We start from the raw sequence: 105,105 nt of genomic DNA on the forward strand, positions 1-105,105 counted from the left end.
TCTGCAAGACAATTGAAATGATACACTCATAACAATCCTTCATGAAAGTAACATATTAGCCACCTGTGTTTCTGCTTTAGGTTATGAACTCCAAAATGGACTGGCCCCCAGTAATTTACAGTAGGTAGTCCTAAGCCATAAATAAATAGAATCTGTGAATTTTGGCTTTGTTCATCTGTAAGAACTTAAGAAAGTGTTGGGCACTGGGTCAGTTCAAGTCTATTGGATGAACTGTGAATCTCATAATCATGGAAATGTAGGAATAAAGATAAATATACATAAACCAGGCCAGGCTCGGTGGCTGACGCCTGTAATCCCAGCACTTTGGGAAGCCAAGGTAGAAGGATCACCTGAGGTCGGGACCAGCCTGACCAACATGGAGAAACCCCATCTCTACCAAAAATACAAAATTAGCCAGGCATAGTGGCACATGCCTGTAATCCCAGCTACTCAGGAAGCTGAGGCTGGAGAATCGCTTGAACCCTGGAGGTGGAGGTTGTGTTGAGCCAAGATTGTGCCATTGCACTCTAGCCTGGGCAACAAGAGTGGAAACTCTGTCTCACAAAAAAAAAAAAAAAAAAAAAAAAGTAAACCACAGATTACCTAATGCTAAGGTTTTGTTACAGGAAAGGAGTCTCAATTCAGACCCCAAGAGATGGCTCTTGGATCTTGCACAAGAAAGAATTCAGGGCAAGTCCATAGAGTAAAGTGAACCAAGTTTATTAGAAAAGTAAAAGAACAAAAGAATGGCTACTCCATCGACAGAGCAGCCCTGAGGGCTGCTGGTTGCCCATCTTTATGGTTATTTCTTGATGATATGCTAAACAAGGGGTGGGTTATTGATGCCTTCCCTTTTTAGACCATATACGGTAACTTCCTGTCATTGCCACGGCATTTGTAAACTGTCATGGTGCTGGTGGGAGTGTAGCAGTGAGGACGACCAGAGGTCACTCTCGTCACCATCTTGGTTTTGGTGGGTTTTGGCTAACTTCTTTACTGCAACCCATTTTATCAGCAAGGTCTTTATGACCTGTATGTTGTGCTGACCTTCTGTCTCATCCTGTGACTTAAACTGCCTTAACTGTCTGGGAATGCAGCCCAGTAGGGTTCAGCCTTATTTTACCCAGCTCCTATTCAAGATGGAGTTGCTCTGGTTCACATGCCTCTGACAGTTTGAATGACCCTCCCAAAACTCATGTTGATATTTAATTGCTATTCTGATAGTATTAAGAGGGGAGACCTTTAAGAGTTGATTAGGTTGAATAGATTAGTGTCATTATTGTGGGAGTGGGCTCCTGATAAAAAGTATGTTTGGCCCCTTTGCCCTACCTCCTTTCACCATGGGATGACACTACAGGAAGGCCCCCACAAGATGCTAATACCACGCTCTTGGACTTCCCAGCCTCCAGAACTGTAAGAAATACATATTTTAATAAATTGCCCAGTCTGTGGTATTGTGTTATAGCAGCAGAAAATGAAACCTAGTTTTTTATGTTATCATGTTTATTTATTTATTTATGTTTGTTGTTCTTGAGTCATAATAGAGTCTTACTCAGATGTGCATTCATGCCTGGCCTCTGCAGGAGGGGCCTGTCTTCAACCGGGGGCAAGCAGAACATTATAGTCAGCATCATCCACAGGTCAAGAGGCTACAGAGCCCCGTGAGGGCAGTATACTGGCCCCTTCGACACTGTATCCTACCCAGCAGGTTAGTAGGACTGCATGACTGACAGGAATCATTGTAGCCTTCATAGGAAAGTTTTATGGAGACGGGGCTAAGGGATATTGAAGTCCAGCCATTAGATTAACGTGGGAGCTTGCTGTCAGAGACCCTGCTGGGCACTTTTGTTTCTGTCACAGATGACCTTCACAACAACCTTTCGAGAGAGCTCTTTTCATTTCACTTTTCTTGCATGTGGATGTCCAGTTTTTCCAGGGCCATTTATTGAAAAGACAGTCTTTTCTCCACTGTATTATCTTTGCTCCTTTGTCTGTATTTATGTGGGTCTATTTCTTGGTTCTCTATTCTGTTTCATTGATCTACTTGTCTATTTGTTTGCCAATACCACACTGTCTTTTTTAAATTAAATTATTTTGGTTGACAAATAAAAGTTATATTTGGGTGTACAGCATCATGCTTTCATACACACATACATTCTAAAATGGCTAAAGCAAGCCATTAACGTATACATTACCTCACGTACCTTTTGTGGTGGTAATGCTTCAAATAATTTCTCTTATAATTTTGAAATATACAATATGTGGTTACTAAGTTTAATCACCAAAAAGTACAATAGATCACTTAAACTTATTCTTCCTATCTAATTGAAATTTTGTGTTGGTCGGGCATGGTGGCTCATGCCTGTAATCCAAGTACTCTGGGAGGCAGAGGCGGGTGGATCACTTGAGGTCAGGAGTTTGAGACCAGACTGGTCAACATGGTGAAACTAAAAATACAAAAATTAGCTGGGTGTGGTGTCACATGCATATAGTCCCAGCTACTTGGGAGGTTGAGGCACAAGAATCACTTGAACCCGAGTGATTCAGAGACTGCAATGAGCCAAGATCACGCCACTGCACTCCAGACTGGGTGACAGAGAGAGACTCTGTATTTTTTTTTTTTTTTTGGCAGAGTCTCTCTTTGTTGCCCAGGCTGGAGTTCAGTGGTACAATCTCAGCTCACTGCAACTTCCACCTCCCGGGTTCAAGAAATTCTCCTGTCTCAGCCTCCCGAGTAGCTGGGACTACAGGCACATGCCACGACACCCGGCTAATTTCTTTTGTATTTTAGTAGAGACAGGGTTTCACCATGTTGCCCAGACTGGTCTCTAACTCCTGAGCTCAGGCAATTTGCCTGCCTCGGCCTCCCAAAGTGCTAGGATTACAGGCTTGAGCCACTGCGCCCAGCCGAGACTCTGTCTTTAAAAAAAAAAAAAAAAAAAAAGGAAGAAAAAAAATTTTGTGTCATTTGCTTACCCCTCCCCAATCCTCCCACCTCCCAGCCTCTGACAACTACCGGTTTACTCTCCATGTGTATGAGTTTGGCTTTTTTTACATTCCACACATATGTGAGATCATGTTTGTCTTTTTGCGCCTGGCTTATTTCAGTTAACGTAATGTCTTCTAGGTTCATTCATGTTGTTGACTGAATAGTGTCCCATTGTGTATATATACCACATTTTCTTTATACATTCATCCATTAATGGATACTTAGGTTGATTCCATATCTTGGCTCTTGAGAATAACACTGCAGCCAGGTGTGATGGCTCGCACATGGAATCCAGCTACTCAGGAGGCTCAGGCAAGATGATCACTTAAGGCCAGGATTTTGAGATCAAGCTGGGCAATGCAGTGACACCCTACCTCTAAAGAAAGAAGAAAGAATAATGCTGCAATGAACATGGAAGTGCAGACATCTCTTTGACACACAGATTTTATATCCTTTGAATACATATTCAGTGGTAGGATTGCTGGATCATATGGTAGTTCTATATTTTAATTTTTTGAGGGATCTTCATACTCCTTCCAGCAATGACTATACCAATTATCTGTCTGGATTACTGCAGCTTTATAGAAAGTCTTGAAGTCAGGTGTGGCAGTACTTTGACTTTGTTTTCCTCCTATATTGTGCTGGCTAGGCCTTTTGCTTCTCCATATAAACCTTTTTTGTTTGTTTGTTTTTTGTTTTTTGAGACAGAGTTTCGCTCCTGTTGCCCAGGCTGGAGTGCAATCTCAGCTCACTGCAACCTCCACCTCCTGGGTTCAAGCGATTCTCCTGCCTCAGCCTCCCAAGTAGCTGGGATTACAGGAACTCACCACCACACCTGGCTAATTTTTGTATTTTTAGTAGAGACGGGGTTTCACCATGTTGGCCAAGCTAGTCTTGAACTCCTGACCTCAGGTCATCTGTCCACCTCGGCCTCCCAAAGTGCTGGGATTACAGGCATGAGCCACCCTGCCCGGCCTCTCCATATAAATTTTTAAATCAGCTTGTGAGTACACACAAAATAACGTCCTGGGTTTTGACTGGGATTGCATTGATTCTATAGATCAGGTTGGGAAGAAATGACATATTAACAATATTGAGTCTTCCTGCTCTTGAATCTAGTGTATCTCTCCATTTATTTATTTGTTTATTTATTTATTTTTAATTTTACTTTATTTTATTTATCTATTTATTTATTTTTGAGACAGAGTCTCCCTCTGTCACCCTGGCTAGAGTGCAGTGGCAGGATCTTGGCTCACTGCAACCTCTGTCTCCTGGGTTCAAGTGATCGTTCTGCCTCAGCCTCCTGAGTAGCTAGGATTACAGGCACGTGCCACCACGCCCAGCTAATTTTTGTATTTTTAGTAGGGACAGGGTTTCACCATGTTGGCCAGGCTGGTCTCAAACTCCTGACCTCAGGTGATCCACCCGCCTCAGCCTCCAAAAGTGCTGGGATTACAGGCCTGAGCCACCACGCCTGGCCTATCTCTCCATTTATTTAGGTTTTTTTTATTTCTTTCATCGAAGTTTCACTGTTTTGTTCATATAGATCTTGTACATAATTGGTTAGATTTGTACCCAAGTATTTCACTTTTGAGGGGTGCTAATGTACATTGTGTTGTGTTTTAAATTTCAAATTCTATGGATTCATTGCTGGCTGGTGCATAGGACAGTGATTGGCTTTTACATACTAATTTTCTTTTCTTTTCTTTTTTTTGAGACAGTTTCGCTCTTGTTGCCCAGGCTGGAGTGCAATGGCACGATCTCAGCTCACTGCAACCTCTGCCTCCCAGGTTCAAGCAATTCTCCTACCTCAGCCTCCTGAGTAGCTGGGATTACAGGCATGTGCCACCATGCCCAGCTAATTTTTTGTATTTTTAGTAGCTACGGGGTTACTCCATGTTGGTCAGGCTGGTCTCAAACTCCTGACCTCTGGTGATCCACCTGCCTCAGCCTCCCAAAGTGCTGGGATTACAGGCATGCACCACCACACCTAGCTTACATATTAATTTTCTATCCCACAATCTTGCTATAATTGCTTGTTAGTTCCAGATTTTTTGTGGATTTTTTTAAATTTTCTACATAGAAAATTATGTCATCTATGAACAAAGACAGTTTTATTTCTTCTTTCCCATTATGTGTACCTTTTATTTTATTTTCTTGTCTTATTGCATTAGCTAGGACTTTTAGTATGATATTGGAAAGCAGTGGTGAAAAGGTCATCAGTGCCTTGTCCTGACCTTAGTTTCTGCATCTATTGATGTGATCATGTGATTTTTCTTCTCTAGCCTGTTGATGTAATGGATGACATTAATTGAGTTTCAAATGCTGACCTGACTTTGCATACCTAGGGTGTATGGTTGTTTTTATATATTGTGGATCTTGTTTGCTCATATGTTGTTGAGAATTTTTCATGTTCTTGAAAGATATGAGTCTGTGGTTTTCTTTTCATGTAAAGCCTTTGGGAATTAGGGTAATGCTGGCCTCATGAAATGAGTTAGAAAATATTTCCTCTGTGGCTGGGTGCAGTGGCTCATGCCTGTAATCCCAGCACTTTGGGAGGCCCTGGCAGGTGGATCACAAGGTCAAGAGATCAAGACCATTCTGGCTAACACGGTGAAACCCCGTCTCTACTAAAAATACAAAATTTAGCTGGGCGTGGTGTCAGGCACCTGTAGTCCCAGCTACTTGGGAGGCTGAGGCAGGAGAATGGCATGAACCCGGGAGGTAGAGCTTGCAGTGAGCCGAGACAGCACTACTGCACTTCAGCCTGGGCAACAAGAGTGAGACTTTGTCTCAAAAAAAAAAGGAAAAAGAAAATATTTCCTCTGTGTCTATCTTCTAAAAAATTGATAGGTTTTTCCTTAAATGTTTGGTAGAATTCATTCGTGAAACCATATAGGCCAATGCTTTCTGTTTTGAAACGTTATTAATTTATTGATTCAATGTATCTTAAATATGTCTATTTCATCTCATTTTTAAAATCAATTAATTTTAGATTAATATGAGATGTAGAGAAAAGTTACAAAGCTAGAACATAGAGTTTTCAAATACCCCAGCTTCTCTTAATGTTAACATCTAACAAAACCATGTAAAGACTGACAAACTAAGAACTTAACAGTGGTATAATACTATTAGTTAAACCATAGACTTTATTTGAATTTTACCAGCTTTTCCACTAATGTCCTTTTCCTGTTCAAGGATCCAATCCAGGGCACAATAATGCATTTAGTTTTTAGGCCTCTTTAGTCTCTTCTGATCTGTGAGTTTCTCAGTCTTTACCTATTTTCATGACTTGAAAGTTTTGAAGAATACTGGACAGATAATTTGTAGACTGTCATTCACTTTGGGTTTGTCTGATGCTTCCTCATGATTAGATTGGGGTTATGGGTTTAAGGGAAGAATAGCATAGAGGGGGAGTGTCCTCATCACATCATTTCTGGAGGGCAAGATGTTAACATGACTCTGATTGCTTAGTTTAGGTGGCATCTGCCACATTTCTCTACTGTAAAGTTACTATTTTTCCCTTTTCCTACTCCAGTCTTTGGAAGCAAGTTGGCAAGTCCAACCCACATTCAAGCTGAGAGAACTAAAGCTCCACCTCCTGGAAGAGGGATTCTCTGAATATATTTTTTAGAAGTCTTCTGTAAGGAAGATTTGTTCCTTCTTCCCTATTTATTTACCCAATCATTTATAGGTTTTATTATGGAATGGATATTTATTTTATATTTTGGGTTATAATCCAATACTATTGTTACTTTGTTGCTCAAATTATTTCAGCTTTGTCCATAGGGAGCTCTTTCAGGTTGGCTCCTGTGTCCCTTTGACCTGCCCTCATTTTTTGGTGGTGTGGGTTGTGGGGTGGATGGAGGCTTCTTCTTTCCTAGCATTTCTTTTTTTTTTTTTTTTTTTGAGATGGAGTCTCACTCTGTTGCCCAGGCTGGAGTGCAGTGGAGTGATCTCGGCTCACTGCAACCTTCGCATCCCAGGTTCAAGCTATTCTCCTGCCTCAGCCTCCCGAGTAGCTGAGATTACAGGTGCCCACCACTACGCCCGGCTAATTTTTTGTATTTTTAGTAGAGATGGGGTTTCACCATGTTGGCCAGGCTGGTCTCGAACTCCTGACCTTGTGATTTGCCTGCCTCAGCCCCCCAAAGTGCTGGGATTACAGGCGTGAGCCACCGTGCCCAGTTCTTTTGTAGCATTTCAAGATGTTCTAGGCTCATCTTGTATTTTTCCTACTTCACCCCTAGAATCAGCTATTTTTCTAAGGAGCCCTGGTTCCTTCTATTGGAGAATGATGTATCATAACCAAAATCTGGGCATTGGGTGCTCATTTCACTTTCCTAAGGAGACATAGAGGTTCTGTTGATGACACCTGTGATACCTCTGTCTTTGTCTTCTTCATTTAAAAGAATGTAAACAAGAGACACACAGCAAAGGAGATGCAGTACAGAGCAATTTATTGCAAAGGAAAAATGATATTTTGAAAGTTAAGTGCAGAATAAATAGTATACCCTGAGAGAGAGGATTCAGGGTGGGCTGCTCCTAAGGATGAGACAGCGTTGATTATTGCTGCAGAAACTCCCTTTATGGGGGTCTTACATGATTATTCATAAGGAGGTGGGAAGAGGTGTTACTAGTAAGCATGTTCTGGGTGGTCGTCTGGGTGGGTTGTCCTCTGGATGCACATGTGCAGTAGCTACACATGCTTGTTCATGCATCTCATGTCTCACAAGCATCTTAAATCTCCACCCAGGGGTGTGTGTCTTGCTATTGTAATGAGCTAAGGGTCAGTTTGACGATAGGTAAAATCAAAATGCGCATGCTCTCTACAGGGTAAATTCCCTACTGGAGATAGCTGTGCTTGAATAAGCTGGTCTACAGTGTGAATGCTGGAGCTCATTGTGTTGACTGTATGGTTATCACTGTTGCTGCATCCCAAGGACATAGTCACCTCCTTGACTCCCTATCCTGCCTCAATTCCTCCCTAAAAGATCTTAGGACCCATAATCATATGGGAGGATGAGAGGCTAGGTCATTTCTTCCAGAGCTGCTTCCTGCTGAGTGCGGCATTGTCCTTGCCTAACCTGGGCCCTGAAGTCTTTTGCTGCCTAGTCTAACAGTGTGTAAGCCATGACTTTCAGGGGACTGGTGGGCAAGATGTGAGATAGCTCATTAGCAGCCAAAGGTTGGAAGCATTGCAAAACCATCACATGAACCGAGATTTGCTACAGGTGACAGAGCAAGAAATCAGCATTTTTTTTTTTTTTTTTTTGAGACAGTCTGGCTCTGACACCCAGGCTGGAGTGCAATGGCGTGATCTCAGCTCTCAGCTCACTGCAACCTCTGCCTCCCAGGTTCAAGCAATTCTCCTGCCTCAGCCTCCCAAGTAGCTGGGATTACAGATGCCTGCTCCTGCACCCGGCTAATTTTTTGTATTTTTAGTAGACACAGGGTTTCTACATGTTGGCCAGGCTGGGAAATCAGCATTTTAAACAAAGTTGGACCAAAAGTTAGAGCTAAACATATGGTAATGACTGGCATTGTTAAAGGGAGCAAGGCAGAAAACAGCCATTGCTTCCAAGTTCCCATGAAAGCTCCTAAATATTAAATTTTGTCTGCCTGGGTAATGATTTTCTTTTTCCAAGAAAATGCTATTAATATATATTTGTAATTTGATCGATGCAAAAACAACATTCTTCTTTTAGATACAGACATGTTCCTCGTTGTCCGGCTGTGAGAAGGTCTAAGGCTCTTCGGTTTTGTAGGACTACCAGGAAGTCCAGCTGTTGCTGAAGTCTGGTGAGGCTCTGTGCTGTTTGTCAGAGGGCCACTGTGGTCTCCTGAGACAGTTTATGCCGGGTTCCCAAGGCTCTGTCTCTGTGGCTGGCTCTGCTAGTCCCGATAGAGAGGATAGCACTAACCCCAAGGGAACAAGGAATCCTGCTCATCGGTGCATCTTGTGATATTGGTCCATGGGGAAAGGGAGACACTTGTTAGCCAATGAAAAAGGTAGATAAGGGGAAATGTAAATGATGAGACATCGTCCCTTCCATTGTGGAGGGACTTGTAGATGTGCTGAAGATCCACAAATACAAATTCTTTTTTTTTCTCTTTTTTTTTTTTGAGACAGAGTCTCACTCTGTCACCAGGCTGGAGTTCTGTGGTGCGATCTCAGCTCACTGCAACCTCTGACTCCCTGGTTCAAGCGATTCTCCTGCCTCAGCCTCCCAAGTAGCTGGGACTACAGGCACACACCATCATGTCCAGCTAATTTTCGTATTTTTAGTAGAGACAGGGTTTCACCATGTTGGCCAGGATTGTCTCAATCTCCTGACCTCGTGATCCACCCGCCTCAGCCTCCCAAAGTGCTGGGATTACAGGCGTGAGCCACTGCGCCTGTCCAACACAAACAAATTCTGTGTGATGGTGAAATTTGTGCTGCAAAAGCATTTTGCATCGAGGTGGTAAAAGTAATGGAAATTCAGTGATCACTGGACTAATTAGAGGATGGTAGAGTTGAGTGGTGTTAATAAGCTTTTTGAAATAAGGTTCCCCTTTTAGGGTTCTATCATGAGGTGTATAAATGATTCTGTGAGAAAGGTTTAGATATACTGACTCTCTCGTGGAGTTTTTCTATAAAAGGAGTGAAACTGGCATGGTTGCTGTAAAGGCAGAAGGGGAATTGCTCTGGGTAAAAAGCAAGGTAAGAAAGCAATTTTCCCCTTGGCAGAGTGAAGCTATTATTCAGAGATAAAAATGGAAGTTTGAACTGGCAGTGGCCAGGTCCAAGGAACTCTCTTTGTATTGTTTGTGTAGCCAGATATTCCCACATTATGGTCCAAAGTTTGTTCCAGAAGGTGTGTAGGAATGTTAGCCCATTCTTTCTGAGACAAGGTTTTGTGTATTTTTAACTTTTGGTAGTCATGCAAAGCCAGCAAGACTGAGTTAATTTTTATAAGCTATTAGTATGGTTTATTATTTCTTTAGCAGATAAGGTCGTTTTACTAGGAGCGCCTAAAATGCAGTAAGTAAATAAGAAAAAAGTAAAAACATCACATCTCACTGTGAGTTGTTTTCTTGAATAGAAGCTTATGCTGAGGCAACATTAATTGCCTGATGTTTTGGGTGTTGGCTGTTTTTGGACAGGAGACTTAGATCCTCCAGTGCTTCATAGGAATAGCTTGGAGTCTTTGTTTCAAGTTTCTGTGATGACTTAAAAGGAATCATTTTTTATTTTTGAAAAACACACCAAAGGCCTACACCCCTAAGTTTTACTGCAGCAGAAGTTGGTCAGCTGCATGGTAGAGTGAAAATCCTGGTCTGGAGTTTGCTATTAACACCAATGACAGTGTCGTGTTTGGTACAGGGGCCCAGGGCAGAAAGTGAGAAGTGACAGGCCAGCCTCTGTCTTTAAAAGGATATTGATATTTTTGCCTGTCATGTCCAGGGTCACCCGAGGCTCCATTGCTGTGACTGGGACTGATTGCCACATAGGAGCTGTTGTTTGCCTTTGGTCTCTTTAGTCTTTAGCCAGGGACAATAAGGAATTAGGAGTCCTTCCTCCCTTCAGAGTTGGAGACAGTCCTTCTTCCATTGCCCTTCTTTGTCACATTGATGACAGGCTCCAGAGGGTTTGCAAGCCTGAAGGCCTTTGTTACTTATTTAGCTCCAGTGTCCAGGCTTTTTATAAATGCAGCAATAGCTGCATTGGGTTCCACTCAGGATGACCTGGAGGTGAGAGTTTTCGCATAGTGAGTGAAGGTCAACAATTGGGCCTGTCTTTTGTCTCTCTTTTCTTCCCTTTGATCTCTATGTGCCTTTTCCACTCTCTCTTGGTAATTAAAGACACCAAAAGTTATGTTTGGCAGTTCATTGGGACTTGGGGATTTATGACTAGTTTTGTGACTTTTTCCTGATATCTGGGACAGACTGATTCATGAAGTAGGTCTCTAAGAGGATTTGGTTGTTTCTCTATGTGTTACCTGAGAGAGGGAGATACAGACAGAGAGTGAGAGTAGGTTGCTTTTTGTTTTCGGGGGGCAATAGGATACGCTGCTGAGTTGTTCCAGCAGGACTGGGCTCTTCAGGGAGTGTTTGGTGAACAAGCTGATATGGACCGGGGTGCAGAAGACTATGTGTCAAGTGAGGAAGGACTACTAGGAGTAGAAGCTTAAGAGGTTTGAAGGGTAACCCTGGACTAGATTGTAAGGGAGGAAAGTTGTTGGTAGAAGGTATTTTTCTTTTTTCTTTTTTTTTTTTTTTGAGACAGAGTCTCACTCATCACCCAGGCAGGAGTGCAGTGGTGTGATCTCAGCTCACTGCAACCTCCGCCTCCTGGACTCAAGTGATTCTCCTTCCTCAGCCTCCTACACAGCTGGGATTACAGGCCTGCGCCACCACACCTGGCTAATTTTTGTATTTTTAGTAGAGATGGGGTTTCACCATGTTGGTCAGGCTGGTCTCGAACTCCTGACCTCATGATCCACCTGCCTTGGCCTCCCAAAGTACTGGGATTACAGGCGTGAGCCACTGCGCCTGGCCTCCCGAATTCTTTTGAATAACATGAGCATAATATATTTGGTATCAGTCTCCAAGGGACTGGTCTTAGTATAGAGCTGTCTGGTTAGTATGGGGAATAACGTCAGGGTCCCCTGGGCCCTTGGGGAATCCCTGATCATCCTCCTTTCTTTTTTTTTTTTTTTTTTGTGATGGAGTCTCTCTCTGTCGCCCAGGCTAGAGTGCAGTGGCTGGATCTTGTCTCACTGCAACCTCTGCCTCCCAGGTTCAAGTGATTCTCCTGACTCAGCCTCCTGAGTAGCTGGGACTACAGGTGCGTGCCACCAAGCCCAGCTAATTTTTGTTTTTTTAGTAGAGATGGGGTTTCACCATATTGGCCAGGCTGGTCTCAAACTCCTGAGCTCGTGATCCGCCCGCCTTGGCCTCCCAAAGTGCTGGGATTACAGGCATGAGCCACTGCACCCAACCTTCCTTTCTTTTTATTTAAAAACAACAACAACAACAAACTCTAATTGTAAAACAGTATTGTTTGGGACCATGCAGTGTTGAAAAGACCTAATCATGGAAATTTATTTATCTTTTTTTTCAGGTTAGTAATGGCCAACCTGTTATGTGCCCTTAATGTTTTAATTTTGGCCTTAAAATAACAGCTTAGGACATATAAGTAGCTATGTTCATTAGGCTTTCTAGGTCTTATAAGGGGAATTTGGTAGAAAATATATTTCACGCAGCAATTAAAGTTTTCTTCCAGGGCTGGGCACTGTGGCTCACACCTGTAATCACAGCACTTTGGGAGGCTGAGGCAGGCAGATTGCCTGAGGTCAGGAGTTCCAGACCAGTCTGGCCAATATGGTGAAATCCCATCTCTACTAAAAATACAAAAAAATTAGCCAGGCGTGGTGGCACACACCTGTAATCTCAGCTACTTGGGAGGCTGAGGCAGGGGAATTGCTCGAACCAGGGAAGTGGAGGTTGCAGTGAGCCAAGATCAGGCCACTGCACTCCAGCCTGGGTGACAGAGTGAGATTTCGTCTCAAAAAAAAAAAAGTTTTCTTCCGGGTAAAGACAAAACTCTCTTTGCTCTCACCAAAGGCAGAGGAGCCCTGACACACACAGCAGAAAGAAAGAACCTTTAGGACAATTTTTATCAGTCTTACAGGTTAGAGATTAAAAGAAAGCAAATGAAAGTCTATGAATACAGATGGATCAAAAAGGACAATAAATTTTCATGGAAGGACAGAATTTAAAGGGGGTGAAATGCAAAGAAGTGCAAACATAACAAGATGATTGTTACTAGTAAGAAAAATGAAGATCTCCAGACATTGCAAATGAGGATTCCCAGACAGTGCACAGCCTGGACTGAAGCCCTGCCAACTTCACAAGCCTCCTGTCAGGGAGGGCCACAGTGAACTAGATCTACTTGGTGTGGACTTTGAAGTCCTCACCTCTGCTTGTCACCTATCAGGCTATCAGGATGAACTGATAAATCAGCCAAAGGGAGCAAAGTCACAGTGGGTGAGAATTATTATAGAGTTTTTTTGTTTTTGTTTTTTTTTTGAGACAGAGTCTTGCTCTGTCCCCCAGGCTGGAGTGCAGTGGCGCGATCTCGGCTCACTGCAAGCTCCGCCTCCCGGGTTCACGCCATTCTCCTGCCTCAGCCTCTCCGAGTAGCTGCGACTACAGGCGCCCGCCAACACGCCCGGCTAATTTTTTTTTTGTATTTTTAGTAGAGATGGGGTTTCACCGTGTTAGCCAGGATGGTCTCGATCTCCTGACCTCGTGATCCGCCCGCCTCGGCCTCCCAAAGTGCTGGGATTACAGGCTTGAGCCACCGCGCCTGGCCTATTTTGGAGATTTGTAAGTGGAAGAATGAGAGGAAAGGGAGAGACTCAGTGATGGAAAAGAAAACCTTAAGCCTTAAAGTGGTGAGGATTGTATCAATAGTTTTATTCTTTGGCCATTGTTCATTATCTTTTATTTATTAAAAAAAAATTTTTTTTTGAGACGGAGTTTTGCTCTTGTTGCCCAGGCTGGAGTGCAACGGCATAATCTCGGCTTACTGCAACCTCCACCTCCTGGTTCAAGCAATTCTCCTGCCTCAGCCTCCCGAGTAGCTGGGATTACAGGAATGTGCTGCCATGCCCGGCTAATTTTGTATTTTTAGTAGAGATGGGGTTTCTCCATGTTGGTCAGGCTGGTCTCAAAATCCCAACCTCAGGTGATCTGCCCACCTCGGCCTCCCAAAGTGCTGAGGTTACAGGTGTAAGCCACCGCGCCCGCCTATTATCTTTTAATTTACACAGTTTCAAAATATTCCATTGCTTAGTATATACCCTAGAGGTGTTTCGGTGAGAGTAGAGGAGGTGGCTCTCTAGGTAACAAGAGAATCCTGCAACCACAGAAACTTGTACCGAAATCCAGGAGGTCATAGGCATCCCCGTGAGGTAAGCTGGACGATGGAGTCCAGGATGTTCCCTTGAATCCCCATGAAACTGAGGCCCTAGGAGATCACGGGCATTTGCCGTGCACCATTCTGGGTCTCAGTGGTGCCGGACGTCTCCAAGCTGAACTGAAGTGATCCCTGCTGCCAGCCAGGGGGCCTGGATGTCTCGCCAACAAGCCCTTCCTTATTTCACTGATCTGCCATTTTTAATGTCCAGTCATCATGCTTGGAATGCCTGGTTATAGTCCCCATGACTACACATCCATGTGGCCACACATCCTGCACTCAACATGGATGGCCTCTTGGAACGTCTCCCAAAGGAGTCTCAGAACACACAGAGCCTGGAGGGATGGGGACTGTTGGCAAAAGTAGATCTAATGTGTCCCTCAAGGTGAACAAAAATCTTTGAAGAGATTAATTGATTAACAAACAAGTGCAGGGCGCGGTGGCTCATGTCTGTAATCCCAGCACTTTGGGAGGCCAAGGCGGGCTGATTATGAGGTCAGGAGTTCGAGACCAGCCGAGCCAGTATGGTGAGACCCCATTTCTATTAAAAATACAAAAATTAGCCGGGCGTGATGGTGCACGCCTGTAATCCCAGCTACTTGGGAGGCTGAGGCAGGAGAATCGCTTGAGCCCAGGAGGTGGAGGTTGCAGTGAGCCGAGATCGAGCCACTGCACTCCAGTCTGGGCGACAGAGTGAGACTCTTGTCTCAGAAAAAAAAAAAAAAAACAAGTTACAATAGCCAGTAAGTACAGATCAGGTGCAGTCCTGGGAGGGACAGCAAAACAAAAAGTGAAACAGAAGCAGCAAAAGTCCCAAGGCTGAATAATCAGGGCGTTCCATCCAAATAAGTTAATTGTAAACATTGTAAAAGCAGCAGCCAAATGGAAAGCAATCACAATTAGTTGCTCAAAGAATGTGAGTGAGTTAAAAGGTCCTCCCCCAAAACCTTAATAGATCTGGGGAAAGCAGTGATAGTCAACAAAATCTTAATAGATCTGGGGAAAGCAGTGATAGTCAACCAGGGGTCTGCGGCTGCCATTGTACTCACCAGGAGTGAAGGGAAACTGAAACCAATGAAGCAGACAAACCTCTGAGTCATGGCACAGAAATGTTGACAGCTGTTGTAATACCGTGGTTCCTGACTTCTTCATTTAAAAGAATTTAAACAAGAAACATGCAGCAAAGGAGATCAAGTACAAAGCAATTTATTACAAAGGAAAAATATTATTTTGAAAGTTAAGTGCAAAATAAACTGTACATCCTGAGAGAGGATTCAGGGTGGGCTGCTCCTAAGGATGAGACAGCATTGATTATTGCTGGAGAAACTCCCTTTATGGGAGTCTTACATGATTATTCACAGGAGGTGGGTGGGAAGAGGTGTTACCAGCAAGCGTGTTCTGGGCGGTCTTCTGGGTGCACGTGTGCAGTAGCTGTACATGCTTGTTCATACATCTCATGACTCATTAGCATCTGAAATCTCCACCCAGGGCTGTGTTTTTTTTTCGCTATTGTGATGAGCAAAGGGTCAGTCTGAGAACAGGTGGAAATGCACATGTTCTGTACAGGGTAAACTCCCTATTGGAGATAGCTTTGCTTGAATGAGCTGGACTACAATGTGAATGCTAGAGTTTATTGTGTTGATTGTATGGTCATCACCAGTCGCTATGTCCCGAGGACATGGTTACTTTTTTCATTACCTATACTTCCTCAATTCCAACACCTGCCTGAGCTTACACAGGCAAATAAATGACTCATTTCAGCACCACCTTAGAGCTTATTCAGTGCAGCCTTTGACATCCCTCAGAGAAGAAGGAAGTTTTCCAAGCATGATTTTATTTTGTAAAGCCTCCGTTTTTTCAGCCTGCAGAGCTGAGACATTGATAATTTTATTCTCAAATATTTAGAGACTTTCTTATAATAAGATTTTCACATCTTGGTAACAAATTTCACTTACAAAATTTGCCAGAATAGGCAAATGGAAAGAGACAGCAGGAGCGATCACTAAGATTTTTCTTCCCTGTGGAGTACTTCACTGTTCCTGCTTCTCTTTTCACTTTCCTGGGCTTGGGGGAAGGGCAGCTCCCTTGGACCATGAAAGAAAAATAGTGATATGGAAACATCTGTCTTTACCGCCTCCCCCAACCCTTCCACTTCTGCTTTGGCTGTGCCCATTCTCCCTCCCATCCCCTGGCCCATAAGCCTTTTCCTTTTCCCAACCTCACCGAGAGCCCAGACTCTCACCTAGATCTGGCTCCTCAGTGGGAAGTGAGTCATTACCTGCTAGAGGGTAGATGAGGAGAGAGAGAGGCCAGAGCCTGGGGATGGGGCAGAAGGTGCAGCAGGAAGGAAGGACGTTAGAGTGAGAAAAAGTTCCAAATAAGGGGTGATGTGTGAGTGCTCAGAGGGTGACTGAGGACATCCCCAGCATTTCCATTGAGGAGGGAGGAAGGAGAGGCCCTTGGGTGCTGGGGCAGATGCGGGCAAGGTCTGGATGAGATGCCCCCACCCTCAACCCTGGTCCTCTGAAAACATTTCACCCAGTCACGCTGAGGAGCCCCTCCAGGCCCAGGGGCCCCTCCAGGTAGGCGTATCTCAGCTCCTCTCCGGAAGGACCCCCACAGCTGCCCAGCCCTGGTATGTCTCATCTCCCTGGTTCTGGTCCCCTTGAGTCTTGAGTCCAGGGTTGGCCCTTCCCTTCCTGCAGCCAGGTCAGAGTGAGATTGGCAGGTGAGAAGCCAGGTGCTCTGCATGGCAACGTGTGGTTGCCCTCAGGGTCCTCCTTGTCAGGGACCACAAGCCCTGGGGAGGGAAGCACTTGATGTAGGAGAGAGAGAGCAGAGAGGTGGAGTGAGGGTGGGACACACTTTGGCCTCCCCTCCTCTCCTAGTCTTCCTCCACATGCCAGTGCCTTTCCCTCCCCAACTCCAGGTCGTGTAAGAGCCACAGCAGGAAGTGTAGACCTGGGTCCCCAACATTCTTTGAAGAAGTCTTTCCATAAGTGTGTCCACCTCCATTCCCACTGCAGCTTTAGGGTCTGCCTCAGTGCAGAGCCCTGGGTATGTACAGAGCATAGGTGTACATGAGGGTGATTCTGGAAGGTTCTTCCTTTGCACATACCTGCATGTCTCAGTTTCTCTCCTCTTCAAGTCTGCTCAAATGGCACCTTCATGAGGCCCACCCTGACCACCCTACTTAAAATGCCACCTCTATTACTTTGCATTGATTGTCAACTTTGCATTATTTTTTCTTTTTCTTTTTTTTTTTTTTTTTTTTTTTTTTTGAGATGGAGTCTTGCTCTGTCACCAGGCTGGAGGGCAGTGGTGTGATCTCGGCGCTCGCTGCAACCTCCACCCCCTGGGTTCAAGCAATTCTCCTGCCTCAGCCTCCAGGGTTGGGGGAATACAGGTGCACGCCACCACACCCAGCTAATTTTTGTATTTTTTAGTAGAGACAGAGTTTCACCATGTTGGCCAGGATGGTCTCGATCTCTTGACCTCGTGATCCACCCATCTCGGTCTCCCAAAGTGCTAGGGTTACAGGTATGAGCCACCGCACCTGGCCTATTTTTTCTTTTTATCGCTTATCACTTTGTAAATATAAAAATCCTTTTCCAAAGATGGCCTCAACAATATCTCCCATCCCACATGCTCTTTAGCAATATGACCCTGCCATCCCCTATCAAGAGCTGATGCTAATCCCCCTCTTTTTGGATCTGGGACTTGCTTTGGTGACTAGAACATGAGGAACATAATGCTGCCTGTTCTGAGGTTCCAGCATAAGATGCCTTGTGGTTCTGACTTGGCCACTTGAAACACCCGGACCCCAGGTGCAGAGCCAGAAGCAGCCAGGGCACGTGGAGGAGCAGGTGGAGGAAAAACCAAGTCACCTGGTTCACAGCCTCAGTGAGTTCCCAGCCAACAAGCCAGCACCAACTGCAGCCCTGTGCAGGAGCCTCTTGAACGTGTTGGACCAGCTGGGCTCCAGATGATGGCGGCCCAGCCCATGTTGTATGGAGCAGAAGAGCTGCCCAGCTGAGCCCAATCAGCCCACAGAATGAGAGATAATATAAAGGTTGTTTATATATATACATACATATATATATATATATATATTTTTTTTTTTTTTTTTGAGATGGAGTCTCACTCTGTCACCCAGGCTGGAGTGCAGTGGCGTGATCTTGGCTCACTGCAACCTCCACCTTCTGGTTTCAAGCGATTCTCCTGCCTCAGCCTCCCGAGCAGCTGGGATTACAGGTGCCTACCACCACGCCTGGCTAATTTTTGTATTTTTAGTAGAAACGGGGTTTCATCATGCCAACCAGGCTGAAGACCTTGTGATCTGCCCACCTCAGCCTCCCAAAGTGCTGGAATCACAGGCGTGAGCCACCATGCCTGGCGTTTTTATGCATTAAGATTATTTTTTACCCAGCAATCAATTGCTGGAACACATCCATATAATCCACTACTGTTATTATATTTTTCTTTATTGTCTGTCTTTCAGATTGTAAGCATCAGGGAGCAGGTGTTAGTCTCTTTTGATTAAATGATCACCAGGCCTAGAAAAATGCCTAGCACAGAAGCACTTACTAAGTATTTGTTAAATGGATGAATAAACGATGTGACCAGAATTCCTTAATACTGCATCCGAGACTGGAAAGTGGGAGTTACTGGTTTGGTTTTGGCGCTTGTTTAGTCAACTTGTGCTGCCATAACAAAACACCGCAGATGGATTGGTTAACAACAGACATTTCTTTCTCACAATTCTGGACCCTGGAAGTCTGAGATTAGGGAACCAGCAGATTCAGTTCCTGGTGAGGGCCCTCTTCTTGCCTGGCAGACAGCTGCCATATCCTCACATGGTGAAGACAGTGGGAACTCCAGTCTCTTCTTTTTCTTAAAAGGACACTAATCCCATCATGGGGGCCCCAACCTCTCAACCTCTTCTGAGTAGTCTATTCACCTCCCAAGATGCCACCAGTCTCAAGTAGTTTGCTGTCACGGTGGGAGCAAAGATGCTACAGCAGGTTGTAAAATTAGGTGTCATCCCAGTCAGTGGGGACCGGACAGGTAATTCAGGGAAGGGGACCTGGATAGAGCCCACCCATAGGATATGGCAGGTCCCAGAACTCTATTGAAATCAAGTCTGGACAAAAGTCAATAATATTCTTCTGACCAAATTCCTTTCAGTCTTCCTGAGGGATGGGCAGGCTCATTCCAGAATAAAGAAGATGCCTGGGGTGAAGAAGACCAGTCTCCAAGGGCACTGGCCCAGGACACCTAGGTTCTACTGGTCACTAACGCCCACCCAGATCTCTCCTGGGTGGAGCCTTGCTCCAAGCCTCTCACAGCCCTTGCCTGCATTCCCGTCGTGCTCACCATGGATAACAGGGCCACAGCCAGCCTCAGAGCCAGACTGTTAAGTGAAACCACTGATCCTTGCTGAATTACTTCCTTGAGGCTGAGATAAACTTCACATTTCAGCCTCATTAATAAGATTAATTGTAAATCCAAATGGCCTGCAAATCTATAAACAGTCGCTCAGTTGATTAGCCAGAACATTGAGGACTGTTAACGATACAGGAAAAGGGGCATTTTGGAGGTGAGAAGCTGAGGAGCCTGAAACTGTTTCCATTGTTTGTGAAAGTAATCTGACAATATATGAATGAAAATACCCACCACCCCCTGACCCAGCAATCCAAGGTGGGAAATATCTTTTTTTTTTTTTTTTTTTTTTTGAGACGGAGTTTTGCTCTTGTCCCCCAGGCTGGAGTGCAGTGGTGCAATCTCAGCTCACTGCAACCTCCACCTCCCAAGTTCAAGTGATTCTCCTGCCTCAGCCTCCCAAGTAACTGAGATTACAGGCGTGTGCCACCATGCCAGGGTAATTTTTGTATTTTTAGTAGAAACGGGGTTTCACCATGTTGACCAGGCTGGTTTCGAACTCCTGACCTCAAGTGATCCGCCCACCTCAGCCTCCCAAATGCTGAGATTACAGGTGTGAGCCCAAACTCCTACTTTTAAATCACTGCATAATAGTCCATAGTCCATTGAATGGAGTATGGCAATAAACACTGTTAGATATTCTGAACCTCAACTCCCTCCCTCCCTCCCTCCCTCCCTCTCTTCCTTCCTTCTTTCCTCTCTCTCTCTTCTTTCTTTCTTTTTAGTTTTTGACACAGGGCCTCACTCTGTCGCCCAGGCGGAGTGCAGTTGCGGGTCAATCATGGCTCACTGCAGCCACGACCTCCCCAGGCTCAGGTGATCCTCCCACCTCAGCTTCCGGAGTAGCTGGAACTACAGGCATGAGCCACCTCACCTGGCTAATTTTTTGTATTTCTGGTGGAGAAGGGGTTTCACCATTTTGCGCAGGCTGGTCTTGAACTCCTAAGCTCAAACCATCTGCCTGCTTCACCCTCCCAAAGTGCTAGGATTACAGGTGAGCCACCACACCTGGCCAACTGTCTTTATTTCTGTAAGAGATATTTCCTGGCCAGGCGCGGTGGCTCACACCTGTAATCCCAGCACTTTGAGAGGCCGAGGCAGGTGGATCACCTGAGGTCAGGAGTTCGAGACTAGCCTGGACAACATGGCAAAACCCCGTCTCTACTAAAAATACAAAAATTAGCCGGGCATGGTGGCGGGTGCCTGTAATCGCAGCTACTTGGGAGGCTGAGGCAGGGAGAATTGCTTGAACCCGGGAGGCGGAGGTTGCAGTGAGCCCAGATGGCGCCACTGCACTCCATTCTGGGTGACAGAGCAAGACTCTCTCAAAAAAAATAAAATAAATACATAAATAAATAACAATAATAATATGTAAGGTTTGTTCCACGGCATTTTGAGGTGATGGCAGGCAGAAAAAAAGCCAGTCCCACCCTTTCTGGGCTAGGGAGAGCCGAGATGGTCTTCGGCTCCGGGTGAGTCACTCCCCAGGGTCCAGGCCTGGCTGCCCGTTCCCCTCCAAGCCTCCCAGTTCTTCTGTTCAAAGCCCTCCCCCTCCAACCCACCTACAGCCCCTTCTGCTCTGCCCCATCAACTACATTTTCTCCCTCAGCACTCGTCTTAGATTCCTGGACTCAGCACAGAGGCGACTTCCTCCTTGCAGACTTTAGGCGCCACTGCGGGGTCCGGAAAAGAAAGAGAAACGGCCCAGCGCTGTCGCTTACATAACCCAGGGCGGGGCTGCGCTCGGCGCCCGCAAGCGTTTTGAATTCTGCGCCCCAGAGTTCACTGCGAGGAGTGGGATCACCCGTCACCCCGCCCTGGTCTACGGAAAATGGCAAGTGTTTACTGATATAGAAACGGAATAACGGCGCTGTGGGCTGGGGTGGGCGGAGCTGCCTTCAGGCTTCTGGTCTCCAGCGGCGGGGAACTCACGCCTGCCGCTGTGAAAATGCAGACCCGCGGGGCAGGAATTCCGAGTCCAGCCTGGGGCGCGATCTGGAATCTGACTCGCTTGAAACAACGCGGCGGATTCGGAGACAGGTGAGTAGGGAAATGAGCCTCAGCCCCTCCCACGGGCCGCCCACGGATTCCAGGATCCGAAAACTCTTCCTGCTGCTGCGTCACCCCAGGAAGGCAGCGCCCGCCTCTGGGCTGTTCTGATGGAAACTGGCTCCGCCGCCCAGAGGAAAACTCACAACTAAGGGGCCAAGAAAAAGCCTCCATGGTCCCGCCCTTTCAGTGAGGATCCTAATTTATACCCCGAGTGTGGCCCCCATCAAAGTCTGCAGTGACAGCCGAGCGCGGTGGCTCACGCCTGTAATCCCAGCACTTTGGGAGGCCATGGTGGGCGGATCATTTGAGGTCAGGAGTTCGAGACCAGCTTGGCCAACATGGTGAAGCCCCTTCTCTACTAAAAATACAAAAAATTAGCCGGGCGTGGTGGCGGGCGCCTGTAGTACCAGCTACTCGGAGGCTGAGGCAGGAGAATGGCGTGAACCAGGGAGGCGGAGCTTGCAGTGAGCCGAGATCGCGCCACTGCACTCCAGCCTGGGCGACAGAGCGAGACTCCATCTCACAAAAAAAAAAAAAAGAAAAAAAAAATCTAGAGTGATGTTCACTGAAATGATACTAGACCAGCAGGACCCAGAGCGCTGCGGCTCACAGAATGCAGTGACAGCGCCGCCTCGCGTCCCTTCCTTCACCTGCCCCAGGCAGACGTGGTCATGTGTGTTGGCGTCGAGGCTGGAATACACTGGGGATCAAATGCAGAGAGTGGAGAAAGGAGGGAAGGATGGGAGGACGTGTTGAAGAAAGACAGGAAGAGCTGGCGCTATGGTTCATACCTGTAAAACTAGCGCTTTCGGAGGCGAGGCAGGAGGATCGTGTGAGACCAGGAGTTTGAGGTTGCAGTGAGCCATGATCGCACCACTGCACTCCAGCCTGGACGGCAGAGTGAGACCCTGCTTTTATATACTTTTCATATTTTCTGTAATTAAGCAAGTTTTACTTTACTTTAGGATAAAATATCTATTGTGAATTTTAAAAACATGTAAAATAAAATTTTAATTAAAAAGCCCAGCGGGGCGCGGTGGCTCACGCTTGTAATCTCAGCACTTTGGGAGGCCGAGGCGGGCGGATCACGAGGTCAGGAGATCGAGACCACGGTGAAACCCCGTCTCTACTAAAAAAAATACAAAAAAATTAGCCGGGCGTGGTGGCGGGCGCCTGTAGTCCCAGCTACTCGGAGAGGCTGAGGCAGAAGAATGGCGTGAACCCGGGAGGCGGAGCTTGCAGTGAGCCAAGATTGCGCCACTGCACTCCAGCCTGGGTGACAGAGTGAGACTCCGTCTCAAAAAAAAAAAAAAAAAAAAGCCCAAATGTTCTTTTGCAACTTATCCTGATGGAAATTCCTGTTGATGGTGCATTTAGAAGGAGAAAAGGAACTCATTTATCCCCTGAAGACCTGAGCCCTGCACATATCAAAACTGTACATTCCTTGTGGAGCAGTCTTCTCTTTTGAAATGTAAACACTACTTCCCTAATCTTCAAGCCAGCCATTGTCACTCCTAGTGACACTTTCATTGGATAATCTCCTTACTCTCACTGAAATTGGTCCCAGAGTTGCAGCCCAGCATTGACAGCCACGGCAGAAGTCATTGTGGGGTTTGCACCTGGCTGATGTGGAAGGTAGTCCTGAAAGGTAGTGTGTGACTAGGTGGGCTCTGGAGGGCAGGGATGTGCCTGGTGAGAGGAGAACAAGACAGATAAGAAGGTTCCAAAAGCAAACTTTCCAGGGGGCCCTGTGCCCAGCATTGGGATTTAGAAAATCTTCTCCCAGCCACTTTTGGCCTGCTTTCATTCCGCTTTCCTGTCTACCAGGCCATTGCAGGCAGTTCCTTCATTGAATAAATATTTATCAAATACCTACCACGTGCCAGGCATTGTGTTTAAGGAGCTGGGGCTGAGGTAATAGGAACCAAACCCCCCTTGCGCTCAAGGTTGTCCCAGTCTTGCTCAGGCAGAGATCAGTAAGGAAACTGTAACACTAATGGTTGGCAGGACATGTACACATGCTTTGCAAACTCACAAGCAGACCATCTTCTCTGACCTAGGAGAAGGTTCATAAAAGAGACAATGTTCAAGCTATGTTTTCAGGTATAAGTAGGAGCCCAACAGGCACCTGGGACAAGAGAGCATTGCTCAGAATCCAGAACATGAATTTCTTTCCCTGGGACAGGCCAAGAATCAGACTAAGCTGTCTGAGGAGCCAGGTACTTCCTGGCAAGAAAGGGTGTCCCACATCTGACTATTCCACAATCACAGCTACTCAATGTTGAGACTTAAGACAGAGAGACAGAAAAAGAGAAAGTCCTGATTCAAAAAGCAGAATTCTCCAGGGGTGGGGGGAGGTTAAACTGCAGTTTCTGATATAATATGTGTGGGCCAGGCCAGAGAATTGCATTTTTCTTTTTTTTTTTTTTTTTTTTTTTTTTTGAGATGAAGTCTTGCTATTGTCCCCCAGGCTGGAGTGCGATGGCGCAATCTTGGCTCACTGCAACCTCTGCCTCCTGGGTTCAAGTGATTCTCCTGCCTCAGCCTCCCAAGTAGCTGGGATTATAGACACCTGCCACCACGCCCGGCTAACTTTTTGTATTTTTAGTAGAGACAGGGTTGCACCATGTTGGCCAGGCTGGTCTCGAACTCCTGCCCTCAGGTGATCCGCCCACCTCAGCCTCCCAAAATGCTAGGATTACAGGCATGATCCACCGCACCCAGCTGAGAATTGCATTTCTAACAAGTTTCCAGGTGACAACAGCCAATGCTGTTTGTCCCAGGACTACACTTTGAGAACCACTGCCCTAAAGCAACCTGGTTTGATCACTAATAACAGAAGAGGACTGGGAGAGCACTATGAGGCAGAGGTGTAGGATAAACAAGACCATACTCTGCCCATCCTGGAGAACTCGCAAGCCCAAGGCTGCAGCATTTGAATTCCTTGGGAGTCCCGGGAATTGCAGACACCCAGGAAGAAACTGAATGTGGGTCTGAGGGTGATGCATCCCCTCTGCTTCACACAGCACCTGGGGTTCCTGCCACTACACAGTCTGGCCCCCACACCCTCAGTCCTTCCCACCCCTCCTGGAAGCATTGACCTTCAGGCCTTACTCTACTGCCCTCAGCTGTTTGGGCCTGGGATATGACCCTAGGCGTTCCTAGTGTACCTTCTGATCCAAATACAGGGTGACCTAGTATGACAACTATTAGCAGACTCATAGGGATAACAGAATGGGCTAAGAATGAGAATCTTTGGTTGCGCACGCCTGTAATCCCAGCCACTTGGGAGGCTGAGGTGGGAGGATCGCTTGAGCCCGGGAGGTGGAGGTTACAGTGAGCAGAGATCAGGCCACCAACATTCCAGCCTGGGCAAAAGAGTGAGACTCTGTTTCAAATAAAATAAAATAAAATAAAAAGGCCGGGCATGGTGGCTCACACCTGTAATCCCAGCACTTTGGGAGACCAAGGCCGATGGATCACTTGAGGCCAGGAGTTCCAGACCACCTTGGCCAACAAGGTGAAATCCCGTCTCTACAAAAAATACAAAAATTAGCTGGGCGGCCGGGCGCGGTGGCTCACGCTTGTAATCCCAGCACTTTGGGAGGCCAAGGTGGGCAGATCACGAGGTCAGGAGATCGAGACCACGGTGAAACCCCGTCTCTACTAAAAATACAAAAAATTAGCCAGGCGTGGTGGCAGGCGCCTGTAGTCCCAGCTACTCGGAGAGGCTGAGGCAGGAGAATGGCGTGAACCCGGGAGGCAGAGCTTGCAGTGAGCCGAGATTGCGCCACTGCACTCCAGCCAGGGCGACAGAGCGAGACTCCGTCTCAAAAAAAAAAAAAAAAAAAAAAAAAAATTAGCTGGGCATGGTGGCATGTACCTGTAGTCCCAGCTTCTCCAGAGGCTGAGGCAGAGAATCGCTTGAACCAGGGAGGCGGAGGTTGCAGTGAACCAAGATCGCGCCACTACACTCCAGATGGGGCAACAGAGTGAGACTCTGTCTCCAAAAAAATAATAATGAGAATCTTGAAAAGTTGGCAAATGGCTTCAATAACATGTCCCCCAGAATTACAAGTGTTTTTTCTAAATATTACATCCTTGAGCCCACATGGACACCAGAGGGCACCCTGAGCTCACTGAAGCCACAGTTGTTGCATTAGACCATTAGAATCCCTTGTAAAGGCCAGGCATGGTGGCTCACACCTGTAATCACAGCACTTTGGGAGGCCGAGGAGGGCAAATCATCTGAGGTCAGGAGTTCGAGAACAGCCTGGCCAACATAGTGAAACCCCATCTCTACTAAAAATTAGCTGGGCGTGGTAGCATGCGCCAGTAATCTCAGCTACTGGGGAGGCTGAGGCAGGAGAATTGCTTGAACCTGGGAGGCAGAGGTTGCAGTGAGCTGAGATTGTGTCCTTGCACTCCATCCTGGGCAACAAGAGCAAAACTCCAACTGAAAAAAAAAAAAAAAGAAACCCTTGTAAAGATTGGGGTTTGGCTGGGAGCAGTGGCTCATGCCTGTAATGTTAGAAATTTGAAAGGCCGAGGGTGGGCCACGGTGGATCGCTTGAGGTCAGGAGTTCAAGACCAACCTGGTCAACATGGTGCAACCCCATCTCTACTAGAAATACAAAAATTAGCCGGGCATGGTGGCACACAACTGTAGTCCCTGCTACTCAGGAGGCTGAGGCAGGAGAATTGCTTGACCTCTTAAGGCAGAGGTTGCAGTGAGCTGAGATTGCGTCACTGCACTCCAGCCTGGCCAATACAGCAAGACTCCATCTCAGAAAAAAAAAAAAAAAGGAGTGATATAATTTTTAGACAATTTTTGTTTTCTTTTTTTTTTTTTTCGAGACGGAGTCTCGCTCTGTCATCCAGGCTGGAGTGCAGTGGCGCGATGGGATCACTGCAAGCTCCGCCTCCCAGGTTCACGCCATTCTCCTGCCTCAGCCTCCGAGTAGCTGGGACTACAAGCATCCACCACCACGCCTGGCTAATGTTTTGTATTTTTTAATTTTTATTTTTATTTTTTATTTTTTTTTTTTTTGAGACGGAGTCTCGCTCTGTCGCCCAGGCTGGAGTGCAGTGGCGCAATCTTGGCTCACTGCAAGCTCTGCCTCCCGGGTTCGCGCCATTCTCCTGCCTCAGCCTCTCTGAGTAGCTGGGACTACAGGCGCCCGCCACCACACCCGGCTAATTTTTTTTTTTTGTATTTTTAGTAGAGACAGGGTTTCACCGTGGTCTCGATCTCCTGACCTCGTGATCCACCCACCTCGGCCTCCCAAAGTGATTTTTTGTATTTTTAGTAGAGACGGGGTTTCACCTTGTTAGCCAGGATGGTCTTGATCTCCTGACCTTGTGATCCGCCTGCCTCGGCCTCCCAAAGTGCTGGGATTACAGGCGTGAGCCACCGTGCCCGGCTACAATTTTTGTTTTCTCTTAATGAAGGTAAGATAATTCTATCAGGGTGAGTTTTTTTTTCCTTAAGTTTTCACTATGAGTTTTTTGGTTTGTTTTTTTCTCATTGGAATTATCTTTTATGTTTTCACTTGGTTCAAAATTCAAAAGGTAAAAAGTCTTTGTCTTGGCTGGGTGCAGTGGCTCACGCCTGTAATCCCAGCACTTTGGGAGGCCGAAGCAGGTGGATTACAAGGTCAGGAATTCGAGACCAGCCTGGCCAACATGATGAAACCCTGTCTGTACTAAAAATACAAAAATTAGCCGGGTGTGGTGGCAGGCATCTGTAATCCCAGCTACTTGGGAGGCTGAGGCAGGAGAATCACTTGAACCCAGTAGGCAGAGGTTGCAGTGAGCCGAGATCTTGCCATTACACTCCAGCCTGGGCGACAAGAGCAAGACTCTGTCTTGAAAAATAAATAAAATAAATAAATAAATAAAACAAACTTAGACATTTGGTCGGGCTTGGTGGCTCACGCCTGTAATTCCAGCACTTTGGGAGGCCGACGCAGGCGGATCACCTGAGGTAAGGAGTTTGAGACTAGCCTGGACAACATGGCAAAACCCTCTCTCTACTAAAAATACAAAACATTAGCTGGCATGGTGGCAGGAGGCTGTAATCCAGCTACTCGGGAGGCTGAGGCAGGAGAATCACTTGAACCCAGGAAGTGGAGGTTGCAGTGAGCTGAGATCACACCATTGCACTCCAGCCTGGGTGACAGAGTGACACTCTGTCCCCCCCCCAAAAAAACAAAAAAAAAATTTCGATGTTTTATGCATATGCAAGCAAATATAAGTGTGTGTGTGTATACATATAATTTCCCTCTTTTCACATAAATTTTAGCAAACTACATATGCTTTCCTTCATCTTGCTTTCTTTTTTCTTTTTGAGACAAGGTTTCACTCTGTCGCCCAGGCTGGTGTACACTAGTATGACCACCACTTACTGCAGGCTTGAACTCTTGGGCTCCCCACTAGCTGGGACCACAAGTGTGAGCCACAACACCTGGCTTTTTTTTTTTTTTTTAAGACAGAGTTTCACTCTTGCCACCCGGGCTAGAGTGCAATGGTGTGATCTCGGCTTACTGCAACTTCTGCCTTCTGGGTTCAAGTGATTCTCCTGCCTCAGCCTCTGGAGTAGCTGGGAAATCCCATCTCTACTAAAAATACAAAAATTGGTCAGGCGTGGTGGTGCACACACCTGTAGTCCCAGCTACTTCTGCTGAGGCAGAAGAAATGCTTGTACCTGGGAGGTGGAGGTTGCAGTGACCTGAGACCTCACCACTGCACTCCAGCCTAAGGCAGTGAGACTCTGTCTCAAAATTTAAAAAAATGTAAAAAATAAAGAATGAACTACTGATAGGTGCAACAACATGAATGGATTACATAGATATTATGCCAAATACAAAAAGCCAGACACAAAAGAGGCCATATCCTATGCATGCATTGATAGGAAGTTTTAAAACAGGCAGTCCAGCGCAGTGGCTCACACTTGTGATCCCAGCACTTTGGGAGGCCAAGGCAGGTGGATCACCTGAGGTCAGGAGTTTGAGACCAGCCTGGCGAACACAGCGAAACCCCATCTCTACTGAAAATACAAAATTAGCCGGTCGTGGTGGCCCACACCTGTACTCCCAGCTACTCAGGAGGCTGAGGCAGGAGAATCTCTTGAACCCGGGAGGCAGAGGTTGCAGAGAGCTGAGATCACGCCATTGCACTCCAGCCTGGGTGGCAGAGTGAGACTCCATCTCGAAAAAAAAAAAAAAGGAAAAACTGCTCTACAGTGATAGTCATCAGATCCATGGCTATTCAGCCATAGGGCAGAATCAAAGAGGGCAAAGAGAACTTTTTGTATCTTGACAGGGGTGTGGGTGACATGGCTGTATTCGTCAAAATTCATTGATGGATTTGCTAAACATCTGATCATTTCACTTTTTGTAAATGGTGAAATTCTAAAATAAAATTTTAATAAATTTAATATATTTAAAAATATATATATATTTTTGCTGGGCACGGTGTCTCACGCCTGTAATCCCAGCACTTTGGGAGGCCAAAGTGGGTGGATCACTTGAGGTCAGGAATTTGAGACCAGCCTGGTGAAACCCTGTCTCTAGAAACAAATACAAAAAACAGCCAGGTGTGGTGGTGTGCACCTGTAGTCCCAGCTACGCGGGAGGCTGAAAGAGGAAAATTGCTTGACCCCAGGAGGTGGAAGTTGCAGTGAGCTGAGATGGCACCACTGCACTCCAGCCTGGGCAATAGAGGGAGATTCTGTCTCAAAAAAATAAAATAGGGTGGGGGACAAAGGGAAGGAGAGCATTAGGACAAATACCTAATGCATGCGGGGCTTAAAACCTAGATGACAGGTTGATAGGTGCAGCAAATCACCATGGCACATGTATACCTATGTATCAAACCTGCACATTCTGCACATGTATTCTGGAACTTAAAGTAAAAAAAGTAATAATAATAATTAAGAAAATAAATTAATTAAATAAAAATATTTTAATGTTAATAATAAAAAGCCAGGCGCGGTGGCTCACGCCTGTAATCCCAGCACTTTGGAAGGTCGAGGCGGGCAGATTGCCTGAGGTCAGGAGTTTGACACCAGCCTGGCCCACATGGAGAAACCCCATGTCTAATAAAAATACAAAATTAGCCGAGGGTGGTGGCGGGGGCTTGTAATCCCAGCTACTCAGGAGGCTGAGGCAGAAGAATCACTTGAACTCGGGAGGTGGAGGTTGCGGTGAGCCGAGATTGCGCCATTGCACTCCAGCCTGGGCAACAAGATCAAAATTCCGTCTCAATAATAATAATAATAATAATAATAAGATAATTGGGCCAGGTGTGGTGGCTCACACCTGTAATCTCAGCACTTTAGGAGGCCGAGGTGGGAGGATCACCTGAGGTCAGGAGTTCAAGACCAGCCTGGCCAACAAGGTGCAACCTCTTCTCTACTAAAAATAGAAAATATTGGCTGGGCGTGATGACTCACGCTTGTAATCCCGGTACTTTGGGAGGCTGAGGCAGGCGGACCAGTGGACCACGAGGTCAGCAGATCGAGACTATCCTGGCTAACACGGTAAAACCCCATCTCTACTAAAAATATAAGAAATTAGCCGGGCGTAGTGGCACGTGCCTGTGGTCCCAGCTACTCGGGAGGCTGAGGCAGGAGAATCACTTGAATCCGAGAGGTAGAGATTGCAGTGAGCCGAAATTGCACCATTGCACTCCAGTCTGGGCAACAGAGCGAGACTCCGTCTCAAAAAAAACAAAAAACAAAAAACAAAAAATTAGCAGGGCGTGCCAGGCTCGGTGGCTCACGCCTGTAATCCCAGCACTTTGGGAGGCCGAGGTGGGCGGATCACGAGGTCAGGAGATTGAGACCATCCTGGCTAACATGGTGAAACTCCGTCTCTACTAAAAATACAAAAAAATTAGCCAGGCATGGTGGCAGGCGCCTGTAATCCCAGCTACTCGGGAGGCTGAGGCAGGAGAATGGTGTGAACCCGGGAGGTGGAGCTTGCAGTGAGCCGAGATCTCGTCACTGCATTCCAGCCTGGGCAACAGAGCAAGAATCCATCTCAAAAAAAAAAAAAAATTAGCAGGGCGTGATGGCGCACCCCTGTAATCCCAGCTACACAGGAAGCTGAGGCAGGAGAGTCACTTGAACTCAGGAGGTGGAGGGTGCAGTGAGCCGAGTCAAGCCTGGGCGACAGAGTGAGATTCTGTCTCAGGAAAAAAAAAAAGAGAGATAATTAGGGGCAAGATCATGTGTGAAGACATCTGTCACAACATTGTAAAGGCAAAAATGAAACAAGCAAAAATTAAAATTCATTAACAAAGGGCCGGTTAAGTAAATTAGAATACAATGGATTTCTCAATTTATGTATCTTCTTTACTTTTTTTTTTTTTTTTTTAATAGACACAGGGCCTTGCTCTCTTGTCCAGACTGGAGTGCAGTGGCATGGTCATAGCTCACTGCTCAAGCAATTCTCCTGTCTCAGCCGCCCCAGTAGCTGGGACTACAGGCACGCACCACCATGCCTAGTGCCTGCCACCACACCCAGCCGAATCATTTTTCTTTTAAGCTTCCAGACACTCTCTGGACCCCTAATCTACTCCCTTTCAATCTATCAAATACCATCTATAGAATACTGAAGTTCATGGCCAGGCACGGTGGTTCACACCTGTAATCCCAAAACTTTGGGAGGCCAAAGCGGGTGGATCATGAGGTCAGGAGTTCGAGACCAGCCTGGCCAAGACGGTGAAACCCCGTCTCTAGTAAAAATACAAGAATTAGCTGGGCACAGTGGCAGGCGCCTGTAATCCCAGCTGCTTGGGAGGCTGAGGCAGGAGAATCGTGTGAGCCGAGATCACACCACTGAACTCTAGCCTGGGCAACAGAGCAAGACTCCATCTCAAAAAAAAAAAAAAAAAAAAAAAAAGAGTACTGAAGTTCCAAACGAGAGGATAAGCAGGCTGTACAAACAACTTTCGCAGACTGGATACATAATCAGTGACTTGAAACACCTGCTGGACACTCAAACTAGGCCAAAGGAAAGAGAAACAGAATGAGTATATGCTACAAGAACTGGAGATAAGTAAGATTCCTTACTCATATCCTTATCTCCATTTCTTGGCACATAATGGGCACTCAGTTTATTGTTAGGTGAATAGGCTGCTGTAGAGAAAGGTAAATAAATGATGAAAAGAATTACAAGGGGGATTAACTAATCTGTACACTAAAGCCCAGTGACTGGCAATTTACCTCTATAACAAACCTGCTCATATACCCCTGAACTTAATATAAAAGTTTTTAGGCCAGGCGCAGGGTTCACGCCTATAATCCCAGCACTCTGGGAGGCCGAGGTGGGCGGATCACCTGAGGTCAGAAGTTTGAGACCAACATGGCCAACATGGTGAAATCTCCATCTCTACTAAAAATACAAAAAATTAGCCAGGCATGATGGTGCATGCCTGTAGTCCCAGCTACTCGTGAGGCTGAGGCAGGAGAATCACTTGAACCCGGGAGGCGGAGGTTGCAGTGAGCCGAGATCACACTCCAGCCTGGGTGAGAGAGTGAGACTCCGTCACAAAATAAATAAATAAAATCGGTGAGAAGCTCACTTCTAACCCACAAACCCTCCTCAAATAATCAGAATTGTCTACTCTTGTCTACCCTGCACCCCGTACTCTCCCTCTCTCCACAGTGGCTGAAAGAATGGTGGGGAAGAGAGGAAGAAGAAATTGCCTTAGGCCTTCTCCCTCTTCTAGGGTCTCTGTCTTTCCACTATTTTCTTTTAAAAACTTTTTGCTTTTTTTTTATTTTTTTTTTGAGACAGAGTCTCACTCTGTCACCCAGCCGGGAGTGCAGTGGCATGATCTCGACTCACTGCAACCTCCCCTTCCCAGGTTCAAGCCATTCCCTTGCCTCAGCCTCCCGAGTAGCTGGGACTATAGGTGCGTGCCACCATGCCCGGCTACTTTTCATATTTTTGGTAGAGATGGAGTTTCACCATGTTGGCCAGGCTTGTCTCAAACTACTGACCTCAAGTGATCCGCCCACCTCAGCCTCCCAAAGTGCTGGGATTACAGGCGTGAGCCACCATGCCTGGCCAACAAACTTTTACATGAGCAGGTTCGTTATAGAAGTAAATTGCCTGTCATGGGGATTTGGTGTACAGATTAGTTAATCCCCCGTGTAATTCCTTCCACCATTTATTTACCTTTCTCCACAGCAGCCTATTCCCTTTGAGGGAAGAGACAGACCCTTTCATATTGTTTTATATTGTTTTATACTCAGTACCTGTTTTAAGAAAAAACAACAAGGAAGCCGGGCGCGGTGGCTCACGCCTGTAATCCCAGCACTTTGGGAGGCTGAGGCGGGTGGATCACGAGGTCAGGAGATCGAGACCACAGTGAAACCCCGTCTCTACTAAAAATACAAAAAAATTAGCCGGGCGTGGTGGCGGGCGCCTGTAGTCCCAGCTACTCGGAGAGGCTGAGGCAGGAGAATGGCGTGAACCCGGGAGGCGGAGCTTGCAGTGAGCCGAGGTTGCGCCACTGCACTCCAGCCTGGGTGACAGAGCAAGACTCCGTCTCAAAAAAAAAAAAAAAAAAAAAAAAAAGAAAAAACAACAAGGAAGTAAAACCAAAGACAGGCAGCCTGGCGCCAGGCCCGAAACCAGGCCTGGGCCTGCCTGGCCTAAACCCAGTAGTTAAAAATCAACTCATGACTTAGAACCCAATGTTATTCATAGATTCCAGACATTGTATAGAAGAACATTGTGAAACTCCCTGCCCTGTTCTGTTTCTCTCTGACCACTGCTGCATGCAGCCCCTGTCACGTACCGCCTGCTTACTCAAATCAATCACGACACTTTCATGTGAAATCTTTAGTGTTGTGAGCCCTTAAAAGGGACATAAATTGTGCACTCAGGGAGCTCAGATTTTAAGGCAGTAGCTTGCCGATGCACCCAGCTGAATAAAGCCCTTCCTTCTACAACTCGATGTCTGAAAGGTTTTGTCTGTGGCTCGTCCTGCTGCATTTCTTGGTTCCCTGACTGAGAAGCGAGGTAACTGTTATGGACTGCCAATGCAGCCCCTTAGGCGGCTTAGGCCTGCCCTGTGGAGCATCCCTGCGGTGGACTCCGGCCAGCCTGAGTGACGCGATCCAAAGAGCGATCCCGGGTAGGAAATTGCCCGGGTGGAATGCCTCACCAAAGCAGCGCGTAGCAGGCCCCCGTGGAGGATTAACACAGTGGCTGAACACTGGGAAGGAACTGGCACTTGGAGTCCAGACATCTGAAACTTGGTAAGACTAGTCTTTGGAACTTGCCCCACTCCATCTGAGTGGAAGTGTGGCCTGATCACCCATGGTGTGCCTGCACTGGCACTTTTGTTCTGGTTTTGACTTGACTTAGATCGTGTGATACTTTGGTTTTGGTCTTGACCTGGCTTGGATTTCTGGATACTCTGATTTTGGTTTTGATTTTGGTTTGGTGTAAACTGCAAAAGTGTGTGTGCCCTTTTTACCTGTTTTTTTGTTTTGTAGTGTGCGTGTGGTGTGAGCGTGGTGTTTTGTCTCGAAGAAGCATGGGTCAGGCACGAGTAAGCCCACCCCACTAGGAACTATGTTAAAAAAATTTTTTTTTCAAGATAGAATTTAAGGGAGATTACGGTGTTACTGTGACACCAAGAAAACTTAGAACTTGTGAAATAGACTGGCCAGCATTAGAGGTGGGTTGGCCATCAGAAGGAAGCCTGGACAGGTCCCTTGTTTCAAAGGTATGACACAAAGTAACCTGTAGGCCAAGGCATCCAGACCAGTTTCTGTACATAGACAGTTACAGCTGGTTTTAGACCCCCTTCCCCCCGACAGTAGTTAAGAGAACAGTAGCATAAGCGTCTTGCAGAGGCAAGGAAAGACCAGCAGAGAGAAAAAAAGGCCATCTATACCAATTCTAAGTTAATTTAGACTAAACAAGGTCTTATTAATAGCAAAGGATAATTGAAATCCCAAACTTACAAGGTTTTCAACAAAAGTGAAGTTTGCTAAAAATTAACAGTATAACATGTATTATGGTAACTTCTAATCTTGTTGCCTTAGACAGTCTAGTCCAAAGACAAAAAAAAAGTTCACTTTAAAAAAAAAAGAGGGGGAGGCAGAATTTATGTAAAAAGAGTGTTATATGGTAAATTCTTGTCCTGAAATAAATTAACTGGTTGTTTAAAGAAAAAAAACGTTTGTAATAAGTCAGAAAGTTGAGACATGTTGAAGAATTGTCGGCGAAAGTCGTGAAAGAAAAAATGTTATAAAAAATTTATGCAAAAAATATTGTATAATTTAAAAGTAATAAGGCCTCCTGAGTACTATTTAAAAAAAAAAAACAGTTTATGTGCAAGGTGTATAAGAAAAGTAAAATGTACCTTTGGTAAAAAGATTATAAAGAGGCATAAGAATGTGGATTTTTACCTACATTAAAAGGTTAAAAAAAATATTATTTTGAAAGTGTAAGCAAGTTTTAAAATGTTAATTGTAAAGAAAATTCTGTGTGTAAACGTATTAGCTAAAGTTAAAAAGGTATCATCCAGTTTTTCTGTGAACTGGACATTAAAGTAAAAATGCAACAGGTTTTTCTTAAAGCATCAACCTGCTCTTTAACAAAAATTAGAAAAGGTTAAAAAGAGTCTATAAAATCTTACCTTATGGTCAAACATGAAAAATTGGATAAATATGTCTACAAGGTTTTATTAAAATTAAGTTTAACATTAATAACACACTAATATAAAGGTAAAATTTAGCTTATCTGGTATAAAAATCATACAAGAAGCATTATTAAATATAAAATGTTGTTTAGCTTTCTTTGGTCTAAAAACTAATAAAAATAGGTGCTAAAGGAAACATTCATTTTATTAGAGGATCATAGAAGTTAAAGACTTAAAACAAACTTTGGCAATTAAGACAGCATACCAAGATGCAAATGCCTGGTTGAAATGGATGAAATATTCCATCTGCACATTAAACAAAAGCAGTTATTATGCTTGTGCACATGGCAGGCCAGAGGCCCTGATTGTCCCTCTTCCACTAAGGTGGTCCTCCAGTCGACCAGGTGTGGGCTCCATGGTAGCTCTTTTCCAGGATTCTACGGCCTGGAGTAACAAGTCATGCCAAGCTCTCTCTGCTATATCCCGAAGTCCCTGCGGGTCAGCCCCCGAGGGCCATCCAGCTTCCGTCTCCCAACACTAAGTTCACTTCTTGTCTCTCATGGCAGGGAGGAGACAGCATTCCTTGGAGACCTGAAGGGATGCAGTGAGCTTAAGAATTTTCAAGAGCTTAGGCCGGGCGCGGTGGCTCACGCTTGTAATCCCAGCACTTCGGGAGGCCGAGGCGGGCGGATCACAAGGTCAGGAGATCGAGACCACGGTGAAACCCCGTCTCTACTAAAAAAATACAAAAAATTAGCCGGGCGTGGTGGCGGGCGCCTGTAGTCCCAGCTACTCGGAGAGGCTGAGGCAGGAGAATGGCGTGAACCCGGGACGCGGAGCTTGCAGTGAGCCGAGATTGTGCCACTGCACTCCAGCCTGGGAGAAAGAGCAAGACTCCGTCTCAAAAAAAAAAAAAAAAAAAAAAAAAAAGAGCTTATCAATCAGTCAGCGCTTGTTCATCCCCGAGCGGATGTGTGGTGGTATTGCGGTGGACCTTTACTGGGCACTCTGCCGAATAACTAGAGTGGCACTTGTGCTTTAGTCCATTTGGCTATCCCTTTCACCCTGGCATTTCATCAACTAGAGGAAAAAAAATAATAAGACATCATAAAGCAAGAGAAGCCCCTTATAGGTCTTTCAACTCTCATATCTATTTAGATGCAATTGGAGCCCCGCAAAGAATACCAGATCAATTTAAAGCTTGAAATCAAATAGTTACAAGATTTAAGTCAATATTTTGGTAGACGACAGTCAATAAAAATTTAGATTAGATAAACTACATCTATTACAACCAACAGCAAAGAGCTTTTCATGAGTTAAAAAGAAAAACTCATGTTGGCCTCAGCCCTGAGGCTACTTGACCTGACAAAACTCTTTACACTCTATGTGTCAGAAAGAGAAAAAATGGCAGTTGGAGTTTTAACCGAGACTGTAGGGCCCTGGCCAAGGCCAGTGGCCTGTCCCTCAAAACAACTAGACGGGGTTTCCCAAGGCTGGCCCCCATGTCCAAGGGCCCTGGCAGCAACTGCCCTGTTAGCACAATAAGCAGATAAGCTAACAGGCAAAACCTAAACATAAAGTCCCCCCATGCTGTGGTGACTTTAATAAATACCAAAGGACATCATTAGCTAATAAATGCTAGACTAACTAGATACCAAAGCTTGCTCTGTGAAATTCCCCACATAACCATTGAAGTTTGCAACACCCTAACCCCGCCACCATACTCCTGGTATCAGAGAGCCCAGTTAAACATAATAGTTCAGAGGTGCTGGACTCAGTTTATTCTAGTAGGCCCAACCTCCGAGACCACCCTAAAACATCAGTAGACTGGGAGCTGCACGTGGATGGGAGCAGCTTTGCCAACCCCTGCAAAGTGACTCTGAAGAAGACAAGCCCTGCTCCAGTCACACCCAGAAGCTGACTGGTCCACACACGGCCGAAGCATGAGGAAACTCATCGTGGGACTCATTTTCCTTAAAATTTGGACGTGTACAGTAAGGACTTCAACTGACCTTCCTCAGACTGAGAACTATTTCCAGTATATACATCAAGTCACTGAGGTAGCACAAAAGATTGCTACAGTTCTATTATTTTATGGTTATTATAAGTGTACCAGGACTCTAAAAGAAACTTGTTTGTATAATACTATCCAAGGTATGTAGCCCAGGGAATAACCAACCTGATGCGTGTTATGACCCATTTTAAGCCTCCCATGATCACAGTTTTTAAAATAAAATTAAGGACTGGTCCTTTTCTAGGTGACACGAGTAAGGTAATAGCTAGAAAAGAAAAAAGAGGAGTCCCCAAAAATGTAACGTTAAAATTTGACGCTTGTGCCGCTATTGATAGTAAGCAGCATGGAATAGGATGTGGTTCTCTAAATTGGAAAAAAAGTTACACAGTAAAAAAAAATAAGTATATCTGTCAAGAATCATATTTATGTGAGATGTATCAATACTGGTCTTGTGTCATTTGGGCTACTTAAAAAGAAGATAAAAAAGATCCTGTTTGGCGGCTTAGTTGTCTTAGGCAAAAGCTGTATAATGGTACCACAAAAACAGTTACATGGTGGAGTTCCGATTACACAGAAAGAAATCCATTCAGTAAATTTCCAAAGTTGCAGACTGTTTGGGCCCACCCAGAATTCCACCAGGACTGGACGGCCCCCACCGGGTTATACACAGAGCTTATGCTAAGCTACCTGATTAGTGGACAGGTAGCTGTGTAATTGGCACCATTAAGCCATCTTTCTTCTTACTGCCCATAAAAACAGGTAAACTTCTGGGCTTCCCAGTCTATGCTTCCTGCGGAAAACGAAGCATAGCCATAGTTAATTGGAAAGATGATAAATGACCTCCTAAAAAAAATTATATAATACTATAGGCCTGCCACTTAGACACAAGATGGCTCATGAGGATATCAAACCCCCATCTACATGTTCAACCGAATCATACGGTTGCAAGCTGTTTAGAAAGTATTACTAAGGCCGGGCGCGGTGGCTCACGCTTGTAATCCCAGCACTTCGGGAGGCCGAGGCGGGTGGATCACGAGGTCAGGAGATCGAGACCACGGTGAAACCCCGTCTCTACTAAAAATACAAAAAAAATTAGCCGGGCGTGGTGGGGGTCGCCTGTAGTCCCAGCTACTCGGAGAGGCTGAGGCAGGAGAATGGCATGAACCCGGGAGGCGGAGCTTGCAGTGAGCCGAGATCGCGCCACTGCACTCCAGCCTGGGCAACAGAGCGAGACTCCGTCTCAAAAAAAAAAAAAAAAAAAAAAAAAAAGAAAGTATTACTAATAAAACCAGTCAAACCTTGACTGCTCTTGCCCAGCAAGAGACTCTGATGAGAAATGCTATCTAGCTATCTATCAAAATAGACTAGCTCTTGACTACTTGCTAAATATATATATATATATATATATATATATATATATATATATATCCAAGACAAGAGTCTCTCCTCAGCAGTGGGAGGGGTGATTTGGCTCATCCATACTTAAGAATTTGGGGTTTGAGGCCCGGTGCGGTGGCTCACGCCTGTAATCCCAGCACTTTGAGAGGCTGAGGCGGGCGGATCATGAGGTCAGGAGATCAAGACCACCCTGGCTAACACGGTGAAACCCGTCTCTACTAAAAACATACAAAAAAATTAGCCGGGCGTGGTGGCAGGCACCTGTAATCCCAGCTACTAAGGAGGCTGAGTCAGGAGAATCGCTTGAACCTGCGAGGCGGAGGTTGCAGTGAGCCAAGATCGCGCCATTGCACTCCAGCCTGTGCAACAAGAGTGAAACTCCGTATCAAAAAATATAAATAAATAAATAAATAATAAATTAAATAACTAAAATGGGCAGGAAGAGGTCTGAACATAAAAACACTCGACTCCACAGCGACCAAGGAGAGACAACTTAAACCTCAAATTCTCTCTCTTTTTTTTTTTTTGAGATGGAGTCTCACTCTGTCGCCCAGGCTGGAGTGCAGTGGCGCTAGCTATATCGGCTCATTGCAACCTCCGCCTCCCGGATTCAAGCGATTCTCCTGCCTCAGTCTCCCGAGTAGCTGGGTTTACAAGTGCGCACCAGGGTTTCGCTATGTTGGCCAGGCTGGTCTCCAACTCCTGACCTCAGTTGATCCGCCTGCTTCAGCCCCCCACAAAGTGCTGGGATTACAGGTGTGAGCCACCACGCCGGGTCTCAAACACCAAATTATTTTTTTGGGGGGATGGAGTCTTGCTCTGTCGCCCAGGCTGGAGTGCAGTGGCGCAATCTCGGCTCACTGCAAGCTCTGCCTCCCGGATTCACGCCATTCTCCTGCCTCAGCCTCCCGAGTAGCTGGGACTACAGGTGCCCACCACCACGCCCGGCTAATTTTTTTGTATGTTTTTAGTAGAGACGGGTTTCACCGTGTTAACCAGGATGGTCTTGATCTCCTGACCTCGTGATCCGCCCGCCTCGGCCTCTCAAAGTGCTGGGATTACAGGCGTGAGCCATCGCACCCGGCCTCAAACCCCAAATTCTTAAGTATGGATGAGCCAAATCACCCCTCCCACTGCTGAGGAGAGACTCTTGTCTTGGACAGGACTTAACCCAATGGGGTTCAAGAAAAAGGGAAAGTCCCGCCTCCATAGCAGCTCCGGTCCAATGGGAGCCTCCCGGTACGCTCAGCTGGAAGCTGGGCGGGACTACGCTGGCTGGGAGCACTGCATGTGATGTTCGCCGGCCTGGTGACCGGGGACCTGGACCTGAGCGAGAAGCACGATCCCCATCTGTCCCCGCTCTTGCATCCCCCTCATCCTACTGCTGTGCTTGCTGGCGACGGTTCGTTCTGGAAGTCAGGCCAGTGACTGCGGGGCTCTGCTCCGCCCTCTATACCTGCTAAGTGTCCCCCTCCCCCACAACGCCTGATCCCCACAGCCTAGCAGCGAGAGTCCAGCCCTCCGGGGAGACTGAGGCCCGGTGCCACCACCACCACTGGAGGCCTGACGACGCCTCACGCGGGTGCTGAGTAGTGGGGGGCTTAATTATTTAGCACCTCTCCCCTTCCCCTGAGCCATAACTTTACTCAAACTGTGGCCTTTAGGAGGCCTCTTGGGAGCGCTTTTTGGAGCCGGGGGAGGTCTGGGGCGATGGAGGTTGCAAGATAAGGTCAGGCTTAGGGGGTAGGTAGGCTTCCTCTGAAACTGGTTGTATCTGCTAAATAATTGTCCCATGTCTCCCACTGGAAGCTTAAACTTGGCCATAGAAGGTCCTTACGCCTGTAATCCCAGGACTTTGGGAGGCCGAGCTGGGCAGAGGATTGCTTGAACACAGGAGTTTGAGACCAGCCTGGGGAACATGAGGAAAACCTGTCAATACAGAAAATACAAAAACATTAGCCAGGCGTGGTGGTGCACGCCTGTAGTCCTAGTTACTCTGGAGGCTGAGGTGGGAGGATCGCTTGAGCCTGGGAGGCAGAGGTTAGAGTGGGCCTCATGATTGTGCCACTGCACTTCAACGTGGTGACAGAGTGAGACCCTGTCGCAAAAAAAAAAAAAAAAGGAGAAAATGAGCCAACGATAGCAGCTATGTTTGTTAAAAAAAAATATATATATATATACATATATACACATATATAGGTATATGTGTGTGTGTATATATATATATTTGGAGATGGAGAATCACTCAGTCGCCCAGGCTGGAGTGCAGTGGTGCAATCTCGGCTCACTACAACCTCCGCCTCCCGGGTTCTAGGGATTCTCCTGTCTCAGCCTCCCGAGTAGCTGGGATTACAGGTGTGCACCACCACCCCCAGCTAATTTTTGTATTTTTTTTAGTAGAGATGGGGTTTCGCCTCATCGTGGTTTTTAACCTGGCCTTAAAAATATATTTTAACGTAACTACCAGGTGTGTTTTTTGGTATGACCTCTAATCCTCTGAGATTGGTGTAATTATCTCATATATGAAGAATGTGGCTCAAAGAGTGAAAACCTTGTCCACAGTAGTATGTCTCAAAAGAATCATCTGAGGTGCTTGTTAAAAGTAGATTCTTGGCAGGGCGCGGTCACTCACGCCTGTAATCCCAACACTTTAGGAGGCCGAGGAGGGTGGATCACCTGAGGTCGGGAATTCGAGACCAACCTGACCAACATGGAGAAACCCCGTCTCTACTAAAAATACAAAAAAAAAAAAAAAAAAAATTAGCTAGGCGTAGTGGTGCATGCCTGTAATACCAGCTATTCGGGAGGCTGAGGCAGGAGAATCGCTTGAACCCGGGAGGCAGAGGTTGCGGTGAGCCGAGATCGCTCCATTGCACTCCAGCCTGGGCGACAAGAGCGAAACTCCCTCTCAAGAAAAAAAAAAAAAAAAAAAAAAACAGAATCGTGGCCGGGCGTGGTCGCTCACACCTGTAATCCCACTTTGGGAGGCCGAGGCAGGCGGATCACCTGAGGTCGGGAATTCAAGACCAGTCTGGCCAACATGGTGAAACCCTGACCCTACTAAAAATACAAAAATTAGGCCAGGAACGGTGGCTCATGCCTATAATTCTAGCACTTTGGGAGGCCGAGGTGGGCGGATCACGAGGTCAGGAGATAGAGGCCATCCTGGCTAACACGGTGAAACCCCGTCTCTACTAAAAATACAAAAAATTAGCCGGGCGTGGTGGCAGGCGCCTGTAGTCCCAGCCACTCGGGAGGCTGAGGCAGGAAAATGGCATGAACCCGGGAGACGGAGCTTGCAGTGAGCCGAGATCACGCCACTGCACTCCAGCCTGGGCAACAGGGCGAGACTCCATCTCAAAAAAAAAAAAAAAAAAAAAATTAGCTGGGCGTGGTGGTGTGCACCTGTAATCTCAGCACTTTGGGGGGCTGAGGCGGGCGGATCTCCAGGTCAGGAGATCCGGACCATCCTGGCTAACACTGTGAAACCCCGTCTGTACTAAAAACATAAAAAAATTCACCAGGCCGTAATGTCACACGCCTCTAGTCCCAGCTACTCGGGAGGCTAAGGTAGAAGAATCCCTCGAACCCAGGAGGTAGAGGTTGCAGTGAGCCGAGATTGCGCCACCACACTCCAGCCTGGGCGACAGAGCAAGACTCCATCTCAAAAAAAAAAAAAAGAAAGAAAAGAAAAAAAATACAGATTCTTGACTGGACGAGGTGGCTCACGCCTGTAATGCTAGCACTTTGGGAGGCCGAGGCGGGTGGAACACTTGAGGTCAGGAGTTTGAAACCAGCGTGGCCAACATGGGGAAACCCCACCTCCCATCTGTACTAAAAATACAAAAAAAATTAGCCGAGTGCGGTGGTGGGTGCCTGTAATCCTAGGTACTTGGGAGGCTAAGGCATGAGAATCGCTTGAATCCAGGAGGCAGAAGTTGCAGTGAGCTGAGATGGCACCACTGCACTCCAGCCTGGGCAACAGAGCAAGATACCTTCTCAAACAAACAAACAAAAAGGCCAGCACGGTGGCTCACGCCTGTAATCCCAGCACTTTGGGAGGCTGAGGCAGGTGGATCTTGAGCTCAAGAGATCAAAAGCATCCTGGCCAACATGGTGAAACCCCATCTCTACCAAAAATACAAATATTAGCTGGGGGTGATGGCGCATGCCTGTAATCCTAGCTGCTTGGGATGCTAAGGCAGGACAATCGTTTGAACCCAGGAGGCAGAGGTTGCAGTGAGCTGAGATCGCGCAACTGCACTCCAGCCTGGCGACAGAGCCAGACTCCGTCTCAAACAACAACAACAACAACAACAAAACCAAAAAAAAAAAAAACATATTCTTGAGCTAGGTATGGTAGAACGTCCCTGTAGTTCCAGCTACTCAAGAGGTTGGGGTGGGAAGATCACTTGATCCCAGGAGTTCCAGGCTGCAGTGAGCTATGATTGTGCCTCTGCATTCCAGCCTGGGCAACATAGCAAGCAAGACCCCATCTTTTGTTTTTTTATTGTTGTTGTTGTTGTTTGTTTTTGAAACAGAGTTTCAGTCTGTCTCCCAGGCTAGAGTCACTGCAACCTCTGCCTGCCAGGTTCAAGTCTCCTGCCTCAGCCTCCCGAGTAGCTGGGATTACAGGCACACACCACCATGCCCAGCTAATTTTTTTTTTTTTTTTTTTTTTTTTTTTTTTTTGAGACACAGTTTCACTCTTGTCGCCCAGGTTGGAGTGCAGTGGTGCAATCTCAGCTCACTACAACCTCCACCTCCCAGTTCAAGTGATTCTCCTGCCTCAGCCTCCCGAGCAGCTGGGATTTCAGGCACCCACCACCATGCCCAGCTAATTTTTGTGGTTTTTTGTTTTTCTTGAGACAGAGTCTTCGCTCTGTTGCCCAGGCTGAAGTTCAGTATGGCTATCTTGGCTCACTGCCACCTCCTCCTCCCAGGTTTGTGATTCTCCTGCATCAGCCTCCCGAGTAGCTGGGATTAGAGGTACTTGCCACCACGCCCGGCTAAATTTTGTATTCTTAGTAGAGACAGGATTTCACCATGTTGTCCAGGCTAGTCTGGAACTCTTGACCTCGTGATCCACCCACCTTGGGCTCCCAAAGTGATGAGATTACAGGCGTGAACCACCGTGCCCGGCCAAGACCCCATTTTTGAAAAACAAAATATAGGGCTGGGCACAGTAGCTCACGCCTGTAATCCCAGCACTTTGGGAGGCCAAGGCGGGTGGATCACCCAAGGTCAAGAGTTCAAGACCAGCCTGGCCAACATAGTGAAACCCCATCTCTACTAAAAATACAACAATTAGCCGGGTGCGGTGGCACGTGCCTGTAATCCCAGCTACTCAGGAGGCTGAGGCAGGAGAATCACTTGAACCCAGGAGGCGGAGGTTACAGTGGGCTGAGATCGCGTCACTGCACTCTAGCCTGGTGACAGAACGAGACTCTGTCTCAAAAAAAAAAAAAAAAATAGGCTGGGTGCAGTGGCTCACACCTGTAATCCCAGCACTTTTGGGAGGCTGAAGTGGGGAGATTGCCTGAGCCCAGGAGTTTGAGACCAGCCTGAACATGGCAAAACCCCACTCTACAAAAAATATAAAAATTAATTGAGTGTGGCCGGGCGCGGTGGCTCATGCCTGTAATCCCAGCACTTTGGGAGGCTGAGGTGGGCGGATCACGAGGTCAGGAGATTGAGACCTTCCTGGCTAACGTGGTGAAACCCCATCTCTACTAAAAATACAAAAAAAATCGGGCCGGGCGTGGTGGCTCACGCTTGTAATCCCAGCACTTTGGGAGGCCGAGGTGGGCGGATCACGAGGTCAGGAGATAGAGACCACGGTGAAACCCCGTCTCTACTAAAAATACAAAAAAATTAGCCGGGCGTGGTGGCGGGCGCCTGTAGTCCCAGCTACTCGGAGAGGCTGAGGCAGGAGAATGGCGTGAACTCAGGAGGCAGAGCTTGCAGTGAGCAGAGATCATGCCACTGCACTCTAGCCTGGGCCAAAGAGCGAGACTCCGTCTCAAAAAAAAAAAAAAAAAATTAATTGAGTGTGGTAGCACATGCCTACTGAGGTGGGTGGATCACCTGAGGTTGGGAGTTTGACACCAGCCTGACCAACATGGAGAAACCCCCTCTCTACTAAAAATACAAAATTAGCTGGGTGTGGTGGTGCATGCCTGTAATCCCAGCTACTTGGGAGGCTGAGGCAGGAGAATCGCTTGAACCGGGAGGCAGAGGTTGTGGTGAGCCGAGATTGCGCCATTGCACTCCAGCCTGGGCAACAAGAGTGAAACTCCGTCTCAATAAAAAAAATTAGGCAGACAGATCACCTGAGGTCAGGAGTCAGGAGTTTGAGACCGGCCTGGCCAACATGGTGAAACCCTGCCTCTACTAAAAATACAAAATTACCCCAGCCTGGGCAACAGACCAAGACTCCGTCTAAATACATACATACATATGTAAATAATTTTGGACCCAACCCTTCTGAGTCAGGGTCTTAAGGGAAAAGGCCTGGAAAACAGCCCAGGTGATTCTCAGGCTCCTGGGAGCTTGGAGAGCACTGTACTGTACCCTTTTACCTTTGTCAGGAGCTGGTTTTCAGGAGGACTTCCCTGCTGGATAGAGGGAATAACCAAGGGATCAAGGGAGTTGGAGGAATCAGCTCTGAACAGGAAAAGAGATGGCCCCAAGAGGGATGCACAGCCATAGACAAGTGGTAGGGTGAATGTCACCTCTGAGTGAAAGTCAGAGCCATCTCTGAAATAAAGGGGTACAGCAGCATGGTAGATGGTTTGAGGCCAGGGTAAGGGTTTAATGAAAGGGTTTAAGTGGTGTTTGGAGAAGGGAAGGATGGGTCTTCCCTCCACGGGACCATCTCAGGAAGGCACTGGGAGGTGGAACTGCAGGAGTACAGAGGTGCTGCAACCTTCCTGTTCCAAGTGGGTCAGGTGAAGGCAGGGTGTGGTGGGAGATGAGGGTGGAGACAGCAGCCTTCAAGGGGCCTTGTTTAGCTTGCTAAGGAGCTTGGAAACCATCCTGAGGACAAAAGGGGAATCCTTAGAGGAAGAGCAGAGAGGTATGCGGTCTGATACGTATTTCTGGATAGATCACTCTGATTATATCAAGGAGGACAGATTTTATATGCTTAAGACTGGAGGGAGAGAGACCAGTTAGAAAGACTCTGGCTATAATCCAAGCAAGCCATACTATGGGCTGGTTTGGTGGAGGTAGAGGAATGTCCAGTTTCGAGAAACAGGAAGTTAAAAATGGGCAGGGCTTGCTGACTGTTTGAAACTAGGGGGTGTGAAGGGAGGCAGCACTCTAGGATAAACGCCAGACTTGCCGATTGTTTGGGAATATCCAATTCTGCTGTAGAAGACAGGAAAACAAATAAACTCAAAAGAAGTGTTACACATAGATAGCTAAATTAGTCATCTGTAGATAGTACAACATATTCGTGTGTACAGAGATCGAAAGGGACAGAAAGACCAAGGAGGCACTAAATATTCACGGTACCCTAAATACGTGAGACATGAGGCACTCAGGATTCATGAGGTTTCAATTTGACAGGACGGATGCACACTGCATGACCCACAGTTCAGCTGGTGTGATCATTCTACCCAACTTGCACCGTCTCCCGTGTGTTGACCCACCCAGCACCTGCCTCCTGCTTCTCAGAATGTGTTTTACATTTATTTAATAAACCATGTTATTTGAGCATTTACATTTGGTCTGCGAGCCTTTTTGTTCCATGACCTCTCAGATCACTTCGTGCTATTGTACCAGCAAGCTACATGACATCAGGTAGTTGCCCACACCTCAACCCAGTTCTGGCTTGAGTAAGCAGGCAGGTGAGAGGATGATGCCACCCACCAGGAGTATAGGATGAGAGGCAGGTTGTTCCATGGCCAGGGCCAAGAGGAAATACTCAGTTTTGGATGTGTCAGATTTAAGGCCATATGGAACCTTAGGTCCAGATGACCAACAGGTAGTTAGTTGGATATACCAGTGTGAAGAACAGGCATGTAGAGATTTGGGAGTCATTACTATTTAAAACAATGAGCCTAGATGAGGCCCTGCAGGGAAACAAGAGATTCCCTTCCCATTGTTCAGTCTGCATTCCCCTTACCCACTCCTTTGGTGCCCTCAAAAATAGTCACACAGCCTCACCACACGGGCACCTTGTGCAGTGTCTCCCAGGTAAGACTCCTGTTGGAAAATAACCCTTTCCCATCATTCTCTTTCCCTCAGCAACCCACTGTCTGTGCTATGACTTCATTACTCTTTCCCAGCCCAGCCCTGGGCAAGCCCCTTACGAAGTCTCAGGCTACCTGGATGACCACCCTTTCTTATGGTGCTGCAAGGAGGGCAGGTGGGCAGAGCCCCGTGCATCCTGGGCTCAGGCCAGGGACCCAAGAGCTTGGGAGAAGCTGGTTCTCAGACTGAAGGCCAGAGCCCTACACCTTGTCACCATCCTGAGGAGCATCGTGACACACAACAACCAGAGCCAAGGTGATTGGGCTTGGGGGCTCAGGAGGAGGCAGAAAAGAGAGAAGAGCTCAATATAGTCCTGAAGACGTGCAGCTGCATTCGTTATTGTTTAGCTAAGATGCATTAAGCTCTGCGTGGGGCACTGTGCTAGGCACTCAGATACCACCCCGCTTCACTGAGATCCTGATGCTATTTCCTTCTGCCTGGGGGAATTCATCCCTGACTCAAACCTTGTTTTATGTACCTTGTTTTAGGTGCCAAAAGGACTGGGTCTTAGCTATTAGCAAGAGTAGGACAGAAGTGTAAGACCCTCACCCTTTCCCTCAGTCAAGGACTAGGTCTCTAAGAAATAAGCCATGTCCTTAAGCTCCGAAGCCTTCCCTTCAGGTGAACAAAGTCTTTTTTTTTTTTTTTTTTTTGCTCTTGTTGCCCAGGCTGGAGTGCAATGGCACGATCTCAGCCCACTGCAAACTCCGCCTTCCAGGTTCAAGCGATCCCCCTGCCTCAGCCTCCCGAGTAGCTGGGATTACAGGCGCCTGCCACCACGCCTGGCTAATTTTTGTATTTTTAGTAGAGATGGGGTTTCACCATGTTGGCCAGGCTGGTCTCAAACTCCTGACCTCGTGATCCACCTGCCTGGGCCTCCCAAAGTGCTAGGATTACAGGCGTGAGCCACCGCACCCGGCCAGGTGAAAAAAACTTATCCAACTTTCTCAAATCCAGGAAATGGGAAAAACTGGCCTTTTTCTGACATTCACCTCTCGCCACCACCAGTAGTTAATAAGAACACTGGTGACCTGAGCAAAATATATTTCTAACCAATATCATTTTTTTCATCTAGCAAACATTTAAGCCTAGTAAGTGCTGTTCATTTTGCTATTACCAATAATACACCTTACAATAGCAGCTACTAGTTCTTGAATTCTTATTGGTAGGTCCTACATTAACACTGGCAAGGATTATCTCATGTTATCTTTACTTGTGTGGTAGAGACTATGATTATGTCCAGTTGCCAAATGAGGAAAGCAAGGCTTGGAGAGGTTCCATTACATTTGCCATGGGCATATAGCCAGTAGCTGGCATGTAGATCAGGGATTTAAACACAACGCTGTCTGTGCTGGGCCTTCAGGAGGCTGGGTGGGTATATGTGGCTGAACAGTGCATGCTGGGTACATGGGAGGGAGCCACTTGCTGTATGGGAGGGAAGGCGGGTGCAGTGTGGCTTTGGTGGGGATGTGGTTGACAGACAAGATATGTCTTGGAGAATGAGCGAGGGTTTATCAGTCAGAGGAAGAGAATTTCAGGCATTTTGGGAGGAGGTAGGAGCGGAGGTGGAGAGAGCCACTGTTTTGCCCTCTTGTAACTTTGGAATTCTGGGGTTTTGGCTTTTCAGAGTCACACAACCTCCAGACCACGGTGGTCTGTGAGTTGTTGGGGAACCGGAACAGCTCGGGACACTGGCACTACAACTATGATGGCCAGGACTTCCTTCTTAGCACACTTGAGTCTTTCAACTCCAGCAAAAGCCAGCCAGAACCAAGCAGAGCTGCAGAAGGAGAGAAGGGAAGGAAACAATCCTTCCTGACCTAGAGCTGCATCTACCCTCTCTGGAAATACCTGAAAGCTGGGGTGGGACCACGGCCCACCGTAGGTGTGATAGGTGCGGACTGGTCCATGTGGGGAAGGTGGAGGAGCTGAGGGCACTGTGGGAGGGATGGAGTGCAGGCCCCTTAGCCAGCCTTCAAAACTCCATTTCAGTACCCATGTCCTAAATGAGCACAGCTCTGTTGCTGACCATCCTAGCCACTCTGCTTTCCTTCCCTCTCCCATGCTTGGTCAGCCCTTTTCCCACTTGGTGTTCAAGTTCTGACCCAGGGCTGAGCACCCAAGGGCTCTCAAGTTGGGGCATCACCTACAGTCACCATGGAACACAGTGGAATGGTGCCTAAAGCCCTGGTGTGGAGGATGTACGGCAGCTTGATAGGACCAGAGGCAGCCAGTTTGTCTAGGAGGTCTTTGCCACTACTTTTCCCTGTCCCACTAGCCCCCTTGGTGCATGGGACTTTCTGCAAAGGCCCTGGAGAGGAGCCATCCCAACATGCTAGGCCCTTGACTTCTATCCTCCAGTGTCCAGCTAACTTAGCTGAGGGATGGGCTGCCCCAGCCCCTGAGTCCCTGGAACCCTAAGCCACTTGCCCCCTCGCATGGCACTGCTCAGAGCCAGCAGTCTGCTGTGATCCCTTTGACGTGAGCATAGGCTCTCCTGTCTGGTGATGCACCAGGCTGATGCTGAGTCTCTGTGCAACCTCAGATGAGCAGCTGGGGTTTGGAGGCATGTAGCAAAGGTAGGGAGCCTGGCTGGTCTCACAGAGACCCACATACCCTCTTGCCTTCGAGAGCCTCCCCACGCAAAGCACCCCCCAGTTTGGATCTTCTGTGGGCTCCTGGCTTCTGCAGTGGTTGTTGTGGGAGCTGCAGGTGCCTTCCTCTGGAAGAAGTGGAGAAAGGGCAGGACAGCAGGTATGCTCAGAGTATTAGAGCTGGAAGCAACCTTAAGCATCACTGGACATCACTCTCTCTGGGAGGCTGGGGCTTGAGAAAAGAAATTTCAAGAAGAGCAGCCTAGGGAATATGAAAAGAGAGGGGAGTGGGTAAGGGGTCCTATTTCCTCTCTAGCTGACTTGGGTTGCCTTCTCCTAATATACATATATATTATCTCCATCTCTCTGTCTTTGTCTCTCTCTCTCTCCCTCTCCTTCCTCCCCCATCTTACTCATGAGAAGTTTTATCTCCTGAAGTATGTTTCTTTTTTTTTTTTTTTTGAGATGGAGTTTCGTTTCACTCTTGTTGCCCAGGCTAGAGTGCAACGGTGTGATCTCAGCTCACTGCAACCTCCGCCTCCCGGTCCAAGCAATTCTGCCTCAACCTCCCAAGTAGCTGGGATTACAGGCACCTGCCACCACGCCCGGCTAATTTTTGTATTTTTAGTAGAGACGGGGTTTCACCATGTTGGCCAGCCTGGTCTCAAACTCCTGACCTTGTGATCTGCCCATCTCAGTCTCCCAAAGTGCTGGGATTACAGGCGTGAGCCACTGTGCCCGGGTATGTTTCTTATAAACACCCAAGCAATGAAAACCAAATCAAAACTGGGCTCCCAAACTCCTCCTATCTCTCTCTCTTTTTTACTTTTACTTTTTCTTTTTTTTTGAGATGCAGTCTCATTCTGTTGCCCAGGCAATGCAGTTGCCGAGTGCAGTGGCTCGATCTCAGCTCACTGCAACCTCTGCTGCCTGGGTTCAGGTGATTTTCGTGTCTCAGCCTCCTAAGTAGCTGGGATTACAGGCATGTACAATCACATGCAAAAAAAAAAAAAAAAAAAACCACCATTTTTTTTTGTTCTTTTTTTTAGTAGAGACAGGGTTTCACCATATTGGCCAGGCTGGTCTTGAACTGCTGACCTCAAGTGATCTGCCCACCTCGGCCTCCCAAAGTGCTGGGATTATAGGCATGAGCCACCGCTCCCAGCCTCCCTCCTATATCTCTTGATCAAACTTCAGGGGAAAACCTGCCAGATTCCCCAGGAAGGATGCTTGGAGGTAGGTGGCGGGGTACGGTGAGGCCCATGCGAACTTCTCATTGAACACCACTCCCAGCTTTCCTACCCCCATTTCTCTTCACAGGTGTGCAGAGAGAAGTCTACATTCCCATGTCAAGTAAGTGGGGTGGGTAGATGGGAGGGCATATGAGAGTGGGGCAGCAATTTTATGTCTGAGTTGGAAGGAAATTTAGAGTTCATTTAGTCCAAATCCTCTTTACTAGGTGAGGAAACTGAGGCACAGGAGGGGGAGGTGCCATTAGCCAGGGAGTCAGAGCCAGGACTTAGAACCTGGTCCATGCCTCCTAGTTTGTTCCTGACCAATCCTCCCAGCTCACCCACTCCTCTTGCTCTCACCTCTGACTCCCTACAGGCTACAGCTAGAGAGTTGACTCCTCTATTTGAGGTAAGAGTGTCTGGATTTGGGATAAGGTGACCTCAGTTTGCAGGTCTCTTGGGGGAGATCAGAGAGTCCTTTGTTGAGAAGAGGGGACTTGGTCCACAGTGAGCAAAGGAATTTGTCTAAATTGCTATTAAGGGAGATCATCTCCCAAGGTGGGCCAAGCCTGAACCCTCAGCCCTCCATTTCTTGCGTTTCTTTTGCCTTCAGATTGACAGGCCTAGGAAGTCAAAATAAGTGGTTTCCTAGACCTGGTCAAGAGCAAGTCTCTATTGGTCCCAACTGAGTTTTTTCAGCTGGTTTTTTCAACCAAACAGCACCCCATCTCCCAGTGAGGGGAAGGGAAGGCTGGGCTCACAGCAGCAAGGCTGCTCATCTCACCTGTCCCCACTCAGCCATGCCAGCCGCCACACCTGGTGGGGAGAGTTGGGCCTCACCTGGGTCCCCTGGCAGTGCTCTGTGAAGGGTCTTGACATTGCACTGTAATAATAAAGGTGTGTGTGAAGTATCTTTTTATGGTGACTTTCTAAGATCCAGGGAATCATGGGACCAGTTCTGATGACTCAGCCTGGCTTCCAGTCTCCTCCAGGCCCAGCGGTGGCCCCCAGCACTGGTCGGGGCTTGGGAGAGCTGGCCTTGGCTGAAGTGAAGCCACCTACCCTTCAGGCGTAACAGGACGGTGAGAAGGAAGGAAAGCATGCCTCAACCTCCCATCAGCCCTGAGCACCCCAGTGGGGGCTGGCTAGGAGTCTAGGCATGCAGGAGGCTGACCCCTGACCGGGCTCATATCCAGCCACAAGGCAGCCAGGGACCCAGGCACCCTTGTCTGTGTCCCTCTCGGAAATGGGCCTCTTGCCCAGGCCAGAAATACACCACCTACAGTACAAATTATAATCTAAAAACAAGAGGGTGGTGTTGAGTGGGGAAATTGGGGAAGGTGTTTTAGGAGCCACTAGGAAAATAGGCAGCAGGGACTCTCTGGACTGGCTTGGGGAGAGTGCTTTTGGGGAACCTGGAGGATGGCAAGCTGAGAAACACTAGTGTGGAGATTCCAGCCAAATCCCAGGCCTGCCCCTCCCCCTCCTCTGAGAGGCCGTCCTCTTGGCAGACAGCAGAGAGATGCATGACAAAGGTGCCGTGATGGTTCTGTCCTGGGGATTGAGATGGCTGGGGAGGGGCCTCCTCCTGTTCCGAAGCATGTTCCTCCCACCCCTACTAGGCCCCATAATCTACCTGCCTTTTGGGCAGTTAAAGGCTGAGAAGTGAACACCGCTCCAACACCACTGCCTTGTAGACCTTCCGGCAGACCTGTGGCTGGTATTGAAATGCACACATACAACTAGGCTCAAAAAGTCTACACAGACAGGAGATGGGCACACGAACAGAGGCAACATGAGAGTGGGGAAAAAGGCTCAAAAGACTCACGGATGCCACCAAGATGAAGACAGCTGGCCACAGGACACCCATCCCCTCAGAAGGCAGACAGAGCCACTGACCCCAGCAGACAAGCCCAGGCAGGGCTGAGCCTGGAGCCTGCAATGAGAAGCCTTACTTAAGTCGACAGAGGTCAGCGTGCCCAGTCCAGACCTGGCCTTCTGGCCTTTGTAGCTGTGGGGAGCCCTGGCCCAGAGCCCCCTCTGGAGCCCCCGGACTTACCCCAGGCCCTCCACTGAGATCAAGTTTTGGGAGCAGACAGACAAACATCATCCCTCACAGACAGGCATTCCGTTGGCTATTCTCTTGCAAACAGAATCAAGCACTAGACCAGCAGCATGAGCCTCAGGATACTCAGGCCAGGCCCAGAAAAACAGACCCTGAAGGGGAGCTTAGGGCAGCCTTCCTGCACCCCTCCACAAATCACTCTCCACCTGCTCTGCATCTTTCTGCCAGCCAGCCCCACTAAACAAAGCACATCTCTCAATCTGGGGGGCTGGGGGAGGGATGCACGATGAAGCTGGACGCCTGAGTCCCCCAGAGGAAGGAAGAACTAGATACCTAGGTCCCTGTGGGGGGCCCTTGGTGCCCGTCTGAGGCTCAGTCTTTGAGGGGATTGCAGAGGGGGGTTGCTGGAGCTCCTTTTAGCGTCTCTGAAGGGGATTCTGTGTGAGGGGATTGGGACTGGGGGGTTGGGGAGCAGGAAGCAGTCCCCAGGGGAGCCATCCAGGCCCATTCAAGGGTTGAGCACTTGTTTAGGGTTAGAGCTGCCCCCTCTGGGGACTGGGATTGTCCAGCCAAGGCCATTGTCCTGCCCCCTTCCCCCAGTCCCTCCCAGGCTTCTTTGAACCTGAAGTCAGATATTTTTTTCTCCACACCCCCCACCCCTTGGTTTTCCCCACCCAAGGCCTAGGGCTGGAGGCCTGGGCCAGTGAAGTGGGGGAGGGAGAATGGGGCTTACTATGGTATTAGATGTCTGAGTTTTGCTTGAGAGGGGAGCAAGGAGCCTGATGTGCAGGTTCTATAGTGGAGGGGGCCCAAAGCAGGTGACTGATCCCTCTGTTTGGGCAAAGGTTGGGAAACTGAGGCCCAGTCAATCCAAAGCCTGGTCCCTTGAAGGGGAAGTAGGGGCCAACCCCTCAGTCTGTTAGATGAGGAGAGTCCGGAATCTGATTCTGGAAGACAGAGGGGTGGGGGGGTTGGGGGGTGGGGGGGATATAGCATGGAGGCCTTGTCTGGCAGTCTACTCTTGAAGATGGGGTGAAATTTGGCAGGCTGGGCAGATGGTGCCAGGCACCCAGGCTGCGGGGTGGCTAGATTTGGCCAGTATCGGGATGGGAATGCCTAGGATTCTGGATGGGTCAGGCGGAGGGCATAAGGGAGCAGCTGGCCAGTGTGCTTATGGCTGTTGATGCATTCAGGGATAGCTCCACACACACATTCAATAAATTTGAGGAGCTGAGAGGGTGACTGGCCCCCGGTGAAGGCACAGTGGCAGAGGTCTGTGGAGAGGGGGGTCAAGCACCTGGGTTCCTGAAGAACGTGGAGGTGTGGGAGTGATTCCAGACAGCTGGGATGTGCAGAGCCTGAGAGAGTGCCAGGGAGCGGGCTGGGAGTTGAAAGTTGGGTGTGGTGGCTCACGCCTTTAATCATGACACTGGGAGGCAGAGGCGGGAGGATTGCTTGAGGACAGGAATTCAAGACCAGTCTGGGTAACATAGCAAGACCCCATCTCTACTAAAAATAAAAAAATTAACAGGGCACGGTGGTCCAAGCCTGTAGTCCCAGCCACTCAGGAGGCTGGGGCAGAAGGATTGCTTTGGCCCAGTAGATCGAGGCTACATTGAGCCCTCATTGTACCCCACTGCACTCCAGTCTGGGCAACAAAATGAGACTCTGTCTTAAAAAAAAAAAAGTTTCGGTGGGGGACCTGCACCGAAGTCCTGGAGGGGCACCCAGTTGTGTCTCCCGGTTTTCCTCTTCACCATTGCCACCACCATTAGGCAAACATCCTTCGCCTCAGTTTCTCTCCCCACCTCCCTCTCCTCCACCCATCCAGGGGGCGGGGCCAGAGGTCAAGGCTAGTGGGTGGGACTGGGGAGGGAGAGAGGGGTTGAGTAGTCCCTTAGCAAGCCCTCATTTCACCAGGCCCCCGGCTTGGGGCGCCTTCCTTCCCCATGGCGGGACACCTGGCTTCGGATTTCGCCTTCTCGCCCCCTCCAGGTGGTGGAGGTGATGGGCCAGGGGGGCCGGAGCCGGGCTGGGTTGATCCTCGGACCTGGCTAAGCTTCCAAGGCCCTCCTGGAGGGCCAGGAATTGGGCCGGGGGTTGGGCCAGGCTCTGAGGTGTGGGGGATTCCCCCATGCCCCCCGCCGTATGAGTTCTGTGGGGGGATGGCGTACTGTGGGCCTCAGGTTGGAGTGGGGCTAGTGCCCCAAGGCGGCTTGGAGACCTCTCAGCCTGAAGGCGAAGCAGGAGTCGGGGTGGAGAGCAACTCCGATGGGGCCTCCCCGGAGCCCTGCACCGTCCCCCCTGGTGCTGTGAAGCTGGAGAAGGAGAAGCTGGAGCAAAACCCGGAGGAGGCAAGTGAGCTTCGACGGGGTTGGGGTGTGGGGAGGTGGTCATGACAGGGCAGCCTGATGAGGAAGTGGTCACCAGCAGCTGCCCAGACCTGGCACCCAGGAGAGGAGCAGGCAGAGTCAGCTGCCCTGGCCAGGGAGGGGTGTGTATCGACTGCAGGCAGCCCTGGCAGGCAGGGGCCAGGTGGGAACTGGAAGCTGGATTTCGAAGAGACAACTGCAGGTGAGGGCAGAGCGGCCTGGGAGAGTCGGAAGTTGGCCTAGGCTGGCCTTTGCTCTGGCCCAGCCCTTGTCAGGGTCTCTCACATTTCCTAGGCCTGCCCAGGGTCTGGTCACTCATTACTGGCCCAGCACCAGACCCAGCTTGGGGTTGGTTTGAGCCTCTTTTCCCACCCTTAGTCCTGCTTGAAAATTTGACCCTTATCAGACCCAAGATCTGGCCTTAGGGTTAAGCATAGCCTGAGGGTAAAAACAGTGCTCATCCCAGGATTATTGTTCCTGAAAGTCTAGGGTGTGACTCGTTTCTGATAGGAGCTCCTGTTTGGGCTGTGTGTGTGCGCACTGTGAGCTGGGTTTACCTCTAGTCAAGCATAGGACTTGTCTTCCCTGGATCTCTGCCTCAGGCCAGTGACGGGCCACTGTGTTAAGGTGCACACCCTGGCACCCCTTGTAGAAAGCTGGATTTTGATTGACTTCAGCCTCGGTTCAAAAGTTGTAAACAAGAAAAATGGTGAGAGATTTCTCCAGGCTGTTCCCCAAATGTAGAGCTGCTGAGGGATTGAAGGCATCCAGCCCTGCTGAGGACTATTAAAGATGTATCTTCCAGTCCTCCAAGGCAACAAGTGTAAGCAATTAGAGATTAAGTACTAAGCCTTGAGACCTCACAAAAAGGTGTGACTGGTTTCTGGAGTGACCGAGAAGCCCCAGCCTCTTCGCAGGAGGTCACTGCTGAGCCTTGAATGATAATGGCTGGCAATTGTGGTCCACTCTCTAAGTGCCTGGCTGTGTGCTCCGTTTATACATCATTATCTCATTAACCAGCACAAAATCTCCTGGGGGGAGGTATTATTATCCTATTTAACGGGTTTTAACTGCTAAATGATGAAGCAAGGATTTGGACCAGTGTTTATTCCAAAACCCCAAAATAGAATTTGGAAAATCCAAGATAGCAGAGGGCATTTATCAGTTTGAGTTATTGGCTGAGCCGAAGTTGGGAATGAAAACAGCCTATTTGAAATTGATATGATCAAGCACCATTGAAACACTTCCTTGAGGCTTCAGGACTACAAAAAGGCCTTGTTTTTTTCTCACTAGCTGTGCTCCTCTGTCCCCCGGCAGCCTCATATGGCGTGTCCCAGGGCTCAGTCCTTCAACCTCTGCTCTATCTACCCTTCCTTCCTCTCACCCACCCTCAAGGCTTAAATGCCATTTAGACACCAGATGACTACTGCGTTTTCTGTCTCTTGTGATGGCTCCCTGAACTGCTCCACCCCGATCACACAATTGCTCAAGGCCAAGCCCAGTCATCCTCAGTTTCTTTCACGTCCTACATCCTATCCTTAAGAAACATCCTGAATCAATCACAAGCTAACCCCCCCTGGCCTCAGCCACCATCATCTCTGCTGGGATTACCGCAGTAGCTTCTCAAATTATACTGCTTCCTCCCTGCTGTCTGTGGCCAACATGTCAACTAGAGTCAGTGTTTTAAAAGGTGTGGCCAGGCGCGGTGGCTCACGCCTGTAATCCCAGCACTTTGGGAGGCCGAGGCAGGCGAATTACCTGAGGTCAGGAGTTCGAGTCCAGCCTGACCAACGTGGAGAAACCCCATCTCTACTAAAAATACAAAATTAGCTGGGCGTGGTGGCGCATGCCTGTAATCTCAGCTACTCAGGAAGCTGAGGCAGGAGAATCGCTTGAACTTGGGAGGTGGAGGTTGCGGTGAGCCGAGATCACGCCATCGCACTCCAGCCTGGGCAACAAAAGGAAACTCTCAAAAAAAAAAAAAAAAAAACAAGATGAGGCCGGGTGCAGTGGTTCACACCTGTAATCCCAGCACTTTGGGAGGCCAAGGTGGACAGATCACTTGAGGTCTCCTGACCAGCCTGGCCAACATGGTGAAACCCCATATCTACTAAAAATACAAAAATTAGCTGGGCATGGTGGTGGGTGCCTGTAGTCCCAGCTACTCAGGCGGCTGAGGCAGAATAGCTTGAACCCAGAAGGCGGAGATTGCAGTGAGCCGAGATCACGCCACCGCACTCCAGCCTGGGCGACAGAACGAGATTCCGTCTTGGGAGGAAAAAAAAGGGTGAGAGATCATTTCACCCGAACTAAAACAAAGTCACTACGTCCGCAACAGGATCTACCTAGCCACCAGACCAGCTTTGGGGTCTGGCAGGCCCACTACAGGGCCTTGCCTTTAGATTTTTGTCCTTTGCTCAAATAATCACCTTCTCTGTCTTTAAAAGTGTCACCCTCCTCCATAATCTCCTTCCCTCCTTTACCATGCTCCTGTAGACTGCTTTATTTTTTTTTATTTTTGAGACAGAGTCTCACTCTGTCCCTCAGGCTGGAGTGCAGTGGCGCAATCTCCGCTCACTGCAACCTCCACCTCCTGGGTTCAAGCAATTCTCCTGCCTCAGCCTCCTGAGTAGCTGGGATTATAGGGGAGCGCCACGATGCCCGGCTAATTTTTGTACTTTTAGTAGAGACAGAGTCTCACCATGTTGGCCAGGCTAGTCTTGAACTCCTGACCTCAAGTGATCTACCCTCTTCGGCCTCCCAAAGTGAAGGGATTACGGGCGTGAGCCACCGCACCCGGACTGCTTTACTTTTTTCCATAACTTTTTTTTTTTAAATAGAGGCATTAGGGGTGGGAGAAGGGGCGGCATGGGTCTCACTATGTTACCCAGGCTGCTTTCCAACTCCTGGGCTCAAGCAATCTGCCCACCTCGGCCTCCCAAAGTGCTGGGATTACAGACATGAGCCACTGTGCCTGGCCATTTTTTATTTTATTTTTTATTTTTCAGAGCAGGAGTGGAAGTTTATTATTAAAAAGTTATAGAGCAGGAAAAAAAGGAAAGTGCACTTGGAAGAGATCCAAGTGAGCGACTTGAAGAACAAGTGCCAAATAGCACTTCTGTCATGCTGGATGTCAGGGCTGTTTGTCCACTTTATATAGCCGCTGGCTTATAGAAGGTGCTTGATAAATCTCTTGAATTTAAAAATCAATTAGGATGCCTCTATAGTGAAAAAGATACAGTAAAGATGAGGGATAATCAATTCAAAAAATGAGTAAGTACACACAAAGCACTTTATTCATTCTTATGACATGTTACTTTTTTGCTGTGTTTGTGTATATGCATGCCATGTTATAGTTTGTGGGACTCTCAAAGCAAGCTGGGGAGAGTATACTGAATTTAGCTTCTGAGACATGATGCTCTTCCTTTTTTTTTTTTTGAGACGGAGTCTCGCTCTGTCACCCAGGCTGGAGTGCAGTGGCGCAATCTCGGCTCACTGCAAGCTCCACCTCCCGGGTTCACGCCATTCTCCTGCCTCAGCCTCTCCGAGTAGCTGGGACTACAGGCGCCCGCCACCACGCCCAGCTAATTTTTTGTATTTTTAGTAGAGACGGGGTTTCACCGTGGTCTCGATCTCCTGACCTCGTGATCCGCCCGCCTCGGCCTCCCAAAGTGCTGGGATTACAAGCGTGAGCCACCGCGCCTGGCCACACTCTCTTCCTTTTTAATTAACCCAGAATTTAGCAGCTTGTCTATTTCTCTAATCTCAAAACGTCCTTAAACTGGGGGTGATACTTGAGTGAGAGAATTTTGCAGGTATTAAATGAGCTAGCTTCTTTTTTTTTTTTTCTTTGAGACGGAGTCTTGCCCTGTCACCCAGGCTGTAGTGCACTGGCGCAATCTCAGCTCACTGCAACCTCCGCCTCTCGGGTTCAAGTGATTCTCCTGCCTCAGCCTCTTGAGTAGTTGGGATTACAGGTGTGTGCCACCATGCCCGGCTAATTTTTGTATTTTTAGTAGAGACGGGGTTTCACCATGTTGGCCATGCTGGTCTTGAACTCCTGACCTCGTGATCTGTCCGCCTCGGCCTCCCAAAGTGCTGGAATTATAGGCGTGAGCCACCGTGCCCAGCAAAGAGCTTCTAACCTTCGTAACCTGACAGGTGTTCTCCTCGAGACCAGGGTCTCTCTTTCTGCCCTTTCACGGTGCTCTGCATCCCCTGGATGTGCCAGTTTCTGGGGGAAGAGCAGTCCTTTGTTACATGCATGAGGTAGTGAACAGGGAATGGGTAAATGACATTTGTGGGTAGGTTATTTCTAGAAGTTAGGTGGGCAGCTTGGAAGGCAGAGGCACTTCTACAGACTATTCCTTGGGGCCACACGTAGGTTCTTGAATCCCGAATGGAAAGGGGAGATTGATAACTGGTGTGTTTATGTTCTTACAAGTCTTCTGCCTTTTAAAATCCAGTCCCAGGACATCAAAGCTCTGCAGAAAGAACTCGAGCAATTTGCCAAGCTCCTGAAGCAGAAGAGGATCACCCTGGGATATACACAGGCCGATGTGGGGCTCACCCTGGGGGTTCTATTTGGTGGGTTCCCCTCTGCAGGTTCTGACCACATCTCCCCTCTAAGGAACATCCCTGAACCTACTGGGGGAGGGGCAGAGGCAGACTCTACCCTCACCCATGAAGAGGAGTGGGAGAGGGAGAAGATGCTTGGGCTTTGAGATCCCTCTGGGAGGAGGTAGGAAGCTTGGATCTCGGGGTCAAAAGGGCCCTGCGTGCTCCCTCACTTTCCTTCTCTTTTGACTGGCCTCCCCCAGGGAAGGTGTTCAGCCAAACGACCATCTGCCGCTTTGAGGCTCTGCAGCTTAGCTTCAAGAACATGTGTAAGCTGCGGCCCTTGCTGCAGAAGTGGGTGGAGGAAGCTGACAACAATGAAAATCTTCAGGAGGTGAGGGTGGGAGGGGGATACCCAGGGACCTTCCCTTTCTTGGCCTAATTTCCATTGCTTCCATCCCTGGGTCGTAGTTCTCCTTCTTTGGTGCAGTGGTTCTCAGTGGGATGGAGTAAAATTCCTCAGTTCTGCTGGGATAAGGTCCAGAGCCAACCCTTCCAGGATCCTGCCTTTTCACACCACCTGGCTCTGCTGACACATCTAGTCACAGACCCCCCTTGATGCTGTTACTCAGCAAGTCCAAAGCTTGCCCTTGTCACCCCCTTCCCACCTGCACAGATATGCAAAGCAGAAACCCTCGTGCAGGCCCGAAAGAGAAAGCGAACCAGTATCGAGAACCGAGTGAGAGGCAACCTGGAGAATCTGTTCCTGCAGTGCCCGAAACCCACACTGCAGCAGATCAGCCACATCGCCCAGCAGCTTGGGCTCGAGAAGGATGTGAGTGCCATGTCTCTCTGCAGGCTCCATCTCTTCCCCGTCACCACCTCGCTTTCCCTAGCTGTGGCTCCTCCTCCAACTGCTCTAGGGCTGTTGGCTTTGGACAGAATGTCCAAGCAGAGTCAGGCCCATCTCTCAGCTCATTGTCTAATGTCATTCTCCTTTCTGTCATCCACTTGCAGGTGGTCCGAGTGTGGTTCTGTAACCGGCGCCAGAAGGGCAAGCGATCAAGCAGTGACTATGCACAACGAGAGGATTTTGAGGCTGCTGGGTCTCCTTTCTCAGGGGGACCAGTGTCCTTTCCTCTGGCCCCAGGGCCCCATTTTGGTACCCCAGGCTATGGGAGCCCTCACTTCACTGCACTGTACTCCTCGGTCCCTTTCCCTGAGGGGGAAGCCTTTCCCCCTGTCTCCGTCACCACTCTGGGCTCTCCCATGCATTCAAACTGAGGTGCCTGCCCTTCTAGGAATGGGGGACAGGGGGAGGGGAGGAGCTAGGGAAAGAGAACCTGGAGTTTGTACCAGGGCTTTTGGGATTAAGTTCTTCATTCACTAAGGAAGGAATTGGGAACACAAGGGTGGGGGCAGGGGAGTTTGGGGCAACTGGTTGGAGGGAAGGTGAAGTTCAATGATGCTCTCGATTTTAATCCCACATCATGTATCACTTTTTTCTTAAATAAAGAAGCCTGGGACACAGTAGATAGACACACTTATCTTGGTTTGTCCTTCAGTTACTGAGGTGGGGATGGGAATATCCAATGCTCATACAAAGTGACCCCGAAACCAAGGTGCCATTTAAACTCCTTAAGGTCACACAACGTCAGAGGGAGAGCTGGGATTGCAGCCAAGTTTATTTGTACAGGGCCGTGCGATAGCCTAGTTCCCAAAAGCCTGTGATGCAAGAACTTCTGCCCATAGACTCAGCCACCATGTAGCTGTTACCTGTTCAGAGCTGGTTTTTTGCTTTCCCACCCTACTCTGGAATTCTTAAATGGCTTTATACTTAGAAATCATCTTATTTCTGTTGAACCTAGATCACCCCAACCAGAAACTTCTATTAATACTTTGTGCTTTCTTGATACCAGGGTCTATTTGGTTTCCACTTAAGGTTTTTGCATACTCTGCCCATAAGTGACTCATTAGTTACTCAAGTCTTTTTTTTTTTTGAGATAGAGTCTCGCTCTGTCGCCCAGGCGGGAGTGCAGTGGCGCAATCTCGGCTCACTGCAAGCTCCGCCTCCCGGGTTCAAGCCATTCTCCTGCCTCAGCCTCCCGAGTAGCTGGGACTACAGGCACCCACCACCATGCCCGGCTAATTTTTTGTATTTTTAGTAGAGACGGGGTTTCACTGTGTTAGTTAGGATGGTCTCGATCTCCTAACCTCGTGATCCGCCCGCCTTGGCCTCCCAAAGTGCTAGGATTACAGGCGTGAGCCACCGCGCCCAGCCGTTACTCAAGTCTTATTCCTGGCTCTGCCACTAGTTCATTAGGGGTCTTTGCCCCAGAGTCATTTCTTCCATGTAAAAAAACTTGGGCTCATTAAATCTAGGTAGGAAAGGGTGGATGTGGCAGGTTGTAATAGAACAGGTCAAGATAAGGCTTTATTTCTATAGAAATGATGCTTTGACAATAGTTTGGCTTGGTGTAAGGCTCACAAAAGAAAATCACAGGTACCATGTGTGGGTTAAGCGGTTTGATTCACACTGGACCAGGCCAGCCCAGTTGCCCTCTGCTGTGTCCACCCATGGAGTGGAGCTGTGTCACAGCCATCACACTGGTAAACTGCTATAGCTGGTTTACCAGACTTTCTCTTGCCCTGATGGTACGGGTGAAGCCTGTAAATAAATCTTCTGTTATCTTTGTGAACTTAACCAAATCCCAGTTACCTTATTTAAATGGCAATAGATCTGTTTTCCCTTAAACTAGAAACCTTAATTACCTGTATTCCTACCTCCAGCTCAACCCATATATTTGCACCTTTCCAGTAAGCAGGTCTGTATTTCCATCTCTTCCCTTCCCCTAAGATTCTGAATTAGTTCTCCAGACCTTGCCAAGCACATTCTCCCTGGAAAGCAAGGAATATCACAGACCCACAAGAAGAGTAAATGCCCAGGAGTAATGAAGCTGCTTGTCCTTGACTTGGAAATAAAAGCAAAGCTGTGAAAAGCCAGGTCACTACGATTTTGTTGGCAGCAGGACTGGCCACAGAGTAGGGAAGTTTTGGGGCCAGGCCCTAGGTTTTCCCAGAATGCCTTGGGTGATGCCACCAAGAACCTTAACTCCCTCTTACATTTTTCCATCGGGTGCAGGCATGGCTTTTGCAACTGATAGGTGCTCTGACTACAGATATTCTGGTGTCCATGGCAACATGGCCTTATAGCTTGTAACAGTGGGAACTTCCAGCTCACTGGCAATTTCCTGGAGATGGCAATATCTTTGGCAGGAAACCATCTCTTCTGTCACCTTGGCCACCAGGGTCTGCTCCAGGCCCTGAATGAGTCCACATCAATCCACCCTTCTTCCCTGTAGTCATTCCCTCCTGGGGAGGGAAGGGAAGGGGGGTTATTTATCAGACCCATTTGCTCGCTGCTGTGTCTATTCATGGGCAGGTGTGTCTGATGGTGCCTTGGTGGTGGACCTTAGGTCTGGATGCCAGCCCGGCACCCTGGGCATCGGAAGTCGGCCTCCCTGGCAGCCTGGATGCTGCAGCCAACACAGGCCACATGGAACCAGACGTCACAGCCATCACACTGAACCCAGGCCACTGTCTCTTCCTGGGGCAGGCAGCAACAAGGAGCTGCACAGGGCTCCCCGCCCCCAACTGCAGGTGGAGCCATGGGAGCGCTCACTGGGTACTTCCGAGGACGGCCACGTCGATTTCTGAAGGAAGTGACACAGACACAAGGGTCACCGGAAACCTGTAGGAGAAGGCCTAGACCTTGCCACCCTATGGCTGGTCATAGGGTGAGGCCATCGAGGCACAGTGGTCTGAGAACTAAGGTGAGCCTGGACTCTGTCCTTAAAAACATAGGGTGGGCATAAAAACCTCTAGTGTGAGCCTGGAAGTTCCCCATCCTTAGGCACTAGAAGAATGGGGTTAAAGCCCTGTGAATGTAAAAAGCAGGACATGCTCACTCCGGTTGTTTTATAAGCACTGCCCCACCCCACCTCTCATGTTCTCCTGCACATATTTTTCTTTTCCTATCAGAGCTAACCCAGGTCTTGCCATTCCATCTATTCTACCTCCCGTGCCCATCCCCCAGGCAGGGGGACCTCCTCACAGCCTAGGGATACAAGGAATCGAAAAGCAGTAAAACACTGAGAGGGCCAAGTGAGGACTCCACTTACCCAGTGGGAGCCAGTGGGGCTTTGTCTACACGGAGTTTCTTCCTGGGCTCCATAAGGACCGGTGGCGGGTTCTCAGGAGGCTCACTCTCATCGTCCAGTTCCGCCAACACTCGGTGAACAGATTTCCTCCGATTGCGTTGGGGTGGAGCAGAAGGCGTGGTCCCCACTTCCCCAGGTGGGGTGGGAACAGGCAGGCCCTTTGGTCCACCCCAACTAGGGGAGAAGGTGAGGGGCTGGGGCTGGAGCTTGCTGAGGCTGCCTATGGAGTTCAGGATCAGTGTGGCCTTGGGGGCAGGCGAGAGGGTGCTGAGAGGCCGCTGTGGAGCCCCCTGGGAGGGCAGCATAGGCCGGAAACCAGCCCCAACCCGGCCTTCTCCCCTAGACCGTGGGATGGTAATGGCAGCAAAGTCCTGAGGCTTGACTCGTACTTGTTGGAACATGAAGTAGAACTCTGAGGGGCTGGTTCCTGGGGGCCCTTCAGGGCCAAAGGTCAGGAGGTCTCCATCACTCAATTCCAGCCTGTGACCTCTTGGGAGTCGGACATTATTGACCAAAGTACCTGTTGATGGTGGGGCACCAGGCAAATACGGAGGACAAAAACAGAAATGACCAGAGTCAGGAGTGGAGAAATCTGTATGATTTCTGGGGAAGAACATGAAACTGTTATCAGATTCTCCCTCACACCCTCAGCAGGTGACAGGTACCAGGCAGCACGCTCCTTGTCAGCTAGGAACAAGTTTGTGTTTCTTGTGCTTTCCTACAAAGGATCCCTGCCCTCACTCGCCTAAGGTCCAATTTTCTTTCTTTCTTCTTTTTTTTTTTTTTTTGAGATGGAGTCTTGCTCTATTGCCCCGGCTGGAGTGCAGTAGTGCAATCTCAGCTCACTGCACTCCGCCTCCCAGGTTCAAGCAATTCTCCTGCCTCAGCCTGCTGAGTAGCTGGGATTACAGGCATGTGCCACCACGTCCGGCTAATTTTTTTATTTTTAGCAGAGACAGGGTTTTACCATGTTGGCCAGGCTGGTCTCATACTCCTGACCTCCTGATCTGCCCGCCTCAGCCTCTCAAAGTGCTGGGATTACAGGCATGAGCCACCGTGCCCCACCCTAAGGTCCAATTTTCAAACATCCTCACTCTCCCCCAGCTCCAGCTCGTTCAGATCCTAGCTCTACCACTTACCAGCTATGTGACTCTGGGCAAGCTTTTTGTTTGTTTGAGATGGAGTCTCTCTCTGTCGCCCAAGCTGGAGTGCAGTGGCGCGATCTCAGCTCACTGCAACCTCCGCCTCCCGGGTTCAAGTGATTCTCCTGCTTCAGCCTCCTGAGTAGCTGGGGTTACAGGTGCATGCCACCACACCTGGCTAATTTTTGTATTTTTTTTTTCAGTAGAGATGGGGTTTCAACATGTTGGTCAGGCTGGTCTCGAACTCCTGACCTCATGATCCGCCCATCTTGGCCTCCCAAAGTGCTGGGATTACAGGCGTGAGCCACTGCGCCCAGCCTTTTTTAAAAAAATTAATTTTTTGGTAGAGACAGGTTTTCACCATGTTGCCCAGGCTGGTCTCGAACTCCTGAGCTCAAGTGATCCACCCTGACTTAGCCTCCCAAAGTGCTGGATTACAGGTGTGAGCCACCACGCCCAGCCCTGGACAAGTTCCTTAACCTCTTTGTGCCTCATTTTCCTTTACTGTAAATGAGGATAATATTAGTACCACTTACATTCAATACACTTAAAATAGTGCCTGGCTCATAACAGTAAGCACTAGATGAATGTTGGCTACTATAGTCTAATAACCACAACACTCCTACAGCTGACTTTACCAAGAGGCAGTGGCAGAACTCAAATGTGAATCTAGGCTTTCTGAGGCAAATTGCCTCAAGTCAGGGAGAAAGACACATGCCCAGATTATTAAAAACATTATTCAATATAGAACTGCCCTAACCCAGGAACAGAGTGCCTCAGCAAAGCTGGAAACAGAATCAAGTCTAAATTTGGCCTCTAGTGGCCTCAGAACATCCCCACTATGACATCTTTCTGATGATACCCCAGGTCCTGTATGAGCTAAACGGGACCAAAAAGGGTCAGTCTGGCAGAGAGCTTCCGACTGTGCACACTTCTGGTGGGAGGATGAAAGTCTGGACCACGACCATCCATCCAATCTGATGGGAGTATGGGAGGCAGGCAGCAGGGTCTTGTGGAGACCTTACTCATTCCAGCCTGGAGCTTCAACCACCTTTGTCCTACTTAATGCTCACCTTGGCTGCTGTGGTCTTCCAGGCTGACCCTCCAGTCATCACCCCGGGGCTCGGCATGCAGTTCGGCGTGGATCCCAGAGATGAGGCCAGGCTCCTGCTGGGGCCGCAGAGCCACATCACACAGGTCGGCCCTGTGGCCCAAGCGATAGGTGCAGCCAGCCCCGGCGGGGGGGTGGAAGGTGTAGAGATCACCGCCCCTGCCGCCCCCTATGCGCAGCAGTTGGAAGCAGGGCAGCATGGGCGGTGCCCCCTTTGCACCACCTCTTCCACTTTAGGCATCCATTTCCTTTCCCACTCCTGGGCCACGCACCGCTGGCTTAAGTTCGCTTCCCAGTCTGATGCAAACTTGAGTTGTGCTGTATGCGGTTTCAACTTTGAGCACACTAGCTGAATAGCCCAAATTCAGAGTGCAAGCAGCCTAGGACTCAATGCAAAATCGGTTGTTAAGCCGACTTGCAAATGAAAAATTCCAGGAAGGTCTCCGTGCAATGCAAACTCAGGAACACGTCCTACGGCACCTCACTTGAGCTGGATCTTCAGGTCGCAAAATATTTGGGGAGCCTCCAATCTGCAAGGCAAGGATACTTTAGGCAGCTCCTGTGTGTGTCGGGGTGGCGGGGCGCGGGGAAGGAGGTCCTGTTATACACACGTCTACGTACAATACAAACACATCACCTCTGTGTAATTCGGAGAAGAGCAGCTTCTTCCTGTCAAACTTGCTTATCCTAATAGAGCACTCCCGCTTGCCTGCACCCCGATCTTCTGGCCAATACCTCACTCATAACTAGTTTGAACCTCCGAAGGCAATGAATCCACTGTCATCCCCCAAAAGGAAGTGCAAACGAGTCCTTAAGTACTCCAACAAATTGGACCTAAGCCCCTACTTCCCGGCTTCTCTAGGTGGGATAAAAACAGGAAGGAGCTCTCCGCGATCATGCAAGGCATACCCGGCCTTTTCCCTCTCGGCCCCAGCCCCGTTTCGGATCTACCCGCGCGGCGCAGTCTCCGAGTAGCCTCCTCTTCAAGCAGTGCCAGCCTGTGCGGCGGGTCCCGGGACCCCTTGGGCTCCTCGGCCGGAGCCGACGCTGCTGCAGCTGTTTGACAGCCAAGAAGCCGGGGCCAGGAGGGGCGCGGCCTCGGCGCGCGGGCAGTGCCTACCCCTCCTTCGGAATTCCCGGGCCCGAACTTCGCGCCGAGCGAGCCCGCCCCCCGTGCCGTTCCCGATTGGCCAGCTCATTTGTCCTCTTCCGCGCCATTGGACGGCGCCCCAAGATCTCCCGCCTTCCGCTTTTTCTGATTAGTTCACAAGTTTTCCCGGGTTCCCGCAGTGAGGAGGAGCCGCCTGGGCGCGGAGATGCTCCGACGCATTTAGTGGGCCCAGATTTAGACGCCACTGCGCCTGCGTACACCTTTCCCCCTCCTTCCTACAGAGTGAAACAAGACTTTAGGGCGCCCGCCTTACGCAGGCGCGGCCAGGGGCAGAGGCGGGGCCGGGAGCGAGGCGTAGGGGGTGTGGCCAAAGCGCAGTAGGGGGCTCTCGCGGTTGGTAAGGGACGTTCGGGAAGAGTCGGTTGGGGGCGGGAAGGGGCTGAGCGGGGGTGCAGAGAGGGTTCAAGGGGTCCAAAAGGGAAGGGGGTACAGGGGCCAGGTGAAGGGACAGATGAGGAGATCACAACAGCCTTAGAACTCAAGGGCCAACTGGGTGAAGCCTCGGGTATCTAGGGGAGCATTGAGGGGAGAGTAGAGCCGGCTAGCGTACAGGGGGCGAGAGCAGGCTATTGAGAGATGGGGGTGAGGGTGAGGACCAGAATAATTCCTTCAGAAAAAAGTAGATTAGGTTGTAAAAAGGGACGGGAGTAGGGAACCCAGATTCGGGTAAAAAATAGATTAATGAGGGTGGGAGGGTGGGAGGAAGATCTTAAAGTGCCCACTATGTGTTAGGACTCGAGAAAGAGGAGGCGGGCGGCAGGCATGGAAGCTGAGGGGATAGTAGAGAGAAGCTGAGAGAACAGCCGCAGGAAAGATTTGAATGAGATGTCAGGACGCTGGCTTTTCTGCCTGGGGATCTAGGCTGCCTGGATTCCCAAGGTCTTGGGGAGGGTCTAGCCCTGAATGTGGCCACATTCAACTGGGGCCAGGCCTTGGGCCAGCACTTTAACAGGGAAGGACCCAAGAGGCATGGCCTGGTGGTGTCTGGATGGGCTTCCCTCAGGCCTTGCTGAGCCATGGAGAGAACTCTGGAGATGGCGCTGAAGACCCCTGCACTGTGTACCTCCTTTCTCACCTCTGGCCAGGAGCAGCAGGGACCATAGAAACTTAAGGATGAGGGTAAAGGCACTGCCCAGAATCCTGAAAGTATGAGTAAAGCCTCAGAGCCCCTCTCAGTCTGTCTCTTTCAGTAAATCCGCTCCACTTGATAGTTAGTTGCTTGGGTTCCATGAGGAACCAGGTTGAGACAAGCAAGTGAATTTGGGGTATCTCCTACTTCTTTGGGGAAGTAGGAAAAGAGCTGAGCATCGGGTGGACCTGGCTGTAATTAAAGGATTATGACTTTGTTATTGTAGGGGCTTTCTCTTTGGAAGGTGGCCTGAAAATTGAATTGGAGTGTCTTTGTTTCTCCTGTTGTCCAGGGGAACATAGATGGCTGGAGACAGAATCTATGAGCCTTCAAATAATGTGGAGATGTTTCCACCTTCAGGTCAGTGGGACCAGACAAGGGGAGTGGTGGTTGTCTCTGCCTGGGAAACTGACCATCTTTGTTTTTATAATTCTTCAGGTTCCACTGGGCTGATTCCCCCCTCCCACTTTCAAGCTCGGCCCCTTTCAACTCTGCCAAGAATAGCTCCCACCTGGCTCTCAGACATTCCCCTGGTCCAACCCCCAGGCCATCAAGATGTCTCAGAGAGGCGGCCAGACACCCAGAGACCTCGAGTGACCATGTGGGAGCGGGATCTTCCCGGTGACAGGCAGGAGCCAGGACGGAGAGGCAGGTAGGGATCCATCCACGCCGTTTTCTCAGGCTTGCTTGCTAGTGACCCTTCCTTACTGGAATAAACTCCTTACCCTATTTTGGCCCTAGTTTCCAGAACGTACTCATTTTTATGTAAGCAATTATTAGTTCCTACAGTGCATAAATAATAAAGCAGTGTGCTAGGTGCTAGGGATGAGGATAACAATAGTGAATAAGACAAATCCTGACTTAAATTTGTAATTAATAAGGAATCTAAAATCCTAAGAGGGGAGATAGATTGACCACCAGCTGATGGTAAAGCATAGTATGAGGCAAGATGAAGAAGTGCAAACTAGAAGTAGAGACCCAGCACTGTGGCAGTGTGGGTTCATTCTGATGGAAGAAAGCCTTTACAGAGGACGTGCTGTGGGAGCTGGCCGTGCTGTCGTATTGTCTGTAAACATCCTTATTCTTGTTGTTTCATGTGTCTTTTCCCAGATGTACTGGGATATCATTCTGCCATTTTGCTCCAGAGTAGGATTACATTAGAAGCAGCAGCATGATGAAGAAGGAATACTAGACTGGGTGTCAGGAGACAAGAGACTCTTATTTCTAGGTTGGCTACCAGCTAGAGGACATTTGGCAAGTCACTTAATTTCCCTAGCCTACAGATCCCTGCTACTAAAAAAAAAAAGGAAAGAAAGAGCCAGATATGGTGGCTAACACTTACAATCCTAGCATATTGGGAGCTGACGCAGGAGGATCACCTGAGCCCAGGAGTTCAAGACCAGCCTGGGCAACAAAGCGAGACTCCATCTCCACAGAAAATAATTAGCTGGCTGTGGTGGCATGCATTTGTAGTCCCAGCTACTCAGGAGGCTAAGGTGGTAGGACCGCTTGAGCTCAGGAGTTGAAGGCTGCAGTGACCTATGATCCAGTCACTGCATTGAGGCCTGGGTGACACAGTGATACCCTGTCTCTAAAAACAGCAACAACAACAATCTCTTGTAGTCCTGGGTCTCAGAGAGCTGCCTCAGGAGCCATGTTCCAAGCTGGATTAAACTTCATGTGACATTGGTAGATGATTTCTCCAAAGGCTAGCACTATGTTATTTATGTACTGTTCTCTCAGACTCCTCATAAAGTATACCTAACACTCAATAAATGTCTTTTTTTTTTTTTTGAGATGGAGTCTCACTCTGTCGCCTAGGCTGGAGTGCAGTGGCAAGATCTTGGCTCACTGCAAGCTCCACCTCCCGGGTTGATGCCATTCTCCTGCCTCGGCCTCCCAAGTAGCTGGGACTACAGGCGCCTGCCACCAGGCCTGGCTAGTTTTTTATAGTTTTAGTAGATACGGGGTTTCACCGTGTTAACCAGGATGGTCTCGATCTCCTGACCTCATGATCCACCCGCCTCGGCCTCCCAAAGTGCTAGGATTACAGGCGTGAGCCACCACGCCCGGCCAATAAATGCCTTTTAACTAACACCTGGCTTCACCATATTGATACTGGAAGCTCATGACCTCTCTATGCCCATTCCTCCCTCAAACTTCTTGCCCTTAAATCAGAATTGAGAAGTCTCTGTGTGTTCTTCCAACCTTTCCACTTAAAATGTGTGACCTAAAAAAAAAAAAAAAAAAAAAGACAAAAAAACCACCAAAAAACAAAAAGAATGTGTGGCCTAATGATATACACATTTGATGTTGAATCTGCCTGTATGTAGCTCTCTCTAGGGAGATCATGTTCCATGATCTCAGCCAGACTTTAGGTCCTGTGGGTCCAGGCACTGGACTCAACATGCTCAATAGGGCTTTGATGAATGATGATGATGTCAATGCAGACATCCCCATACCCCAGCTTCAGCACCCCCTTCACCTCCCCACACGGAAGCAGAGGGGTCCTCTTTTCCTTCTCCTGGCTATGTTTATGCCCTCAACTATCCTTCCAGCACTGGAGACAAGTCTCACCTGCACTAACCTGTCTTTGAAGGTCCTGGGAGCTGGAGGGGTCACAGGCCCTGAGCCAGCAGGCTGAGGTGATCGCTCGGCAGCTGCAAGAGCTGCGGCGGCTGGAGGAGGAGGTCCGGCTCCTGCGGGAGACCTCGCTGCAGCAGAAGATGAGGCTAGAGGCCCAGGCCATGGAGCTAGAGGCTCTGGCACGGGCGGAGAAGGCCGGCCGAGCTGAGGCTGAGGGCCTGCGTGCTGCTTTGGCTGGGGCTGAGGTTGTCCGGAAGAACTTGGAAGACGGGAGCCAGCGGGAGCTGGAAGAGGTTCAGAGGCTGCACCAAGAGCAGGTGAATGCAGGGGTGGAAAGGATTCAAATTCATAACGGAGAGCTGGGCAGTAGCTTCCAAGCAAAGAACAGGTATTGCAGAAAAGACCCTCCATGGGTAGTGAGTGGTGGAGTGATGAGACCTTTGGTAAAAAGAAACACACATGGCCTAGAAAGATGGAGAATTTGGGTACTTTGATCTTAATTCAGGTTGCACTTTTCCCCCAAGACTCAAGTGGCCTCCCTGCTTCCCTTTCTAGTAGGAAGTAGTTTGCCTCTCTACTTTACTCCAGGTACCAATTCATCAGGGGTATTGTGGAGGGCAGTGAGGAAGGTGGGTATAAGGGGGCTATGGTGGACCGGGAGAGAGAGATTATTCAGTCCGCAAACTCAGTGCTTACTCTTTGCCATCTCTGAGACTCAGTGACCAAATTAGCCTAAGTCCTGCCTTCGTGGATGGAACCGACAGCCTCATGGGGGATATACACATCCATATTTAATTTAATCATAATTAATTGCAATCAGGAGGAATGCCTTGAAGGAGAAGGACTAGAGAACACTAACTTAGTCTGGGGTTCAGGGAAGGCCACTGTAACCAATTGACATATCAAGGAATGAAACCATAGGGCTGGGCGCAGTAGCTCACGCCTGTAATCCCAGCATTTTGGGAGGCCGAAGCAGGCAGATCACAAGGTCAGGAGTTCAAGACCAGCCTGGCCAACATGGCGAAACCCCATCTTTACTAAAAATACAAAAATTCACCAGGTGTGCTGGTGCGCACCTGTAATCCCAGCTACTTGGGAGGCCGAGGCAGGAGAATCACTTGAACCTGGGAGGTGGAGGTTGCAGTGAGCCGAGATCATGCCATTGCACTCCAGCCTGGGTGACAGAGCAAGACACCGTCTCGAAAAATAAAATAACATAAAAAAGGAACTGGGAGAAAACAAGGGAGAATTCCTTTTTTTTTTTTTTTTTTTTTTTTTTTTTGAGACGGAGTCTCGCTCTATAGCCCAGGCTGGAGTGCAGTGGCGCGATCTCGGCTCACTGCAAGCTCCGCCTCCCGGGTTCACGCCATTCTCCTGCCTCAGCCTCTCCGAGTAGCTGGGACTACAGGTGCCCGCCACCACGCCCCGGCTGTTTTTTTTTTTTTTGTATTTTTAGTAGAGACGAGGTTTCACCGTGGTCTCGATCTCCTGACCTTGTGATCCGCCCGCCTCGGCCTCCCAAAGTGCTGGGATTACAAGCGTGAGCCACCGCGCCCAGCCGGAGAATTCCTTTATAACCTTGAAGTAGGCAAGTCTTTTCTACCTGTGAGTCAAAATCCAAAATCTAGAAGCTGTAAAGGAAAAGATTGATCCATTGACTTTATAACATGAACATTAGCAATGGCAAAAAAAAAAAAGGCTATATTTATAGCTCAGATGACAAGAAAAGGGTAATATCCCTAATATAAAATGTGTGCCTAGAATTGGTAAGGGAAAGACCAGCAATCCAATCAGAAAGTGGACAAAGGAGATTCATGAAAGAAACTTAGAAACGAGAAGCTAGGCCGGGCACAGTGGCTCACGCCTGTAATCCCAGCACTTTGGGAGGCCGAGGTGGGCAGATCACTTGAGGCCAGGAGTTCAAGACCAGCCTGGCCAACATGAAGAAAACCAGTCTTTACAAAAGGTACAAAAATTAGCCGGGTATGGTGGTGGGCGCCTATAATCCTCCAGCTTCTTGGGAGGCTGAGGCAGGAGAATTGCTTGAACCTGGGAGACAGAGGTTGCAGTGAGCTGAGATCACACTCCAGCCTGGGCAGCAGAGTGAGACTGAAAAAACAGCAAGCTACCATTTGTGCTGAATAGGAGTTGGCCAGTGAAGAGGCGTGTGAGGTCCAATGGTAGCTGGAAGACACTTGGTGGGACAACAGGTGAAGGCAGGGATGGGAGGAGGCCAGAAGGCTGGAGCACAGAGATGAGGGTCGCTGAATGTGCTGCAGAGCACAGGACCCAGGGCACAAGGCCTTGGCCACTTCAGAGCTTGCTACTTTGCTACTTTCCATTAAGATCAATGAGCAAGCTGGGCGCGGTGGCTCATACCTGTAATCCTAGCACTTTGTGTGTGTGGGGGTTTTTTTTTGTTGTTGTGTTTGTTTTTTTTTTTTTTTTTTTGAGACGGAGTCTCGCCCTATCTCCCAGGCTGGAGTGCAGTGGCGCGATCTTGGCTCACTGCAAGCTCCGCCTCCTGGGTTCACACCATTCTCCTGCCTCAGCCTTCCGAGTAGCTGGGACTACAGGTGCCCGCCACCACGCCCGGCTAATTTTTTGTATTTTTAGTATAGATGGGGGTTCACCGTGTTAGCCAGGATGGTCTCGATCTCCTGACCTCATGATCCGCCCGCCTCGGCCTCCCAAAGTGCTGGGATTACAAACATGAGCCACCACGCCCGGCCAATCCTAGCACTTCGGGAGGCCAAGGTGGAAGGATCACTTGAGCCCAGGAGTTTGAGACCAGCCTGGGCAACAAAGCGAGACCCCCATTTCTATTTTATTAAAGAAATTTGGTCTGGGCATGATTGCTCACATGTGTAATCCCAGCACTTTGGGAAGCTGAGGCAGGTGGATCACTTGAGGTCAGGAGTTCGAGACCAGCCTGGCCAACATGGTGAAACCTCATCTCTACTAAAAATACAAAAATTAGCTGGGCATGGTGGCTCATGCCTGTAATCTCACCTACTCGGGAGGGTGAGGCAGGAGAATTGTTTGAACCTGGGAGGCAGCGTTTGCAGTGAGCTGAGATTGTGCCATTGCACTCCAGTCTGGGCAACAAAGTGAAACTCCATCTCCAAAAAAAACAAAAAGAAAAAAATTGTTTTTTCAAGTAATAAGCAAATGTTGAAAGGTTTTAAGCAGGGAAATGACGTGATTAGATTTGTATTTTATGTCTAAAAAGTTTTGTCATTTATGTCCCCCAAATTAACTTTATTGTTGTATGGAGACAGGGCTAGAGGAGGCAGACCAGGAAGCAGGGTGGCCACTTTGCCCTCCTTTCCAGTCCATCCCATGACTCTTGGTGGCTCTGACACCCCTGCAACCCTTTGAGGTGCCATGAGCAAAAGACACAAAATTCCTCCTTTCCTGGAGCTTTCCTTCCAGTGTGGTCCGACAGATAGTAACACATACACATAAGCAAGATATGGTCAGTGCTAAGTGCTCGGGAGGATGTGAACAGCTGACGGGGCAGAGTAGGGTTGGGGGGGAGGTTATTAGAGGGCTCAGCGAAGCCACCCTGAGGAGGGGCTATCGCCTGGGGTCTGTGGAGCAAGGAGGGGCCGCTGTCTGGTTCTCAGCAGACTCCCTGTGGCTGGAGCTCAGGAGGCAGGCAGAAGCCGGGTCCCCTGGCCTGCAGGTGTGGAGAGACGCCTGGGTTTTGTTGTGAATGCTGTGAGAAGCCACCGAGGGTTTGTAAAGACTAGTTAGGAGATGGTCGCTGTTGCCCAGGCAAAAGATGAGGGTAGCTTACAGGTAAAAGATGGTGGCAGTGGAGACGGAGACAGAAAGAGGTGAAGATATGTTTTGGGGGAGATCGGACAAGAACTCCTGATGGGTTGTGGGGCAGCTGCGGAAAGTGAGTTGCCAGCTCTCCATTTGCTGTGCGCAGTTGGGTGATTGGTTGGGTCATTCTCTAAGGTCACAGAAAGTGGGAGTGAAGGGAACAAGGAAGACCTCCATGTGGGGTCGAGCCTCTGCTGAGCCCCCTCTTCTTTCCGCAGCTGTCCTCTTTGACACAGGCTCACGAGGAGGCTCTTTCCAGTTTGACCAGCAAGGCCGAGGGCTTGGAGAAGTCTCTGAGTAGTCTGGAAGCCAGGAGAGCAGGGGAAGCCAAGGAGCTGGCTGAGGCTCAGAGGGAGGCCGAGCTGCTTCGGAAGCAGCTGAGGTAGGTGGGCAGACGCCGACGGGGGCCCAGCAGTTTGGTGGTGTGGTGGGTCTGCAAGGCGCCCCACTGATGGCTGTCCCATTCCCACCCCAACCCTAGCAAGACCCAGGAAGACTTGGAGGCTCAGGTGACCCTGGTTGAGAATCTAAGAAAATACGTTGGGGAACAAGTCCCTTCTGAGGTCCACAGCCAGACATGGGAACTGGAGCGACAGAAGCTTCTGGAAACCACGCAGGTGAGGGTGCAGGAATTTATCTGTGTGGGGACTTGGGGATCAGGTTGGGAGGCAAGCACGGCCCTTGGAGGAGCGTGTAGAGCACAGCCTCCGGGAGAGAAGGTGGTACCCGAGGCGGCATGGAGGCCCTACAGAGGAGCTGATTCCCTCCGCCCGCAGCACTTGCAGGAGGACCGGGACAGCCTGCACGCCACTGCGGAGCTGCTGCAGGTGCGGGTGCAGAGCCTCACACACATCCTCGCCCTGCAGGAGGAGGAGCTGACCAGGAAGGTACAGCCCAACCCCCAGACCCCTCACCCTCAGCCGCATCCTGCATCTCCTGCCCCCTGCCTCCCTCCCTGTGGGCAGGAAGGGTCGATGTGCTCCAGAACCTGCTTAGATCTCCTTCTTCCTGTGAATTCCTCTTGCTGTAGCTCATGTTGCCCAGGCACGACAGAGGAGAAACAAAGATGCCACCTCCTTCCTGTCCTCCCCCAGGAGCCCACACTTTTCTCCCACTCCTTCTTCCTCAGGTTCAACCTTCAGATTCCCTGGAGCCTGAGTTTACCAGGAAGTGCCAGTCCCTGCTGAACCGCTGGCGGGAGAAGGTGTTTGCCCTCATGGTGCAGCTAAAGGCCCAGGAGCTGGAACACAGTGACTCTGTTAAGCAGCTGAAGGGACAGGTCACTGCACTCTCTTTTCTCCTGGTATTCCCTCCCAGCACTTTGCTCCTTCCATAAAGGTGGCATCCATTCAACCAATGTTTATTGAGTGGTTGCCACATGCTGGGCACACAGCCCTGAACAAAACTGAAGTGTGGAGCTTGCATTCTAGAGCAGAGACTCAGAACACGCAAGTAAACAGATAATGTTGAGTAATTATATGTGCTATACAGAAAGATTGAAGCCGGGTGCAGTGGCTCACACCTATAATGTGATCACTTTGGTCTCGAACTCCTGACCTCAGATGATTCGCCTGCCTCAGCCTCCCAAAGTGATGGGATTTACAGGTGTGAGCCACCGTGCCCAGCCAAGTAATGCGAACAGTTTGGGAGACCGAGGCAGGTGGATCACTGGAGGTCAGGAGTTCAAGACCAGCCTGGGCAACATGTGAAATCCTGTCTCTACTAAAAATACAAAAAATTAGCCAGGCATGGTGGCTCATTCCTGTAGTCCCAGCTACTCTGGAGGATGAGGTGGGAGGATCACCTGAGGCTGGGAGGTCAAGGCCACAGTGAGCTGTGATCCCATCACTGCACTCTAGCCTGGGTAACAAAGCGAGATCCTTTCTCAGAAAAAAAGAAAGTAGTAAGAAAAATTCAAAAGATAATGTGATGGAGAGACTGGGGTGAGTCAGCCTCAGGTAGGATGGTCAGAGACAGCCTCTCTGAGGAGGTGACAGCATCTGAGGAGAGTGGCATGGTCAGTTGGTGGGTCTTGTGGGGTGGGTCAAGGGCTATTCCCATCTTCCAGTGGGCACATGGAACGTGGAACATGGAACACTGGCCTCAGATTCCATTCTCAGAACCTAAGCTTCTGTCACCCTGCATGGCATTCCTTCTTTTTCTTTTCTTTCTTTTTTTTTTTTTTTTTTTTTTTTTGAGAAGGAGTCTTGTTCTTGTCGCCCAGGCTGGAGTGCAGTGGCCTGATCTCAGCTCATTGCAACCTCCACCTCTCAGGTTCAAGCGATTCTCCTGCCTCAGCCTCCCAAGTAGCTGGGATTACAGGCACATGCCACCATGCTCAGCTAATCTTTGTATTTTTAGTAGAGACAGGGTTTGACCATGTTGGCCAGGCTGATCTTGAACCCCTGACCTCAAGTGATCCATCTGCCTCGGCCTCCCAAAGTGCTGGGATTATAGGCGTGAGCCACCACGCCGCGCCGCGCCCCGCCCCCCCCCCCCCCAGCCCCTGCATGGCATTCTTGCAGAGATCTCTGCACCTGCCACTTTGCTTCCAGTGCCCCCCTCAGCTTTTAGCTCTAGGGGGGGTTCCCAGCTCCCTCTCCTCCCCCAGGTGGCCTCACTCCAGGAACAAGTGACATCCCAGAGCCAGGAGCAGGCCATCCTGCAGCAATCCCTGCAGGACAAAGCCGCAGAGGTGGAGGTGGAGCAGATGGGTGCCAAGGTTGGTGTCAGCCTACTAGAGACTCGGGGAGGGCAAGGGAGCCCCTGTTCTGGGGCTGCAGCCAGGACTTAGGGAGGGACCCTGTCCTTTGCTGCATCCTCCCCAGGGCCTGCAGTTGGAGCTGAGCCGTGCTCAGGAGGCCAGGCATCGGTGGCAGCAGCAGACAGCCTCAGCCGAGGAGCAGTTGAGGCTTGTGGTCAATGCTGTCAGCAGGTATCAGGGATGGAGGGGTGGGTGGAGTAGTGTTTCTGCCACCTCATGTTCCTGGGCACCTTGTTGCTGAGGAGCCTCAGGCAAGAGGGGCTGGGAAGCTGGCCACTGGAGGCTACAGGGCTGGGCAGATTTAGCTCTATCAATGTTCCTGCATTCGTTTCTTTTCCTGGGGAAGCCTCATCTGCATTCACACCTGATTGCTTGTTATGAATTTCCCATTGCATGTTTGGCTGGAGGTGAGGCCTTGCTTCCTCCTGCAGTTTAGTCTAGTAATGGCTTGAGCTAAATAGAGCACCCGGGAGGATCTTCACTTGCAGTATTGTTCAGGGATGGAGAGTGTAGACACTTCGTCTTCCTTTTTTTCTCTAAAATTTTGCAGGCATTTCCTGTTTCACTGGAGAAAAATTTAGTCTTTATTTATTTATTTTGAGACAGAGTCTTGCTCTGTCACCCAGGCTGGAGTGCAATGGCGCAATCTTGGCTCACTGCAACCTCGCCTCCCTGGTTCAAGTGATTCTCTTGCCTCAGCCTCCCGAGTAGCTGGATTACAGACATCCTCCACCAGTTTCCTCCACCACGCCCGGCTAATTTTTGCATTTTTAGTAGAGACGGGGTTTCACCATGTTGGCCAGGCTGGTCTTGAACTCCTGACCTCAGGAGATCCACCCACCTCAGCCTCCCAAAGTGCTGGAATTACAGGTGTGAGCCACTGCACCTGGCCTAGTCTATTTATTTAAAGCTATATACTTACTTGCTTACTATATACTTAACTTGCTTACTATTCCATCTAAAATGTAAGCCAGTTAGTTTCCTTCTAAATCAATTGCCAGCCTTTGTCTCTCATACCAACTTCCTAGTTGTTTCATTACCAACAATTGTTGTATGACCTTCGGAAAAACCTCTAAGAAAACAGCAAAGTTGCCGGGCGCGGTGGCTCAAGCCTGTAATCCCAGCACTTTGGGAGGCCGAGGCGGGCGGATCACGAGGTCAGGAGATCGAGACCATCCTGGCTAACATGGTGAAACCCCGTCTCTACTAAAAATACAAAAAATTAGCCGGGCGTGTTGGCGGGCGCCTGTAGTCCCAGCTACTCGGGAGGCTGAGGCAGGAGAATGGCATGAACCCGGGAGGTGGAGCTTGCAGTGAGCCGAGATCGCGCCACTGCACTCCAGCCTGGGGGACAGAGCAAGACTCCGTCTCAAAAAAAAAAAAAAAAAAAAAAAGAAAACAGCAAAGTTTCTTTGTGCTGGTGATGACTTCCCCTCAGCCTTGGACATTGAGGTACCCAAGGCAGGTAGTTTTTTTTTTTTTTTTTTTTTTTTTTTTTTTTTGAGGCAGAGTCTCGCACTGTCGTCTAGGCTGGAGTGCAGTGGCACGATCTCAGCTCACTGCAACCTCTGCCTCCCGGGTTCACACGATTCTTCTGCCTCAGCCTCCTGAGTAGCTGGGATTACAGGCGCACACCACCACACCCAGCTAATTTTTTGTATTTTTAGTAGAGATGGGGTTTCATTATGTTGGCCAGGCTGGTCTCAAACTTCTGACCTCGTGATCTGCCCACCTCGGCCTCCCAAAGTGCTGGGATTACAGGCTTGAGCCATTGTGCCTAGCCGGCAGGTAGTTCTTAGCACAGTGCCTGGCTTGTAAATGTTTATTGTTATTGTGAGGCTCTTCTTGATGGGTTAATTTAGATAAAGATAATTTTTGGTTTAGCGAAATTAAGATGCAGGATGAGTCCTTGCCCACCACTTCCTTCTCTTGGATTTGTACCTTAGGGATTAATTCAGCTTTAAAAATTATGAAAAATTTCAAACTTGCATGGAATTAAACTAGTTATAATGACCTACCACCCAGCTTCAATCCATTGTGGGTGACCCCTACCTCCAGGAGAACAGAAAGATGTGCTGTGGACCCGGTTTGACTTTGGTACCAGGCGATCACAGAAATGGTCTGTGTAATGATGCATTTGCCGAAAGTCCTCCAGGCTTAAAGCAGTCCAAACTCGGATTGTTGCTGGGTTTATTAGATTGTCTCTAGGTAATTGGAGACTTTAATAAGAGCTGCGGTAGGTGTTGGAAGCATCTACTCAAACAATTTCCAGATCAAAGTGAACTTTGCTATGCTGCTGGGGATTCAGCTGCAAGCCTTCATCATCGTGTTTTTCTGTGGGTGTGCAGACCTGGACTCTCCTGAGGAAACCCTAGTCCGGCCCCAGACACTCCTTGGCCTCCTCCTGGGGCCTGTTTAAGCTGCTCAGTTTTCATGAGCCAGGTTGGTCCTACTTTTGGCACAGCCAGCTGGTAAAGCATGTGGACCTGCCTGTCACTGGTGCTAGATCAACACTCTTGGGCTTGGAAAGGATAACTTTGTTTTGTTTTGTTTTTTTGAGATGGAGTCTCGGCTCTGTCACCCAGGCTTGAGGGCAGGGGTGTGATCTTGGCTCACTGCAACCTCCACCTCCTAGGTTCAAGAGATTCTCGTGCCTCAGCCTCCGGAGTAACTGGGATTACAGGCATGAGCCACCATGCCCAGCTAATTTTTGTGTTTTTAGTAGAGACAGAGTTTCACCATGTTGGCCAGAGTAGTCTCCAATTCCTGACTTCAGGTGATCCGCCCTCCTCGGCCTCCCAAAGTGCTGGGATTACAGGCAGGAGCCACTGCCCCTGGCCAGAGAGGATAACTTTACTCTTTGATACACGATAGTGAGCGAAACACAGGTTGTGAGAAATAAGCTTAACAGGTTGCTTAAAAAGATAGTCATTTAATGCATTCTTTGGGCAAGGGTCCTTTAGATAATTGATGGAAGCTGTGCGTTCTGTACTTGTATAACAGGACAGGATTAGAGGGAGTTGTGTATACAAGGCACAGCAAGTCCTTTGAGAATGAGGGGAGGCATGGAGGATCAGTGACCTGTGCCCTCTTCAGCTCTCAGGTCTGGCTCGAGAGCACCATGGCAAAGGTGGAAGAGGCTGCCGCCCGGCTTCCCAGCCTCAACAACCGACTCAGCTATGCTGTCCGCAAGGTCCACACCATTCGGGGTGCGTAGGACAACTGCGAGCCACGTCCTGCCCCCACCCCACCAGCTCGGACGTTCTTCTTCCTGACCCAGCTCTCTCTGATCCGACATCCATTCACCTTCCTCCTTTCACCAGTCCTTGCATCTTTTTCCCTTACTCCCTGTCCCCACTTTCTTCCATGCAAACTTCATCTCTTTTTCTCCCTGCCTTTTCCCTCCCAGGCCTGATTGCTCGAAAGCTTGCGCTTGCTCAGCTGCGCCAGGAGAGGTGAAGTTTGGGCACTTTGAGGTGGATGGGGCTTTAGGGTGGGGTGGATGGGGCTTTAGGGCATTGGCTGCTGGGACCCCCAAAACCATGAGGACTGAGGCGGGATGGGGGCTTTGGGGTCAGGCAGCTGGGTGATTTCTCCTGACTCTGTTTCTTTTCTCCATCCCAGCTGTCCCCTACCACCACCAGTCACAGACATGAGCCTTGAGTTGCAGCAGCTGCGGGAAGAACGGAACCGCCTGGATGCAGAACTGCAGCTGAGTGCCCGCCTCATCCAGCAGGAGGTGGGCCGGGCTCGGGAGCAAGGTACACCTGGTTGCCAGGGGGTGGAGAGGATGAGGAAAAACCCAGTGTCTAGGGTGCTGGGAGAGGCCTGACCCAGTACCCCCTCCTTTTAGGGGAGGCAGAGCGGCAGCAGCTGAGCAAGGTGGCCCAGCAGCTGGAGCAGGAGCTGCAGCAGACCCAGGAGTCCCTGGCTAGCTTGGGGCTGCAGCTGGAGGTGGCACGCCAGGGCCAGCAGGAGAGCACAGAGGAGGCTGCCAGTCTGCGGCAGGAGCTGACCCAGCAGCAGGAACTCTATGGGCAAGGTGTCGAGAGGGAAAGGGGTGTTCCCTTGGAGGGTGGGGTGGGAACTGCGAATCAAAGCTCCTGCTGATATGCCCTGTCTGCACTTTCACCCCAGCCCTGCAAGAGAAGGTGGCTGAAGTGGAAACTCGGCTGCGGGAGCAACTCTCAGACACAGAGAGGAGGCTGAACGAGGCTCGGAGGGAGCATGCCAAGGCCGGTGAGCCTTGCCAGGGTGGATAGGGCCTTCCAGGAAGAAGGAAATGTTAAGACATAAGGTTATTATCTTCCCCTCAAAGTTTGTTCAAAGCTTCATTACAGGAAGTAATGAAGGTATCCAAGAATAGCACAGATGAATTATCACATCGTGAACACACCCACATAGCCAGCACCAGATTAAGAAACAGCATATGGCCGGTCGCCATGGCTCATGCCTGTAATCCCAGCACTTTGGGAGGCTAAGGGGGGTGTATCACCTGAGGTCAGGAGTTTGAGGCCAGCCTGGACAACATGGCAAAACCCTGTCTCTACTAAAAATACAAAAATAAGCCGGGTGTGGTGGCGGGCACCTATAATCCCAGCTACTTGGGAGACTGAGGCAAGAGAATGGCTTGAACCCAGGTGGTGGAGGTTGCAGTGAGCTGAGATCACACCACTGCACTCCAGCCTGGAGAGCAAAACTCAGTCTCAAAACAAACAAACAAAAAGAAACAGCATATGACCAGCTCAGGACCCTCCTGTACCCCTTCCAGTCATACCCCTTCACAGAGGCCACCACCTTCCAGATATCTAACACCAGCAATTACCCCCTAGCAAAAATTTCACACACCTGAACAAGTTAAAAGAATTGTGGCCAGCACGGTGGCTTACACATGTAATCCCAGCACTTTGGGAGACCAAGGCAGGAGGATTGCTTGAGCCCAGGAGTTCAAGATCAGCCCGGGCAACATAGACTCCCATCTCTTAAAAAAAAATACAAAAATTAGCTAGGCCTGGTGGTGGGCACCTGTAGCCCAAGCTTACTTGTGAGGCTGATGTGGGAAGATCACATGAACCTGGGAGGTCGAGGCTGCAGTGAGCCAAGATTGTGCCACTGCACTACAGCCTGGGCAATAGAGAAAGACCATGTGTCAAAAAAAGAATTGTGTAATGAATATATCTTCTCTAACTAAATATAGCAGTTAACATTTGCCACATTTGGTCTCTTATCTATATACACACATATTTGTACGTCTTTTGAATCACTTTAAGTTGTAATCATTTAATGTTTTGTTTTATTTTGTTTGTTGTTTTTTTTTTGAGACAGAGTCTTCCTCTGTCACCAGCTGGAGTGCAGTGGCATGATCTTGGCTCACTGTGACTTCTGCCTCACAGGTTCAAGCCATTCTCCTGGCTCAGCCTCCCAAGTAGCTGGGATTACAGGCGCCCACCACCATGCCCAGCTAATTTTTTGTATTTTTAGTAGAGACGGGATTTCACCATGTTGGCCAGGATGGTCTCCAGCTCCTGACCTTGTGATCCGCCCACCTTGGCCTCCCAAAGTGCTGGGATTACAGGCGTGAGCCACCGCGCCTAAGTAAGTTGTAAACATAAGTTGTTCAGCTGCATCTCCCAAAGCCAGTAAATTATCCTATATAGCTGCAATCATCACACTTTAAGACAATGAACACTAATTGCACAAAATCTAACCCAGTTCATATTCAGATTTCCCCTGAGGAACTCCAGGATGGTTCAGGGATGAGGAAGATACTTAGGTTCAGATTCCCAGGCTCCTAGAGCATCAGCCCACCCCTCCAACTGTACAGAAGAGACAGATCCACAGAGCAGAACAGCGTCCCCAAGCCACAGAGTTGGTGACCCAGCGTTTGTTCCTGTCTTCATGGTGCCTGGCTGCCTCTGGCCTGACTCACACCTGCCTCCTCTGCCTTGGCCTCTCTGTAGTGGTCTCCTTGCGCCAGATTCAGCGCAGAGCCGCCCAGGAAAAGGAGCGGAGCCAGGAACTCAGACGTCTGCAGGAGGAGGCCCGGAAGGAGGAGGGGCAGCGACTGGCCTGGCGCTTGCAGGAGCTAGAGAGGGATAAGAACCTCATGCTGGTAGGAGACAGGAGGGCAGACAGGCAGACACTAGGGCCCATCCTGGGCTGGTTCCTGGGCTAGAGGTGTGGAAAGAGGATGGTGAGGGAAGCTCTACCCGGGCTAGGTTTAACCCTCTCCTTCCCAGGCCACCTTGCAGCAAGAGGGTCTCCTCTCCCGTTACAAGCAGCAGCGACTGTTGACAGTTCTTCCTTCCCTACTGGATAAGAAGAAATCTGTGGTGTCCAGCCCCAGGCCTCCAGAGTGTTCAGCATCCATACCTGTAGCAGCAGCAGTGCCCACCAGGGAGTCCATAAAAGGTCTTGGACCAAGCACAGAGGGACAAGGGACAAATGAGCGCACTTCAGGAATCTCCTCTTCAGACTCTTGCATGATGAGTGTTGTTCTCTGTGATCCTCCGAGGCCCTTAGCCTCTTTTAGCGATGCCCAGCTTGGACCAAAGAGCCTCCTCTCTCCCAGTCCTCATTTCCTGTGCCAGCCCTGTTTCCTCTGTAACCACGAGCACCTTCCCTTGTCTGGTGCTCATCTCCTGCTATCTTCCTTCCCAGGGTCCCTCTCTGTCCTGCTCGATGACCTGCAGGGCCTGAGTGAAGCCATTTCCAAAGAGGAAGCTGTTTGTCAAGGAGACAACCTTGACAGATGCTCCAGCTCCAATCCCCAGATGAGCAGTTAAGCAGCTGACAGCTGGAGGGAAAGCCAGCCTGGGGGCTGGGAGGATCCTGGAGAAGTGGGTGGGGACAGACCAGCCCTTCCCCATCCTGGGGTTGCCCTGGGGAATACCAGCTGAGTCTGAATTCTGCTCTAAATAAAGACGACTACAGTAGGAGCCATTGTTTGGAAATGCTGTTTCTGGGAATCTGTGGGAATTCTCCCTGCAGCTATCTCTCTTGGAGATGTGAGAAGTGGTCCCACCCATAGCTCTCTCTATGGGTGGCACCTTTTCAAATCCTTTTCCTAAGCAGCTTTGGAAATGTTTGGGAAGCTCCTGCTTTTCTTTATTCTCAATTTTTGTTTTAAAACTCTTCTTCTGGAAGATGATAAATGCCAGGAGTGGGGAAGATGAAACATTCACTCATTCAACAGGAATGTCAGAGCCGGGCACTGTATTAGCCTGGGGGCCGCCTGGGCCCTGAAAGCCTGCATCTTAGTGGGAGAGAGGGCAGACAGGACCTAAACAGATGAACAAGATCATTTCAAATAAGTGCTTGAAGAGAAAGTACAGTACAATGATGTGATAGAAACTGACTCTGGGGAGAGGCCTCTGAGCAGGGGACCTTGTGCTGAGGCCTGCCTGAAGTGGGCTCCTGTGGAGGCCAGGAGGGCTCTGTAGAGAATGGTCAAGGATGCTGCTGCGAGGCCAAGATGTGGCCAAGTTTGGATTTTACTGAAAGTCAATAGAAAGCCATTGGAGTACTTCTTTAAGAACGGGGAAGAAGGCCAGGTGTGGTGGCTCATGCCTGTAATCCTAATGCTTTGGGAGGCTGAGGCAGGCGGATCACCTGAGTTCAGGAGTTTGAGACCAGCCTGGGCAACGTGGTGAAACTTCATCTCTACTAAAATACAAAAAATTAGCCGGGCATGGCGGTGTGCGCCTGTAGTCCCAGCTACTCAGGAGGCTGACACAGGAGAATTGCTTGAACACGGGAGGCAGAGGTTGCAGTGAGCCGGGATCATGCCACTGCACTCCAGCCTGGGTGACAGAGCGAGACTCAGTCTCAAAAAAAGAAAAAAAAAAACAGGGAAGGGGGCCAGGTGCTGTGGCTCCCGCCTGTAATCCCAGCACTTTTTTTTTTTTTTTTTTTTTTTTTTTGAGATAGTTTTGCTCTTGTTGCCAGGCTGGAGTGCAGTGGCACAATCTCAGCTCACTGCAACCTCCACCTCCCAGGTTCAAGCAATTCTCCTGCCTCAGCCTCCGGAGTAGCTGAATCCCAACACTCTTTTGGGAGGCCGAGGTGAACGGATCGCTTGAGCCCAGGAGTTCGAGACCAGCCAACATCGGGAGACTCCATCTATATAAAAAATAGAAAACATTGGAGGGCATGGTGGCGTGCACCCATGGTCCTAGTTACTCCAGAGGCTGAGTTGGGAGGATTGTTTGAGCCCAAGAGGTTGAGGCTGCAATGAGCTGTGATCGCACCACTGCACCCCAGCCTAAGAGAGCGAGAACCTGTCCTCGCTCCCCAAACAAAGGGAAGATGCAACATGATTTGGTGTACATTTTTTTTCCTGAGGGACTTACTGGATGGTCCCTTCCAGAATGAGGTACACATCCACGCACTGTGGTCAGCGATTGCTCCTGGCATCCCGACATCTCAGTTTAGTGAACTCAGGGTAAGACAGTGACTGCCCATGGTCAGCGCGGCAGGTGGGTGGGTCTAGCGAGGTCACTTCCCCAGGAGGGCATAATTGAACAGCTTCCGGATCAGGTCCACGTGGGCCAGCAGCAGGTAGCGGCTGTAGCACTTCAGACCCAGGGCATCCCCATCAGTGTACTTGGCCTGCAGCAGCCCCAGGTAGGCCTCCCACATGTTGCCCACAGTCTTGCTGCAGGTGAAGCAGCGCACACAACTCCTGAGCTCAAGTGGTCCTCCTGTGTCAGCCTCCCAAAGTGCTGGCATGAGCCACTACGCCTGGCCTGATATATATATATATATATATATATATATATATTTTTTTTTTTTTTTTTTTTTGAGACGGAGTCTCACTCTTTCACCCAGGCTGGAGTGCAGTGGCGCGATCTTGGCTCACTGCAGGCTCCGTCCCCCGGGGTTCACGCCATTCTCCTACCTCAGCCTCCCGCGTAGCTGGGACTACAGGCGCCTGCCACCTCGCCCGGCTAATTTTTTGTATTTTTAGTAGTGATGGGGTTTCACCATGTTAGCCAGGATGGTCTCGATCTCCTGACCTCGTGATCCGCCCGCCTCGGCCTCCCAAAGTGCTGGGATTACAGGCGTGAGCCACCGTGCCCGGCCATTTTTTTTTTTTTTTTTTTTTTTGAGACGGAGTTTCGCTCTTGTTGCCCAGGCTGGAGTGCAATGGCGTGATCTCAGCTCACCGCAACCTCTGCTTCCTGGGTTCACGTGATTCTCCTGCCTCAACCTCTTGAGTAGCTGGGATTACAGGCATGTGCCACCATTCTGGCTAATATTTTTGTATTTTTAGTAGAGACGGGGTTTCTCCATGTTGGTCAGGCTGGTCTTGAACTCCCGACCTCAGGTGATCCGCCCTCCTCGGCCTCCCAAAGTGTTGGGATTACAGGCGCAAGCCACCACGCCAGGCCCGCCTGATGTATATTTTAAGACCGCTTTCGCTGGTGGAGGACAGGCTTTGTGTGAGGGGGAGGGATAAAGAGTGGGAGCAAGAGGGCCAATTAGAAGGGTGTTGGGGAGGCTTGGGGGAGATGGTGGCTCAGGATGATGGGCTGGGTTTGGACAGGGCATGGAGGGGCTTGCAGGTGGATGGACTGTGGATGGTGAAGGAGAGTAACGAAGGTTTCTGCGTGAGCCCTGGAGGGAACAGACGAGATCACGCTATTGCATAGTGTGGTGTCCCTTACTGTGGGGTAGCGGACCAGGAAGGGAACAACCTGGGAGGAATCAAATTTTATTTTGGACACGTTACTTCTGAAAGGCTAATAGATTTCCAGGCAGAAAGGTCATTGAGGGAAACCTTCTAGGGGTCTCTCTGGGAGGCTTAGATCAAGGAGCTGAGACCAAAAGGAGAATGGGAGGGAGGAGGCGAGTATAATAGAGTTGGAGGCGGGGTCCTAGAGGGGGATAGGTGGATTCCTGAGGGAGGAAGAAGGGGCTGAGTTCGCTGGAGCCTGGCAGCTTCTTCTGGAGCCATTGGCAGGGCAGATGTAAACAGCTCTGGGTGGGAAGAGGGAACCAGGATATCCTCCTGTGTCCTTACTTTTCTGCAGTCATCCTGGGTGGCTGCCAGGTGGAATTCCTTGGATGTCATTGCTTGGAGGTCCCCTGCATGCCTGAAGGACACGCTGAGAGCAGGATGCCTGGATCCCATGGGGGAAGGGAAGTGCCCAGGAAAGAACGAAGCCCCAGGGGGAGCTTTCGGTGTGGGGGGTGAGTGGGAGGCTGGGGTTGTAGCCGACATTATCCCAGCTGCATCCCAGGTTTGAAAGGCACCTCCTCCCCCAGCGCAGGCATCCTGCCTCCCAACCCTGTAATTATGGTGCTTCCCAACGCCCAGCGCATGGTTTGCTCCCATTCTTTGGCTTCCAATAGTTGCAAGGGATGAAGGTGGACATCTCTGTGATTACGGAGATGCCAAGTGGGTATTGACAGCTCCAGGGTGTGGATGGAGGTTGTGAAAACCAGGGTGGGGTGACGCAGGGTCTGGGTCATGATAGGGAGAGCGGGCAGCTGGGTACTGGGCTGGAGGATTAAAATAAGGGACGCCACATTCAGGGGTGACACATTAGCCCAGGCCTTCCCAACGGGTTTGACCAGTTCCATTCTGATGGTATTCCTGTACCACTGGGCTGGCCCCTCCTCCCCTCCTCCCCTATAAAGCCTCTTGGGGTTCCCAGGCACCCAGACTCAGCCCACCCCAGCTTTGGGGGCCAGTACATAGCCATGATCCTCAATTGGAAGCTCCTGGGGATCCTGGTCCTTTGCCTGCACACCAGAGGTGAGGTGGGAACAGAGGCAGGGACTGCAGTTTGGGGTGATGAGGGATGGTCAAGATAGGGGAGATGAACTGGACGCATGGGGTTGGGGACAGGAATTCAGGGGATGCAGAAGGTGCATCTGACTCACCAGAAATGGCTTTCTGGACACACTGAGTGGGGGACAGGAGTTCAGGGGTGCAGAAGGTGTGTTTGGCTCTCACCAGAAATGGTTTGCTGGCTCCATGTGGCAAAGTCGGTCAGGATTAATGTGGGGGGACGAGTTTCCTCGGAGCTGGGATCTGTGTTAAGGAGCTGGGGTCCTTGTAAAGCTGGGGTCTGTGTGCCTGGGGGCCAAGGTGTAACCCACTTTGGGTTGCAGGTTGGCCTGAGGACAAAGCCAGTGGGGTACCCCAACCAGGGGTGGTTGGAGCTTATTTGGAGAAGTCTGGTCAGTTTAAAGTGGGTCAAGTGAACGGTTCAGATCCATCAGGGTAGGGGTTCATGCCATTTTAACATCAGTTAAGTATTTACAAACCTACAGAGAGCTCTTTGAGAGTGACTTTTTTGGTCTGTTTGTGGGTCAGTTCAGGCTGCGTCCATCCAGACAGGCTCCTCCTCCTGGGGCTGGGGCTGGGGTGGGGTTGGGGAGAGAAGCCCTCACCACCTCTTACCTTTCTCCTTCCTCCTTTACAGGCATCTCAGGCAGCGAGGACCACCCCTCTCACCCACCCGCAGAGGACCGAGAGGAGGCAGGCTCCCCAACATTGCCTCAGGGCCCCCCAGTCCCCGGTGACCCTTGGCCAGGGGCACCCCCTCTCTTTGAAGATCCTCCGCCTCCCCGCCCCAGTCGTCCCTGGAGAGACCTGCCTGAAACTGGAGTCTGGCCCCCTGAACCGCCGAGAACGGATCCTCCTCAGCCTCCCCGGCCTGATGACCCTTGGCCGGCAGGACCCCAGCCCCCAGAAAACCCCTGGCCTCCTGCCCCTGAGGTGGACCACCGACCTCAGGAGGAGCCAGACCTGGACCCACCCCGGGAAGAGTACAGATAATGGGGTCCCCCCAGCCGTTCTGCTCCCAGGCATCTCCAGGCACCCACGCCCTCTCCACCCTCTGATTCCCCATGAATTCTTCCCAATTTAGCCTGTCTCCTTAAACCTCTTCCTCATTCCTTCGGTTTTATTCTGATCCCGTAAGGTGGTGTTCTCAATATTTCCTGTCCCCTCCTGAGATCCGTACTTAGTCCTCACATCGCCCGTTTTTTCCTCTGACAGCCTAAGCCTACTCTCCTACCTCACCTCCAGGCCTCGGCCCCACCTACCTCCTACCCGGTCTTCCTGCCCGCGGGATCGCTGGGGCAGGGCTGCGGTACTGTGTTCCCTTCTGCCACCTGGTGGCCGGCGGCAGGAACTATCAGTAGACAGCTGTTGCTTCCATGAAACGGAAAAATAAAAATCATGTTTTCTTAATTTTGAATCTAGGCTGCTGCTTTAACTAACATTTAGGGTCTTTTTTATTTATTTTTATTTATTTGTTTTTTCTTTTTTGAGACGAAGTCTCGCTCCGTCGCCCAGGCTGGAGTACAGTGGCTCCATCTCGGCTCACTGCAAGCTCCGCCTCCCGGGTTCACGCCATTCTGCCTCAGCCTCCCGATTAGCTGGGACTACAGGCGCCCGCCACCACGCCCGGCTAATTTTTTGTATTTTTTAGTAGAGGCGGGGTTTCACCGTGTTAGCCAGGGTGGTCTCGATCCGATCTCCTGACCTCGTGATCTGCCCGCCTGGGCCTCCCAAAGTGCTGGGATTACAGGCGTGAGCCACAGCGCCTGGCTTTTTTTTTTTTTTTTTAGACAGAGTCTCACTCTATGCCCAGGCTGGAGTGCAAGGGCACGATCTCGGCTCACTGCAACCTCCGCCTCCAGGTTCAAGCCATTCTCCTGCCTCAGCCTTATGAGTAGCTGGGATTACAGGTGCGCACCACCACGCCCGGCTAATTTTTGTATTTTAGTAGAGATGGGGTTTCACCACGTGGGCCAGGCTGGTCTCGAACTCCTGACATCGTGATCCACCCGCCTCAGCCTCCCAAAGTCCTGGGATTACAGGTGTGAGCCACAGCGCCCGGCCTTTTTTTTTTTTTTTTTTTTAGATGTAGTCTCACTGTATTGCCCAGGCTGGAGTGCAATGGCCAGATCTCGGCTCACTGCAACCTCCCCCTCCCGGGTTCAAGCCATTCTCCTGCCTCAGCCTTCTGAGTAACTGGGATTACAGGTGCGCACCACCACACCAGGCTAATTTTTGTATTTTAGTAGAGATGGGGTTTCACCATGTTGGCCAGGCTGGTCTCGAACTGCTGACATCGTGATCTGCCCGCCTCGGCCTTCCAAAGTGCTGGGATTACAGGTGTGAGCCACTGCGCCCGGCCAACACTTACGTTTTTGACTATTCGGATGCCCTCTTCACAGTCCTAAACTTACGGAGACCTGAAAGTAACTTGAGTTCCTATCTTGCCCATATCCAGCACGTAAGGCTATGGGGCTCAGCAGGAGGAGGGTTGGAAATGTCACTATGCAAGTCACAATAACATTCAGGCCCACATTTCTCCCTTTCTGGGAACACTATATTGAAGAATGGGAAGGCAAGTTTCATCTCTGTTTAATGGCCTATGGCTTGGATACGCCTGGTGGTATATGCAAACCTTCCCAGGGGTGTGTCGGCAGGACCAGTTTTAAGGGAATCAGTTTCCAAATTAATATGTGCCCCTCCCTAGAATGAATCTCCTGCCTGTCCTGGGCCTGACCAGAGTGCCCTTCCCAGAGCGGCCAAAGGTCAATAGGAAACAAATCAACATTTCCCATCTCATTAAGAGATTCATTTTCTTTCCTTTTTTTTTTTTTTTTTTTTTTTTGAGACGTATTATCTCTCTGTCGCCCAGGCTGGAGTGCAGTGGCACGATCATGGCTCACTACAGCTTCAACCTCCTGGGCTCAAGCAATCCTCCTATCTCAGCCTCTGGAGTAGCTGAGACTATAGGTGCACCACCCCTGATTAATTTTTTGTATTTGTTTTGTTTTGTTTTGTTTTTAGAGATGGGGTTTCACCATGTTGCCCAGGCTTGTCCTGAACTCCTGAGTTCAAGTGATCGGCCCATCTTGGCCTCCCAAAGTGCTGAGATTACAGGCATGAGCCACCGCGCCTAGACAGCTTTTTATGTTTAATCCTTGTGAATATTCCTAGTTTTGATTAATTGCAATAATTGCAATACAAACCCAGTGTAGGATAACTATTTCTAACACTTGTTCAAGGGCTTGTTCACGTATTTTTTAAAAGGATGCTAACAGATATTTGCAATTCCCTGAAAAGCATACCCTTTGGAATGCTATTAAATGATTACAAATGTTAAATGTTGACTTAAAAATGTGCAAGGAGCCGGGTGAGGTGGCTCATGCCTATAATACCAGCATTTTGGGAGGCCGAATCGGGTGGATTGCTTGTGGCCAGGAGTTTGAGACCAGCCTGGGCAACACGGCGAAACTCTGTTTCTACAGAAAATTTAACAAATTAGCCAGATGTGGTGGCCCGCGCCTGTAGTCCCAGCTACTCAGGAGGCTGAGGTGGGAAGATTGCTTGACCCTGGGAGGTTGAGGCTATAGTGAGCCAAGGTGGCACCACTGCACTCCAGTCTGGGCAACAGAGTGAGACCCTGTCTCAAAACAATAAAAATGTGCAAGGGACATAGTTTTTCAAAATCTTTCAAAGAGGCAGTCAGGTTAGAAGGATAGGAGCTCAGAGATCCCAGTGGTCTACTGTCAATCAAGTATCCGATCAGGGTTGGGGATGAAGAGGGGTTGAAAGAAACCGAGGTTGCATAACCTTAAATTTCACCACTTAGAACCCAGTTTGCTTATGTGGTAACTCTCATTAAAAACTACATATGAGAGGCCGGGCATCGTGGCTCACACCTGTAATCCTAGCACTTTGGGAGGCCAAGGCAGGTGAATCACGAGGTCAGGAGATTGAGACCATCCTGGCTAACATGGTGAAACCCAGTCTCTACTAAAAAATACAAAAAAAAATTACCCGGACGTGGTGGTGGGTGCCTGTAGTCCCAGCTACTTGGGAGGCTGAGGCAGGAGAATGGCGTGAACCTGGGAGGCGGAGCTTGCAGTGAGCCAAGATCGGGCCACTGCACCCCAGCCTGGGCGACAGAGGAAGACTCCATCTCAAACAAACAAACAAACAAACAAATAAAAAGCCAAAAAACTACATATGAGATCGGGTGCGGTGGCTCACGCCTGCAATCCCAGCATTTTGGGAGGCTGAGGCGGGTGGAATACCTGAGGTCAGGAGTTCGAGACAAGCCTGACCAACATGGTGAAACCCTGTCTCTATTAAAAATACAAAAAAATTAGCTGGGCATGGTGGCGGGCCCCTGTAATCCCAGCTTCTCGGGAGGCTGAGGCAGGAGAATCCCTTGAACCTGGGAGGCAGAGGTTGCGGTGAGCCCAGATCGTGCCACTACACTGCAGCCTGGGCGACAGAGTGAGACTCCGTCTCAGAAAACAAAAAAACAAAAAAAACTACATGTGGCCCGAATGAAACAAAACTAAGCTTAGGGTTTAGGAATAATCTGAGAACACGTAAGAATTGTAGGGTGAGCCTAGTAGAATTAAATAGGCCCCAAGCTGGACTGGATTCACCCATTCATTCATTCATTCATTATCTTACTTCCTCAATGTGTCCACGAATGCCGGGTGCCATGGGAGAATATAAGAATATAAATAATACCCCGTCTGGGAAGTGAGGAGCGCCTCTGCCCGGCCACCCATCGTCTGGGAAGTGAGGAGCGCCTCTGCCCGGCCGCCCCGTCCGGGAGGAAGTGAGGAGCGCCTCTGCCCGGCCGCCCCGTCTGGGAAGTGAGGAGCGCCTCTGCCCGGCCGCCCCGTCCGGGAAGAAGTGAGGAGCGCCTCTGCCCAGCCGCCCCGTCTGGGAGGTGAGGAGCGCCTCTGCCCGGCCACCCACCGTCTGGGAGGTGAGGAGCGCCTCTGCCCGGCCACCCATCGTCTGGGAGGTGAGGAGCGCCTCTGCCCGGCCGCCCCGTCCGGGAAGAAGTGAGGAGCGCCTCTGCCCGGCCACCCATCGTCTGGGAAGTGAGGAGCGCCTCTGCCCGGCCACCCACCGTCTGGGAAGTGAGGAACGCCTCTGCCCGGCCGCCCCGTCTGGGAAGTGAGGAGCGCCTCTGCCCGGCCGCCCCGTCTGGGAAGTGAGGAGTGCCTCTGCCCGGCCGCCCCGTCTGGGAAGTGAGCAGTGCCTCTGCCCGGCCACCCCGTCCGGGAAGAAGTGAGGAGCGCCTCTGCCCGGCCGCCCCGTCCGGGAAGAAGTGAGGAGCGCCTCTGCCCGGCCGCCCCGTCCGGGAAGAAGTGAGGAGCGCCTCTGCCCGGCCGCCCCGTCCGGGAAGAAGTGAGGAGCGCCTCTGCCCGGCCGCCCCGTCCGGGAAGAAGTGAGGAGCGCCTCTGCCCGGCCGCCCCGTCCGGGAAGAAGTGAGGAGCGCCTCTGCCCGGCCACCCCGTCTGGGAAGTGAGGAGCGCCTCTGCCCGGCCGCCCCGTCCGGGAAGAAATGAGGAGCGCCTCTGCCCGGGCGCCCCGTCCGGGAAGAAATGAGGAGCGCCTCTGCCCGGCCACCCATCGTCTGGGAGGTGAGGAGCGCCTCTGCCCGGCCGCCCATCGTCTGGGAAGTGAGGAGCGCCTCTGCCCGGCCACCCATCGTCTGGGAAGTGGGGAGCGCCTCTGCCCGACCACCCATCGTCTGGGAAGTGAGGAGCGCCTCTGCCCGGCCACCTATCGTCTGGGAAGAAGTGAGGAGCGTCTCTGCCTGGCCGCCCCGTCTGGGAAGTGAGGAGCCCCTCTGCCCGGCTGCCCCGTGTCTGGGTAGAAGTGAGGAGCTCCTCTGCCTGGCCGCTCCGTCTGGGAGGTCTACCACGGAGGCCAGAAGCAATGTGGGGGCTGGACGTGGTGGCTCACGCCTGTGGTCCCGGCACTCTGGGGGGTGAGGCGGGTTGATCACTTCGGGCTAGGAGTTCGAGACCAGTCTGGCCAACTTGGCAAAACATGAAGAATACAACAGACAAACCAACCAGCCAACTCAATGACAACAAAACAGGTCTACCCTGGAGTCATACTCTAATTTTTTCTATTTTCCTCCCTTTCTGATCCTTTATCCCACTTTCTTTTTCTTCCTCTTCCTTCTCCCTCTTCTTTGCCAAATAGAGGATTGAGTTATTATCACTGATCCATATAAAGTCCCTCTCTCATTTATTTTAACTCCCACCCCCATTTCTATTCCCCGACTTCCCATGTGCAACCTTCCTAATATGTTTGATACGCATCTTTTTGTTTGTATGTATTTTTAGAAAATGTTTATTGTTTTTGTATGCAAAAAAAATTAATAAAAAAAATAATAAAAATAATAAAAATATGTAGTTTCTACTCGGAAACTTAAAATTGAGAGAGGCAGAATTTACAGGCAAGTTTAAATAACATCAAAGACAGTAAAAATGCATATGTCCTAATAATGACATGAGCGAGTGCCAACGTAATAGCCTTGGCAGTAAATGCCGTGAGTTCAGAAGAGTCACGGTGAGCTGGACTAGTCAGGGGAGGCTTCCGGGTGGAGGGCCCGGAGTGGGACCTGAGAGAAGAACAGGCAGTGTGTCTGGAGGATGGTCCAGGAAGGGCGGACCCGGAGCCTCATGCAGGGCGCAGGTGCAGAAGCTGCCCCCAGGTGATGCGCTCTCGTGGCCAGACCCACCAGCTCTGGGGACCAGCCCTTGCGCCTATGTGCATCAGCCTTCGTGTGTGCTGTTGCCTATGTCTGGAATGGCCTTCCTCTCCCAAACCAGCTGTATTTCTCCTCAGGGACACCTCTGCCTACACCACTCCCTCCCGCACCCCGCCAGACCCCCGACACCCTTCACCCCAGTCACCCTATGGCAATGATTTATTCATGTCTGTCTTCCCTTCCCAGGCCATGAACCTCGTGGGGCAGGGACTGTGTTCTACACATTTCTTCTTGAACCCCTTTACCATCTTTGTGCCTACGGACTCCCAGAGTGCTAAATCACTCCCAGCAGCCCCGCCTATGCCTCCGCAGGGACCTTTTCCAGGGGCAGAGAGCTGGAAGAACTTGGAAATTTTTCTCTCCCACATCCTCACATGCCACCACTCTCCCACTCCCCCAGCCTGCCCCCAGGCCTTAACCAATGGTGGACAAATATGAAGGTGTCAGTACCCCAGCCCTCCATGAGACTTGGCTTGGTTCCACTCGTGCTTGGGTCCCACTTTCCCACTCCCTTTCCACTCCTCCCTACCCTCATTACTTTTTTTTTTTTTTTTTAAAGACAGGGTCTCACTCTGTCACCCAGGCTAAAGTGCGGTGGCACAATCATAACTCATTGCAGTTTCGACCTCCTGGGCTCAAGTGGTCCTCCTGCCTCAGCCTTCTGAGTAGCCGGTACTACAGATGCACTCCACTCACCGGGCTAATTTTTAAATTTCTTGTAGAAATGATGTCTTGCTATGTTGCCCAGGCTGGTCTGGAACTCCTGGACTCAAGCAATCCTCCTGCCTTGGCCTCCAAAAGCACTGGGATTACAGGTGTGAGCCATCATGCCCAGTCCCCTCATTACTTCTATTTATGTGTTTATGTATGTATTTATTTATTTATTCACTTTTTGAGACAGAGTCTCCCTCTCGTTGCCCAGACTGGAATGCAGTGGTGTGATCTCGGCTCACTGCAATCTCCACCTCCTGGGTTCAAGCGATTCTCCTGCCTCTGCCTCCTGAGTAGCTGGGATTACAGGCATGTGTCACTACACCCGGCTAATTTTTGTATTTTTAGTAGAGACGGGGTTTCATCATGTTGGCCAGGCTGGTCTCAAACTCCTCACCTCAGATGATCTGCCCGCCTTGGCCTCCCAAAGTGCTGGGGTTACAGGCATGAGCCACTGCGCCCAGCCTATTTATTTTTGAGACGGTTCTCACTCTGTTGCCCAGGCTGGAGTACAGTGGCATGATCACAGCTCACTGAAGCCTGGACCCAAGCGATCCTCTCACCTAAGCCTCCCAAGTAGCTGGATCACAGGCGCACGCCACCACGCCTGGCTAATTTTTTTTGTAGAGATTTGGTCTTACTATACTGCGCAACCTGGTCTCAAACTCCTGAGCTCAAGAAACCCTCCTGCTTCCGCCTCTCAAAGTGTTGGGATTACAGGCGTGAGCCACCGTGCCCAACTTCTCATTAGTTTTAAATAAATCTCTTTTACTTGAATCTTTGTCTCAGGGCCTGCTTCTGGGGAATCCAACCTAGGATGCAAAGTATTTGCTACACACTATTGCAACTACTTTCTACTGCGCATGTGCCATAGGGCACTGTTGGTAAACACTCTACAGCTTAAGCTCTCGTTTAATTTGCATAATAATGCTATCATGATCACTTCACAGAAGACAGCAATAGGCCTAGAGAGGTACAGTGACCCATGCAAGGTCGCACAGGGGACAAATGGCAGAACTGGGATTTGAATTTAGGTCTGTGCTATGCTAACAACACTGATTTTAACCACTACATCATCTCAGCACTTCTGTTTTTTTTTTTTTTTGAGACGGAGTCTTGCTCTTGTCACCCAGGCTAGAGTGCAATGGCATGATCTTGGCTCACTGCAACCTCCGCCTCCTGAGTTAAAGCAATTCTCCTGCCTCAGCCTCCCACATGGCTGGGATTACAGGCACCCGCCACCATGCCTGGCTAATTTTTGTAGTTTTTTTTAGTAGAGATGGGGTTTCACCATGTTGGCCAGGCTGGTCTTGAACTCCTGACCTCATGATCCGCCAGCCTTGGCTTCCCAAAGTGCTGGGATTACAGGCGTGAGCCACCGCACCGGGCCCATCCCAGCTCTTTATTCATCTGTATAACCCTGACACAGAATACAGTGCCTGGGCCATCATGCACACTTCATGTGTGTTTTGTGAAAGGCTAAATTATTTAATGAAGTGCCCAATTAACAAAGAGTAGATCAGAATGATTGGAGTAAAATAACCCGAAGAAGAGAGAGACATGTTGGAGAGACAGTTCGGGGGAAAATTAGGGAAGATCTTGGTGCCAAGTGCAGGAGCTCATATCTGAAAGTCTCTCTCCTCTGTTAGAACTGTGCCTGGGCCCGGACAACATAACGAGACCCTGTCTCTGAACAAACAAAATAAGTTAGCTGAACATGGTAGGGCGCACCTGTAATCCCAGCTATTCCAGAGGCTGAGGTAGAAGATTGCTTGAGCTCAGGGGGTCAAATCCAGCCTGAGCAACACAGCAAGACCCCATCTCTAAAAAAAAAATAAAAATTTAAAAAGGGCCAGGCACAGTGGCTCACACCTGTGATTCTAGCACTTTGGGAGGCCAAGGCAGGAGGATCACTTGAGCTCAGGAGTTCGATACCAGTGTGGGCAACATAGTGTGACCTCAGCTCTGCAAAAAAAAATGTTTAACAATTAGCCAGGTTGCCGGGCACAGTGGCTCATGCTTGTAATCCCAGCACTTTGGGAGGCCGAGGCAGGCGGATCACGAGGTCAGGAGATCGAGACCACGGTGAAACCCCGTCTCTACTAAAAATACAAAAAAAAAAAATTAGCCGGGCGTAGTGGCGGGCGCCTGTAGTCCCAGTTATTCAGAGAGGCTGAGGCAGGAGAATGGTGTGAACCCGGGAGGTGGAGCTTGCAGTGAGCTGAGATTGCGCCACTGCACTCCAGCCTGGGCAACAGAGCGAGACTCCATCTGAAAACAAACAAACAAACAATTAGCCAGGTCATGGTAGTGCATGCCTGTAGTCCCAGCTACTCAGCAGGAAGATCACCTGAGCATGAGAGGTTGAAGCTGGAGTGAGATATGATTGCACCACTGCACTCCAGCTTGGATGACAGAGCTGTCTCAGAAAAAAAAAAAAATCGTGCCCAGGGTGGGGAGAAACACATACATCTCTGGGTATACTGTGTCAGGAAGCTATGGATAGAAAGGAAGAAGGAGGTCTGGACCCCTCAAACTGACCCTCAAGCCAAAAAGGTGGAGTCAGTTAGGAGGAAAAAAAATTAATTAATTTTTTAATTTTTTGAGACAGGGTCTTGCTCTGTTGCCCAGGCTGGAGTGCAGCAGTGCAATGACGGCTCACGGCAGCCTTGACCTCCTGGGCTCAAGGGATCCTCCTACCACAGCGTCCTGAGTAGCTGGGACCACAGGCATGTGCCACCACGTCCAGCTAAGAGAAATTCTGAAAGAAGAGAGAAAGGAGGGAAAGGAACTGAGCCCCTGATGCTGCCTAGGGAAAAAGCTGGGGCTCTTTACAGCATGCTGCCTTCTTTAATTCCACAGCACTGTGTGGGTTTCCATGCCTTTATTTCCTTGGAAAGTACGAGCTTCTTGAAGACAGCGACTGTGCCTTGTCTTTCTTTGTATCCCTTACTTCTCTCCTAGTACCTGGCCTAGAAGGCACTCAGTAAAGCAAATGATTAGCCCCATTTCACAGACAAGGAACCAACACTGAGAGAGGTAACTCACCTGTGCAAGTCATATCACAAGTGCCAAAGTCAAGACTGGATGCAGGACTGCCTGGCTGCAGACCAATTCTTCCCAGGCTGACATGGCAGGTAGGTGAGTGGGAAAGAGAAGGGTGAGGCATGAGGCAACTGGAGATTTTAGTACCTATTAATAGGCAGTGGATCTTGGCACTCAAACAGGCTGTCTTCATTAGCTGGGGAGGAGACTGAGTGGGCCTGGATGGTATGGAGGTATTTGCACAGGGAAACCCATTGTGCTGGCTTATCCATTCAGATTAGACAATGCTGGTTCCTCTCTACCTGCCTTGGCTAAGCTCACCTAGGGGTAAATGCCGCAGGGACACCGTCACATCTGTGTCAACACAGAGTCATGGAATAACAGAATAGGATCACAGATTTACAGAACAATAGCCCAGAACCTTGGACATGACAGATAGTTATTAAATGCTTGGCCATTGAAAAAAAAAAAGAACCTAGAACTAGTATCACAGTAATATCTAATTATACAAGCTAGTTACCTTGAGAAAGCACCAGGCACAGCCCGCAGCCTTTGGGCAGCAAATGATGTCTTTGGACTAGACAGAAGAGATGGTTGTCCGCCCTGCTTTGAAGCTCTCTGGCCAGGGAAACTCCAAACCATTCATTTGTTCATCCATTTGCCCACAAACAACATTCATTGAGCATCTGCTCTGTGGGGTGCTCTGTGATGGTGACAGTCCCAGGAAGCAGTTTCAGTCCTCCCTGCCCTCAAGGGGCTCTGTGTTTAGGGAGGACAAACGTATACATCATGACAATAAAATTTGATAAAAGTTAAATTAGAGAGGGGGCAAACCCTGACGTAGGAGCCCAGGAGGGACTCCTAACTTCTCTGCCAATTTCATGTTTCAAAATCATTAGACCTAAGACTCGCTTTGGTATAAACTTAAGCTCTCTTACTGTACATTTTTCTTCTGCTGCTAATCTTTAATTAAGTGCCCACCAGGTGCCTGGCACTGACTCAAAACTCAAAAAACTTGCTGAATTAAACCAAATGCACCTCCTGTGGGTTTTTCCCCCTAATATCCTCAGAGGCAGTAATCAATTCCCTTCCTGAAATCCCCAGTCCCCACCCCATCCCCACCTTTCCTTTTGCAGCATAATCTCAACTCCTGTGATGGGGGCAGGCAGGATAGCATGGTAGTGAGATCAACAGACTGTGACTTGAGTTCTTGTCCCTACTTAGCCATTCGTTCTCTGTGTGACCTTGGGTTGAGACTTCAGGGGCATTTCTTTAATAACCTCTAAACTCCCATGCAATGCTGAGAGCCAAGGTAGTGGCTCTCAGGTCTTGTTCCAAGAACTGCCACCAGAGGGCAGCCTAGAGACTCCTCTCAGGTGTTTTCCCCCAGAGCCTTTGCTCTTTCCCTCACTAATGTCATCCACTCCCTGGGTCCACCATCAAGGCACACAAGTGTCCCCTTAGCTGTCAAGGTGACCATTCTAAGGTGAGCCAGGCATGTGAGGTGAGGCGAGACAGGCTCTGAAGCCCTCAGGAAAATTCAGGCACAGGTTGCTTGTCCAGGTGGACCTCACGATCATCATTTACACATTCTCTCTCTGATTATTTCATGAGCTGGTGGTCTACAGGAGAGGATGCCACAGCCAGTCAAAGGGATCAGGGCCCTGGCTTCCAGTGGGGGAGGAGAGAGATACACAGATGCTTACAAGGTATCTGTAGTAGGATGTCACCTAGTGATGAATGGTATGACGCAGCTTAGGCAGAGCGAGGAAATAGGGATGGTCCAAACATGTGTGTGTGTGTGTTTTTTTTTTTTTTTTGAGATGGAGTTTCACTCTTGTCGCCCAGGCTGGAGTGCAGTGGTGCAATCTCAGCTCACTGCAACCTCTACCTCCCGGGTTCAAGTGATTCTCCTGCCTCAGCCTCCCGGGTAGCTGGGATTACAGGTGTTCACCACCACACCCGGCTAATTTTTGTATTTTTAGTAGAGACTGGGTTTCATCATGTTGGCCAGGCTGGGCTACGAGCAAAACTCCATCTCAAAATAATAATAATAATAATAATTCCTGTCTCCCAGGGTCATTGAGAGAATGGAGATCAGTCCTGCATGGGCAGATGTCGGCACCGAGCTGAATGTTACACACCGCACAGGAGTCGGCGCCGGTCTCTAGTGAATATGTTCTAGTCCCAAGGCCCAAGAGAACAGAGCGGGACACGAGATGCCTCTCTAACAGGAGTCTGTGTTCCCTGGTCACCTCTGTGTGCTGGGTGATGCCTCAGGTGCCAGGGAGACACTGGGCAGTAGCAGAAGCTCCCTCCTGTGAGGAGCTCTCACCCAGAGGCACTCAGACAGCCCAGAACACAGGAGGGAAGATGGGCCACCGCAGTCCCATTCCCAGGCGCTCCAAGGGCCAGCCCTGCCTAGAAGTCCCTCCTGGTACAAGTCTTTCTGGCCTCTCCTCTCCCGAGAGCATGTTCAGACTGCACCCTGGCCCTCTCACCCTCTCGAGGAAGCTGTGACTCTAATTCTGGGTGACCAGTAACAATAAAAACCACTAATAGCCCTAGTGGAAAGAAGGACTATTTAATAGGTGCACATAATGAGCAGACAAAGAGCGCTCTTTTCCCTCACACTCCGCAGAGCAGAGAGTAAACAGTCTTATTACTATGAGAGCTAATCACAGCCTCTGTGCGCCTCCCTCCTCGCAAGATAAGAGGGGTGACCTCAGGGCGTGACTGAAACAGCCACGAAGGCTTTGGCCCAGGGAGCGACTGCCCTGCAGCTGACTCCCTGCTGCTTTTGGGAAGTGGGGGTGAAAGGAAAATGCTCGGGGGAGGCGGGGGAAGAAAGCTTGGTGGGCAGAACGCCACTTGCCGAATTCTTCCTCTTTCAGGATTCAGTGCCCAAAGGTGCGCCTGGCTCTGGCCCCAGTCCTCACTCCCATGTGCCGGCTGCAGTGCCCTGGGCCCCTCGGAGGCTGGCAGGGCTGCTGGGAGGGTGAGGACAGGCATGGGAAGAGTGGAAAGTGGGGGCTGACCCAGCCAAGCTCCAGGAGGCCATTCCATAGAGGAGAGAGCCATGGACCAGGAGCAAAGCAGGGAAGAAGGAAGGAAGGGTAGAGCCGAGCACCCCCCACACCAGGAATAATCTCAGGGAGAGGACGGTGTGGACAGGCCCCAGGAAAGGGCTTCTCAGCTAGGGGCAACTCGTTATACTGCAGTGGGGGCACCTAACAGAACCCCCTAGGGTTTTTTTTAAAGTATACAGCACGGTCCTGCCCACCCCTGGCATCAGATTAATGCCATGTCCAGGGGAAACCCCAGTATGTCCTCATCACAGCCATGTGAACTCTGTTGTTTGTTCATGAAAATGTGTTGCATCCCTAGGGGGAAAAAAAGGAGCTAATCCAATAGAGAGAAGAGTGGCTCAGGGGAGACAGTCACCCGTGAGGAATGAGGGCAAGACACACAGGCCCAGGCCGAGATTGCACAGGGTGTCCCACGAGTGGCTGTGTCAGAGCCAAGTGCACGTGCCCACTGCCACCTCCGCCAAGGCCATCAGTGAATCCCTCCAGCACCTACAGGGGCTTTGCACATAGGAGCTGTGCTTGCAGGGGTGGGGGGCACAGGGCAGGAAGCTAGAGAGGAGGGCACCATGTCCCTGAGTAAGGCAGAAAGGGGAAGCACAGCCCGGACACATTCATCCATTCCTTTATTTCAAAATATCACCAAGTGCCTGCCACAGCTATGTGCTGGGAACTCAGTGAACACGCCAGTGCTTTGCCCACTGGCATGGAGCCCATGGTCTGGGGGTGATGGTTTCTGTTGCATTTCAAAGCCACTGGGGCGCTGCATAGATGGCTGGCTGCAGAGTCTATTTGAGAGGAAGGCAAGAAGTCAGGGCCCATGGACTGTAGATTCCACCCTTGATCGTCTACTACAGGAAAGAAGCCACAGAAGTGAGGGGGCATTCCCAAGAGAAAGGCAGAGAAGGAGAGATTAAAACTGAGTCAAGAAGTGTAGCCAGTCCCATGGGAGCACTAAGGAGGGTCTGTCCCCGCAGAGATGTTCGGAACACCTGATTGGGGATGTGCCCTCTCCTTCTATGTTCTTGGTCACCAGAGGAACCAGGTGAAGAGTGTGGATGACTCAGTCCACCCCTCTCCGCACAGGTAAAACAACTCAGAGGACATCCCCTACTGGGAGTGGCCAGGAGCGCCAGGGAGAGGAGGGTGTTGTGGCTGCAGAGGCGAGTCCACAGGGAAGCGAGGGTGTCATGGAGAAAGAGAGAGGAGGGGAAACGGCCTCGCTGGAGCCAGGCAGAGAGGAACGAAGGAGGGAGGAGCCCACAGGCCCCGGAGCCCCAGAGCGGCTCTGGGTGGCCCCTTTCCTTCTCTCCCCAGCACAAAATAAGCTGCTTTTCCAGGCTTTTTCTCTTCCTCGTGCTTACTCCATTTTCCTTCTTCCAAGCCTAAGCCCTGGTCTACCAAGGACCCCTGTGTGAAACACTTGTTCTAGAACTTCTGTCCTGACTCTCAGGCCCCCAGAGGAGGAAAGCTGTGGAGGAGGGACCTCATGAGCCAGTAACCTTCACTTAGGAATTCTTAACTTTTTTTTTTTTTTTTGAGACAGTCTCACTCTGTCATCCAGGCTGGAGTGCAATGGCACGAAATCAGCTCACTGCAGCCTCTGCCTCCCCGGTTCAAACGATTCTCGTGCCTCAGCCTCCCGAGTAGCTGGGATTACAGGTGCCTGCCACCACACCCGGCTAATTTTTGTATTTTTAGTAGAGATGGTTTTGCCATGTTGGCCAGGCTGGTCTCAAACTCCTGAGCTCAAGTGATCCACCTGCCTCGGCCTCCCAGAGTGCTGGGATTACAGGCGTGAGCCACCATACCTGGCCAGCTTTGATAGCGGAAATCTTCTCTCTAGAAATATTCATATACATAAGGAATTTTGCACACACCCTTCCAGGGTTTAGGGAGCCTCCGAAGCCTGTCCATGAACCTCTGCCATTCGTTTACAGCATGATGTCAGCTGCAGAGTAACAGGATCTATGTGGGCCTGGAAGTCCAACAGGCCTGGGTTTGAATCTTTTTCAAACATTTTTGCTTGTTAGCAGCTGGTTTGGACAAATAATTTCAACTTAGTTTTCTCATCTGTGAAACAGGGGGAAAAAGCACTTACCCTTAAGGGCTGTCATGAAGATTGAACACGACAACACATGTTAAATACCCAGGCACCGTGTCTGCCTGCAGCAGGCAGTCAGTACATGGTGGATTTCGTGCCCCAAGCCTCCTCTTTATGGAGTCCCTCATGTTGCCCCAGCTGGCCTTGGATTCCTCCCACGTCCACCTCCTGGGTAGCTGGGACTACACCATGCCATGCTTCAGCCCCCTTTGAGATCATTCAAAGCCGTTTGGTTCCCTGCACCCTCTCACATTTACTGCAATTCCTATAGAATCCAAATTCTTTTAAGCTGCTGTTGCAGGTCATCTACAATCCTGATCCAAGCAGCCTGTCCCTTCTCCCACACCACTGTTCCTCCACATGCATGTCCCACACCGACCCATGCCATCCGCTGGTTCTAAATACACCTGAAGCACCGCAAGGCCCCATATCTGGCTGCCTGCTCTGTCCTTCTCTCATCATTCCTCAAGGCCCAGGGAAAGTCCTGCCACCTCCCTGAAGCCAAGTGCCTACCCGCTTCTCCACTCTAGGCTGCTCTCTATGCTGTGTGTCCCCAGCTGGATGGCAGCTCCTCAGGGCAAGGAACAATTCCTCTTCCTTCTCAGTGCAACTTCCAAAACATAGCAGAGGAGCGCGCACTGGGGGCCAAGCCTGGCACAGAAAACACAGCAGCACAGGGCTGCTGGAGGGGTGGAGGGGACTGGAGGGGACAGTGACCTGCCTGCTTCATAATACAAGGCTGGGAGCCCCACCTTTTGCCTATGGAAGGCAGGCACGTGCTTTGAGCTTGATTTTCTCGGGTGCGGGGTGTCTACGCTACCCACACTTTCTCACCTGGTCCAATGCACGGGCACAGGCAGGGGCAGGGGCAGAATCTGTTGCTGTAGAACGCAGCAGAGCTGCCTCCGCTACTGTGGACGCCACTAAACTGGCAGCTTCACTGAAGGTGACCCTGGCCTGTGTGGGCACTCAGCTGATGCCCTTCTCTTCCCTCCTAAGCCCCATTAGCTTTAGG

The 105,105-nt window shown here is 49.7% G+C and overlaps 5 protein-coding genes and 1 long non-coding RNA gene across 68 annotated transcripts; 3 read left to right on the forward strand and 3 right to left on the reverse strand.

The window, feature by feature from the left end:
* The first annotated feature begins 32,496 nt into the window (after positions 1-32,496).
* POU5F1 (POU class 5 homeobox 1) lies at positions 32,497-61,157 on the forward strand. 12 transcript variants are annotated; one of them, XM_063632541.1, is made up of 10 exons: positions 32,497-33,729; positions 45,126-45,258; positions 46,789-47,049; positions 48,422-48,688; positions 50,438-50,624; positions 50,709-55,039; positions 59,524-59,644; positions 59,878-60,008; positions 60,291-60,449; positions 60,632-61,157. In XM_063632541.1, the coding sequence occupies exons 6-10, from the start codon at positions 54,635-54,637 to the stop codon at positions 60,896-60,898; spliced, it is 1,083 nt and encodes a 360-aa protein (XP_063488611.1). In that variant the 5' UTR covers positions 32,497-33,729; positions 45,126-45,258; positions 46,789-47,049; positions 48,422-48,688; positions 50,438-50,624; positions 50,709-54,634; the 3' UTR covers positions 60,899-61,157. The 12 variants fall into 12 exon arrangements, with proteins under 12 accessions (XP_063488611.1, XP_063488613.1, XP_063488618.1 ...); XM_063632543.1 differs by lacking the exon at positions 45,126-45,258 and having other exon boundaries at positions 50,709-50,741; positions 50,997-55,039; XM_063632548.1 differs by lacking the exon at positions 45,126-45,258 and having other exon boundaries at positions 50,709-50,741; positions 51,555-55,039.
* Positions 61,158-62,020: 863 nt separating this feature from the next.
* Positions 62,021-67,482, reverse strand: TCF19 (transcription factor 19). 2 transcript variants are annotated; one of them, XM_055262859.2, is made up of 4 exons: positions 67,039-67,482; positions 66,050-66,617; positions 63,796-64,354; positions 62,021-63,327 (listed from the first exon to the last, which is right to left on the reverse strand). In XM_055262859.2, the coding sequence occupies exons 2-4, from the start codon at positions 66,285-66,287 to the stop codon at positions 63,087-63,089; spliced, it is 1,038 nt and encodes a 345-aa protein (XP_055118834.2). In that variant the 5' UTR covers positions 66,288-66,617; positions 67,039-67,482; the 3' UTR covers positions 62,021-63,086. The 2 variants fall into 2 exon arrangements, with proteins under 2 accessions (XP_055118834.2, XP_063488627.1); XM_063632557.1 differs by having other exon boundaries at positions 66,997-67,266.
* Positions 67,381-84,509, forward strand: CCHCR1 (coiled-coil alpha-helical rod protein 1). Of its 50 annotated transcripts, none has more exons than XM_063632517.1 (19): positions 67,496-67,595; positions 68,262-68,377; positions 68,680-68,747; positions 68,934-69,039; positions 70,987-71,290; positions 75,026-75,189; positions 75,289-75,424; positions 75,584-75,694; positions 75,937-76,086; positions 77,419-77,529; positions 77,636-77,742; positions 80,668-80,780; positions 80,981-81,026; positions 81,196-81,332; positions 81,425-81,613; positions 81,709-81,810; positions 83,532-83,683; positions 83,811-83,982; positions 84,232-84,509. In XM_063632517.1, the coding sequence occupies exons 3-19, from the start codon at positions 68,690-68,692 to the stop codon at positions 84,354-84,356; spliced, it is 2,283 nt and encodes a 760-aa protein (XP_063488587.1). In that variant the 5' UTR covers positions 67,496-67,595; positions 68,262-68,377; positions 68,680-68,689; the 3' UTR covers positions 84,357-84,509. The 50 variants fall into 50 exon arrangements, with proteins under 50 accessions (XP_063488574.1, XP_063488581.1, XP_063488587.1 ...); XM_063632505.1 differs by having other exon boundaries at positions 67,510-67,595; positions 68,188-68,377; positions 68,826-69,039; XM_063632509.1 differs by having other exon boundaries at positions 67,510-67,595; positions 68,614-68,747; positions 68,826-69,039.
* Positions 84,510-86,067: 1,558 nt separating this feature from the next.
* On the reverse strand, positions 86,068-87,609 carry LOC129473148 (DNA-directed RNA polymerases I, II, and III subunit RPABC5-like). Its single transcript, XM_055263394.2, has 2 exons — positions 87,596-87,609; positions 86,068-86,254 (listed from the first exon to the last, which is right to left on the reverse strand). The coding sequence occupies exons 1-2, from the start codon at positions 87,607-87,609 to the stop codon at positions 86,068-86,070; spliced, it is 201 nt and encodes a 66-aa protein (XP_055119369.2).
* A 515-nt stretch (positions 87,610-88,124) lies between these two features.
* Positions 88,125-89,779, forward strand: PSORS1C2 (psoriasis susceptibility 1 candidate 2). Its single transcript, XM_055263231.2, has 2 exons — positions 88,125-88,333; positions 89,007-89,779. Exons 1-2 carry the CDS (start codon positions 88,279-88,281, stop codon positions 89,360-89,362), a joined length of 411 nt encoding a protein of 136 aa, XP_055119206.1. The 5' UTR covers positions 88,125-88,278; the 3' UTR covers positions 89,363-89,779.
* Positions 88,466-89,687, reverse strand: LOC134735710 (uncharacterized). Of its 2 annotated transcripts, none has more exons than XR_010119093.1 (3): positions 89,632-89,687; positions 88,853-88,943; positions 88,466-88,657 (listed from the first exon to the last, which is right to left on the reverse strand). It is a non-coding gene; the product is annotated as an uncharacterized lncRNA (long non-coding RNA). The 2 variants fall into 2 exon arrangements; XR_010119092.1 differs by having other exon boundaries at positions 88,467-88,657; positions 88,849-88,943.
* Positions 89,780-105,105: the final 15,326 nt, after the last annotated feature.

Source organism: Symphalangus syndactylus, chromosome 23, assembly GCF_028878055.3.
Source record: "Symphalangus syndactylus isolate Jambi chromosome 23, NHGRI_mSymSyn1-v2.1_pri, whole genome shotgun sequence".
Taxonomy (NCBI): domain Eukaryota; kingdom Metazoa; phylum Chordata; class Mammalia; order Primates; family Hylobatidae; genus Symphalangus; species Symphalangus syndactylus.

Excerpts from the sequence above, each read along its gene's own strand:
- POU5F1 (XM_063632540.1), top strand. The coding sequence starts at position 54,635 with ATGGCGGGACACCTGGCTTCGGATTTCGCCTTCTCGCCCCCTCCAGGT. Across the intron at positions 59,645-59,877 it reads CACCCTGGGGGTTCTATTTG|GGAAGGTGTTCAGCCAAACG; the intron begins GTGGGTTCCCCT and ends GGCCTCCCCCAG. Across the intron at positions 60,450-60,631 it reads AGCTTGGGCTCGAGAAGGAT|GTGGTCCGAGTGTGGTTCTG; the intron begins GTGAGTGCCATG and ends ATCCACTTGCAG.
- TCF19 (XM_055262859.2), bottom strand. The coding sequence starts at position 66,287 with ATGCTGCCCTGCTTCCAACTGCTGCGCATAGGGGGCGGCAGGGGCGGT. Across the intron at positions 64,355-66,049 it reads GGAAGACCACAGCAGCCAAG|GTACTTTGGTCAATAATGTC; the intron begins GTGAGCATTAAG and ends CACCATCAACAG. Across the intron at positions 63,328-63,795 it reads GCCCCACTGGCTCCCACTGG|AAATCGACGTGGCCGTCCTC; the intron begins GTAAGTGGAGTC and ends CACTTCCTTCAG.
- CCHCR1 (XM_063632487.1), top strand. The coding sequence starts at position 68,690 with ATGGCTGGAGACAGAATCTATGAGCCTTCAAATAATGTGGAGATGTTT. Across the intron at positions 80,781-80,980 it reads CAAGGTCCACACCATTCGGG|GCCTGATTGCTCGAAAGCTT; the intron begins GTGCGTAGGACA and ends TTTCCCTCCCAG. Across the intron at positions 81,027-81,195 it reads GCTCAGCTGCGCCAGGAGAG|CTGTCCCCTACCACCACCAG; the intron begins GTGAAGTTTGGG and ends TCTCCATCCCAG.
- PSORS1C2 (XM_055263231.2), top strand. The coding sequence starts at position 88,279 with ATGATCCTCAATTGGAAGCTCCTGGGGATCCTGGTCCTTTGCCTGCAC. Across the intron at positions 88,334-89,006 it reads CCTTTGCCTGCACACCAGAG|GCATCTCAGGCAGCGAGGAC; the intron begins GTGAGGTGGGAA and ends CCTCCTTTACAG.